The sequence below is a fragment of the Hemitrygon akajei genome, unplaced genomic scaffold (genome assembly GCF_048418815.1).
Source record: "Hemitrygon akajei unplaced genomic scaffold, sHemAka1.3 Scf000093, whole genome shotgun sequence".
In the NCBI taxonomy this organism is placed as follows: Eukaryota; Metazoa; Chordata; class Chondrichthyes; order Myliobatiformes; family Dasyatidae; genus Hemitrygon; species Hemitrygon akajei.
The window spans coordinates 899,176-1,043,354 of NW_027331979.1; the positions used below are offsets into that span (position 1 = coordinate 899,176).

Consider the following 144,179-nt stretch of genomic DNA (forward strand, 5'->3'; position numbering starts at 1 on the left):
ATACCTCTCTATATAAAATTCAATGTGCATATGCTGCTGTCACTGGGTCAAAATTGCACAGCATAAGATTTTTGCACACACTGGTCTTCACAAATCAGAAGGGACTGGTGGGAAGGTGAAGTGACCTCCAGTGTCCCTGATACCCTCACCTACAAGATGTGCACCCAGCTGCAGCTTGTAAACCTGCACTTTAAGGAGTTGGAACTGGAAATGGATGAATTCCAGATTATCCGGGATTCAGAGGGCGTGATAGGTATGACATGAAGAGAGGTGTTACACCCAGGTTGCAGGACACAGGAAACTGGGTGAAAGTCAGGAAGGGGAACGATGTTAAATAGCCATTGTAGAGTACTTTTGTGGCCATCCCCCACAACAATAGATGGACCACTTTAGAAAGTGTTGGAGGGAATTAGCTGGCAGTGGAATGTCAAAGTGATGATACACGATTTGTTAGTGAGGGGAACACAGAACTAGAAGGGGACTAATAGCCTAGGTGCTACTGCTAGTGGGGTGTGGGGGGGGGGGGGGTTAGGGGTTAAACTAAAGTTTCAAGGGGTATGGGCCAGAATGCCAGAACAGATACTGGAGAGGGTGAATTGAATTGATTTTCTTACTTATATCCTTCATATACATGAGGAGTACAAATCTTTATGTTGCATCTCCATCTAAATGTGCAATGTGCAATTTATAGTAATTTACAATAAATTGTATGTACAACAGCACAGTCAATATTACACAGAAATACAATCCTTTCAGCATTGAATTAAAGTCTGGTAGACTGGTGGAAGAAGCTGTCCCAGAGAGTTTGTTTTGACACCGGACAAATGTTGTTCAGACCTCAGACAAAGTCATCAATCAAGAGGTTGAGCATGGTGTGAAGACTGTCCTGAGCTGTGTATATCACAATGCAAGAATTATCATAGGAAAGCCAGATGAGCTCAGGACAGGGAATTATGATATTGTAGCCATTACCGGGACTTGGTTACACCCAACAGTCTGAGGGATTGAGAGGAACAAATTTGTAGAGAAATCACCGACTATGCCAAGAAACAAAGGTTGATTCAGTAAGTCATTTTAACTTTCCAAATATTGACTGAGACTCCCATAATGTAAAAGGACTAAATGGGATAGAGTTTATCAAATATGCCCTTAATCAGCACATAGAATTCCAGACATAGAAGTATGCAAAAAGGTATTAGGAAATGATCCAGGGCTAGTGACAGAAATTAGTGTATGAGAACACTTTGTATCTAGTGATCATAAGGCCATGAGTTCCAAGTAAATATGGAAAAAGAGAGGTCTGGACCATGGGTTGAGATTCGAAGTTGGAGAATGGTCAATTTTGATGGTATCAGAAAGGATCTGACAAGTGTGGCTTGGGACAGGCTGTTTTCTGGCAAAGGAGTACTTGGTAAGTGGCAGTTGTTCAGGTGAAGTTTTGGGAATGTAGAGTGTGTATGTGCTTGTTGAAATAAATGTTGAAGTGTAACTGGTGCAGGCAACATTGGTTTCCAAGAGATATTGTGTTCCTCTAAATGCCTCGGACTGTTGGGTGCTACCAAGACTCATTGATGACTATAATATCATAATTTCATGCCCTGAGTTCATTTGACTTATTTTTTAGTCATCTTCTGTTGGTTTCTAAAAGCTTCCCAATAGTTTTTGCTCTTTTGTTTGCCCTCTCGTTGGCTCTTATGTTGGCTTTGGCTTCTTATTTTAGCCACTGTTGTGTCATCCTGCATTTCCCATGCTTCCACTTCTTTGAGATGTATCGATCACTCAGTTCCTGCATTGCTCCCAGAAACTCCAGCCATTGCTGATCCAATGTCAGTCCTAACTTTTCCCTTCCAAACAAGTTTGGCCAGCTTCTCTGTCATAGAATCATGGAGAAGTTCAGTTTGAAAACAGGTTATTTGGCCCATTGTGCCAATGCTGAAAAAAGATTTAAGCTGCCTTATGCAACTACCTGCACCGGGGCCATCACCCTCCATACCCCTACCATCCAGGCTCCCATCCAAAACTTTTTTAAATGCTGAAATTAAGCTCATTTTCACCACGTGCTAGCATCTCATACCACTCTCCCATGACCATTTCAGTAAAGAGCTTTTCCAAATGTTCCCATTAAATTTTCACCTTCCCTCTTACCCATGATCTTCTGGTTCTCATCCCACCCAACCTCAGTGGAAAACCTGCTTGCATTTACCCTCATACCCTCATAATTTTGTATACCCAACAAATCCTCAAAACAATGTATAATTTCCTTGTTTATGTTTAGAGTTTTTTTTAGGTGTATAAGCTGTTGAGTGGCATTGATCGTGTGGATAGCCAGAGTATTATTCCCAGAGTGTTTCAGTTACTGTGGGGCCAGGCACCCATGCAGCTCAGTGGGAACAGGGAATACCAATGGACAGAGACAAACTGAGCCAGGTCACATATTGGAGATGGCAGAAATGCCCCATTCTTACAGAGACAGGAAGAGCATCAGAGATACCAGCATTGTGCCAAGTTAGAAGATGACTTCTCACTGCAACTTGGGTTGAAACTCACTGTAACAGTGTGATGCCAGATCACACCTTAGCAAATCAAGTGATCTTATCTGAAATGTTGTCCTACACCCATTGATGGATTTTATAAATCTTTTTACAGGTTAAAAATGAAAAGGAATGCAGGAATCTGCAGGAATCTTGAACACAACACACCAGTTTTGATGTCTCTGTCCAGATATTTAAGAAGTGGAGCAAGGGATTCAATTGATCATCCTTCCTACTCAGAATATGTGGAGCGATATACTCCATCATCTGACTGACTGACATACCAGTCATTTTACACAGGGGGAACCCGTTCATCGGCTCAGACAGTGTGGAGGGATTCACTTGGTCATCTCAACTGAAGGTACATCAGCGAATTCACACTCAGCAAAGCTATTCAGCTATTCTGTGTGTGAGAAGGGATTCAGTCGTTCATCCCACCTGTGGACACACCAGTCAGTTCACACTGCACAGAGGCTGGTCACCTGCTGAATTTGTGGGGAAGGATTCACTTAGTCATCTGACTAATGGCTCACCAGTCAGTTCACACTGGAGAAAGGCCGTTCACCTGCTCAGAATGTGGGAAGGGATTCATTCGGTCATCTAAACTGAAGGTACATCAGCGAGTTCACACTGGCGAGAGGCCATTCTCCTGCTCGGACTGTGGGAAGGGATTCAATGAATCCTCTCAACTGAAGGTGCATCAGAGAGTTCACACTGGGGAGCGGCCATTCACCTGCTCAGTCTGTTGGAAGGGATTCACTTGTTCATCTAAACTGATGGTACATCAGCGAGTTCACACTGGTGAGAGGCCGTTCACCTGCTTGGACTGTGGGAAGACATTCACTTGCTCAACCCAACTGAAGGTACACCAGCGAGTTCACACTGGGGAGTGGCCGTTCACCTGCTCAGACTGTGGGAAGGGATTCACTCAGTCATCTAAACTGAAGGTACATCAGCGAGTTCACACTGGGGAGAGGCCATTCACCTGCTCGGACTGTGGGAAGGGATTCACTTGCTCATCCCAACTGAAGGTACATCAGAGAGGTCACACAGGTGAGAGACCGTTCACCTGCTCCGTCTGTGGGAAAGGATTCACTCGGTCATCCGAACTACTGGTACACCAGCGAGTTCACACTGGGGAGAGGCCGTTCACCTGCTCAGATTGTGGGAAGGGATTCACTCGGTCATCCGAACTACTGGTACACCAGCGAGTTCACACCGGGGAGTGGCCTTTCACCTGCTTGGACTGTGGGAAAGGATTCACTTGCTCATCCCAACTGAAGGTACATCGACGAGTTCACACCGGGAACGACCATTCACCTGCTTGGACTGTGGGAAAGGATTCACTTGCTCATCCCAACTGAAGGTACATCAGAGAGTTCACACTGGGGAGCAGCCATTCAATTGCTCGGACTGTGGGAAAGGATTTACTTGCTCATTTAAACTGATGGTACATCAGAGAGTTCACACTGGAGAGAGGCCATTCACCTGCTCAGACTGTGGGAAGGGATTCACTTGCTCATCCCAACTAAAGGTACATCAGAGAGTTCACACTGGGGAGAGGCCGTTCACCTGCTCAGACTGTGGGAAGGGATTCACTTTGTCATCGCAGCTACTGAGGCACCAGTCAGTTCACACTGGGGAGAGGCCTTTCACCTGCTCAGACTGTGGGAAGGGATTCACTCAGTCATACACACTAAAGGCACACCAGTCAGTTCACACTGGGGAGAGGCCATTCACCTGCTTGGACTGTGGGAAGGGATTCACTTGTTCATCTAAACTGAAGTTACATCAGCGAGTTCACACTGGAGAGAGGCCATTCACCTGCTCAGACTGTGGGAAGGGATTCACTTGTTCATCTAAGCTGAAGGTACATCAGCGAGTTCACACTGGGGAGAGGCCATTCATATGCTGAGACTGTGGGAAAGGATTCAGTCGGTCATCTTAACTATGGAGACACCAGCAATTTCACACTGGGTAGAGGCCGATCACCAGCTCAGACTTTCGGAAGAGATTCTTTCAGACAAATAAACCAAATGTGCATCATTGAGTTCACACTGGTGAGAGGCCGTTCACCTGCTGTGAATGTGGGAAGCAATTTACTCAGTCATTAAACCTCATGTAACTCTTGCTTTGGCTAGCAGATTTATATAGGGGGTGATAGACCCCTGGCCCAGCCAAATGTAAGGAATCTCGTTTGGGTGGGTGCTATGTGATGACCCCTGTTACAAATCAGTATCCTGAAATAACAAATGGTACACAATATGCGATTAAACAATTGAGCTTTATAATTCTTACTTTGACTATATAGTTAGTGAAATAAACCAAAAGAAACGAGAAAGGGCTCACTCTCACCATTCGAGTTTTCTCATCTCTCCCCATCAAAAGACCACGAAAATCTCTCTTTCAGACTCACAAGAAAGAACATTGCTGTCATTGGATAGCCTTGCACTCCAAACCCTTTTATCGCCCGTTGTAACCTAAACAATGCTGCTACATATAAACCTTTACCTCAGCAGTGAAACATTACATAGAGGCCATTACATTAGCAGTGAAACCTTGCAGCATGTTACACTTGTGACACACTATCGGGTTCACACTGGGGAGAAAGTTTCAATAAGCTGCATGCTGGATATTTGTCCATCACCGTTGCTGAATGCAATTTCAAGAGTGACTGTCGGTGCTGAACTCTGCAATTATTGCTGCTGCTCACCACACCCAGTTCTGCACCCTGGTCACTGGGCATGGGAGGAGTTTCTTCTGCTGCACATTCACTTTTAATGGGACTGGAGTTTAATGTTCTGGATCTGAGACAAATAAATCAGTTTATTTTAAACTCTGTCTCCAGTACTTAGTGAATTTATAACACACCTCGTGTGAGTCAACTCAGGCCGGCTGGACACTGCCAGGGATTCTGTTCCACGACAGTCCTTTTAAATCCTCCCCTGTTGTTCCCCTCTCGCTCTCCCTGGTGTGATGGGTTCCAAACAGTCACCACTCTGTGGGTGAAGAGGTTTCCCTTGAATTTTCTGCAGACTGAAGAAGTCGAGCTGACTGCAGTTCTGTCTGAGATGTCCCTTGGCCCTCTAATTTCTGGACTGAGGAAGAATGCCATTCGTAGTTAATCTCCTTATTCAGGGCTCATTTCCACATTATGTGCAATTTTCCCTGCTTCTTAAGATAACACCACTGTCCTCCAAAGACTGAAAGCAGAATGGGAAACGAAGCAGGGTCAGAAGCCAGAGGCGGGTCTGCACAGGGCAGAGTTTGGGGCTCTGGATGATGGTTGGTGTAAGAATGTATGATCAGGAGAAGGGATTCAGCAGGACGTGGCAACGAATGACACAGCAGCAACATTTGGAAGCTGATTGGCAGAGAAAATCTTTTGGTTGTCTGATAATACAAACAATAGCTGTGGTGAGGTGCTTCACTGGTCAAGGAACATTTGTGTGTTGGGAATGGTTTTATCTATTGAGCGAGTTGTTCCTGCTTATTTATCCTGTAATATTATATCCAGATAATTATTATGGATTGTCCTATCTGACATAATGTATTGATTATCATATAATTTGTTAGATTTTAACTCTAAAACTGGATCAGGCTTGAATTTATGGTGCCTTGATGAAGTGATGGAGGTCATTCATGAGTTTGTATTTTAAAGCAAGATGTTGGTGAATGATATTTAGAACTTCATTGTACCTGCACAAGTGATCAGATTGAGTTCAACTACTGCAGAATCCTGGAATTTGTTGGATTGTGTCTGGTTTCTCTTGGCATTTTCTGCACTTACTGCTTTGTTTTTTATTTGTATTTCATGTATTTTTGATTTTTTTTTTTCATTTTGTTAACCACCTTGTCCTGTATTTCTGCAAGGAACCCCTCTGTTTGTGGGAAGAAGTCTCGAACTCTCAGTGGAGTGCTCGATGCTTCTTTGTCAACATCTGATCTGCTCAGATTGTTGGGATGTCTCCCATGGAGGGTCATACTCATTCCAATGGTTAATGCTTTCTTCCATAGTGGTAATTCATTTTTCTGAGTTGGTCTTTCATTTAAGTTTTCTGGTCTGTATTGCTTATCACGATTGCATATACACACATGGAGTGCTGAATCCTGTTCATTTTTGATGAAAATATATACTTAGTTTTATCTGACTGTTGTGTGATTTTTTATCATGTGTGTTATATCTCTTCCTCGTTCTGTCCAAGCTGGTGTTAATCTAAGTGGGTTTGGGTGTAAATAGTCTTTTCTAAAGTTTTCTAAAGTTCTTATTTATCTTTGTAAATTCTACTGATTGAAATGGGACCAAGATATCTTTGTAAAAAATAACTCAATGTCAGTGTTGATGGAAGTGTTTATTGCCTTTGTTGTGTTTGTTAACTATTGAGCTCTGACAGGTTTTTTTAAAGCCTTGAACTAAATTTTTCAAAGGTTTTCCTATTTTGCACTACTTCCTATTTTCTTTGCTTCTTGATATTCCAGATACGTGGGTATCAAGAGTCCTGATAAGGGGTCTTGGCCCAAAAATTTGATTCCCATCATTAGATGCTGCCTGACATGCTGAGCCCCTCCAGCACATTGTGTGTATTACTCTAGATTTCTAGCATCTTCAGGTCCTCTTGTTTCCCAGATACTTACATGTTTCTTGAAAGAACAAGCCAGGAACAAGCTGGCCATGGGGTTGTGTGGCCCTGTTGTTAAAATATTCAATAAAATCATTAGAAAGAGATGGCATAGTGTTGGGAGTTGTAGAATCTGTGGGTAGAATTAAGAAACAGCAAATGTAAAAAAAAAATCCCTGATGGGAATTGTATAGAGACCTCCAAACAGTAGTAAGTATGTGGTCCACAAATCAGAATGGGAGATAGAAAATGCGTGTCAAAAGGGCAATGTTATGGGGGATTGTCATGTAGGTGATTCGGAAAATTAGGATGGTGTTGGTCTCAAGAGGAAGTACTCCTAGAATGCCTATGAGATGCTTTTTGGAGCAGCTCGTGTTTGAGGCCACTTGGGGATCAGCTATTCTGGATTGGGTGTTGTAATGAACTGGAATTAATTAGGTTACTCAGGTTCAAAGAACCCTCAGGGGCAAGGGATCTTAATGTGATCAAATTTCCCCGACATTAGAGAAGGAGAAGCTAAAGTCAGATGTGGAATACAGAGAATTAGAGAGGGATGAGAGAAAAATTGGTCAAAATTGATTTGAAAAGAACACAGGCAAGGTTGAAAACAGAGCAGCAATGGCTGGAATTTCTGGAAGCAATTCAGAAGGCAAGGATATACACATCACAAAGAGGAAGTAGTATTCTAAAGGTAAGGTGACAAAACTGTGGCTGATAAGAGAAACCAGAGACAACATAAAAACCAAAGAGATGGCTTAGAGCAAAAATTACTAGGAAGCTAGATGATTGGGAAGCTTTTAAGAACAAACAGAATGCAACTAAAATAATTGAGAAGGAAAAGATGGAATACATCGATGAGCTAGGCAGCAATATTAAAGGGGATAACAATTTTTTCTTCAGGTAATAGTGTAAACGAGAGGCTGAAGTGGATATCAAACCTCTGAAAAATGATGCTGGAGAGGTAGTAATGGGGTGGGGGTGGAAGGTGATGGCAGATGAACTGAATAAGTATTGTGCATCACTCTTATCTGTCGAAGACACTTGCAGGAATATGGAAGACCCAAATGTTAGTGGTCAGAATGTTTAAAGTTATGTTACCTGGGAGATGGTTCTTGGGAAACAGATGGTCTGAAGGTAAATAGGTCACCTGGACCAGGTGGTACTCCAACCAGAGATGGCTGAAGAGATATGAATGCATTAGCAATGATCTTTCGAGAACCGTTAAGGAAATTTTCAGAAGTTTTCTGATGTCTCTGCCATAGCTGGATGCATCAGCACCGCAGATGAGGCTGAGTGCAGGGCTATGGTGGGAAACTTTGTCACATGGTGTGAACAGAATCATCTACAGCTTAAAGTGAAAAAGACTAAGGAGCTGGTGGTGGACCTGAGGAGAGCTAAGGCACCGGTGACCCCTGTTTCCATTCAAGGGGTCAGTGTGGACACGGTGGAGGATTACAAATACCTGGGGATATGAATTGAAAATAAACTGGACTGGTCAAAGAACACTGAGGCTGTCTACAAGAAGGGTCAGAGCCGTCTCTATATCATGAGGAGACTGAGGTCCTTTAACATCTGCCGGACGATGCCGAGGATGTTCTACGAGTCTGTAGTGGCCAGTGCTATCCTGTTTGCTGTTGTGTGCTGGGGCAGCAGGCTGAGGGTAGCAGACACCAACAAAATTAACAAACTCATTCGTAAAGCCAGTTATGTTGTGGGGATGGAACTGGACTCTCTGATAGTGGTGTCTGAAAGGAGGATGCTGTCCAAGTTGCATGCCATCTTGGACAATGTCTCCCATCCACTCCATAATGTACTGGTTAGGCACAGGAGTACATTCAGCCAGAGACTCATTCCACCGAGATGCAACACTGAGTTTCATAGGAAGTCATTCCTACCTGTGCCTATCAAACTTTACAACACCTCCCTTGGAGTGTCAGACACCCTGAGCCAATAGGCTGGTGTTGGACTAATTTCCACTTGGCATAGTTTACTTATTATTATTTAAATATTTATGATTTTATATTGCTATATTTCTACACTATTCTTGGTTGGTGCGACTTTAACAAAACCAAATTTCCCTCAGGATCAATAAAGTATGTCTGTCTGTTTGTCATTATATCCCAAGAAGTTTCTTCCTTCACTACTCCCCCTCTCTCAGTTTTTGCCCATTCTTCAAATTTGTCTGTCCTGCTGCAGTCGCATTGCTTCCCCAGCACTAATAGCGCCTCCATCTATCTTTGAATCATCCGCATACCTTGACACAAAGCCAGCAGTTCCATTATCCAAATCATTGACAAATAATTTGAAAAGCAGTGGACAGACTACTGCCCCATGACCACTATTCACTGCTAGCCAACCAGAAAAGGCTCCTTTAATTCCCACTCGCTCCCTCTTGGCTGTTAGCCATTCCTCCCATCCATGCCAGTATATCTACTGATTTTTATCCTGTTAAACAGTCTCATGTGTGACACCTTATCAGATGCCTTCTGAAAACCCAAGTAAATTATATCCACTGCTTCTCGGTTGTCCATCATGCTTATGACTTCCTCGAAGAACTCTAACAGATTTGTCAGGCAAGATTTCCCTGTACAGAAGCTATGCTGGCTTTGACTTATTTTATCATTAGTCTCCGAGTACCCCAAAACCTCATCTCTAATAATAGACTCAAACACTTCCCCAGCATGAGGTGAGGCTAACTGGACTATAATTTGCTTTCCTTTGCCTTCCTCCCTTCTCAAATAGTCGATTGTCATTTGCAATCTTCCTGTCCTCCGGGACCATGCCAGAAGCAAGTGATTCATGAACTCATCATCTGAAAATCCAAGCAAAATACATCCACTGCTTCTGCTTTATCTATATTGCCTGTTGCTTCCTCAAAGTATTGCAAGTGATCTGTCAGACACAATTTCCTTTAAAGGTATCCTGCTGACTTGGGCCTACTTCATCATGCGTCCCCAATTACAGTACCCAAAAACACACACCCTTAATACACTCCAACATATTCCTGACCACTGAGGTCAGACTAACTGTCCTATAATTTTCTTCTGCCCTCTCTCACTTCTTAAAGAGTGGAGTGTGGTTTGCAACTTTCCAGTTTGCCAGAACCGTTCCAAAATCTAGTGATTCGTGATAGATCATTACTCATTACTTTAAGAGAAAACTTAGGGGGAGCTTCTTCATTCAGAGTCGTTGGAGAGTGTGCAACGAGCTGCCAGAGCAAGTGGCAGGGACGATTTCAACCTTTAAGAGAAGTTTGCTAATGTTCATGGATGAGAAGTATATGGAGGGCTATGGTCCAGGTGGAAGTTGTTTGAATTCGGCAGATTAATGCTTTAGCACAGACAAGATTTTTCTGTGCTGTAGTATTCTATGACTATAATGCCTTCATAATCTCTTCAGCTACCTCTTTCCGCACCCTGGTGTGTTCACTTTCAGGCTTTTCAGCTTCCAAAACACGTTCTCTCCTTTGTAAAAACAGTGGGTGGCTTCAATCTGCAGGAGAATTGGGAAAGTCAGATTGGTGTGAGATCACAACAGAGGGAATGTATTGAATGCTTACGAAATGGATTTTTAGAGCAACTGATTGTTGAGCCTACTCGTGGAACTGCTATCTTAGATTGGGTGTTGTGCAATAACTCAGCTCTTATTAGGGAGGTTAATGTAAAGGAACCATCAGAAGGCAGTGACCATACTGATTGAATTCCTACTGCAATCTGTGAGGGAGAAGCATAGGTGATGCACCATCAATAACTCACGCTGAGACTTAGGAAACGAGATATCGCCTTTATTGACTGGAAGAATAAACAACACTACATCCTGGGGAAAATGAGGGAAAGCAGCAGCCCACCGTCGCCTTTATACAGCGGTCTATGGGAGGAGCCACAGGAGCAGTCAGACAGGTATATCTAGTTCACCACAATAGGTCACATGCATAGTATCACAATGGAATGAAGGGAATTACAGAGGCATGAGAGAGGTGATTCCCCAGGTGGATTTGAGAAGGATACTGGTGGGGATGACGTCAAAGCAGAAGTGGCTGACGTTTCTGGGAATAGTTCATAATGTACAGAATAGGTCATAATGTCCCACAGTAGTAGTTCACAAATGGCGGGGCTAGGCTACCGTGGCTGACAAAGGAAGTTATGGACTTCAGGTAGCGATAGTGAGTAGGAAGTTAGATAATTGGGTAGCTTTGAAAATCCAACAACAGGCAACTGCAAAAAGCTATATGAAGGGGAAAGGTGAAATATCAGAGCAAACTAGACAATAATATGCACCATTATAAAAATGCGCAAGGGAGGCGATAGTTTATTTCGGACCTCTGGAAAATGATGCTCATGAGGTAGAAATGGGGAAGAGATGGTAGATGAACTCGATAGGTACTTTGCATCTGTCTTCTCTGTGGAAGACACAGCAGTGTGCCAGAGATCCGTGAGAGTCAGGGAGCAGGAGTGAATGTCATTGTTATTACAAAGGAAAACGTGCGAGGCAAACTCAGGTTCTTTAAGTGGATAAGTCACCTGAACTAGATGGAGCATATCCCAGAGTCCTATGTAACGTTTTAGAAACAAACCAGCAGCAATACAGTTCACACCGGAGTCCGGTTTTGATGTTAAAACCATTATCTTTATTAGTAACTACTTATAATATTGTAAGTTAAACAAATTAAGCAAAAGTTAACAGTGTTACGCGTATAAATATGGGTAAATATAACTCCTAAACTATCGAGCCTGGGGGATCAAGGCTTAGAGTCTTGAGATGGTAACGTAGGAAAGTTCAGTAATCGGAGAAATAAATGATCAGAGAGAGATACTTGTAGTCCAGGGTAATTGTAGAGAGAAGGCAATTATGTCGAATTCCACAGGTAAACGCAAACCGTCGTCCAAGATCTTGTCCGTTGAATCGATTCAAAATCCAGTTCGATATATCAGACGAATGTCGTCTTCAAGTGAGTACCACATAACATATCCAGGTAAGGGTTAACTTCAAGTGGTCCCACATTACATTCCTAAATCTACTCCTTTGGATTATACGAAGTGACAGACACACATTCTGGAGCAAACCTTGCCCTGGCAGTTCTTAAATAAAAGTCTTAGACTACGAGAGTGGCTGTTCTGTCTCCCTCGTTCCGACTCTGTGTGTGTGTGTGTGTGTGTGTGTGTGTGTGTGTGTGTGTGTGTGTGTGTGTGTGTGTGTGTGTGTGTGTGTGTGTGTGTGTGTGTGTGTGTGTGTGTGTGTGTGTGTGTGATATCTATCCATATATATCGGACTCTCTAAATCTCTATCTCGCTCTCTCTCTGAGCTGAGAAAGCTGCCGGCTGACGTCACTGTTAGTCCCGCCTCACTCAGGAACTTTCTTAAAGTGACAGTCCACAGCAAACGAAACCGAGGGATTCGTAACACCTGAGAGAGGTTGCTGAAGAGATAACAGATGCAATGGTCATGACCTGTCAAAAATCACTTGACAAGGGGTCCCTTGCAGAAATACACATCAATGTGGTCAACAAAAGGAAAGAAAAATCGAAAGTACATGAAATACAAACAATAAGGCACCAATTTCTACACTATTCTTGGTTGGTGTGACTGTAACGAAACCCGATTTCCCTCGGGATCAATAGAGTATGTCTGTCTGTCTGTCTGTGTAGAAAATGCCAAGAGAAATCAGACACAATCCAACACATTTCAGGACCCGACAGCAGATTAACTCAATCTGATTACTTACAAAGGTACAATCAGTGGCAAATATGATTCACCAAAACCTTGCTTCAAAATACAAATGCATGAATGCCCTCTATCACTTCATCGAGGCACCGTAAGTTTAAGCCTGATCCACCTTTAGAGTCAAAATCTTACAAATTATATGATAATCAATACATTATATCAGATAGGACAATCTATAATAACCATCTGGATATAATATTACAGGATAAACAAGCAGGAACAACACCCTCAATAGACAAACCCATTCCCAACACACACACATTCCTCCACCAGTGCAGCACCTCACAACAGGCATTGTTTGTGTCATCAGTCAAATAACTGAATTATTTTCTCTGTCATCTTCCAAAGGTTACTAATCTGTCATTCATTGCCACACCCTGTTGCTGATTCCCTTCTCCTCCTCATACGTTCTTACTCCGACCATCGTTCAGCACCTCAAACAATGCCCTGTGAGGACCCGCCTCTGCTTTCTGACCCTGCTCCGTTGAACATCAAACTAATGGTTTCCCATTCTGCTTTCAGTGTTTAGAGGACAGTGGTGTTTTCTAACAACACTTTAGAAGCAGGGAAAATGACAAATAATGTGGAAATGAGCCCTGAATAGGGAGGTTAACAACCAATGCCATTCTTCCTCAGCCCAGAGATTTAGGGGCGAAGAACATCTCAGACAGAACTGCAATCAGCTCGAGTTCTTCAGTCTGCAGAAAATTCAAGGGAAACCTCTTCACCCACAGAGTGGTGACTGGAACCCCTCCCACAGGGAGAGTGAGAGATGAACAACAGGGGAGGATTTAAAAGGACTGTTGCAAACAGTATCACTGGCAGGGTCCAGCCGGCATGAGTTAACTCTCTACTGTACACTAGGTGTGTTATAAATTCACTAAATACCGGAAACTGTTTAAAATAGAACTGATTTATTTGTCACAAATCCAGTCCCATTAAAGGTGAATGTGCAGTAGAAGAAACTCCTCCCATGCCCAGTGACAAGGGTGCAGAACTGGGTGTGGTGAATAGCAGCAATAATTGTAGAGATCAGCACCGACAGTCACTCTCGAAATTGCATTCAGCAACGGTGATGGACAACTATCCAGCATGCAGCTCATTGAAACTTTCTCCCCAGTGTGAACCAGATAGTGTGTCACAAGTGTAACGTGCTGTAAGGTTTCACTGCTAATGTAATGGCCTCTCTGTAATGTTTCACTGCTGAGGTAATGGTTTCTCTGTAGCAGAGATAACAGGGTTTGGAGTGCGGTGCTATCCAATGAGAGAAATGTTCTTTCTTTGAGTCTGGAAGAGAGATTTTTACGGTCGCTTGCTGGGACAGATGAGAAGACACAAATGGAGAAAATGGGCCCTTGTTTTTTCTTTACTAACCCTATAGTGAAAGTAAGAATTATAGAGCTCAGTCCTTTAATGACATATTGTGTACTGTTTGTTATTTCGGGGTACTGATCTGTAACAGGGGACACATCACGCAGCATCCACCCAAACGAGATTTCTTAAGTTTGGCCGTGCTGGGGGTGGGGGTGAACACCCCCTATATTAAGCTGCTAGGCGAATTGAGAGTTACATAAGGTTAGATGACTGAGTGGATCCCTTTCCACATTCACAGCAGGAAAAAGAACTCTACCCAGTGTGAACTCGCTGGTGTCTCTGCAGTTGAGATGACGAAGCGAATCCCTTCCCACAGTCTAAGCAGGTGTACGGTCTCTCCCCAGTGTGAACTGACCGGTGCGCTTGCAGGTGGGATGACTGAGTGAATCCTTTCCCACACTCTGAGCAGGTGAATGGCTTCTCCCCAGTGTGAACTCGCTGATGTTCCTTCAGTTGAGATGACGAAGTGAATCCCTTCCCACAGTCCGTGCAGGTGAATGGTCTCTCCCCAGTGTGAACACGCTGGTGTTCTATTAGGGTGGATGACTGAATGAATCCCTTCCCACAGTCGGAGCAGGTGAACGGCCTCTCTCCAGTGTGAACTCGCTGATGTACCTTCAGTTTATATGATTGAGTGAATCCCTTCCCACACAATGAGCAGGTGAATGGCCTCTCCCCTGTGTGAACTGACTGGTGTGCTTGTAGGTTGGATGACTGACTGAATCCTTTCCCACACTCTGAGCAGGTGAATGGCCTCTCCCCAGAGTGAACTCGCTGATGTACCTTCAGTTGAGATGATGAAGTGAATCCCTTCCCACAGTCCGAGCAGGTGAACAGCCACTCCCTGTTGTGAACTCGCTGGTGAGCAATTAAGGTGGATGACTGAGTGAATCCCTTCCCACAGTCTGAGCAAGTGAATGGCCTCTCTCCAGTGTGAACTCTCTGATGTACCTTCACTTGAGATGACCGAGCGAATCCCTTCCCACAGTCTGAGCAGGTGAATGGCCTCTCTCCAGTGTGAACTCTCTGATGTATCTTCAGTTTAGATGACTGAGTGAATCCCTTCCCACAGTCTGAGCAGGTGAACGGTCTCTCTCTGGTGTGAACAGACTGGTGTACCTTCAGATTAGATGAGCAAGTGAATCCCATCCCACAGTTTGAGCAGGTGAATGGCCTCTCTCCAGTGTGAAGTCTCTGATGTACCTTCAGTTTAGATGACAGAGTGAATCCCTTCCCGCAGTCTGAGCAGGTGAATGGTCTCTCCCCAGTGTGGACTCGTTGATGTACCTTCAGTTGAGATGAGCAACTGAATTTCTTCCCACAGTCTGAGCAGGTAAATGGCCTCTCTCCAGTGTGAACTCTCTGATGTAACTTCAGTTGAGACGAGCAAGTGAATCCCTTCCCACAGTCTGAGCAGGTAAACGGCCTCTCTCCAGTGTGAACTCGCTGATGTACCTTAAGTTTAGATGCTTTAGTGAATCCCTTCCCACAGTCTGAGCAGGTAAACGGCCTCTCCCCAGTGTGAACTCGCTGGTGAGCCATTAGGTCAGATGACCAAGTGAATTCTTCCTTATAACTTCAGCAGATGACCAGCCTCTGCCCAGTGTGAACTGACTGGTGTGTCCACAGATGGGAAAACTGTCTGAATCCCTTCTCACACACAGAACAGGTGAATGGCCTTGTCCGAGTGTGAACTTGCTGATGCACCTTCAGTTGTGATGACCAAGTGAATCCATTCCCACTGTCTGAGCTGATGAATGAGTTCCCCCCTGTGTAAGATGATGGGCATGCCAGTCAGTCAGATGATTGAGCAAATCCCTCCCCACAGTCTGAGCAGGAAGGATGATCGAGTGAATCCCTTGCTCCACTTCTTAAATATCTGGACAGAGACAACAAAACTGGTGTGTTGTGTTCGAGATTCCCGTCGACAAGTTTCTTGTCATTTTTAACCTGTAAAAAAATTTACAAATCCATCAGTGGGTGAAGGGCATCATTTCAGTGAGAACATTTGGGTTATCAAGGTGTCATCTGGCATTACGCTGTTACAATGAAGTTCAACCCAAGTTGGAGAGAGAAATCATCTTCTAACTGGGCACAGAGCTGGTATCTGGAATGACCCTCAAATTCTCTGATGCTCTTTCTGTCTCTATAAGAACGGGGCATTTCTGCCAATTACAATCTGTGACCTGGCTCAGTTTGACTGTCTCCATTCCCGGTTCCCACTGAGTTGCATGGATTCCTGGCCCCACAGTCACTGAAACACTCTCACACAAATAGCCGGTACTCAGTGCATTCACACACCCACCACTCTCTGTGTAAAAAACTTACCTCTGACATCCCCTCGGAATCTATTTCAAAACACCTTAAAACTATGGTCCCTCGCATTAGCCATTTCAGCCTTGGGAATAAAACTCTGGATATCCACATCATCAATGCCCTTCATCATCTTATACATTTAAAAAAAGGCTCTGAATATAATCTAATTATAAGGAAAGTATACATTGTTTTGAGGATTTGTTGGAAGTATACAAAATTACGAGGGTATAGATAGAGTAAATGCAAGCAGCTTTTTCCACTGAGGTTGGGTGCGATGACAACCAGAGGATCATGGGTAAGTGGGAAAGGTGAAAATTTAACAGAAACATGTGGAAAAACTCTTTACTGAAATGGTTGTGAGACTGTGGAATGAGATGTCAGCACAAGAGGTGAATATGAGCTTGGTTTCACCATTTAAAAAAAGTTTGGAGGGAAGCCTAGATGGTAGGGTTATGGAGGGCGATGGTCCCAGTCCAGGTAGTTGCATTAGACAGCGTAAATGTTTTTTCAGCATTGACTAGATGGGCTAAATAGCCTGTTTCCATACTAAACTTCTCCATGTTTCTATGTCAGAGAAGCTGGCCAAACTTGTTTGGAAGGGAAAGGTAGGAATGACAACAGAGCAGCAATGACCGGAGTTTCTGGGAGCAATTCGGGAGCTGAGTGATTCATACATCCCAATGAAATAGATAGATAGATAGATAGATAGATAGATAGATAGATACTTTATTCATCCCCATGGGGAAATTCAACATTTTTTCCAATGTCCCATACACTTGTTGTAGCAAAAACTCATTACATACAATACTTAACTCAGTAATAATATGATATGCATCTAAATCACTAACTCAAAAAGCATTAATAATAGCTTTAAAAAAAGTTCTTAAGTCCTGGCAGTTGAATTGTAAAGCCTAATGGCATTGGGGAGTATTGACCTCTTCATCCTGTCTGAGGAGCATTGCATCGACAGTAACCTGTCGCTGAAACTGCTTCTCTGTCTCTGGATGGTGCTATGTAGAGGATGTTCAGGGTTTTCCATAATTGACCGTAGCCTACTCAGCGCCCTTCGCTCAGCTACCGATGTTAAACTCTCCAGTACTTTGCCCACGACAGAGCCCGCCTTCCTTATCAGCTTATTAAGACGTGAGGCGTCCTTCTTCTTAATGCTTCCTCCCCAACACGCCACCACAAAGAAGAGGGCGCTCTCAACAACTGACCTATAGAACATCTTCAGCATTGGAAGCATTGGACAGGCAGGAGGACAAAACCATAGCTAAACTGAGAAGCCAAAGCCAACATAAAAGCCAAAGACAGGGCAAAATTTAGAAGAAAAACTATTTGGAAGCTTTTAGAAACCAACAGAAGATGACTAAAAAAAAAGCCAGATGAGCTCAGGGCATGGGATTATGATATGGTTGTCATTAATGTGTCTTGGTAGCACCCAAAAGTCTGTGGCATTTAGAGGACCAGAATATCCAGGGCCTCAGTATCTCCTGAAAACCAAGGTTCTCTGAACCAGTTACCTTTCAACTTTTATTTCGGCAGTCACATACAAACTCTACACCCTCAAAATTTCACATCTGAAGGCCTCCCACTTACCAAGTACTCCTTTGCCAGAAAACAGCCTGTCCCATACCACACTTGTCAAATCCCTTCTGATACAATCAAAATTGACCTTTCTCCAATTCAGAATCTCAACCCGTGGTCCAGACCTCTCCTTTTCCACCTTTACTTGGAATTTCATGGATTATGATCACTAATTTCTGTCACCCTGGATCACTTCCTAATGGTTTATTGCACACTTCTACACCGGGTGTTCTACGTACTGATTAAGGGCACATTTGACAAACTCTACTCCATCTAGTCCTTTTACAGTATGGGAGTCCCAGTCAATATATGGAAAGTTAAAATCACTTACTAAATCAACCTTTGTTTCTTGGCATGGTCTGCCATCTCTCTACAAGTTTGTTCCTCTAAATCCCTCAGACTATTGGGTGCAACAAAGTCCCAATCATGGCTACAATATCGTAATTCCCTGCCCTGAGCTCATCTGGCTTTCCTACGATGCTTCTTGCATTGTGATATACACAGCTCAGCACATTCATCGCACCATGCTCAACCATTTGATTGCTGACTCTGTCTGAGGTCTGAACAACATCTGACTGGTGTCAAGAAAACAAACCCTCCCTTATTGTCAGAAAAACAAAGGAGCTGATTGTGGATGACAGGAGGATTGGAGACAGGCTAACCCATATTGACATCAAGATATCAATGGATCTGGGGTTCAGAGGGTGAACAGCTTTAAGTTCCTTGGCAGAAACATCACCAAAGATATCACATGGTCTGTACATACCGCTGTGTTGTGAAAAAAAGCACAACAGCAATTCTTTCACCTGAGACGGTCGAAGAATTTTGGGATGCAGCCCCAAATCCTCAGAACATTCTGCAGGGACACAATTGAGAGTATCCTGACTGACCGCATCAATGCCTGGTATGGGAACTGTACTTCCCTTAATCGCAGGAACCTGCAGAGAGTGGTGCGGATAGCACAGCCCATCTGTAGATGTGGACTTCCCACTATTCAGGATATTTACAGAGACTGCTGTATAAAATGGGACTAAAGGATATTGGGGAGTCAACTAACTACAACGTCAAATTGGTCCTGCTGTTACCATCCAGGAAACGGTAACACAGAAAAGGACCAACAGGCTCCATGACTTCATCTTCTACCAGGCCATCAGACTGATTAATTGATTTCGATGTTACATTGACAGTTCTAAGTACAAGCTATTTATTATAATTTACACATTGCGCATTTAGATAGACGTAACATAAAGATTTCTACTCCTCATCTATATGAAAGATGTATGTAATAAAGCGAATTCAATTCAAATCACCCTCTCCACTATCTGTTCTGTCATTTGGTTCCCATTCCCCCTACAACTTATTTTAACCCCATCACAACCCCCCCCCCACACACACACTAGCCTAGCAAGCCTTACCACTAGGATATTAGTCCCCTCTTGTACCGTTCCCCTAACTAACAAGTCCCCTATCAGCCCTTTGACTTTCCTCTGCCAGGTAGTACAGACCAACCATTTCTGAAGTGGTCCACCTGCTGTTGTGTTTGATTTCCACAAGAGTACTCTGCAATAGCTATTTCACCTCTATTCCCTTCCTGACTCTCACTTACTTTCCTGTGTGCTGCACCTTGGGTGTAACTCGCCTCTGTTCATGTCATATCTATCATCCCCTCCAAATCCTGGATGATCTGGAATTCATCCATTTGAAGTTTCAACTCCTTGAAGTGCAGGGTTACAAGCTGCAGCTGGATGCACATCTTGTAGGTGAGGGCATCAGGGACACTGGAGGTCTCCCCACCTTCCCACCAATGTCCCCTCTAATTTGTAATGACCAGTGTGCACATAAATCATGTACTGTCCATATTTTACCCAGTGACAACCTGTGCACAGTGAATTTTATATAGAGAGGAATTCATTTTAACAGCTAGCAAATCACTGTTTATAGGAACTTTGATCTCCTTTTGGTTCAGTCCAGTTCATCTGCACTCTCACACAACCTATGTAACAGGTTTATAACGGGTAATGAAGGATTTTCTCACCAGAGCTTTTGCACATTGTCCATATGTGATTTGCTTGCTAAATTACACTTTAAAGAGTCAGATTTCCCAATATCACTCTGCTTATTCCTACCTGCAAATTCTCCAGCAAATTTTCTACACACAGGTAACACCACTTTCAATATGGTACATAAATATTTCCCCTGAACTCCCCCCCAATGACTGACGGTGGTTAACTCGGTGATGGTAATGCCAATGAATATGAAGGGAAGGGCAGTAGTCTGTCTCACTAGAGTCTGGCACATCTGTGATGTGAAAGCTACTTGATGCCCAGGAACAAGGTGTTTGATATCATTATGTACCCAGAGAGAATGGATCAAAACATGTCCTTACTGGCAGAAAAGTCCAGAACAAGTGGAGGTAGAACAAGCAACACACACAAAATGCTGGAGGAACTCAGCAGGCCAGGCAGCATCTATGGAAATTAGTACTAATGCTGAGTTCCTCCAGCATTTTGTGTGCGCTTCTTGCATTTCCAGCATCTGCAGATTTTCTCTTGTTTGTGATTGGAGGTAGAACAAAGGTGATTTTCTCAACAGCTGATGGAAACGATTTTGTTCCCTTTCTCCGAGTTCCCAATGCTCGCATTTAGATAGCTGGAGCTCAGTTCTGTCTGACAGATCCATTCCCTCATCAGCCGGAAGCCCCCCAGGGGCTCGTTTACAGAACACGGGGCTGTGAGAGAGGGAAGAGAGCAGGACTGTCCCGTGATTGTGGGTCACGATGTACTGAGTTCACAGAAATAGCCCCTCAGTCGGTAGTGAAAATGTTAACCCAGCGAAACACTTACCTTTTTATCGATCCTCCCAAGGCCTTTTGTGTACTGCGCGCATGCGCGATATTCGGGACATCCGCAACCCTGACGCCTGCGCATTCGATCGGTGCATCAGCGACAGTGAGAATTGTTCCGCAGAGCTTTCAGGGTAATCACGGTGCCATTAAAAGTCTCTGCAAGCACCGGTTCCATATCCAGACCTCAGTTTTGTTTTTGTGTAGAAAACTCAGCAGCTCTTTTAACGCAGGAAGCAGCTTCTAAGAAACAATGCTCTTAATATCAGCAAACGTTCCGCGTTTCTAATGCCAAAGTAGAACCTTCTTACAAATGCCGATATTAAACACAAGAGGTTATGCTGTTGCTAGAAATGTAGACACATACACACAAAACTGCAGTTCAGCTGGCAACTAAGCAGAGGAGTGCACAGTCTAGGCATGCTGAACCGGTTCGGACTAAACGTTGTCTATTTGTTCCTCTCCTCATTTGCTGCCTGATCTGTTGATTTCTACCAGTATTTTGCAGAAATTAACCATTTTTTTTTTCGATCAAACAGTTTCCAAATGTTGCTGATCATTCATTTGTAGCCGCATTCTACTGGTCTGATTCCTCTTCCTCCTCCTCGTAAACTCTAGACCCCATCCCTTTCTGGAGCCCCAAAGCCCTGACTCAGGCGGGCAACTCTCTGGTTTCTGACTCTGCTCCATCGAAGATTCACTCGCTAGTCTGCTGTCAGACTTTAGAGGTGCAATGCAGCAACTCAGCTGTCTGTGGCACAGTCCTTTGAAATGAGTGAAAATGACTCAAAAAGTTGAAAAGAGCAGGGAAGGAGTTTAACCACCTCAGTTCGGAGCCCTGGAGAATTTCGAAACCATAGTGTGTTTATTGTCTTATTCATCCTGAAGAAAATCATGCGGGAAATTCATGCAGGTGTATAAGAGGAGGAGAAGCAATGGTTGTGTGGATATGCAGAGGCTTTTCCCAAAGACTGAAACGGATAACACGAAGGGGCAAAAGTTTAATCTGCTTGGGAGTAGGTACGGAGGAGATGTCAGGGCTACGTTTATTGAACAATGTGTGTGGAATGCATTGCCAGCGACGGTGGTAGAGGCGGATACAATAGGTTCTTTTAAGAGACTCTTAGATAGGTACATGGAACTTAGGAAAATAGAGGGCAATTGAACGATCGAGGGAAATAATAGAGGAAAAAATAGTGGGAAATTGGCAGAGTATTGTGTGCAGTTTTGGTATCCTTATTTTAGAAATGATATAATGATATTGGAGAGGGTTTAGACAAGATTCAGAGAATGATTCCAGGAATGCAAGGTTTACCGTATGAGGATCGTCTGACATCTCTTGGGCTGTATTCCATGGAGTTCAGGAGAATGAGGGAGATCGCATATTGAATGTTAAAAGGCCAGAACAGATTAGATATGGCAAAGTTAATTTCCCATGGTAGGGGATTCTAGGACAAGATGGCACGACTTCGGACTTGAAGGACGTCCATTTAGAACTCAGATGTGGGGAAATCACTGTAGTCAGAGGGTGGTAAATCTGTGTAATTTGTTGCTACGAGCATCCGTGGAGGAGAAGTTATTTTGTGTATTTAAGACCGAGATAGATAGGTTCTTGATTAGGCAGGTCATCAACGGGTATGGGGTGAAAGCAGGGGAGTTCAGATGTCTGGAATAATTAGATCAGCCCATGATTCATTGGCGGAGCAGACCCGTTGGGACGAATAGCTTACTTCTGCTCGTATATCTGATGGTTTTATGGATTCACTTCTCCGTGCGTCTCCATCCATCTGAAATTTTCAAAAAATATGTTCATTTCTGCTGCCACTACGGCTGCTGGCGCATTGGCATCAGCGCCGGACTTCGAGGCGAGAGGTCCTGAGTTCGAATCCAGCCTGATGCTGGATTCCGGATGCGACATACCTGAAAAAAATGTTCATCTCAGTATGTTAAACAGGTGGATTTCAGCAGATGCTGTAAACCCAAAGCAACACACACAAAGTACTGAAGGAACTCAGCCGGTCGGGTAGCATTTATGAAGACAATGGAGCAATAGCGACAGAGTTCCTCTTGTCCTGCCCTACCACACATTGACTCTCTGCAATCAACATATTCTGCTCATGCAAGCGGGCAGTTCGCTCCACCTTGTCCATGGAGTTTCACAGCATCGATGTGTGTAGTGAGGTCGACGATGTCCATGCCGGCGTTCCTGCCCACGCCGATCTCTTTGATTCTGTTACAGCAAAACAATTTACCTGCGATGGGGACATCTCTCTCTCTCTCTCTATCTGCGCTTCTGTCCATCTATTTTTCTATCTTCCACCTATTTTTCTGTTCATTTCTCCCTCACAAAAATGCACACTTTCACAGGATAATACACACACGGACACACACACAATGGAACTTCATTTTTTTTTCGGTCTTTTTCAATTTTATGTATTCTGCGCTTATCTTTTCACTGTTCACTACACTTAAGGTATTCGGGAGTATTTATTAAAATTCACGAAGAAGCGCCAAATGGAATTTAGTGAGAATTTTAACAACGTTCCCGAAATTAGGCCGGGTCAGGGTGGTAGGAAGCATAGATCCAGGGGAACTTGGCTTTGTGGATACCGAAATGACTTGACCACAGGAGGCAGAGGTTGGTGGCAGAGTGAGAAGCGTATTCACTCTGGAAGTCGGTACACAGGAGTGTTCTGAACCGATCTGTTCCGACAACCCTGTTCGTTGTGATGTTTACTTCTCTCAGATGGTGATGCGAACGTGGATGCGGGTTCAATTGCAGCATTGAAGAGAAGTTTGCGTGGTACGTGGATGAGGGAGGTATTGACATCTAGAGTCTGGGTGCACGTGGATGGATCCAGGCAGAAAATGGCACAGGCTAGATGGGCCGAAAAACCTGTTTTTGTGCTGTAAGAGAGTGAATTACATTGTACGTCCGACACAAGTCCATTTCCTAGGAGACTTAAATCATTCCAACGAAGTGTTCTAAAAAACTGCAAATTCAAGTAACACTTAACAGACAAAGAATATCTGTTGTGAGGAACAAAGTTAGTGTTTCAGCTCCAGGACCCTGTGTCGGAATGGCTTCAAACAATTTCTGATGTGATTTCAGGTCTCCAGCATCTTGAGTGTTTCTTTAATTTCCAGCTGCTCACAGACAGACGACAATGAGTGGGAATTTCCAAACACGGTGAGGATACTGAACCTGAGGTAGATAACCAACGATGCAAACACTGAACTGCTTAATCCAGGTACTCACTGCCTCTGTGTATTGAGATTACCCCGCAGATCTATTCGATCTGTCTGCTCTTTTCTATCTGTGGCCATTCAGCCCATCTAACCAACAAGATGATGGCTGCTCTCCCATCTCAGCCACATGTTTCTGCCCGATCCTCATTTCCTCGATCCCTTCGATCTCCACACATCTGCCGGCCTCTGTTTTATGTGAGGACGATCATCGAGTCTTCACCGCCCTCTGTGGTGGGGATTTACAGACCCCACCACTCCAGGGATCAGTCTGGTGAATCTTCATTGCACTCTCGATAACAAATACTCTCTAACCTCTTTGTAAATCCTCTATGGCATATATGTCAAACTCAAGGCCCGCGGTGGAATTATCTTTGGCCCGCGAGATAATATCTAATTACTATTAAAGCTGGCCCCAGTAATCGAAGCGCCTATGGCGTATGATATGGCTAATGCTGAGTTTATTCAGGTACCAGGTTTTCAGGGGTTTTAGTGCTTATTCGGCAGTCTTCTTCATAAGAAACGGAATTTGTAAAGTGAAACACTTTGTAGTTATAGCAGAGACTGAGACACATGAGAGCAGGCTGAAAAAACGGAGGCAACGAAAGCTGCGTTCGCACGCGTCCGACTGATCCGGCCCGCATGAAGCAGCATTTTGGCTCAATCCGGCCCGGGACCTAAAATGAGTTTAACACCCCTGCTCTATGGAATTAATTTACATCTTCTGCAGCCCCGTGTTGCCTCAAACACTCACCTCCCCCCCCCGTCACTATTTCCACCTTCCCACTTCCCCCCTCACCCGGATCCACCTCTCACTCCCCAGCTCTTGCCCCATCCCCACCCCTCACCTCTTTTCTCTGACTATTTCCCGTCCACTCTCAGTCCAGAGGGAGGGTCTCGGCCTGAAATGTTGACGGTCCATTTCCCTCCACAGATGCTGCCCGACCCACTGAGTTCCTCCGGCAGTTTGTTCTTTGGTCTGTATAACCCGTGTTAGTATGGGGAGCGGGATTTTACACCATATTCCAGGGACAGTCTCAACAAATCCCAAATAATTGTCACTTTGCCCGGACCATTGGCCCCGCTTGCAGGGCAACAGTCTGCCGGTGTTTGCCTCCCCAATGTGGTGAATCCCTCTGCTCGACACCACCGTGGGCTCAGACATTTCCACAGATGAGCCCCTCCTGTCCCCACCGGGACAAACATCCTGTCCGCCCCCGTCTCTCACCATTTTCATTCTTTCAATAAAATACCCCTCCCCAAACCTCACCACGGGGTACCGGCATCAAAATGACGGGCCGAACGGTCTCCTCCTACCTCTCAGCGATACATCAGTCTTCGGCCGCAAGAGACGCTTCACAAACGCCCCAACTTCCCTCGGAGGGAAATGGAAATAAATCAGAAAGCGGACATTTACTTTGAGGTTTTCTCAGCTCTGATGAGGCGGTCGGCGCTTCAGCGGGAGACGAACGAAGCGGTGGTAACGCCCACTCCGCTTGTCCGCCTCCGAGACTTGGTTTAACCAGTGATTGACATCGCCTCGCACCAATAGGAATAGCGCAGCTCCCGAATCCTCCGTTGACAGCAGTGGGGGAGGGGATGGTCACGTGGTTAGTAGCCCAGCCGTTAAACCGATAAAGCTCGAGCTCTCCAGCTCGTGGGTGACGTAAGACACTGCTCACGCGAGGGCAGTTCCAGGCGTGTGGAGCCCATGTGTGACGTCAGGCGCGTGGGGGGGGGGGGTGTCTGACGGCAGCTGTGGGAGAGGCTCACATATAAAAACACTTTAATTCACGTTTCTGATGATTTCAGTGGGCCAACAACTTTAATCATGGGTTTCATCACTGAATCCAGTGTTGTGAGATGTAAAGTCCCCGGTTATGTGTCCGGCCGTGCCGTGTTGTTGGTGGAGTGGGCAGCGTGGTGTTTGTCTCGATTTGTGTCTGTCTCCTGGTAAACTTAACACCCTGACAATGTGACCCATAGTTACCCCTTCCTCACCCGCCCCGTTTATATTCCGATACGTTTCCCCTTCCTTCTCAGTCCTGAAGAAGGGTCTCAACGGGAAACGTCAACTGTTGACTCTTTAAGATAGATTCTGCCCGGCCTGCTGAGTTCCGCATTTTGTTTGTGTTGCTCTGGACTTCCAGCATCTGCAGACTTTGTCGTGTTTGTGATTTACCTCTCCGTTGTCCTTCCGGCCTCCGGTACTGTAGGAGGTCTGTAGGGATCTCCGGTTCCGTGACCCGGGTCAAATACAGTTGTAAACAGGGGAGGATCTGCTCCGTTGTATTGGACGCTCGGGTATCCTTTCAGGAAGCAACAATACTCTCTTTAAATTAATTATTGTCTAATCTTGATGTTGACATTGTGTTTGTTACAAAGCCCCAGAGTCTGGGAACAGCTGTCACCGTCATGGGCTGCGAGTGCAGAATGGGAAGGGGGAGGGGTGTCAGTGACCTTGCATCAGAGAAAGACACGGGTTTGTACAGCCGCTTGTGAGATGTAAATGTCCCTACAGTGGATTCGGATCTGCTGGCATATTTGGGGCTGAGGAAAGAGAGTTTTAACCAGCGAGCCATCGTCTGGGGTGGAGGGGTACAGGAGCTGCCTGATAGATGGTTTTAATTGCTTTTTTTATATATATAATCTCACAGACGGTGACTGAGGAGGAAGCTTGTTGAGGGAGGATACCCGGAGGTGAGCAGGTCAGACACGGTATCAGGAGAGTGACAGAGATGTGATTTCCTGTGTCACGGGTACAGACTGTCGACTGAAGTGAGGAGTTTGTGTGGAGATGCAGCTTCCCCGGAGGTGGAGGAAAGAGGACACACCAACAGGCGGGACCAGCTGTGGGAAGACATGGTTTGTCAGGTCTGACGACGGGCCGAATGTACCATCACCTTCAGACTGAATCAGAAAACCATTCTGAGGGCATTTGAAATGTCAGAAGCAGGGGAAATGTGATCGCATGTGCAGAGGGCAGGGGTTGTGTCTCCATCAGACCCTCAGTGAGATGGTTCAAGTTACAATGTGCAGGGATGAAAGCACAGTGTTTGGGGCCGGATTTAGTCACTGATTCTGACACAGTGAGAGGGTTAGTTTTGCTGTAAGGAAGCAACATTAATGGAAGAAGACACAGGAACTTCATCAATTGCCAGTTGTTCAGTAGAAGTGACCAATTTGTATGTTATCTTAACGGAAACAGATATTCGCAGTGGAGACAAAGGGATGCCGGTTGGGGAGGGATGTGGAGTTTTGAAATCAATGCCTTGCAGTGCCACTATCGCTAATTTAGCATGTCCGGAATGACGGATCACACAGCACGGAAACAGGCTTTTGGCCGGCCATCCCTGTTGTGACTATCCACTCACTGTCTACACTGGTCCCATTTATCAGCACTTGGTTCATAGCCGACTGTATCTCGGCAGTTTCAATGCTCATCCACTTCGTTAATGTTGTGAAGGGACCTGCCTCCACCACCACCTCAGGCAGTGTGATCCGGATTTCAACTACCCTCTGAGTGAAAAATCTCTTCCTCAGATCCCTCTAAACCCCTTTGCCCTCTGCTTCAATCTCTGTCTTCTACTTGTAATATTTGACACTGTTCCACACTGTGAGATCCCACACCCCGCCATGTCCTGATAAACTGTGAGACCCTACACACACCGAAGGTTCCTGAGTCACAGTGAGACCAACGTTCCCCTGGTAGTGTCTTGACACACCGAGAGACCCCACGGATCCCTGGAAGGGGACTAACGCACTATGAGACTTCAGCCAACCCTGGAAGGATCCTGATATACTGTGAGACCACACACACCCTGGGAGGGTCCTGACACACTGAAACACCACAAACCCCAGGCACCGTCCTGATACACTGTGACACCCCACAAACCTGTTTCAGTACTCACTACGGAAAAGGACCTTGGCGACTGAAGGGATGACTTACAGCGGACTGAAAAGCTTGAGCATATAGACGTTAAGAAAGAGGATGTGCTGGAGCTTTTCAAAAGCATCAAGTTAATTAAGTCACTGGAACCAGACAAGATACACCCCAGGTTACTGTGGGAAGCGAGGGAGGAGATTGTTGCGCCTCTGGCAATGATCTCTGCATCATCAATGGGGATGGGAGAGGTTCCAGAGGATTGCAGGTTTGCAGATGTTGTTTCCTTATTCCAAAAAAGGGAGCTAAGATAGCACAGGAAATTATAGACCAGTGAGTCTTACTTCAGTGGTTGGTAAGTTGATGGAGAATATCCTGTGAGGCAGGATTTATGACCGTTTCAGGGGGTAGAATATGATAATGAATAGTCACAATGGCTTTGTCAAAGGCAGGTCGTGCCTTACGAGCCTGATTGAAAGTTTTGAGGATGTGAATAAACACACCGATGAAGGTAGAGCCATAGCTGTAGTGTATATGGATTTTAGAAAATCGTTTGATAAGGAACCCCATGCAAGACTTATTGAGAAAGTGAGGAGGCATGGGATCCAAGGGGACATTGCTTTGTGGATCGAGATTTGGCTTGCAAAGTGTGGTTGTAGACGGGTCATATTCTGAATGGAGTTTGGTGACCAGTAGTGTACCTCAGGGATCTGTTCTGGGATCCCTTCTCTTCATGATTTTTATGAAAGACCTGGATGAGGAAGGGGAGGTATGGGTTAGTAAGTTTGCTGATGACACAAAGGTTGGACGTGTTGTGGATAGTGTGGAGGGCTGTCAGAGGTTACATCAGGACATCAATAGGATGCAAAACTGGGCTGAGAGATGGCAGATGGAGTTCAACGCAGATAAGTGTGAGGTGGTTGACTTTCGCAGGTCAAATATGATGGCAGAATATAGGATTAATAGTAACACTTTTGGCAGCGTGGAGGATCAGAGGGATCTTGGGGACGAGTGCATTGGACACTCAAAGCTTCTATGCAAGTTGGATGTGTGGTTAAGAATGCATACCGTGCATTGGCCTTCATCAACTGTGGGATTGGGTTCAAGAGCCAAGAGATAATATTACAGCTATAAAGGACCCTGCTCAGACCCTACTTGGAGTATTCTGCTCAGTTCTGGTCACCTCACTGCAGGAAGGATGTGGAAACTATAGAAAGGGTGCAGAGGAGATTTACAAGGATGTTGCCACATGACCTCGTGGCTCCTGAACTCAATCCCCTACCTAATGCAGCTGACACCCAATTCGTCTTCTTAAACTGCCTGTCAAAGCGTGAAGAAACTTTGCAGAATCTGTGGATGTGGACGCTAACATCCCTCTGTTCCACGAGACTGCTAACAATCATGTCAAAACGTGGAGGGGCAAGGCTGCTGGAGGAGGACCCAAATGCAGGACACAAACACGTTTCGTAAGGTTAACTAAATAGAGCTAATTACTATTTACAAGGAGAGCCGTGACGCAAGGATAGAACTGAGAGAAATCAAGGAGAGCAAAGAGGAAGCGGGAATAGGCGTTATGGCCGAGGACTCAGGCCTGGGACTAGGCTGGGACTCAGCGTCTGGGGTTAGGACTAGGAGCTCGGGGGTAAGAGCCAGGACTTGATTCTTGGAGCGTCAGAGCCAGGACTTGATCCTTGGAGCGCCAGAGCCGGGACTTGATACTTGGAACGCCAGAGCCAGGACTTGATCCTTGGAGCGCCAGAGCCAGGACTTGATACGTGAAACGCCAGAGCCAGGACTTGATCCTTGGAACGCCAGAGCCAGGACTTGATCCTTGGAACGACAGAGCCAGGACTTGATCCTTGGACACCAGAGCCAGGACTTGATCCTTGGAACGACAGAGTCAGGACTTGATACTTGAAACGCCAGAGCCAGGACTTGATCCTTGGAACGCCAGAGTCAGGACTTGATCCTTGGAACGCCAGAGCCAGGACTTGATCCTTGGAACGACAGAGCCTTGGTCGAGGGAGAGACAGGAACGCAGAACACTGAGCCTGGGTCGAGGGAGGATAGGAACATGGAACACCGAGCCGGGACCCCTCCTTGGGTACAGGACGTAGGGCCGGGAGTCATCACACAGAATGCGGACACGATGAGACAGTTCCCAACGCTAAGTAGCGGCAAAATGGCCGGACCTGCCTATCGAAGACGCGGACACGGACGTACAGTTGCAAACAGGGCGAGACTCAGACACAGGCAAGGCGAGGCAAGGCAAGGCAAAGCTCCAGGCAGAGGCAGGGCGAGGCAAGGATCCTGCTAGATGACTTTTGCTGTCGGTGACTTCGGTGAAACCTATCAAATGTTTTATTAAAATCCATTTTCCCATATCAGCGTCTCTACCTTTATCAATGTGCTTTGTCATACCCTCACAAAATACAACACGGCTTCTGAGACAAGAGCTGCTCCTCTGAAAGCAATAATGACTATTTCAATTCCCGTCTCCAATTTCTCTTAAATTATCTCTCTAACAATCTTTTCCAATAGTTTGCACACAAACGTAAGACTCACTAGACTATAATTTTCAGAGTTATCTCCACTTCTCTTTTTAAACAAAGGAATAATATTTTGCACATTCCAAAGCTCTGACACGACTTCTCTGGCCTGTGATAAAGCCAAGGGTGCAGCAGTCTCCAAGGTATCAAATCCGTCATCCATATCATTCAGATATAACATGAAAAGGTCCGGTCTCAATACCGACCCCCTACGGAACACTATTAGTTACCAACAGCAATACAGAATTGCAGATTCTCGGACTCTTTCTCCCTTGTCAGTCAGCCACTCTTCGATCCATACAAGTATCTTTACTGTAATTCCATGAGCTGTGATCTTATTAAGCAGCCTCACGTGCAGCACCTTAGAAACATCGAAAACCTGCAACAAAATACAGGCACTTCTGCCCACAAAGCTATGCAGAAAATGCCTTTACCCTAGAACTACCTAGGCTTACCAAGAATCCTCTAAATTTCTAATCTCCATATACCTATCCAGGAGACTCTTAAAAGACCCTATCATTTCTGCCTCGACCACCGTCGCTGGCTGCCCATTCCATGCACTCACTACTCTCTGCATAAAAAACTTACCCCTGATATCTCCTCTGTACCTACTTCCAAGCACCTTAAAACTGTGCCCTCTCGTGTTAACCATTTCAGCCCTGGGAAAAAGCCTCTGACTCACCACAAGATCGATGCCTCTCATCATGATATACACCTCTATCAGGTCACCTCTCATCCTCCGTCACTCCAAGGAGAAAAGGCCGAGTTCACTGAACGTTCTCTCATAAGGCATGCTGCCCAATCCAGGCAACATTCTTCTATATCCCATCTGCACCCGTTCTATGGTTTCCACATCCTATGCTCTCGGACCTCAAAATCCCTCCAATCATCCACACTGCCAAGAGTCATACCATCAATGCTATATTCTGCCATCATATTTGACCTACTAAAATGAACCACCTCACACTTGTCTGGGTTGAACTCCATCTGCCAATTCTCAGCCCAGTTTTGCATTCTATCAATATCCTGCTGTAACCTCTGACAGCCCTCCACACTATCCACAACGCACCCAACATTTGTGTCATCAGCAAACTTAGTAATCCCTCCGCTTCCTCATCCAGGTCATTTATAAAAATCACGAAGAGTAGGAGACACAGAACAGATCACTGAGGCACACCACTGGTCACTGACCTCCATTCAGAATATGACCCGTCTACAACCACTCATTGCCTTCTGTGGCAAGCCAGTTCTGGATTCACAAAGCAATGTCCTCTTGGATTCCATGCCTCCTTACTTTCTCAATCAGCCTTGCATGGCGTACCTTGTTAAAATCATCTGAAAATCAAAGCAAACAACATCCATTGCCTCTGCTTTATCTATCCTGTCTGTTATTTCCTCAAAATATTCCAAGGTATTTATGAGGCACTATTTCCTGTAAAGGAATCCTGCTAACTTTGTCCTACTTCATCATGCCTCCCCAATTACAGTACCCAAAAAACTCACCCTTAATACACTCCAACATCTTCCTGACCACTGAGGTCAGACTAACTGTCCTGTGATTTCACTGGACAACAATCTTTTTCAAAAGTGTTGCTTCTTCAATTTTTTTTTTTTGTTTATGATAGACTGCTTGAAGATTAACACAAATAGAATTTCAGACTACATGTATCACGTAGGAATTTGGAAAAACGACAAATTAACTTTTATTGAATATAATGTGTTTAATTGCATAATGGTGCTAATGCTTTGCAATAGCTCAACTAAGTTAAAAATATTTTGTTAATGATTTTCCTTTGTACTCCGTATCTGAGGTTGCTCGCTTAAGTGTCCAACAATAAATTGCAGCATTGCTGGATTCAGTTGCCCTTGTATATTTTCTCCTTGACCACAACATCTTCGTGAAACCTTTCACCATGCTCGTCACTAACAGCACCAAGATTTGCAGGGAAGAAGTCTAAATATGAATGCAGAAAATGAATCTTTAGTGACACCTTCTCTCCTTGGTAGAAGCATTTATCCTCAATTCTGCCCCAGATACTTCTGAATGTTTGGCATTTATGTAATAAATTTAATGACACAATTGTAGTGGGTGACCTCAATCTGCAGGAGAATTGGGAAAGTCAGATGTGTGTCCGATCGCAAGAGAGTGAATGCTTACGAAACAGATTTTTTAGAGCAGCTGATGGTTGAGCCTAATCGGGGAACTGCTATCTCAGTTCTGGTGTTGTGTAACAACTCAGATCTTATTAGGGAGGTTAATGTAAAGGAACCAATAGAAGGTAGGGATCATAAAATGATTGAATTCCTACTGCAATTTGTGAGGGAGAACCATAGGTCACATGCGTAGTATCGCAATGGAATAAAGGGAATTACAGAGGCATGGGAGAGGTGATTCCCCAGGTGAGAATTCCCCATTTCTGAGAATAGTTCATAATGTACAGGATAGTTATGTCCCGCAGAAGCAGTTCTGAAACAGCGGGGCTAGGCTACCGTGGCTGACAAAGGAAGTTATGGACTGCATAAAAGCCAAGAAAAGTGCATATAAGAAAGCAAAAGTGAGAAGGAAGTTAGATAATTGGGTATCTTTTAAAATTCAACACCAGGCAATTAAAACAAATTATAGTCCAGTTAGCCTAACCTCAGTGGCTGGGAAAGCGTTTGAGTCTATTATAACAGATGAGGTTTTGAGGTACCAGGAGACTAATGAGAAAAAAAGTCAATGCCAGCATAGCTTCTGTACAGGGCAATCTTGCCTGTTAGAGTTCTTCGAGGAAGTCATAAGCAGGATGGAGAAACGAGCGGCAGTGGATATAATTTAATTAAACTTTCAGAAGGCTTCTGAGAAGGTGTCACACATGAGAATGCTTAACAGGATGAAAATCAGAAGAAATACTGGCATGGATAGAGGAATGGCTAACAGCCAAGAGGCAGCAAGTGGGAATAAAAGGAGCCTTTTCTGTTTGGCTAGCAGTGACTTGTGGTCTACAAGGGTCAGTATTCGGTCCGGTACTATTCACATTGCTTGTCAATGAGTTGGATAATGGAACTGATGGCTTTGTGGCAAGGTTTACGGATGATTCAAAGATAGGTGGAGGTGTTGGTCCGGCTGAGGAAGCAATACGATTGCAGCAGGACACAGACAAATTTGAAGACCGGGCAAAAAAGTGGCAGATAGAATACAATATTAGGAAATGTATGATAATGCATTTTGGTAAAAGGAACAATAGTGAACTATTATCTGATTGGGGAGAAGTTTCAAACATCAGAAGTACAGCGGGAAATATGAGTCCTCGGGCGAGACTCCCAGAAGGTTAATTTACAGGTTGCGCCTGTGGAAAAGAAGGCAAATGCAATTCTGGCCTTTATTTAAAGTGAATCAGAATATATAAACAAGGAGATAATGTAGATATTTTAGAAGACACTACTTAGGCTGCACTTAGAGGATGTGGGACCCAAATCTCAGAAAAGGAGTGTTGTCGTTGGAGAGAGTCCAGAGGATGTTCAAGAAGATGTTTCCGGGAATGAAGGGGTTAAGAAATGAGGAGCGTTTGCCAGCCTTGGGCCTGTACTCCTGCACTGACCTATGTTTAATAAATGCAGGTGGTAGGGGGTAAATCTCACTGAAACCTACCGAATGTGGAAAGCTCTAGATAGGGTGGATGAGGAGAGGACAGTTTGTATGGTGGGGGTAGCCATAACAGAGGGCACAGCCTCAAAACTGAGGAGCGACCTTTTAGAGCAGTTAAGGAGGATTTTAATTAGTCCGAGAGCGGTGAAGCTGTGGAATTCTCTGACACAGACGGCGGTGGGGGCCAAGTCTGTGAGTACATTTAAGGCAGAAGCTAATAGTTTGTTGATCACTCAGGGCATTGCAGGATATGTCGAGGAGGAAGGTGCGTGGGGTTGAGTGAGAACCGGGACCAGCCATGATAGAACGCTGGAGCAGACTCGATGGGGCTGAATGGCCTAATTCTGCTCCAATGTCTTATGGTCTTATACTGCTAGTGTCTTACACAGTGAAGATTGGCACAAAATACTTATTACATTCGGCCGCTGGTTCTTTCCTTTATTACTAACTCGCCAGCATCATCTTCCAGTGGTACAATATCAACTCTTGCCTCTCTTGTACTCTTTATATATCTGAAAAACTTTTGATACTTGATATTATTGGCTCACTTACCTCAATTTTCCATCTTGCCTCTCCTGTGTGTGTTTTTAGTTGACTTCTGTTGGTTATGTCAAAGCTTTCCAATCCTCTGACTTCCTACTATTTTCTTGCTATATTATATAACCCCGCTTTTGCTCTTTTCAAAAACAGGAGAAAATCAGTGGACTCTACATATCCAAGCAACACATACACAAAACGCTGGGGAACCTAGGAGGCCATTAATAATATTACAGGATAACAAGCAGGAACAACTCCCTGAATAGATAAAACCATTCCCAACACACACATCTTCCTCAGCCAGTGGAGCACCTCACCACGGGTATTGTTTATGTTATCAGTCAGACAACCAAAAGATTTTCACTGTCCATCAGCTTCCAAATGTTGCTACTCTGTCGTTCGTTGCCACACCCAGCTGATGATTCCCTTCTCCTCATCATACGAACTTACCCCGACCATCGTTCGGAGCCCCAAACTCTGCCCTGTGCAGACCTGCCTCTGGTTTCTGTCCCTGCTTCGTTGGAACATCCAACTGATGGTTTCCCATTCTGCTTTCAGTCTTCAGAGGACAGGAGTGCTTTCTCAGGAGAGAAAATAACCCATAACATGGAAATGAGTCGAGATTAAGGAGGTCAACTACCAATGTCATTCTTTCTCAGCCCAGAGATTAGAGGGGCGAAGGACATCGCAGACAGAATTTCAGTCAGCTCGGCTTCTTCAGTCTGCAGAAGAAACGTAGCACGCCAAAGGTATAAAAAGGAGAGGAAGTTTTCAACGGTTATTTAAATCACGGCAAGAGGCGGAGAGGGAAGAGGTAAAAGAAGCTCGGAGAGAAGCTGTTTTTTTTAACTGATCGGGGCAAAGACGCTAGACTGCACAGGCGCGTGACGCAGCGCGCCAAAGGTTTAAAAAGAAAGACCGCCATAAACAGTGGCCATCGTCGGAGTGGACTGAGGCAGAGTGGGACGGCTTTGGCTCAGTCAGGCTTTGGCGAGGTTTGAACGGGGCACAACTGCGCAAGCGCATAAAACGTCGGCCCGTGTGGCAACGGGAGAATTTAAATAGTGAGCAGAGGCTGAGAACGAGCTTAACTCCAGGTGAGGTAAGGCCGGGTAAGCTCCTTTAACTAATCTAATTAGCTTAGGAGTAGGTAATGGAGGCAGCAGTTAGGGCAGTTGAGTGCTCCGATTGCAGCATGTGGGAAGTCAGGGCGAGCACTGTTGTCTGCAAAAGGTGCATCCAGCTGCAGCTCCTGACAAACCGTGTTAGGGAACTGGAGCTGGAGCTGGATGAACTTCGGATCATTCGGGAGGCAGAGGCAGAAACAGAAAGGAGTTTCAGGGAGATAGTCACCCCTAGGCGTCAGCAGACTGGTAGTTGGGTGACTATCAGGAGAGGGAAGGGGAAGAGACAGGAAGAGCAAAGCACCCCTGTGGCTGTTCCCATTCGCAACAAGTATACCGTTTTGGATACTGTTGGTGGCAATGACCTACCAGGGACAAGTTGCAGTGATTGTGTCTCTGGCACCGAGACTGGACCCTCAGCTCAGAAGGGAAGGAAGGAAAAGAGGAGAACAGTAGTGATAGGGGATTCGATAGTTAGGGGGGACAGATAAGAGGTTCTGTGGAAGAGATCGAGAGTCCCGGATGGTCTGTTGCCTTCCTGGTGCCAGGGTCCGTGATATCTCGGATCGAGTTCTCAGTATTCTCAAGAGGGAGGGAGAGCAGCCGGATGTCGTGGTCTATGTAGGGACCAATGACATGAGTAGGAAGAGTGAGGAGGTCCTGAAAGGTGAGTTAGGGAGCTAGGTGCTAAGTTAAAGGACAGGACCTCCAGGATAGCAATCTCAGGATTGCTACCAGTGCCACGTGCAGGTGGGTTTAGAAATAGTAAGATACTGCAGATCAACACGTGGCTGAAGACATGGTGCAGGAGGGAGGGCTTCAGAATTGTAGATACTTGGGCAGTTTTCCAGTGAAGGTGGGACCTGTTCCAGCGGGACGTTTTACATCTGAACTGGAGGGGGACAAATATTCTTGCAGGCAGGTTTGCTAGAGAGGCTCCAGTGGATTTAAGCTAGATACTGGGGGGGGGGGGGGTGGAGGGGAACCAGAGATTAGGAACAGATGTATGGGAGAAGGAAGAAAAATAAGACTAAAGTTCTTTGTACTGTTAGAGATAAAAAGAGAGGAAGAAGTGGAGAATTTCTTTAATGCATTTATTTTAATGCTAGGGGCATTGTAAGAAAGGTGGATAAGCTTAGAGCATGGATTGATACCTGGAAATATGATGTTGTTGCTATCAGTGAAACATGGTTGCAGGAGGGGTGTGATTGAAAAGTAAATTTTCCTGGATTTCGTTGCTTCAGGTGTGATCGAATCAGAAGGACAAGAGGGGCTGGTGTTGCTTTGCTTGTCAGAGAAAATATTACAGCAGTGCTCTGGCAGGATAGATTAGAGGGCTCATCTAGAGAGACTAGTTGGGTGGAATTGAGGAATGGGAAAGGTGTAGTGATACATAAGGGTGTATTATAGACCACCTAATGGGGAGCCAGAATTGGAGGAACAAATTTGCAAGGAGATAGCAGACATTTGTAGTAAGCACAGGGTTGTGATTGTGGGAGATTTTATTTCTCCACATAGACTGGGAAGCCCATACTGTAAAAGGGATGGATGGTTTAGGGTTTGTAAAATGTGTGCAGGATAGTTTTTTGCAGCAATACATAGAGGTACTGACTAGAGAAGGGGAAGTGTTGGATCTTCTGTTAGGGAATGAAATAGGCCTGGTGACAGAGGTATATGTTGGGGAGCACTTCGGGTCTAGTGACTACAATGCCATTAGTTTCAATATAATAATGGAGAAAGATAGGACTGGACCCAGGGTTGAGATTTTTGATTGGAGAAAGGCCCTACTTTCAGGAGATGTTAAAGGATTTAGAAAGAATGGATTGGGACAATTTGTTTTATGGGAAGGATGTAATAGAGAAATGGAGGTCATTTAAAGGTGAAATTTTAAGGGTACAGAATCTTTATGTTCCTGTTAGGTTGAAAGTAAAGGTTAGAAATTTGAGAGAGCCATAGTTTTTAAAGGATTGTGGTGACCCAATTACTAGCTCACTCGAACCGGCTGACAATTAGCCAGAGCCAGAGACAAAGGGAGATAGCCTCAAGGGGTTTCAGTTACGTGCCTCTCGAAGTATCGAGTGGGGGAGACAGGCTTTAAAGCAAGACTGTGTTTTTGAAATAAACTTATTCTGTGGCTGCAGTTTATCGACTCCGTGTCGTAATTTCAGCGTTGCGCGTAGCACCCCGCTACAGGATATCGGAAACTTGGTTAGGAAAAAGAGAGATATCTACAATAAATATAGGCAGCATGGGGTAAATAAAGTGCTCGAGGAATATAAAGAATGTACGAAAAAAATTAGAAAAGCTAAAAGAAGATACAAGGTTGCTTTGGCAAGTAAGGTGAAAATAAATCCAAAGGGTTTCTACAGTTATATTAATAGCAAAATGATAGTGAGGGATAAAATTGGTCCGTTACAGAATCAGAGTGGACAGCTATGTGTGGAGCCAAAAGAGATGGGGGAGATTTTGAACAATTTTTTTTCTTCGGTATTCACTAAGGAGAAAGATATTGAATTGTGTAAGGTAAGGGGAACAAGTAGGGAATTTATGGCAACTATGATGATTAAAGAGGAGGAAATACTGGCGCTTTTAAGGAATCTATAAGTGGATACATCTCCGGGTCCTGACAGGATATTCCCTAGGAACTTGAGGGAAGTTAGTGTAGAAATAGCAGGGGACAAAAATATTTCAAATGTCATTAGAAATAGGGATGGTGTCGGAGGATTGGCGTATCGCTCATGTGGTTCCGTTGTTTAAAAAGTGTTCTAAGAGTAAACCTAGCAATTATAGGCCTGTCAGTTTGATGTTAGTGGTGGGTAAATTAATGAAAAGTATTCTTAGATATGGTATATATATATAATTATCTGGATAGACAGGGTCTAATTAGGAACAGTCAACATGGATTTGTGCATGGAAGGTTATGTTTGACAAATCTTATTGAATTTTTTGAAGAGGTTACGAGGAAAGTTGACGAGGGTAAAGCAGTTGATGTTGTCTATATGGACTTGAGTAAGGCCTTTGACATGGAAGGTTAGTTTAGAAGGTTCAATTGTTAGGTATTATTATTGAAGTAGTAAAATGGATTCAACAGTGGCTGGATGGGAGATGCCAGAGAGTAGTGGTGGATAACTGTTTGTCAGGTTGGAGGCCGGTGACTAGTGCTGTGCCTCAGGGATCTGTACTGTGTCCGATGTTGTTTGTCATATACATTAATGATCTGGATGATGGGGTGGTAAATTGGATTAGTATGTATGCAGATGATACTAAGGTAGGTGGCGTTCTGGATAATAAAGTAGGTTTTCAAAGCTTGCAGAGAGATCTAGGCCAGTTAGAAGAGTCGGCTGAACGATGGCAGATGGAGTTTAATGCTGAGAAGTGTGAAGTGCTACATTTTGGGAATGAAAAATCCAAATAGGACATACAAGGTAAATGGTAGGGGATTGAAGAATGCAGTAGAATAGAGTGATCTGGGAATAATGGTGCATAGTTCCCTGAAGGTGGAATCTCATGCGGATAGGGTGGTGAAGAAAGCTTTTGGTATGTTGGGCTTTATAAATCAGAGCATTGGTATAGGAGTTGGGATGCAAAGTTAAAATTGTACAGGGCATCGGCAAGGCCGAATTTGGAGTATTGTGTGCAGTTCTGTTCACAGAATTATAGGAAAGATGTCAACAAAATAGAGAGAGTACAGAGAAGATTTACTATAATGTTACCTGGGTTTCAGCATCTAAGTTACAGGGAAAGGTTGAACAAGTTAGGTCTTTATTCTGTGGAGCGTAGAAGGTTGAGGCTGAACTTGATAGAGGTATTTAAAATTATGAGGGGGATAGATAAGAGTTGACGTGGATAAGCTATTGCCATTGAGAGCATGGGAGATTCAAACAAAAGTACATGAGTTGAGAGATAGGGGGCAAAAATTTAAGGGTAACACGAGGGGGAATTTCTATACTCAGAGAGTGGTAGCTGTGTGGAACGAGCTTCCAGTAGAAGTGGTAGAAACAAGTTTGGTATTGTCATTTAAAGTAAAATTGGATAGGTATATGGACAGGATAGGAATGGAGGGTTATGGGCTGAGTGTGTGCCAGTGGGACTAGGTGAGAGTAAGTGTTCGGCACGGATTAGAAGGGCCAAGATGGCCTGTTTCTGTGCTGTAATTGTTATATGGTTATATGAAACTCCTCCCGTGCCCAGTGACCAGGGTGCAGAACTGGGTGTGGTGAGCAGCAGCAATAATTGCAGAGTTCAGCACCGACAGTCACTCTCGAAATTACATTCAGCAACGGTGATGGACAAATATCCAGCATGCAGCTTATTGAAACTTTCTCCCCAGTGTGAACCCAGTAGTGTGTCACAAGGTTAGATAACTGAGTGAATTCCTTCCCACATTCACAGCAGGTGAACAGCCTCTCCCCAATGTGAATTCACTGATGCTCATTTGGTGGAGATGGCTGAGAGAATCTCTTTCCAATGTTTGAGCAGGTGATTGGCCGCTACCCAGAGTGAACTCGCTGGTGTTTCAGTAGATGAGATGACCGAGTGAATCCCTTCCCACATTCACAGCAGGTGAACGGCCACTCCCCAGTGTGAACTGACTGGTGTGCCAATAGGGTGGATGATCTAGTGAAATGCTTTCCACAGTCTGAGCAGGTGTACGGCTTCTCCCTAGTGTGAACTCGTTGGTGACTCTGTAGTTCGGATAAATGAGTGAATCCCTTCCCACAGTCTGAGCAGGAGAATGGCCTCTCCCCGGTGTGAACTCGTTGGTGACTCTGTAGGTGGGATGACTGAGTAAATGCCTTCCCACAGACTGAGCAGGTGAATGGCCTCTTTCCAGTGTGTACTAACTGGTGTCTCTGTAGGTGAGACAATAAAGTGAATCCTTTCCCACAGTCTGGGCAGGTGAATGGCTTCTCCCCAGTGTGAAATCGCTGGTGTCTCAGTAGATCAGATGACCAAGTGAATCTTTTCCCACAGTCTGAGCAGGTGAACGGCTTCTCCCCAGTGTGAACTCGCTGGTGACTCTGTAGGTGGGATGACTGAGTGAATGTCTTCCCACAGACTAAGCAAGTGAATGGCCTCTTTCCAGTGTGTACTGATTGGTGTCTCTGTAGGTGAGATAATAAAGTGAATCCCTTCCCACAGTCTGGGCAGGTGAATGGTTCTCCCCAGTGTGAACCCGTTGATGACTCTGTAGGGTGGATGACTGAGTGAATCCCTTCCCACAGTCTGAGCAGGTGAATGGCTTCTCCCCAGTGTGAACTCGTTGGTGACTCTGTAGGGTGGATGACTGAGTGAATCCCTTCCCACAGTCCGAGCAGATGAACGGCCTCTCTCCAGTGTGAACTCGCTGATGTACCTTCAGCTTAGATGAGTAAGTGAATCCTTTCCCACAGTCCGAGCAGGTGAACGGCCGCTCCCCGGTGTGAACTCGCTGGTGAGCCATTAGGTCAGATGACCGAGTGAATCCTTCCCCACAAATTCAGATGAACAGCCTCTGCCCAGTGTGAACTGACTGGTGTGTCCACAGGTGGGATGACAGACTAAATGCTTTCTTACACACAGAACAGGTGAATGGCCTTGCCCAGTATGAACTTGCTGATGTACCTTCAGTTGAAATGACAGACTGAATTCATTCCCACTTTCTGAGCAGATGAATGGGATCCCCTGTGTAAAATGACAGACATGCCAGTTAGTCAGATGATCAAGTGAATCCCTCCCCACAGTCTGAGCAGGAAAGATGATCGAGTGAATCCCTTGCTCCACTTCTTAAATCTGTCATCACACTGTTACAGCGAGGTACAACCCAAGTTGGAGAGAGAAATTATCTTCTAACTGGGCACAGTGCTGGTATCTGAAATCAAACTCTCTGATGCTCTTCCTGTCTCTGTATGAAGGGGGCATTTTTTCCATCTTCAAACTGTTACTTGGATCAGTTTGACTCTCTCCATTGGTATTATTCCCTGTTCCATTGAGCTGCATGGGTGCCTGGCCCCACAGTAACTGAAACACTCTCATGCAAATAGGCTTTGTTGACATGCAGCTGTGATTTTCCTTTCGGTACAGTTAATTTAAAGTGCCAGTTTTAATGCCATGTAAATATCTCCTACTCAGATGTATGGTTGGTATGCACAGCTGTTAAAAGGAATTCAAGTGAATGTTAGTATTATTTAAGGTTCTTGTCAGTCATGGAAAAGTACAACACAAATGCAGGCCCTTTGGCCCATCTAGTTTGTGTTGAACTATTTAAATTGTCTACTCACATACCCCTACCATCCAGGTACATATACAAACCTTTTAGATGTTGAAAATGAGCTCGCATGCACCACTTGTGCTGGCTGCTCATTCCACACCCGGATGACCATCTGTGTGAAGAAGTTTCCCCTCATATTGCCCTTAAAGTTTCACCTTTCACCTTTAACACATGGCCTCTGGTTGTAGTCCCACCCCATCTTAGTGGTAAAAGCCAGCTTGCATTTACCTCATCTATAGCCCTCACAATTGTGGTACACCTCCATCAAAATTTCCCCTTAATCTTCTACATTCCAAGGAATAAAGCCCAGACCTGTTCAATTTCTCCTTATAACCCGTCCTCCAGACCTGACAACATCCTTGTGAATTTTCTCTGAACTCCTTCAAACTCTTTTACATCTTTCCTGCAGGTTGGTGTCTAAAACTACACAAAATACTCCAAATTCTGCATCACCAATATCTTGTACAAAGTCAACATAACATCTATCTCCAGTACGCAGTACTTCGGTTCACAAAGGCCAATGTGCCAAAATCTTTCATTCCATCCCTATCGAACTGTGACACCACTTTCAGAGAAAACCTGTATTTCTAGATTCCTTTCTTCTACAACACTCCTCAGAGCCCGACCAGTCACTGTGTAAGACCTACCCTGGTAGGTCCTACCAAAGTGCAACACCTCACACTTGTCTGCATTAAATTCCATTTTCCATTTCTCAAGCCATTTTCCGAGCTGGTCCAGTTCACACTGTAAACCATGATAGTCTTCCTCACAGTCCACTACACCCCCAGTCTTGGTGTCATCCACAAATTTGCTGATCCAGCTAAACATGTTATCATCCAGATTACTGATACAGATGACAAACAACAACAGATCCATCACTGATCCCTCTGGCACACCAATAGTCACAGGCTTCCAGTCAGAGAGGCAACCATCTGCTACCACACTCTGGCTTCTCCCAAAGAAACTGTCTCATCCAATTTACTGTCTCATCTTGAATGCTGAGTAACTGAACCTTCTTGACCAACCTCCCATATGAGACTTTGCCAAGTGCCTTGCCAAGGTTCATGCAGACAACATCCACTGCCTTGCCTTCATCCAATTTCCTGATAACTTCCTCGGGAGACTCTGTAAGGTTGGTTCGACATGACCTACCATGCACAAAGCCATGCTGTCTATCCTTAATCAATCCACAACTATCCAAATACTTATATATCCGGTTCCTGCACATGTGCAAAAAATCACACCGATCTATTTTGTTACCTCATGTGGATTACCATTCTGATCTTCCAGAGGTTTAATTTTTTCCCTTGCAATCTTTTTGCTCTTAACCTATCTGCAGAATCCCTGAGGATTCTCCTTCACCTTGTTTGCTGGGGCAACCTCATGCCTTCTTTTATTTCTTTCATAAGTGTTCACTTGAATTTCCTGTACTTCATAAGTACCCCATTTGTTCTTATCTGCCTGTACCTGGTATGCACCTCCTATTTATAGATTTGGGTGCTGAAAGTCAAAGGGGTGATAGAGCTGCATGGTGGGAGGAGGGTGTAGGTGGGGGGGGGGGTTAAACTAAAGTTGCAGGGGGCCTGAATAATGGAACAGAGGGTGGAGGGGATTTGGAGACAGTTGTTGTTCTGTCCTCAGACAAAGTCAGGAATAGTGCAGTGACTATGCTGACCCCTGTATATTTCAATACAAGGAGCAGTGTAGGACAGGCAGATGTGTTCAGGGATGGATCAACACCTGGAATTATGACACCAGGATCTGGCAACTGTGACAGGCTGCTTTATGGAAAAGGTGTGCTTGGTAAATGGGAGGCCTTCAAATCTAAATATTGATAGTACAAAGTGGGTATGTGCTTGTCAGAATAAAAGGAAAAGGTAGAAACTGTAGGGAACCTTGGTTTTTAAGAGATATTGAGACCCTAGTGAAGGACAAAATGGAATTGCATAACAGGGATAGGCAGGCAGGTTCTTACGGAGTATAAGAAATAAATCAGGATGACTAAAAGAAGGCATGAGGTTGCTGTCGCAGAAAAGATGAAGGATAATCCTCAGGGATTCCAGAGATAGATTAAGAGCAAAAGGATTGCAAGGCACAAACTTGATCCTCTGGAAGACTGGAATGGCAATCCACGTGTGGAACCAAAGCAGATGGGGGAGATGTTAAATATGTTTTCATCTCTATTTACTCAGGAGATGGACACAGGGTCTATGGGAGTGTGGAAAAGAGGCATTAAAATCGTGGACCCTCTACAGTTTAAAGAAGAGAAGTTATTTTGCTGTTCAAAATAGAACATCGAAATCTACAGCGTATTCCATGCCATTCAGCCTAAAATGTTGCGCTAACAATGTAACTTACTCTAGTAACTGCCTAGATTTTTAAAAAATCATGGACCCTGTACAGATTAAAGAAGAAGAGCTGTTTGCTATTCTGTGGCAGATTAGGGTGGATACATCTCCAGGGCATGACAAGGTAGAAACTGCATAGCCCTCTAATTTTCTAAGTTCCATGTACCTATCTAAGAGTCTGTTAAAAGACCCCATTGTACCTGCCTGGACCACTGCTACTGGCAGTGCATTCCACCCACCCACCACTCTCCGTATAAAGAACTTACCCCATGACATCCCCTCGGTAACTATTTCAAAGCACCTTAAAACTATGCCCCCTCGTGTTAACCATTTCAACCCTGGAGAAAAATCTTCTGGCCACCCACACACTCAATACCCCTCATCATTTTATACACCTAAAAAAGGCTCTAAATATAAACAAGGAAATTATACATTGCACAATCTACTTTCCACAATTCAGTACACTTACAGAGACAGGTGTGTAAAAAGGGCCCAAAGGATATCAGGGAACAACAGGCCAAATTCACCACCACCACAAACTATTCCTGCTGTGACCATCGAGGTAATAGTACCACAGCAAAAGGACCTACAGGCTCCGGGACATCATCTTCCACCAGGCCATCAGACTGATTAATTCATGCTGATACAATTGCATTTTCCTCATGTTTATGAAGTATGTATGTGATAAAGTCAACTCAATTCACCCTCTCCACTATCTGTTCTATCATTCTGACTCCCATACCTTCTACAGCTTATTGTAACCACATCACCTCTCCCCCCCACCAGCAAGCCTTACCACTAGGATATTCATCCCCTGTTGTTCTGTTCCACTAACTAACGAATCCCCTATCAGCTATTTGACTTTCCTTTGCCAGGTAATTCCCCCCAATAAAGTGGTCTACTGTTGTTGTGTGGGATATCAACAAGAGTACTCTGCTATTTAGCCTTATTCCCCTTCCTGGCTCTCACCCAGTGTCCTGTGTCCTGAACCTTGGGTGTAACTTACCCATATTCATGTCATATCTATCACCCCCTCCAACTGCTGGATGATCTGGAATTCACCCATTTCAAATTCCAGCTCCTTGAAGTGCAGGGTTACAAGCTGCAGCTGGATGCACATCTTGTAGGTGAGGGCATCAGGGACACTGGAGGTCTCCCCAACTTCCCACCAATGTCCCCTCTAATTTGTAATGACCCTTGTGCACATAAACCTTGTACTGTGCATTTTTTTACCCAGTGACAACATGCGCACAGTGAATTTAATATAGAGAGGAATTCATTTTGACAGCTGGCAAATCACTGTCGATAGGAAATTTGACCTCTTCTGGGTTTGATCCAGTTCATCTGCACTCTCACACAACCTATGTAGCAGGCCTGGAATGGGTAATGAAGGATTTTCTCACCAAAGCCTTTGCATATTGTCAATATCTGGTTGGCTTGCTAAATGATGCTTTAAAACAGGGGTGTCAAACTCATTTTAGGTCACGGGCCGGATTGAGCAAAATGCAGCTTCATACTGCATCAGTCGGACGCGTGCGAACGCAGCTTTCGTTGCCTCCGTTTTTTCAGCCTGCTCTCATGTGTCTCAGCCTCTGCTATAACTACAAAGTGTTTTTCTTTACAAATTCCGTTTCTTATGAAGAAGACTGCCGAGCAAGACTGCCGAATAAACACTAAAAACCCTGAAAACCTGGTAGCTGAATAAACTCCGCATTAGCCATATCATACGCCATAGGCGCTTCGATTACTGGGGCCAGCTTTAATAGCAATTAGATATTATCTCACGGGCCTTGAGTTTGACATATATGCTTTAAAAAGTCAGATTTCCAAATATCAAGCCATTTCTTCTCACTTGCAAATTCTCCAGCAACTTTTGCATCACCACAATGCACACATGTATCACCAGTTTCTGTAGTGTACACAAATATTTCCCCTGAATCCTCTCCCAGGTGACAGATGGTGGTGAACTCATTGATGGCAATGTAGTCCGTCTCATTGGAGTCTGGCACATTCCAGATGTGAAAGCTACTTGTTTGGTATCATTATGTACCCAGAGAGAATGGGACAAAATATCTTCTCACCGGTAGAAAAGTCCAGAACAAGAGGAGTTTGAACAAGCAACACACACACAAAATGCAGGAGGAACTCAGCAGACCAGGCAGCAACCATCGAAAAGTGTACTAATGATGAATTCCGCCGGCATTTTGTGTTTGTTGTTTGGATTTCCAACATCTGTGGATTTTCTCTTTTTAAGGATTGGAGGTAGAACAAAGGTGGCTTTCTCACAGCTGATGTAAAAAAAAGTTCCCTTTCTCCGATTTCCTAATCCTTGCATTCAGATAGCTGGAGCACAGCTCTGTCTGAGAGATGCATTGGCTCCCATTCTCTCATCAGCCCTAAGCTCCCCGGGGCCCGTGTACGGATCGTGGGGATGACAGAGAGGGAAACAAAAGACAGGACTGTCCCGGGATTGCGGGCCATAATGGCCGCACCTCAAGGGCATTGTCCCGAAGTCGGAGTTTAAATTAGCTGAATGGAGAATAACTCTCACCTGCATTGAAATTTTCCAAGGCCTTTTCTGTACTGCGCGCATACGTGTACACAGTGACGTTAACAGCCCTGACGCCTGCTCATTCGATCGGTGCTTCAGCGCCGGCCGAAAACTGTGACGCATGTCCTTATGGGTAATCACGACGCCATTAAACATTTCTGCAAGCACTGGTTCAATGTCCATACCTCATTTTTTTTCGTGTGTATAGAAAAATCAGCAGCTGTTTTAACGCAGAAAGAAACACGAGAGATTCTGCAGTTACTGGAAATACAGAGACGTACACACACAAAATGTTGAAGGAGCTCTGCAGTTCAGCAGCAACTAAGCAGAGGAGTACACAGTCTAGGCATACTGAAGGGGCTCGGCCTAAACGTTGACTGTTTATTCCTCTCCATATTTGCTGCCTGATCTGTTGATTTCCACCAGTATTTTGCAGAACTTAACCACCTTCTTTTTCGGTCAGCCAGTTTCCAAATGTTTCTGATCTTTCTTTTGTAGCCGCATGCTGCTGGTCTGATTCCTCCTCCTCCTCCTCCTCGTAAACTCTGTACTGCATCCTTCTCCGGAGCCCCAAAGCCCTGGCTCAGGCTGGCAACTCTCTGGTTTCTGACTCTGCTCCATCGAAGATTCATTCACTAGTCTGCTGTCAGACTTTAGAGGTGCATTGTTTTACGAAACCGCGGGTTCGTTTACTCGAGTGTCGCTTTAAGTGCCAGAGTAAGGCGGGACTGTGACGTCAGAGAGAGCGAGAGCGAGAGAGAGAGAGAGAGAGAGAGAGAGAGAGAGAGAGAGAGAGAGAGAGAGAGAGAGAGCAGCTGTTGGAACTTCAGCTTCTCACTGCTACGAGTTGGAACTCTTCCATGCCCAAAAGACTGGGTTGATCATCAGCACGCAGTGCACAACGTATGTGTGAATGTCACTTCGTATAATTCATACGTGTGGATTTGTTGGAGTATCCCGTGGTATCACTTCTGTTGGCCATTACCTGGAATCGGGGTGTTCTGTGGTAACCACTTGAAGACGATATTCCTGTCACTGTCACCTGGTGATATTTTGAAGTGAATTTCGGAACGAATCGACGGCTAAGATCTTCGGCGACTGTTATTTCGTTTACCCAGCGTGGAATGTGTGTGGAATTCTTCGTAATTGCCTTCTCTCTACATGTTCGTGTGGATTTACAAATCTCTCCTTTCACTCACTTATTCCGTGGATTACTGAACTTTTCTACTTTACCATCTTAAGACTTTAAACATTGTTTCCCAAGCTTGATAGTTTAGGAGCTACATATACGCATTACACTGTTAACTTCTGTTTATTTTGTTTAATCTTTTATATTTGGAGTAGATACTAATAAAGATAGTGGTTTTCACATCGAAACCAGACTCCATTAGTGATCTGTTGCTGCTGGTACGTAACAATTGCAACAACCCAGCTGTCTGAGGCACAGTCCTTTAAAATTGGTGAAAATGACCCAAAACGTTGAAAAGAGCAGGGAAGAAGGAGTTTAACCAACTTTGTCCAGAGCCCTGAAGAACGTCAAAACCACAGTGAGCTCATCGTCTTATTCAGCCCGGAGAAAATCATGCAGGGAATTCATGCAGGTGTATAAGATGATGAGAGGCATTGGTCGTGTGGATAGGCAGAGGCTTTTTCCCAGGGCGGAAACGGCTAACACGAGGGGCAGAGGTTTAAGCTGCTTGGAAGTACCTACAGAGGAGATGTCAGAGCAAAGTTTTTTAAAGCAAAGAGTGGTGTGTGTGCGTGTGGAATGGACTGCGGGCGACGGTTGTAGAGGCGGATACAATAGGGTCTTTTAAGAGACTCTTAGATAAGTACATGGAGCTTAGGAAAATAGGTGGCTATGCGGTAGGGTAATTCCAGGCAGAGTTAGAGTAAGTTACATGGTCGGCACAACATTGTGGGCCAAAGCGTCTGTAATGTGCTGTAGATTTCTATGATTTTATGAAATTCAAGGGAAATCTCCTAGAGTGGCGACTAGCTGCAACCGGTAATCACAGGGAGATTGAATGGGGAGTGGCAGGGATATATTTCTAAATACTGATATGGAACAGAAACATGGGCCTCTCTAGTGTACATTCTGAGTCTGGCAGAGACAGTCAGTACCTGAGACACGGGATTTGAAACAGAACTGGTTTATCTTTCACAGATCCACAATATTAAACATCAGTCCAGTTTAAGGTTAACATCAGCAGAACAGACTCTTCCAATGCTCAGTGACCAGGGTTCAGTCCTGGGTGCGATGAGCAGCTGAAAGAACTGCAGAATCCGACAGTAACAGTCCCTCATGAACCTGCAGCTGCCTTCAGTCACCGTGATGGTTAAACATTTAACACGGAGCTGATTTGAACTTCCTCCCTGATGTGAAGTTGCTGGTGTTGCAGCAGCTGGGATGATTGAGTAAAACTCTTTGCTCACTCCGGACAGAAATGTGGCCTCTATTTATTGTGAACTCACCGGAGCATCACAAGGTGGGTTAACTGAATGTGTCTCTTCGCACACACGGAGCAGGTGAACGGTCGCTTCCGGGTGCGAAGCTGTTGGTGTATCTGCGATGGCCGATTGAATCCCTTCCAAAATGAGTGCCAGTGAATGACATCAACACGTACAAACAAGCTGGATGAACTCAGCATCCGTTGAAACGAGCTGTCAACTTTTCGGGCCGAGACACTTCGTCAGTGAATGACATCACACTGCTATCAACGTCGTGGCAATGTATCCAATCAGATCACGAACACGGACACGTGATCGGGCTGTCTTGCAGCGAGTGGGGCGCTGTCTTCTCCCGTATCTCCGCCCCCACATTCAAGGATCGGCGACATTCAAGCGCTGGTGAACTGACAGATACAGCGGAAACAACGTTTGAGATTCCCATACACAAATCCCTTGATCTTTCTACACTGTTGAAAGTTTACAAAGCACGTCACTGGGAGAAGGACAACATTTCAACTCAGATAATTTTAGTCTCCATTGTGTCTTCTGATAAAAAAACACTTTCACAGCTCAAAACAATTTGGAGGAACAACACTTCATCTTCTAACTGGCTACAGTTCCGGTGTCAGGCACAATATCAAACTCTCTGCTTCCCTCTCTGTATCAAAATGGATCATTCCTCCCCTTCATCAGTCTGTGACTTGGCTCAGTTTGTCTGTCTCCTTCGCATTCTTAGAAGGATGAGAGGGGATCTGAATGAAACAGGTAAGATTATTAACGGATTGGACACGCTAGATCACATTTTATTTACACGGCTGCCACCAGAAACTTTCTTCTTCTTGTTCTTCTTCTTGTTCTTCTTCTTCTTCTTCTTCTTCTTCTTCTTCTTCTTCTTCTTCTTCTTCTTCTTCTTCTTCTTCTTCTTCTTCTTCTTCTTATTATTATTATTATTATTATTATATCCCTCCTGGCATTTGACGGTGGTAAACTCAGAGTCAGCAATGTTATTGAACCTCAGGAGTAGGTGACTGAGGGAGGAGGAGGAGCAGTCAGCAGAGGGGCGTGTCCAGACAGGTATACAAAGATGGGACCCGGAGTGATTGGGCTGAGGAAGGGGAAAACAGAAATAAATCAAAGATTGTGTGCAACGGAGATTATAGAAAGAACAGGCAGGAGATGAAGCTTAATCAAAACCAGTGGCATGAGTTACAGGGCAATAGAGTCATTGTGCGATTAAAACAGAAAGCAGCACATACTGGACTGAGAGTGTTGTATTTGAATGCACGCAGCATAAGGAATAAAATGAACAATCTTGAAATCCAGCTACAGATTGGCAAACATGACGCTGTGGCTATCTGTGAAACTTGGCTAAAGAATGGCGGCCATTGGCAGCTGGAAGTCCAACGATGTACGGTGTATCTGAAAGAGAGGTGGGTAGGCACAGGAAGTGGTGTGGCCCTGTGTACAATATTAAATCTTTGGAAGGAGATGACATATGACTGGAAGGTGTAGAGTCTCTATGGGTTGAATTAAGAGCAAGGATGCGATGGTGCGACTCTGTAAGGCACTCGTGAGATCACACAGACTATTGTGTGCAGTTTTGGGATCCTTATTTTAGAAATGATATACTGGCATTGTAGAGGGTTTAGAGAAGATTCACTAGAATTATTCCAGCAATGAAAGGTTTACCATATGAGGAGGGTCTGACAGCTCATGGGCTGTGTCCCCTGGAGTTCAGGAGAATAATAGGGACCTCATAGAAACATTCTGAATGTTAAAAGACCATTACAGATTAGATATGGCAAAGTAAATTTCCAATGGTAGGGGATGCTAGGACAAGAGGGCATGTCTTCAGAACTGAAGGACGTCCATTTTGGAATGGAGATGCGGATAAATTACTTCAGTCAGTGGGTGGTAAATCTGTGGAATTTGTTGTCATGAGTGGCTGTGGAGCCAAGTCATTGGGTGTATTTAAGGCAGAGATAGATAGCTTCTTGATTAGCCAGCGCATCAAAGGGTATGGGACCAAGTCAGGGGAGTGGAGATGACAGGAAGAATTGGAACAGCCATCATTGAATGACGGAGCAGACTCGGTGGGCCGAATGGCCAACTTCTGCTCCAATATTTTATGGTCTTATGGTCTATTCCACTGTTTCTCCCTGCCAAAGTGCAGCCAATATTTCTGGATGCCTGACCCATTCATATGAGAATTTAGCCTTTACTATTTTTCTGAGCTTCTCATCAACGTGGACAGTTCAGTTAAGCTTTGCTCCAGAATATCCACACAATTAAAAGAGTTTAGTTTTTATGTTTATTTTTGCACTACTTATATAATTTAACGATTTAATATGTATATTATTGTAATTCATAGTTGTTAAAATCTATTGTTATGAATTAGGTTCTCCTGTTGCCGCAGAGACAACAGATTTCATGACATATGCTGGTGTTATTAAACCTGATCCTGATATTGATATGGGAGACCCACCACCTGTCACCTGATCCCAGTTACCGCAGATCGTAATGCGAGATTGAAGCCTTTTCCATTTATTTGCATTCCTCAGAAATTACAACAGTCAGTTAAGTTTCCTTCTGAGTTTCCAAAGCAGAAGCTCAGTCTGTCTAATATTTCCACACAATTAAAATGGGGATATTGTTTATTCTTATCACGTACTGAGCTACAGTGAATAGCTTGCCTGACGTACCAGCCACACAGATCAGTACATTACGACAGTACATTGAGCTGATATACGACAAGACAATAACTGTAACAAAGCATTATGGCTGCAGAGAAAGTGCAGTGCAGATAGACATATGGTGCAGGGTCACGTCGAGTTACATTGTGAGGTCGATTACATTTTATCATTCATTTGGCTTATAACCGCAGACAGGAAGCCGTCCTTGAGCCGGGTGGTTCGCGCTTTAAGGCATTTGTATCTCTTCCCCGATGGGGGAGCGTGTTTGCAGCAAGAATGTCCAGGTTGTGAGGATCTTTGAGTACATGGCCTGCTTTTCCGAGGCAGGGGAAGTGTAGGAAGAGTCCATGGAGGGGAGGCTTGTTTCTCTGATGTTCTCCGCTCTCCAAAGTTCTCTGCAGTTCCTTGCAGTCATGGGCAGAGTAGTAGCCATACGAAGGCGAGAAGTATCGACAAGAATCTCAGAGACCTCGGCCTTCACCGTGTCTTGTGTAGCTGGATCCTGGACTTCCTGTCAGGTCGCGAGAGTGGGCTCCCTCACCTCTGTCTCTCTGAACCCCAGCACACATACCCCACAGAGGTGTCTCCTTGCCCCCTCCTTTACTCTCTGTATATCCATGACTTGTGTCGTCACCCACAGCTTCAATCTGCTTATTAAATTTGCTGAGGACACTACACTGACTGGCCTAATCTCAAATAATAACGAGACAGCCGACAGAGAAGAAGTCATCACCCCGACACAGTGGTGTCAAGAAAACAACCTCTCCCTCATTGTGACAAAAACAAAGGAGCTGGTTGTGGATTACAGGAGGAATAGAGACAGGGGCCAAATTCAACATTTCCAAGTCTGTTATTGCACATTTAAATATTGATCATGACAGAACGTACTGTATATAAAATACGGTTAATGACATGTTTATAGATAATAGATTGTTACTGACAGAGAATCATATAATTGGTGATCCGTGTGTTATCCGAATGTACTTGCCTGTGATGCTGCCACAAGTCAGTGTTTCTCTGTACCTGTACCTTCCCGTACTTGTGCACTTGGCAATAAATTCAACAGGACCTGAGAAATCTCAGTGAGATTTGATCAGTGATGATCATCTTGGCAGCTCGGTAGGTCGAATGTATGAGACAGTACACTGTTAAATGCAAAACCCTGAACAGTGTTGATGATCAGAGGGATCTCAGACTCCAAGTTCATCGCTCCTGAAAGAGACTGCACAGATTGATCGGGTGGTCAAGAAGGCAAATGGCGTGGTTGTCTTTATTAGTTGAAGCATTGAGTTCAAAAGTCGGGAAGTTGTGTTGCAGCTGTTACGTGCCTGCGGTCGTACTGTGACTGTTTCTTTAAGAGCGCCGGCGTGAGGAGGCGGGACTATGACGTCAGTCACAGGCTGACAGCGCTAACTGTGGATTAATCATGAGAGAGAGAGTGAGCGATCTGCAGACAGGCTGTCGGCCAGTCTGAAGAGAGAGAGAGAGAGAGCGGGGGGGGGGGGGGGAAGAGAGAGAGAGAGAGAGAGAGAGTGTGTGTGTGTGTGTGAGTGGAAAAGCTGATAGCTTCAGTTAGTCGCAGCTGAGGCTTGGAACTCGCCTCGGCCCACAAGAGTGGGTTGATCATCGGTGCACAGAACCACAACGAATGTGTGTGGTTGTTACTTGTGTTAACCCTTGTCTGGGTATGTTGTGCGGTAACCCCTGATAGACGGTATTACTGTGACAGGTCACTTTCGCTGATAACTTGTATATGGACAGATTCAACGGATAAAATTTTCGACGACGGTTATTTCGAAGTAACGGCCTTTTCTCTACGTTTCACCCTGGATTACAAATATCTCTCTCCCATCATTTATTCCGGGGATTACTGAATTTTCCTACTTTACCATCTCAAGACTCTAAGCTTTGTTCCCTCAGGCTCGATAGTTTGGGACTTATATTTACACATAACACTGTTACCTTTCCTTTATTTCGTTAAGTTACTATAAGTAGATACTAATAAATAAGTGGTTTTAACATCAAAACCAGACTCCGGTGTGAACTGTATTGCTGCTGTTTCGTTTCTAAAACGTTACAGTTCGTAACACAGTTTTATTCAACTAGTTAGACCACATCTGAAGAATTTCATACAGTTCTGTTCGCAGAAGAGTTTTACCAGAATATTGCCTGGATTAGAAGCATGAGCTGTAACGAGAGGTTGCACAAACTTGTGTTGTTTACTCCAGAGCGGCGCAGACTGGGGTGAGACTGGATGGACATTTATAAGATTACGAGAGGAATAAATAGTGGAAAGACGATATATTTTTCCTGGGGGTGAAATGGCTAATACATTTAGGGTGAGAGGAGATGTGAGTGGCAAGTTTGCTTCTTTCCACAGAGTAATGGATAGCTGGAGTCACAGCCGGGGGGGAAGGAGGAGTCAGGTGATCCCATTTTCCCCTCCCATTTAACCACAGATGGGCAGCATCTGTGCGTCGCTTCCGAGGCCCCGCCCTCCGGATGATGCACCAATCACTTTGCGCATGCTCACAGTCTCCAGGCTGGCGCCGTTCTGCGGATTCGGGATCACTGTCTGCGGGCCGAAAATATCACTTTCCCATCGGTGAGTATTGAGAGCGATCCCGGGCGGGGAGGTCCGATATTGGCCTTGAGCCCCGAACTGAGGGCCAATTACTCATTTAGTACCCAGTTATCTGGGCTCGTCAGAAATGTGTCGACTTCACTGAATCTGCATTGAGCGATCCAAACCAGGAGCCCAGGCTGCCTATTTCCGCAGAATTGAAACGGACGTCCCGCCAACAGGTCACGTGAGGCTGTGCGCCGCAGATCTGCTTTGTGACGCACGATCACGTGGTGTGTTGCTAACAATGTTTACAAGAATAATCTCAGGAATGATCGGCTTTATGTATGAAAAGTATTTGATGGTTCTGGACCTGTGCTCAATGGAGTTCAGAGTGGGGGGTGGTGGAGGGATGTATGGTTAAGTAAACCTACCGAATGCTGAAAAGCCTGGATAAAATGGACATGGAAAGGATGTTTCCATTAGACAGAGAATCTGTGATCTGACAGCACAGGCTCAGAATAAAGATGCTTCCCTTTAAAATTGAGGTGAGAAAATTTCTTCAGCCAAAGGAAGTCTGATTTGTGGAATTTGTTGCTGTAGAGGGTGGTTGAGGCTGCCATTTGGGTATGTTTATGACAGAGATTAATATATTGATGATTGCTAAGTAGCTTCAGGGTTACTGGAGGAAGGCAGGAATATGGTGTTGGAATGAAAATCAGCCATGGTTGAGTGGTGGGGCAGACCAGATTGATCGAATCACCTAATTCTGTTCCTGTGTCTTATGTCTGACCATAACTGAATGATGGCTCCTTCTTATCCCATATCGTTTTGTGACGTGTGAGGGACAATAAAAGATTGTTCACTGAGATCATTATATCTACCTTCAACATTTAAATTTCAGTGAGTTTTGCTCTTAGTAACATTAAGCAGAAATGTTTGGTTCTCCTTTCTATTGTCAATGTGCTTCATTATCTTTCATGTTAAAGTTAGACCTGCGGTGAGAGATTTATTGGAAGAAAAACCCAACTGGAAGCAAACCACAACTGAAGACAGTGGAACATCAACAAGTGAACCAGCCCGAGGATTGAGAGCGTCAACTGGAGAGAACCCATCTGACTCATAGAATCCAGTGATTCAGTCAGGAGAAAGTTTGGTGAGTCTCATTTACTGAAACACTGGTCCTTTAGACATTACATACCTGTAAAAGGAAGGTAGGAAATTGTTGGAGTGAGACTGAATGTGCCCAGAGGAGCCAGTTATGCCTCTGTCAGATCCAGTTGCAATCACTCCAGGTCTGGTAATGTGCTTCCAGCAGCCCAGTCCTTTAAAACCACTCCCATTCTGTGGAAGTCGAATCCGGATAAAGTCACTCAGAGACCGTATAAATACAAACTCTTTACTCCAAGCACCTGGGGCTTACTCAGTTAGTCGTTCAAACAGGAACAGTCATAGACTGTTTATGTCGTTAGTGTCGTTAGTATCCAATCCACTAACTGACTAACAATTCCCCTTACACCACAGATATATCTGTCCAGATACCCACCACACAAGGCAGGCTGGAGCCAAAGTTATTTACTATATTACAGCCCCTTAATTTAAATTACAAAATAGTCATAATGGCTTAAACACACAGAACAGACTGAAGCTGTCCTATCTCTACGCATGAGTGCACAATTCAGATAAACATCCAGAAACCCTAGCTAGCTGCCCTCAAGAAGAAATATGGCTCAGCATGGCTTAGTACATTGGCTAATCATCAGCAATTTCTTTCAGAAGAACAGGCGGCTATTGTTTAAGGAAGTGTTAACCCTTTTACATACTTTACCACTCCCTCCTTTTGATCATTACATGATCAACAAAGCCGTAATTTTTTTTACAGAGAGAGCAACCGTGTACAGCATTGACTTATCAATGAATAAAAACAATGCACAACAGTAATTATAACAATGATATGCACAACTATTAAGCCATAATGCAATATCATGCCTCACATATTACCAAACAGGCCTTCAAATACTACCATTTCAACCCTTCGGTGAACCTGTGTAAATCCTGCCCTACTTTCTTGATGCTGTCAATCTCCGTGGCAGTGTGCTTGGAGAGGGATGTAATGTTAGTAGACTCATCAGGGATATAGGTGCAGCATTCTGTGTCAATAATAACACAGGTTCCCCCTTTCTCAGCTTGGATAAAATCTAAAGCCATACGATTCTGTACGACTGTTTGCCGGATTGCAATCATTTCAGTTGATATTTCTGTTACTTGGGCCTTTGTTTCTGTCAGGGCCCCTGCAGTATTGTGTCCGGCTCCTCAAGTGCCTTAGCCAAATTGATTATCTTTGGTGGATTCCTGGCTACTCCATAGGACAGAAAAGTGATAATCCAAAATCATTCAGTCTCAGTTATTCCTCTCCGCTGCTGGGCACCTGCAAGTATGGCCAGGATGCATGTTTCCCAGTCTGTGAAGTTGCGTTTGGTGGCGCTAGTTCTACCTGTTTGGCATCGGTGTGACAGAGACACAGAAATGTGTTAACATGGGGACCCCGGATGCTGGGGTGATCCCTCTCAAAGACATAAACACGAACACCACTGTTACATACCTGTAGCAATTTAAATGAACCAGCAGCAATAGACCACACATGGAGTCTGGTTTTGATGTTAACACCACTATCTTTATTTGTATCTACTTATAATATAACAACTTAAGCAAAACAATCAAAAGGGACCTTGGGGTTCAAATCCATACATCCCTCAAGGTTGCTGCACAGGTTGATAGGGTGGTTAAGAAGGCCTATGGTATGCTAGGCTTCATTAACAGGGGGATTGAGTTCAAGAGTAGAGAGGTCATGTTGCAACTCTACAAATCTCTGGTGAGACTGCTCTTAATGTTTAATTCTGGTCAACTCATTATAGGAAGGATGAGGATGCTATGGAGAGGGTGCAGAGGAGATTTACCAGGATGTTGCCTGGTTTGGAGAACAAGTCATATGAATCAAGGTTAGCAGAGCTGGGACTTTTCTCTTTGGAGAGTAGAAGAATGAGAGGGGACTTGACAGAGGTCTACAAGATTATGAGAAGCATAGACAGGGTGGATAGTCAGTATCTGTTTCCCAGGGCAGCAATAGCAAATACCAGAGGGCATCTGTACAAAATTAAGGGAGGGAAGTCTAGGGGAGACATCAGTGGTATGTTTTTTTACACAGAGGGTTGTGGGTCCCTGGAATGACTTGCCAGTGATGGTGGTGGAGACTATAACATTAGGGCTATTTGAGAGCCTCTTGGACAGGCACATGGATGAAAGAAAAATAGAGGGTTATGTGGTAGTGTGGATTTAGTACATTTTTTTTAAGGGTTATATGGGTCGGCACAACATGGAGGCCTGAAGGGCCTGTACTGTGCTGTAGTGTTCTATGGTTAACAGTGTTATGTGTGTACATATGTGTAAATATAACTCCCAAACCATTGAGCTCAGGGAATACCAAGCTTAGAGTCTTAAGATGGTAAAGTATGAAAGTTCAGCTCATCCACGGAATAAATGATGAGAGAGAGATATTTGTAATCGAAGGTGAATGTCGAGAGTAGGCAATTGCTTCCAATTCCACAAGTTCCACGGTGATAAAACAGGATAACAGTCGCCGAAGATCTTATCCGTCTTTGTTCCAAATCCACATATGAATTATCACCAAAACTAGCTGATAACAGGGGTACCGTCTTCAAAGGGAACTACCACCCAGGCAAGGGTTAACACACAGGTAGATTCCACAAGGTACTCCCAATCCAGGTCCAACACACAAAGTATTACGGACAGTGATTTCCACAGAATCTCTTTCTCACAAGTGGTTACCACATAACACACCCAAATCCAGTTAAGGGTTAACAAATGTGGTAGCCATGGGATACTCCATCAAAATCCCCATATGGATTATAGGAATTATCACCAACAGTGATTTGTCACGGGTTACCCTGTACAAGTGAATTACCACCCCCAGGCAAGGGTTAGCACAAGTGGTCTTCACAGGATACTGCCAAACCTAAAGATCCACTCCAGTGGATCAAACAAAGTGACAATCACACATTCAATAGACAATAGGTGCAGAAGTAGACCATTCAGCCCTTCGAGCCTGCACCGCCATTTTGAGATCATGGCTGATCATCTACTATCAATACCCGGTTCCTGCCCTGTCCCCATTTCCTTTGATTCCCCTATCCATAAGATACCTATCTAACTCCTTCTTGAAAGCATCCAAGGAATTGGCCTCCACTACCTTCCGAGGCAGTGCATTCCAGACCCCCACAACTCTCTGGGAGAAGAAGTTTTTCCTTAACTCTGTCCTAAATGACCTACCCCTTATTCTCAAACCATGCCCTCTGGTACTGGACTCTCCCAGCATCTGGAACATATTTCCTGCTTCTATCTTGTCCAATCCCTTAATAATCTTATATGTTTCAATTAGATCCCCTCTCAATCTCCTTAATTCCAGTGTGTACAAGCCCAGTCTCTCTAACCTCTCTGCGTAAGACAGTCCAGACATCCCAGGAATTAACCTCGTGAATCTACACTGCACTTCCTCTACAGCCAGAATGACCTTCCTTAACCTTGGAGACCAAAACTGTACACAATACTCCAGGTGTGGTCTCACCAGGGCTCTGTACAAATGCAAGAGGATTTCCTTGCTCTTGTATGCAATTCCCTTTGTAATAAAGGCCAACTTTCCATTAGCCTTCTTCACTGCCTGCTGCACTTGCTCATTCACCTTCAGTGACTGATGAACAAGGACTCCGAGATCTCTTTGTATTACTCCCTTACCCAACTCTATACCATTCAGATAATAATCTGCCTTCCTGTTCTTACTCCCAAAGTGGATAACCTCACACTTATTCACATTAAACGTCATCTGCCAAGTATCTGCCCACTCACCCAGCCTATCCAAGTCACCCTGAATTCTCCTAACATCCTCATCACATGTCACACTGCCACCCAGCTTAGTATCATCAGCAAATTTGCTGATGCTATTCTCTATGCCTTCATCCAAATCGTTAACGTAAAAGGTAAACAGCTGTGGTCCCAATACCGAGCCCTGTGGCACCCCACTAGTCACCACCTGCCATTCCGAGAAACACCCATTCACCGCTACCCTTTGCTTTCTATCTGCCAACCAGTTTTCTATCCATGTCAATGCCTTCCCCCTGATGCCCTGAGCTTTGATTTTACCCACCAATCTTCTATGTGGGACCTTATCAAATGCCTTCTGAAAATCGAGGTACACTACATCCACTGGATCTCCCCCATCTAACTTCCTGGTTACATCCTCAAAAAACTCCAACAGATTAGTCAAGCATGATTTATCCTTGGTAAATCCATTCTGGCTTGGCCCAATCCTATCACTGCTATCTAGATATGCCACTATTTCATCCTTAATAATGGACTCCAGCACCTCTCCCACCACCGATGTCAGGCTGACAGGTCGATAGTTCTGTTTTCTCCCTCCCTCCTTTCTTAAAAAGTGGGATAACATTAGCCATTCTCCAATCCTCAGGAACTGATCCTGAATCCAAGGAACATTGGAAAATGATTACCAATGCATCCGCAATTTCCAGAGCCACCTTCTTAGTACCCTAGGGTGCAGACCATCTGGACCTGGGGATTTGTCGGCCTTCAGTCCCATCAGTCTTCTCATCACCGTTTCCTTCTGAATGTCAATCTGTTTCATTTCCTCTGTTACCCTATGTCCTTGGCCCATCCATACATCTGGGAGATTGCTTGTGTCTTCCTTAGTGAAAACAGATCTGAAGTACTCATTAAATTCTTCTGCTATTTCTCTGTTTCCCATAACAATTTCACCCAATTCATTCTTCAAGGGCCCAACATTGTTCTTAACTATCTTCTTTCTCTTCACATACCTAAAAAAGCTTTTGCTATCTTCCTTTGTATTCCTGGCTAGCTTGCGTTCGTACCTCATTTTTTTCTCCCCGTATTCTCTTTTTAGTTAAGTTCTGTTGTTTCTTAAAAACTTCCCAATCATCTGTCCTCCCACTCACCTTAGCTCTGTCATATTTCCTTTTTTTTAATGCTATGCAGTCTCTGACTTCCTTTGTCAACCACTGAGGCCCCTTTCCCCCCTTTGAATCCTTCCTTCTCTGGGGGATGAACTGATTTTGCACCTTGTGCATTATTCCCAAGAATACCTGCCACGGTCTTTTCTGCTAGGCTATCCGTCCAGTCAACTTTGGCCAGCTCCTCCCTCATGGCTTCATAGTTTCCCCTGTTCATCTGCAACACTGTCACCTCCGAGCTGCCCTTATCCTTCTCAAATTGCAGATAAAAGCTTATCATATTGTGATCACTACCTCCCAATGGCTCCTTTACTGCGAGATCGCTTATCAAATCATGTTCAATACATAACACTAAATCCAGAATAGTCTTGTCCCTGGTCGGCTCTCGTACAAGCTGTTCCAAGAATGCATCCCGTAGGCACTCTACAAACTCCCTATCCTGTGGTCCAGCACCAACCTGATTCTCCCAGTTCACCTGCATGTTGAAATCCCCCATAACTACTGCGACATTACCTTTACCACATGCACATATACCCTTGTACGTTCATTTCCCAGGTCTGATCTCCCTGCAGCCATGTCTCCGTTATCCCAACAACATCATAGTTACCCATTCGCACCTGGGCTTCAAGCTCATCCGCCTTATTCCTGACACTTCGTGCATTCAGATATAGAATTTTTAACCCATTTCTCCTCTCTCTGTTTGAATCGCTGCCTATTGTGCTTAACCCAGCTCCCTGAACTCCCATCGGTTTATACGCCCCTAGAATTTTGTTGTCCTTCCTACATTTACTTATTCTTGCAACACATTTAATTCCATCTTCCGTCAGACCATCCCTCTGACACGAGTCCTCCTTATCACTTGTTCCGCCCCACCTCCCTCTACTACACACTTAATATTCTGGAACCGTGTAATCCCCACCTGTCCTTTATTCATCCTCTCGCTATCCTCTCTCACAGTCTGGATCCCCACCCCATGCAAATTTAGTTTAAACCCCCCCAAGAAGCTCTAGCAAACTTCCCTGCAAGAATGTTAGTACCGCTCCAGTTCAGGTGTAAACCGTCCCTTCGGAACAGATCCCACCTTCCCTGGAATAAGGCCCAATTATCCACAAACCTGAAGCCCTCCCTCCTGCACCATCCTCTCAGCCACGTATTAATCTTTATAATCCTCCTGTTCCTTGCCTCACTCGCACGTGGCACAGGTAGCAATCCTGAGATTGTTACCCTGGAGGTCCTGCTCTTCAGCTTCGCACCTAACTCCCTGAACTCCCTACGCGGGACCCCCTCACTCATCCTACCCATGTCATTGGTCCCTACATGGACCACAACATCTGGATCCTTGCCCTCCCACTCGAGAATAACCTGTACCCGATCTGAGATGTCTCGGACCCCGGCACCAGGGAAGCAACATACCATCCGAGACTCCCAGTCTTCCCCACAAAATCTCCTATCAAAATCCTACCCTGACTATAGAATCCCCTATCACTACTGCTCTCTTCTCTTCCCTCCTCCCCTTCCTAGTCGCAGGTCCAACCACAGTGCCAGAGACAGGACCACTGCAGCTTATTCCTGGTAGGTCATCCCCACCAACAGTATCCAAAACAGTATACTTATTTTTGATGGAAACGGCCACAGGGGTGCTCTTCTCTCTCTGTCTGCTCCCCCTGCCTCTCTTGACTGTCACCCATTTGCCTACCTCCTGTCTTTTCGGTGTGACTGCCTCCCGATAACTCTTATCTATCTCTGCCTCTGCCTCCCGAATGATCCGTAGTTCATCCAGCTCTTGCTTCAATTCCCTAACTCGGTCTGATAGGAGCTGCAGCTGGATGCTCCTTTTGCAGGTGTGGTCATCAGGGACAACTGTGTTGACCCTGACCTCCCACATACTGCATACGGAGCACACCACTGCTCTAACTGTCTCCCCCATTACCTGATCCCAGATTAGTCAGAATAAATGAAAAGCAGGCTTCTTGCCGAAGTCCTCTTGCGCCGAAGCCCGCTGAGCCAAAGCCCAGCACTCTGCTCCTGCGCACTCCGCTGCCCGCTCCTGAAAGTGGGTCGCTTTTTAAAGCCCGCGCTCGCCACTGACGTCACCCGCGCTCACGCAGCTTTACCTTCCTCCTCAGGTATTTTCCAGGTATTTGCTGGATCAATAATCAACCCACCCTTGTGGGCACAGGAGAGTTCAAACAGCGAACTTCGGCCACTAGGTCCTTTATTTCGAACCTTCCATCTTCTTTCTTTCTCTCCATCTGACCGTCCTTGCTTAAATAAAACAAACTGCGAGCTATGTAAACACAAGCTGTGAGCAAGTGTAAACACGCTGCAGAGTCAAATAGTTCCACCCCTCCCTCTCTCTCAGTAAGAATCAAACAGGAGCTGAGAAAGCCGGCGGCTGACGTCACTCAGGCACTCTCTCTTAAAATGACAAGAAACCTAGAGGTTCGTCACACCACGATCAACCAATACCTTTTCCTTTAGTCCGAGAGAGTCCTTCTACTCAGTTCCTTCAGTAACACGATTGTAGTCTGTTCGATGTATCCACCGAGATTGCCCCTTCAGTCTCAGAGCCGTGGAGTGGTCAGTAACACCTAATATGGTCCTCTCCACCAAGGTCTGAGTTTCCCTCAATCCCAGTTCTTGGTCAGGACAAAATTCCCAGGTTCTTGGGTTGGATAGTCACTCCTCTCTGCAGGGTGGTTCTCTTCCTTGTAAGCCTGTAGTACCTGTGAATGTAATGCTTGGAAAATTTTGTTTAGTTGGCATATGTATTTCCCCATCTCTTCCCCGAGGGTATGCATATCCAATTTACCTGGTAGACTTTCTGGGAACAATGGTAGACAAGGTCTTGGTCCACAGGGTGTCCTCATGGGCCGTCCATAAATGATTTCAGCTGGTGACAACACTGTTTTCCCCTGTGGGGTGACCCTCATGTAGAATAGGTCTAACAGTGGGACCTTCATCCACGCGAGTCCAGTCTCCGCTGTTAGTTTGGCCAATTTACTCTTCAGAGTGCCATTGACACTTTCCACTAAGCCAGCGGCCCGTGGGTGGTGTACACAGTGGAAATGTTGCTTGATAGCTAGTTTGTTACACACCCCTTCGCTTGCTTTCGCCACAAAGTGTGGGCCATTGTCAGAGCTCAGCATCTCTGGCAGGCCGTACCTGGGAATTATATCCCGTAATAATACCTTCACAACAGTCTTAACAGTATTATTGGTAGTTGGAATAGCTTCAATCCATCTATTAAGTGCATCTATAATAACTAAGCAGTATCTATAGCAATGTACTCTAGGCAATTCAGTAACATCAACTTGTAGACACGAAAATGGTCAAGGGAGTCGTACCCGGTGTGCAGGGTGCAGGTTAACAACCATTCCCTCCTTTTCCAGGTGTGTGAATAATTGACCAATATAGGTAAAAACTGTGTAGGAACACAAACCAGTCCCGCTGGGGTGATCCAGAAACCTCGGTCGGGGTCTTTCTGGCACCCCACCTGGAACTACAGCTTGCACTCCTCCTCAGAGGCGTCCCCCTGAAAAGTACGTACCTCCCACATGTCTGGCAAACTCGTTCTGCTTGAGTCATGGAGGATTGCTTGATGGGGACCCGAGGAGACTACAACTATCGAGGATTGTGCAGCACTTTTCGCTGTCTAATCTGCTAAAGCATTGAGTTCAGTGACCTGGTTGGCCATGCGGGTGTGGGCTGCACATTTAATAATAGCCAAAACTCGAGGTAGCTGTTGAGCGGTGAGTAAGTTGTTTACAAAGGAGGCATTACTAATGGGGTGGCCAGAGCAAGTCAGGAATCCCCATGTTCCCAGAGAGCCCGGTAGTCATGTACAACTCCAAATGCATAACGGGAGTCCGTGTAATTGTTCGCACTTTTAACTGTTGCTAGGATACAGGCACAAGTCAGAGCAAACAGCTCAGCCTTCTGGACGAGACAGCTGCTTCAAAAGAGGCCTGCTCAATTACTTCACTGTCCGTCACTATCGCATCACCAGAATATTGTTTCCCTGCTGGATCCACAAAAGGGCTTCCATTCTCATAAAACATTGCCTCGTGCTTGAGGGGATATTGCAGAGTGGATGGGAGAGTCTGTCCTTCTTTCATGGTGATCCAGACGGGGGGCAGTTTTAGAAATTAACAAGCAAGGCCAATTTCATGGCCTGAGATTGCCCAGAGATGGGGTACAGCCTCTTGGGTTCGGTCAATATTAAAAGAGTGTCTTACCAGATGTCCTGTCTTCACCTGAGTCCTTCCAGTATCAGAGTTGGCATGCGGCCAAGTCTGGCCAGCCTCCCTTGGTGCTGGAGGCTTGTTTCATCAGGGTGTAGGCAAGGAACCCTAGGCTCTTTGGCTTGAACCCAAGGCAAACCCTCACGGTGGTATGGGGAACCACCTGTCCTGTCTGTCGCCAAAGGAAATCCGGAACTTCGGCCAGTAATGCACTGTTCTCTCTTCCTTTAACCTCTCTAATGTGACTGGGAACTTTGTCCCTAGAGGGGTGCATAATACTGGCTTTTGTCAATCCCCCTGGAATTCCACCTGTAGTGGCTGTGTATGTGAATACGTGCGTTCCGTGCCTTCGAACCCAGACAGAGTGATTGTCGTGTTTGATAGCTGGAATCCATTTTCCAATATTATTTCCTGATTGAGAGTGGTTGTGGTTGCCGGCATATCAATCATAAATGGAATTGGAATTCCAGCAACTTGCAATATTACATTGGGCTCTTCCTGAGGGGTGGTACTCACGGCAGGAAGCATCCTTGCTTGTTAATTTGAAAATGGGTTGTTGCCCCACCTGTCCCTTGGTAGGTTTTTGTTCCCATTTCTGATCCCCAGATATAGCCCTCTCACATCCTTCTTCCCACTGAACATCTTCTCCTTTAATATTAGTTCCTTTCAGGGTTGATTGGGATTTGATAGTCAGGTCCCAACAAGATGTCAAAGCTCGTCACATTCGATTTTGGTCATTGTTAGGCCAATCCATATTATTTGTTTAATCATGTTGGCCAACTTAGTTGGTTAGTATTGGAGCAGGAGGGCGTTAAACTGGGGGGACAGATTCCCATCTTTACAGGCTTGGTCAGAAGTTGTTCAGACCTCAGATGGAGTCAACAATCAAATTGCTGAGCATGGTGTGATGAATGTGCTGAGCTGTGTATATTACAAAGCAAGAAGCATCGTAGGAAAGCCAGATGAGCTCAGGACAGGGAATTACAATATTGTAGCCATTATTGGGACATTGTTGCACCCAATAGTCTGAGGGATTTAGAGGAACAAATTTTTAGAGAGATCGCAGACCATGCCAAGAAACAAAGGTTGATACAGTAAGTGAATTTAACTTTCCATATATTGACTAGGACTCCCATAATATAAAAGGACTAGATGGGGTAAAGTTTGTCAAATGTGCCCTTAATCAGTGCGTAATCCCGACGTAGAAGTGTGCAATAAGCTGTTAGGACATGATCCAGGGCTGATGACAAAAATTAGTGATCATAATGCCATGAGATTCAAAAGTAAATATGGAAAAAGAGAGGTCTGGACCACGGGTTGAGATTCTAAATTGGAGAAAGGTCAATTTTGATGTTATCAGAAAGGATCTGACAAATCTGGTTTGGGACGGCTGTTTTCTGGCAAAGGAGTACTTGGTAAGTGGGAGGCCTTCAGAAGTGAAATTTTGAGGGTGTAGAGTTTGTATGTGCCTGTCAAAATAAAAGTTGAAAGGTACCTGGTGCAGGGAGCCTTGCTTTTCAAGAGATATTGAGGCCCCGGATATTTTATTCTTCTGAATGTCTCAGACTGTTGGGTGCTACCAAGACTCATTAATGACTAAAAATCATAATTCCATGCGAGCTCATCTGACTTTTTACTTAGTCGTCTTCTGTTGGTTTCTAAAAGCTTCTCAATAGTTTTTGCTCTTTTGTTTGCTCTCTCTTTGGTCTTTATGTTTGTTTTGGCTTCTCATTTCAGCCATGGTTGTGTCATCCTGCCTTTCCAATACTTCCATTTCTTTGGGATGTATCGATCACTCAGCTCCTGTATTGCTCCCAGAAACTCCAGTCATTGCTGCTCTGTTGTCACTCCTACCTTTCCCTTCCAAACAAGTTTGGCCAGCTTCTCTGTCATAGAAACATGGAGAAGTTCAGTACAGAAACAGGCTGTTTAGCCCACCTAGTCAATGCTGAGAACACATTTAAGCTGTCTAATGCAACTACTTGCACAGGGACAATCACCCTTCATGACCCTACCATCCAAGTACCTATCAAACTTCTCTTATTGTTGAAACTGGTCTTATATTCACCACTTTTGCTGGCGTCTCATTCCACAGTCTCACGACCATTTCATTAAAGAGCTTTCCCACATGTTTCTGTTAAATTTTCACCTTCCCCACTTACCCATGACCTCTGGTTGTCATCCTACCCAACCTCAGTGGAAAAAGCTGTTTGCATTTACCCTCTCTATACCCTCATAATTCTAACAGATCCTCAAAGCAATGTATAATTTACTTTCTGATCTTTAGACCCTTTTTAGGTCTATAAAGTGATGAGGGGCATTGATCGTGTGGATAGCCAGAGGTTTTCCCCCCAGGTTTGAAATGGCTAACACGGGGGGACATAGTTTTAAGGTGCTTGGAAATAGTTACTGAGTGGATGGCAAGGGTAAGTTTTTTACCTAGAAAATAGTGTGTGCATGTAATCCACTGCCAGCAGTGGTGGTTGAGGTAGATACAATAGGGTTTTTTAACAGCCTCTTAGATAGGCACATGGAGCTTAGAGAAATAGAGGGCTCTGTGCTAGGGAAATTCTAGGCAGTTTCTAGAGTAAGTTAGATAGATAGATAGGCCTGGAATATGATGTAGATTTCTATGCTCAATGTTCTATGTTGAACAGTGAAATAACATCTCTTCTTTAATCTGTACAGGGTCCACAATTTTAATGTGGCTTTTTCACACTCCAATAGAACCTTTGTCCATCTCCTGAGTAAATAGAGATGAAAACATATTTAAGATCTCCCCCATCTGCTTTGGTTCCACACGTGGATTGCCATTCTGGTCTTCCAGAGAACCAACTTTGTGCCTTACAATCCTTTTGCTCTTAATCTATCTCTGGAATCCCTGAGGATTATCCTTCATCTTTTCTGCAATGGCAACCTCATGCCTGCTTTTAGCCATCCTGATTTATCTCTTCTGTGTTCTCTTGTATATTTTATACTTCATAAGAACCTGCCTGCCTATCCCTGTTATGAAACTCCATTTTGTGCTTCACCAGGGTCTCAATATCTCTTGAAATCCAAGGTTCCCTGCAGTTTCTATCTTTACCTTTTATTCTGACAAGCACATACCCGCTTTGTACTTTCAAAATTTCGCTTTGAAGGCCTCCCACTTACCAAGCAAACCTTTGCCATAAAGCAGCCTGTCCCAGTCCACAGTTGACAGATCCTACTATCTTAATTCCAGGTGTTGATCCATTCCCTGAACACATCCACCTTTCCTATCATGCTCCTTGCATTGAGATATACAGGGCTCAGCACATTCACTGCACCATGCTCAACGTTTTTCATTCCTGACCTTGTCTGAGGTCTGAACAACACCTGTCTCCACAACCCCTCCACTATCTGTTCTGTTATTCAGGCATCCATTCCCCCTGAGACGTTAGTTTAACCCCCCTTACCCCCACCCCCCACCATGCAGCTCTATCACCCCTTTTGTTTTCATCTCCCAGTTCAATAAAAAGGAGGTGCATACAGGCAGATAGGAACAAATGGGCTACTTATGAGATACAGGAAATTCAAGTGAACTCTGATGAAAGAAGGCATGAGGTTGCCCCAGCAGACAAGGTGAAGGAGAATCCTCATGGATTCTGCAGATATGTTAAGTGCAAAAAGATTGCAAGGGAAAAATATAATCCTTTACAAAATCAGAATGGTAATCCATATGAGGAGACAAAATAGATGGGGGAGATTTTTTCTGCATTCGTATTTACTCAGGAGGTGGATACAGAGTCTATAGAAGTGAGGCAAAGCAGCATCAAGTTCATGGACACTGTACAGATTACAGAGGTGGAGGTGTTTGCCGTCTGAAGGCAAATTGCCATGGATAAATCCCCAGGGCCTGACAAATTGTTCCCTGGGACCCTTTGGAAGACAAGTGCAGAAGTTGTCGGGGCCCAAGCACAGATATTTAAATCATCCTTAGTGACAGGTGAGGTAGTGGAGGATTGGAGGACAACCAATGTTGTTCCGCTGTTCAAGAAAGGCTCTAAAAATAAACTAAGAAATTGTACATTGGTGTGCTTGACATCAGTAGGGGGAAAGTTATTGGAACTTATGTGCAGGAACCGGATATATAAGTATTTGGATAGATGTGAATTGATTAAGGATAGACAACATGGCTTTGTGCTTGGTAGTTCATGGCTCACCAATCTTATAGAGTTTCTCGAGGAAGTTATCAGGAAAGTGGATGAAGGCAAGGCAGTGGATGTTGTCTACATGGACTTCGGCAAGGCACTTGACAAAGTCTCATATGGGAGGTTGGTCAAGAAGGTTCAGTCACTCAGCATTCAAGATGAGATAGTAAATTGGACGAGACACTGGCTTTGGGAGAAGCCAGAGTGTGGTAGCAGATGATTGCCTCTCTGACTGGAGGCCTGTGACTAGTTGTGTGTCATAGGGATCAGTGCTTGATCTGTTGTTGTTTGTCATCTATATCAGTAATCTGGATGATAGTGTGGTTAACTGGATCAGTAAATTTGTGGATGACACCAAGATTGGGGTGTAGTGGACAGCGAGGGAGACTATCATGGCTTACAGTGCGATCTGGACCAGCTGGAAAAATGGTTTGAGAAATGGAAAATGGAATTTAATGCAGACAAGTGTGAGGTGTTGCACTTTGGTAGGACCTACCAGTGTAGGTATTACACAGTGACTGGTTGGGCACTGAGGAGTGTTTTAGAGGAAAGGGACCTGGGAATACAAGTCTGTAATTCACTGAAAGTGGTATCACAGTTAGATAGAGACGGAAAGAAAGATTTCAGCCCATTGGCCTTCATGAACCAAAGCACTGACAACAGTAGATAGATGAAAGTTGTAAAAGAGGTTCCGAGAGTTCAGAGAAAATTTACAAGGATTTTGCCAGGTCTGGAGGACTTGGGTTACGAGGAAAAATTGAACAGGTTAGGACTTTATTCCTTGGAATGTAAAAGATTGAGGGGAGATTTGATTGTGATAGAAGGGCATAGATAAAATGCAAGCTGGCTTTAACCACGGAGATGGTGTGGAACTACAACCAGAGGCCATGGGTTAAGGGTGAAAGGTGAAATGTTAAGGGGAACATGAGGGGAAACTTCTTCACACAGATGGTCATCTGGGTGCAAAATGAGCAGCCAACACAAATGGTGAATGCGAGCTGGATTTCAACATTTAAGGAGTTTTGTGTAGGGACCTGAATGGTAGGGGTGTGAGAGTGGGGAGTTTAAATAGTTTAGCACAAGCTAGATAGCCCAAAGGGCCTGTTTCTTTGTTGGTACTTTTCTGCAAGAGCCTTTAACAGCTGTGCGGACCAACCATTCATCTCAGCAAGAAATTTTTATAAGGCATTAAAACTGTGGCACTTTAAGTTAATAATACATATAAGAAAATCCCAGCTGCACGTCAAGAAAGACTATTTGCGTGAGAATTTTTCAGTTACTGTGTGGCCAGGCACCCATGCAGCTCAGCAGGGACAGGGAATAATACCAATGGAGGGAGCCAAACTGAGCCAAGGCACAAATTGGAGACCGCAGAAATGCCCCATTCCTATAGAAACAAGAAGGGCATCAGAGAATTGATGGTCATTCCAGATACCAGCACTGTGCCCAGTTAGAAGATGATTTCTCTGTCCAACTTGGGTGGAACCTCACTGTAACAGTGTGATGCTGGATCAGACCTTGACAACTCAAGTAATCTCATCCGAAGTGTTGTCCTACACCCAGTGATGGATTTTGTAAATCTCTTTACAGGTTAAAAATCAGAAGGAATTTGTCTCCCGGAAGCTCAGACATGGCACACCAGTTTTGCTGTCTCTGTCTAGATATTTAAGAAGTGAAGCAGGGGGTCCAATCGACCATCCTACCTGATCAGACTACGGGGCAGGATTCACTCAGTCATTTGACCAACTGGCACGCCCGTCATTTTACACAGGGGAGAGCCCATTCTTCTGCTCAGACATTGGGAATGGACTCAATCAGTCATCTCAACTGAAGGTACATCAGCAAGTTCACACTGGGCAAGGTCATTCACCTGTTCTGTGTGTAAGAAAGCATTTAGTCTGTCAACCCACCTGTGGACCCACCAGTCAGAAGCTGGTCATCTGCTGAATTTCTGGGAAAGGATTCACTCGGTCATCTGACCTGATGGCACACAAGCGAGTTCACACCGGGGAGCAGCCGTTCACTTGCTCGGGCTGTGGGATGAGATTCACTCGGTCATCCACCCGACAGAGTCACCAGCGAGTTCACACTGGGGAGAAGCCATTCACCTGCTCAGACTGTGGGAAGGGATTCACTTTGTCATCTCACCTACTGACACACCAGCGAGTTCACACTGGGGAGAAGCCGTTCACCTGCTCAGTCTGTGGGAAGAGATTCACTCAGTCATCCCACCTACAGATACATCAGCGAGTTCACACTGGGGAGAAGCCATTCATCTGCTCAGAATGTGGGAAGAGATTCATCAACTCTTCCAGCCTACTGACACACCAGCGAGTTCACACTGGGGAGAAGCCATTCACCTGCTCAGAATGTGGGAAGGGATTCACTCGGTCATTTGACCTAATGGCTCACCAGCAAGTTCACACCAGAGAGCGGCCATTTACCTGCTCAGACTGTGGGAAGGGATTCACTTTGGCATCGAAACTAGTGAGACACCAGCAAGTTCACACTGGGGAGAAGCCATTCACCTGCTCAGTCTGCGGGAGGGGATTTACTCAGTCATCCCACCTACAGAGACACCAGCGTGTTCACACTGGAGAGAAGCCATTCACCTGCTCAGAATGTGGGAAGAGATTCACTCGGTTATCCAGCCTGCAGTGTCATCAGCATGTTCACACTGGGGAGAAGCCGTTCATCTGCTCAGACTGTGGGAAGGGATTCACTCGGTCATTTGACCTAATGGCTCACCAGCAAGTTCACACCGGAGAGCGGCCGTTTACCTGCTCAGACTGTGGGAAGGGATTCACTTTGGCATCGAAACTAGTGAGACACCAGCAAGTTCACACTGGGGAGAAGCCATTCACCTGCTCAGTCTGCGGGAGGGGATTTACTCAGTCATCCCACCTACAGAGACACCAGCGTGTTCACACTGGAGAGAAGCCATTCACCTGCTCAGAATGTGGGAAGAGATTCACTCGGTTATCCAGCCTGCAGTGTCATCAGCATGTTCACACTGGGGAGAAGCCGTTCATCTGCTCAGACTGTGGGAAGGGATTCACTCGGTCATTTGACCTAATGGCTCACCAGCAAGTTCACACCGGGGAGCGGCCGTTTACCTGCTCAGACTGCGGGAGGGGATTTACTCAGTCATCCCACCTACAGAGACACCAGCGTGTTCACACTGGAGAGAAGCCATTTACCTGCTCAGAATGTGGGAAGAGATTCACTGATTCATCCACCCTACAGAGTCACCAGAAAGTTCACACTGGAGAGAAGCCATTCACCTGCTCAGAATGTGGGAAGAGATTCACTGATTCATCCACCCTACAGAGTCACCAGAAAGTTCACACTGGGGAGAAGCCATTCACCTGCTCAGTCTGTGGGAAGGGATTCACTCGGTCATCCCACCTACTGACACACCAGCGAGTTCACACTGGGGAGAAGCCATTCACCTGCTCAGTCTGTGGGAAGAAATTCACTTCGTCATCCAACCTGCAGAGACATCAGTCAGTTCACACCGGGGAGAAACCGTTCACCTGCTCAGTCTGTGGGAAGGGATTCACTCAATCATCTAAACTGAAGGTGCATCATCGAGTTCACACTGGGGAGAAACCGTTCACCTGCTCAGTCTGTGGGAAGGGATTCACTCGGTCATCCCACCTACTGACACACCAGCGAGTTCACACTGGGGAGAAGCCATTCACCTGCTCAGTCTGTGGGAAGAGATTCACTGATTCATCCAACCTGCAGAGACATCAGTCAGTTCACACCGGGGAGAAACCGTTCACCTGCTCAGTCTGTGGGAAGGGATTCACTCAATCATCTAAACTGAAGGTACATCAGCGAGTTCACACTGGGGAGAAACAGTTCACCTGCTCAGTCTGTGGGAAGGGATTCACTCAGTCCTCCACCCTACAGAAACACCAGTCAGTTCACACATTCTGAACTATTCACCTGCACAGAATGTTGGAAAGGATTCATTCAGTCATCCCAACTACTGGCACACCAGTCAGTTCACGTTCTTATTAATTCCTTGCTTTTGCTTGCTGAGGACATTCATTTTAAGAGAGAGAGTGATTAAGAAGGCAAATCAGTCGGGCTTGCAGCTTGTTTACATCGCTCAAAGCTTGTTTGGTTTTAACCGAGGACTCACACTCAGAGTCAGGCTGAGAAGACGGAGGAAAAATGGAAGGATCGAAACCAGGGAACTAGTGGCCAAGGGTCACTGTTTAGAGCTTTCCTATGCCCACAAAGGTGGGTTAAGTGTTGATTCACCATACATCGAATGTGTGGTTATCACCTCATTTGATCCATAGGTGTGGATCGGATTTGGGGTATCCTGTGAAGACTACTTATGTGTTAACGCTTGGCTGGGTGTGGTGTGATAATTCACTTGAAGGCGATACCCCTTGTGACAAGTCACTTTCGGTGATAATTCGTATGTGGATTTGAAACGATGAAGCATAAAATCTACAGCAACTGTTCTCTCGTTTCACCACAATGGAACCTTTGGAATTCGACGTAATTGCCTTCTCTCGACATTTACCCTGGATTACAAATATCTCTCTTTCATCACCTATTCCGTGCATGAACTGAACTTCCAGACTTTACCATCTCAAGACTCTAAGCCTTGTTTTCCCCGAGCTCAATAGTTTGGGAGTTATATTTTGTTACACCTGTGCCCCAACTCTGAGGGGCTGAAGGGTACAAAGTAGCCCCCACCTTTTTGAGAATCGCAAGATCGCTATTAATTCAGGTCAGGAGACGCAGGAAATGAGAGAAAGACACGCAGAGTCCACATGTGGTTTGGAACGTCCTGGCCCCTCAGCGATACGAAGCCACGGGAAACGGCCATTGTCTCTTGGAGACGGAATTGTGTATTGAGTACTGTACTATTTATTTGAAGCCCTCAGGGAATGAGCCGAGGGGGCTGGCTGAGGGATTGCATCATCCCAACCTGATTGACATCTGAGACCCCGTGAGTAAGCATAAAATAGGGTCTGGGGAACAACCCCTTTAGAGGCACCAGGAGAAACGATAGAAATCCCGTGACAGCATTTAATAGTGACTGCCGGTGGTGACACGTGTGTGTGTCCATCCTTGCCCGGATGATGAGTTTTCCACGGAACGGCTTAGCTAAAGGACCGACTACAAAAACGGAACTCTCGAAGGATCGACATCATAAAAAGGAAAGCAGGCAAGTTTAAAACATCTGTCTCTCTTGACTCCAACAAAAGGCTGCAGCCTGCATGAACTTGAGTGACTTTTATATTTCCATCGGACAATACATTATCCCCTACACAACGATAGAGTTATTTCTTATTGATAATTATTATACCCGTGCTTTTAGATTTAGCATTGACAACGTATATTATGTATGTTTGCATTGATATTATTTTTGTGTATTTTTATCAATAAATACTGTTAAAAATAGTACCATCAGACTTCAATGGACCTTTCTATCTTTGCTGGTAAGTGACCCAGTTATGGGGTACGTAACAATTTACACACACATATATACACATAAAACTGTTAACTTTTGCTAGTATCTTGCTTAATTTACTTTATTGTAATTAGATACTAATAAAGATAGTGGTTTTAACATCAAAACTAGACTCCAGTAGTCTATTGTTCCTGGTTAATTTCTAAAACTTTAGTTTCTAAATTTTTATTCATAACAAAATTGGGGCCTGCATCTGGGATATGAACAAATTTGAGGGCGTGTTGATTAATTAATTATTGATTTCATTGGGGAAATCCCTTTTGATTTATTTGTCTGCAAAATCAGCAGCAATGGATGTTGATAAATGTCTGGAAGCACCAACCTCTGAGGCATTAGAGGACGCCAGAAGGATCGTGTTGTTGTGTATTGTGAAAAGGTTTAAACTTGCTAAGGTGAAATTGACACTGAGGAAGGCACAGATGCAGAGGATTATAGCTGAACATCATGTATCTGAGGTGTGTTTAAAGTGGAGGAGTTGGAGGTGTTTCTTGAAAGTAAACCTAGTGAGCTTGAGCTCCATTACAAGTTAGAAAAGTTAAAGATGGAGGCTGCGGAAAGGCAGAGGCAGTTTGAGGCCAGAGAGGCAGAAAAACAGAGGGAGGAAGCAGAAAGACAGAGGGTGTTCGAGCTGGAAAACATAGAGAGATTGCAGCAAAGGGGTCTAGCGTTAGACTCTGGTGATAAGTTTGAGGACAGTCGGGAAGTTAAATTGGTACCTCCACTTGACGAGGCAGAGGTTGATAAATACTTTCAGCATTTTGAGAAGGTTGCTCAGAGTTTAAAGTGGCCAAAAAGGGTTGGCCTATTCTCTTACAATGTGTAATTGAGGGGAAGGCTCAGCAAGCCTATTCTGCTTTGACAGTTGATGAAGCAGCTGATTATGACATAGTGAAACAGACTGTGCTCAAACTTACAAGTTGGTCCCAGAATCATACAGGCAAAAGTTTAGAAATTCAAGGAAATGTGTGAACCAGACTTATATGGAATTTTCTTGTGAGAAGTTTGTGTTTTGGCTGGTGCAGATATAAAAATATAAATGATGATTTTAACAGCTTGAAAGAGTTGGTTGTAATTGAAGAATTCAAAAGGTGCGTCTCTGATGGCTTCTCAGTCACTTATATGAGACAGCGTTCTAAAGTTTGGTGATGAGACTGACACTGGTGAGGTAAATCTTATTAAAGGCATTGGGGGCGGCGTGGTTTTTGTGCCATTGCCCAAGGTACCTTTACAGTCAGGGTTGGTTTCCAGACCTGTTAAGATCAGATTGTGCTCCAGTTTACTGGTGGAAGATGTTACTTTGCTGTTAGGGAATGACCTGGCAGATGGTAAAGTTGTTCCTGTAGTGCAGTTGACAACTAAACCAACCACTGACGACCCACAGATGGATTTTATCATTTATCCTTCCTGCGCAGTAACTCACAGTATGGCTAAAAAGTCTGCCGACGCAGACAGTACTGTGCAGCATGATTCTGATACCAGTGATAGCCAAAATCGGGATTCAGATTATGCTGACTTGTCAGGGACTTTTCTGCCTTCATTGTTTCAACAGGATTCATGTAGACAGTCTGATGAGAAAGACGTATCCCTGTCTAGGAAGGAGTTTATAGCAGAACAGAACCGAGACCCTGAGATTGAAGCTTTAAAAGAAACAGCTCTCTCTGATGATGAGATTAAGAAAGTGCCAGTAGGGTATTATCCCAAGGATGGAGTGTTAATGAGGAAGTGGATGCCACCTGCTACACCTGTGAGTGAGGAATGGGCAATTGTTCACCAAGTTGTAGTTCCTAATGTTTACAGGACTGAAAATTTAACTTTGGCCCACAGTATGTCCTTAGGTGGCCATTTTGGAGTGAATTAAACTGTAAAAAGGATTATGAAGGAATTTTACTGGCCTAATTTGAGGAAAGATGTTGTGATCTTTTGCAGAACCTGCCGCACTTGTCAGGTTGTGGGTAAACCTAATCAGGTCACCCCAGTGGCCCCACTCCGGCCTATACCTGCATTCGGTGAACCCTTTTCCAAAGTTATAGTGGATTGTGTTGGCCCATTGCCAAAGACTAAAGCTGGCCATCAGTATTTGCTAACTATTATGTGTACTGCATCCAGATTCTCAGAGGCAATACCTCTCAGGAATATTAAAGCTAAAATGTGGCAAAGGCTCTTACCAAGTTTTTTACTTTATTTGGTTTACCTAAAGAATTCCAGTCTGATCAAGGAAGTAATTTTACATCTGGATTATTCTAGCAGGTAGTTTATGAACTGGGAGCTAAATGAATTACATCATCTGCATACCATCCAGAATCACAAGGGGTTTAGAAAGATCTCATTCTACCTTCAAAACAATGATTAAGACATACTGTGTTGAAAATGGAAAAGACTGCGATGAAGGAATACATTTGCTTTTGTTCGCAGTAAGAGAGTCGGTACAGGAATCACTGGGCTTTAGTCCATTTGAATTTGTAGTTGGTCACTGCGTGAGGGGACCTTTGACCTTGTTAAAGGAACAGTGGATTGATGGGATGTACATGTTAACTTCTTAGACTATGTTTTGAAGTTCAAAAACAAACTACACCAGTCCTGTAGTCTAGTAAGACAAAATTTAAAGATTTGTCGAAACACAATGAAGTTTTTGTTTGATAAGCAGACTTGTGAAAGAAAATACCAGGTGGGGTTAAGGTGCTTGCCTTATTTCCAATGTGGCTGAACCCACTTAAGGCGAAACTCAATGGACCGTATGAAATAGTCTCTCAAGTTAACTATCTGAATTATGTTATTAAAAGACCAGACCAATGTAAAATAACACAGGTGGTACACATAAATAAGATAAAGCCTTATGTTGACAAGCAGGCACCATCTGTGAGTGTTGTTGTCAAAACATATGAATCTGGCAACCCTGAGAATGAAACAATTGACTCGTCTGAGACTTTTCACAAGCCAAACACGGTCCCAGTTAGGCTAATGAACTCGGTTGTTCAAGAAAACATTGATAATAAGTTGGCTCATCTGCAGCCAAAGCAACAACAACAGCTGAAGAAATTAATTCTGAAGTTTAAAGATTTATTTCCCGCCATTCCCAAGCAAACCACGGTCACAGTATATGACGTAGATATTGGTCAAGGCAAACCAATTAAACAACACACATATTGCATGAATGTAGAAAAGTGTAAATTGCCTGTGATTATGGACTGTGCCTTTAAGAACCATGTCTATAAGGGAGAGGGAGAGAGAGATAGAGAGACAAGCACAAGCAGCTTGTTACAGAGACAGATAGAGTGGAGAGCCTGCATGATGGACAGCTGGTGTTCAGCACAATGGTATTTAAAGGAGTGTTGCTGTTTGTTTCGTAGGACACGCAGACACACAAAGGCTAGTGGGAAGAGTTGTCACTGAAGTTTAAAATGTCCACGCGTTTGGGGTTGAGGATCGGTTAAGAGGAATCGGTCTGTGACTATTAGTGCATGTCAGAGCAACCCTGTGAAATCTGCTGAAAACCCTTGGCTGGGTTGGTAGATTGTCACTTGAAGACGAAGCTCTTTAGTTGGTCACGTTTGACTAAATTGGAAGATTCGGAGAACATCGACACCTGTTTACTTGGATGCCAAATCTCTCACTCACTTCAATCCCGTGAACTGAACTGAATATCCTTACCACACCAGCGTAAGACTGTATCATTTCCCACCCAAGTTTGGGAAATATATATTTAAAACTATATATGCATAACACTGCTAGATTTTGCACTGATTATGGAAAGGTAAATGCAGTAACAAAAACAGATGCCTATCCTATCCCTCGGTTGAATGATTGCATCGTAAGGTTGGAAAAGCTATATTTCTAACAAAGACTGATCTGTTGAAAGAGTATCGGTGTGTTCCATTGACGGACGGAGGTAGAGAAATTTCTGTGTTTGTGACACCATCTGGGTTGTACGAATACAATGTTTTGCTGTTTGGAATGAAAAATGCCCCAGGAACATTCCAGGGAATGATTGATTCTGTAATTCGAGGGTTGGAGCACACAGATACCGATACTGATGACTTAGTCACAGGGAGCAACACTTGGAATGACCGTATCTCTGCAGTAGAAAAGCTCTTTGACAGGCTTTCCCAGGCCAGCCTTACAGTTAACTTACCTAAGAGTGAATTTGGCCATGCCACTGTGACCTATGTTGGCTATGTTGTAGGTCAAGTCAAGTTAGCTCCTGTTCAGGCAAAAGTCCAGGCAATTTTCTGAAGTTTCTATTCCGACTGGTAACAAGGCTCTTGGAAGGTTTCTGGGAATGGTTGGATATTATCGCAAGTTCTGTAAGAACTTTGCTGGTATTGCTCTTCCGCTGACTAATCTCCTGAAGAAGGGTGAAAAGTTTGTTTGGACCGAGCCTTGTCAGAAGATTGATTGAAAGTTATTATTTGAGATTAGGCCAATCAATGTAGTGTCGTCAACAAATTTAATTCACAGATTGGAGCTGTGAGTGGCGACACAAGTCGTGGGTGCACAGAGAGTAAAGGAGGGGGCCAAGGAGACACCCCTGAGGGGTATGTGTTCTGAGGGTCAGAGAGACAGAGGTGAGGGAGTCCACTCTTACCACCTGCTGGCAATCTAACAGTAAGTCCAGGATCCAGCTGCACAAGACAGGGTGAAGGCCGAGGTCTCTGAGCTTCTTGTTGATACTTCACGCCTTCGTATGGCTACAGCTCTGCCCATGACTGCAAGGAACTGCAGAGAACTTTGGAGAACAGAGAACATCAGAGAAACAAGCCTCCCCTCCATGGCCTCTTCCTACACTTCCCCTGCCTCGGAAAAGCGGGCCATGTACTCAAAGATCCTCACAATCTGGACATTCTTGCTGCAAACCCGCTCCCCCATCGGGGAAGAGATACAAAAGTCTTAAAGTGCGAACCACCCGGCTCAAGGACGGCTTCCTGTCTGTGGTTATAAGCCAAATGAATGATAAAATGTAATCGACCTCACAATGTAACTCGACGTGACCCTGCACCATATGTCTATCTACACTGCACTTTCTCTGCAGCCATAATGCTTTGTTACAGTTATTGTTTTGTCGTATATCAGCTCAATGTACTGTCGTAATGTATTGATCTGTGTGGCTGGTACGTCAGGCAAGCTATTCACTGTAGCTCAGTACGTGATGATAATAAACAATATCCCCATTTTAATTGTGTGGAAATATTAGACAGACTGAGCTTCTGCTTTGGAACCACAGAAGGAAACTTAACTGTAGACTTTTCTGAGGAATACCAATAAATAGAAAAGGCTTGCCTCGCATTACGATCTGCGGTAACTGGGATCAGGTGACCGGTGGTGGGTCTCCCATATCAATATCAGAATCAATATCAGACCGGCACATGTCATGAAATTTGTTGTCTCTGCGGCAGCAGTAGAACCTAACTCATAACAATAGATTTTAACAGCTATGAATTACAAAAATATACATATTCTATAGTTAAATTAAATAGGTTGTACAAAATTTAAAATTAATACAAATGTAATAAACCATTTTAATTGTGTGGAACCATTTGACTGGGTTGTTGCTCTGGAAATTCTGGAGTGAAGCTTAGCTGAACTGTACATATTTATGGGAAGCTCTGATGAATCAAAAAGCTAAATTCTCACATAAATGGGTCACACATCCAGAAACATTGGCTGCACTTGTGTGGGAGCGCTTGTAATTAAAAACACCTTAATGGACGTTTCTGATGATTTCAGTGGGACAACAACATTAATCACGGGTTTCATCACTGAATCCAGTGTTGTGAGATGTAAAGCCCCCTGTTATGTGTCCGGCTGTGCAGTGTTGTTGGTGGAGTGGGCAGCGTGGTGTTTGTCTCGATTCGGGTCACAACACCAGAATTGCCAGCGGGGTCCACACACAGTCAACAGAAAACCTCTCGTCCCTGCAGTCTTTGTCTCCTGGTAAACTCAACACCCTGACAATGTGGACCATAGACACCCCTTCCTCTTTAAAGTCAGTCATTCATTCAGACAGCTGATCGCTGACAGGATTTATATTTATTGGTCATTAAAGTTCGCCCAGATTCGTTTGGACGGATTTGATGTGGAGTTCAGGGAGTCACAGTGAAAGGGCCGGACGGCCGAACTCTCTCCGTTGTCCAAACATCCTTCCAGGTGAGGCGACACTTCACCTGTGAATCTTCCCGGGTCGCCTATTGTGTCCGCTGCTCCCGATGCGGCCGCCTCCAAACTGGTGACACCAGCTCCTGCGCAGTTGTGCGGGGTAGGGTTGTTTTTTTGGGGGGCGGATCGATGTTATTGTTCCCTTTTGTGCGGGAGGGGTGGGTTTTGGGGGTTGATGATCGGGATGCCGTTCTTTTTGATGCGGGGGGTGGGGTGGGAGTTTGATTTTTCTCTCTGAACGACTTTCATGCTCTTTCTTTGTTTTGTGGTTCTCTGGAGAAGAAAAAAAACTGCAAGAGTTCTTCATGGATACGTGCTTTGATAATAAACTGACCTTTGAACTGTCCGCTCCCAGCGGGACTTCCCGGTGTCCAAACATTTTCATTCCAATTCGCATTCCCATTCCCGTTCCGACGTGTCAATCCATCACCTCCTCTTCTGCCAAGTTAAAGCCATCCTCAAAGTCCAGGATCTGCACCTTCTATTCTGTCTGGGTAGCTCCTCCCCCCAACCTGAGCTGTACGAGGGGTGATTGATAAGTTCGCGGCTGAAAGTTATACAGCTCTCGGTACCTGCACGTGCAGTTCAACTCTTTGAGTGATTATGCAGAAAGTTAATCAGTTTTGTGCTTTTTCTGTTACAGATAATTGAAAATTGCTAGGTTTTGTAAAATTGACTCCTTTCACCGTAGGCCACAAACTTATCAATCACCGCTAGTATGTCACCCAATTTGTGTATTTGTGTACCTGCTCCTTTCGTGTACTGGGCAACTTCCTTGTCCCATTCATGTAATGAGCAGGTACACAGATTGTGTGTGTGTGTGTGTGTGTGTGTGTGTGTGTGTGTGTGTGTGTGTGTGTGTGTGTGTGTGTGTGTGTGTGTGTGTGTGTGTGTGTGTGTGTGTGTGTGTGTGTGTGTGTGTGTGTGTGTGTGTGTGTGTGTGTGTATTATATACATATATATATATGAATGAATAGCGCTTTTTATAATGTCAACCACTATACCAAGATGAAAGAAATATATATGATTTCCAGAGCTCCACAGAAATGCAGTGCTAAATAAGACATTAACAAGATTATAGCCAATCACTGCATTTCAGTATATAACTGGTACAATACAACATATAATACTTAATTTACTAATAAGACAAAGTATTGCATGGTTGCATTCTCTAATTATCATCAAATCTAATTATCAAGCAAGTGAAATAATGTTGTTTGCTTAGAAGCCATAATGTTGTTAGTGAGAAAAATTTACTTTTGTATTAGCGAGTAATCCACGGACCACCACAGTGACAGCTCCAGGATTTCACCAAAAACAATCCAATATCCTATGCTAATGTTATTAGTGATATTTTCCTCACCAGCCACCAACCCCTCTCCCTAACCCCCGCTTCCGTAAAATTCCCTCAATTTAATATGCAGCAGCTGTTAAATTCCCCGCTTGTTTATTTTGATTTTTTTACAGAGGTGCTGGGGTGATGCTCCGGTGAGCTCCGGCAGCACTGCACCCCTGTTTAGATCCAAGTAACATGGACCCGGGGATCAAGCTGCCCAGGTTTACGAGGTGTTGAGCGAGTATTTCTGCTCTGGGATCAAATGGTTTTTTTTTTCTGGAGTTCAGTTCCTTTGGAAGCAATGCTGCTAATCTGAGGAGAGAATGAGTTTATATTCCATCCCTCTCAAGGAGAGGCTGTGATTAAATGGGCTGGTCTGTGTTTGAACCAGTAGAAATAGACCTGGGGTGGGGGGGGGGGGTGTTCAGCGTTTGAACTGTTTGGAAATTCCTCCTCGCTGTCACCTGTCTGTCAGACAGTGGAAATCAAACAGAAACTCAGGTTGCTGGAGATCTGCACTAAAAATGATAAATTTTGAATCCATTCTGACAAATGACTGTGAACCTGAATCGTTAACTTTGTTGCTCTCCCCACAGCAGTTCCTTACCTGTTGAGTGATTCTGGTGAATCCAGTTTCTTTTTATTCCATTCACTCTGGAATGGTTTAAATTTCCTGATTGTCTGTTATACTTGGGAATGTGTTCAGTGCAGTTACTAACAAGTTTGACCTGAATAATCTCAGGGATGATCAGCTTTATGTATGAGGAGCATTTGATGGTTCTGGACCTGTGCTCAATGGAGTTCAGAGGGACGGTGGGGATGGTGGTGGGATGTATGGTTAAGTAAACCTTACGAATGCTGAAAAGCCTGGATACAGTGGACATGGAGAGGATGTTGCCATTAGATAGATAGATAGATAGATAGATACTTTATTCATCCCCATGGGGAAATTCAACCTTTTTTTTCCAATGTCCCATACACTTGTTGTAGCAAAACTAATTACATACAATACTTAACTCAGTAAAAAATATGATATGCATCTAAATCACTATCTCAAAAAGCATTAATAATAGCTTTTAAAAAGTTCTTAAGTCCTGGCGGTTGAATTGTAAAGCCTAATGTCATTGGGGAGTATTGACCTCTTCATCCTGTCTGAGGAGCATTGCATCGATAGTAACCTGTCGCTGAAACTGCTTCTCTGTCTCTGGATGGTGCTATGTAGAGGATGTTCAGAGTTTTCCATAATTGACCGTAGCCTACTCAGCGCCCTTCGCTCAGCTACCGGTGTTAAACTCTCCAGTACTTTGCCCACGACAGAGCCCGCCTTCCTTACCAGCTTATTAAGACGTGAGGCATCCCTCTTCTTAATGCTTCCTCCCCAACATGCCACCACAAAGAAGAGGGCGCTCTCCACAACTGACCTATAGAACATCTTCAGCATCTCACTGCAGACATTGAATGACGCCAACCTTCTAAGGAAGTACAGTCGACTCTGTGCCTTCCTGCACAAGGCATCTGTGTTGGCAGTCCAGTCTAGCTTCTCGTCTAACTGTACTCCCAGATACTTGTAGGTCTTAACCTGCTCCAATCATTCTCCATTAATGATCACTGGCTCCATATGAGGTCTAGATCTCCTTCAAAGCCAAAGTAAAAGCAAAGCAGAGGGCATATGGTTATGGGGTTCTGCTTCTACAACATGATACAAAACATGGCCAAAGGCACCGTAGGATGCAGACAATAATCAAAACTAATACAATCAGACTTCAAAATGCTAAAACAACCCCCAGAAGTCCCCGAATATATTGAAAGGCCAGGGCCACCCCCCTGCCTTACTGGTCCCAAAATTGTGCAGCTTATTGCCAACATCTTGAATTTTCAGAATCTCTTGGGTTCTGTGTTTAGACAAGCCAGTAACATTGGAAGATTCGTCAGGGATATGGGTACAGCATTCCTTACCTATGATAGCACAGGTCCCTCCTTTTTCTGCTAATATAAAGACTTGGGCCATCCGATTCTGTCGCACTGTTTGGCGAATTGCAATCATCTCAGTTACCTGTACTTGAGTGTCAGTCAGTGCTCCAGCTGTATTATTGGCCAATTCTTCTAGAGTGGCTGGTAAATTAATTATTTCCCTGGAATTTCTGACTACCCCATAGGAGGGAGAGGGAATCATCCATAATCTCTCAGATTCGGTTATACCCCTTCGTTGCCTGTTCCAATGGGGTTGATCCTGAGGCTGAGCCAGGATCCTCAAGTGTGGCATAAGGTCGGCCAAGTAGCAACAACCACTCTGACCCTCGTCCCCCCTCGAGAACCCGTCTGGTAGGGTGTGGTTCCATGCCGCTGCCCTGTTCTTTCTCCCGGCAGCCAGGGATAGGCCCCGTTTCCACAAACCCAATAAGCTCCATTTAGTGGTCCAGGGGTATCATAAGTTTGACTCTTGGTACAGTTACTACTTCCCACTTGATAAGGTGCACTCTCATTCTGGTTACACAACAAGTAGTACGAACCACTGCTGGAGATGTAACTCTTATCCCCGGCCATAGCTTGGAGAAGTCTTGTGGAGGAGATCTACGACTCCAACCCTCAAAGCAACACCATCCCCAGTCTCGCCTTCCAGACCTGGATATGGTGCAATTGACAATGCTACCATTACGGCTATCAGAAAACACCAGAACTGAATTGACTCCACTAGTATTCAGAGGCACCACTGACATAGTCTTACCCTGTTGGAGAATCCGGGCACATACCCAATGTGTTCCCCGCTCAACTTGCTTAGCGTAGGTGTGGCAGAGGGACAGGAAAGTGTTAAACTGGGGGCCTCCCGAGACAGGGGCAGGTTCCCTTAGGGTCATTAAAATCAGCATTAACCAGTACATTTTCCAGTCCTTATCAGTTCTGCCAGTAACGTGTTTACAGTCCGTTCGATGTATCCGCCGGAGCTGCCCTTCCACCATCACTACAGGAGGTGTTGTCAGTAGCACTTGGTACAGTCCTCTCCACCTCGGTCCCAACTTCTTACTGTTATGAACCCCGTAACTGGGTCACTTACTGGCAAAGATGGAGACGTCCGTTGAAGTCTGATGGTACTATTTTTAACAGTATTTATTACTAAAAATACACAAAAATAATATCAATGCAAATATACAGATAATATACATCGTCAATACTAAATCTAAAAGTGTGGGTATAATAATAATAATAAGAAATAGCTCTATCGTTGTCTGGGGGATAATGTGTTGTCCGATGGAAATATAAAGTTCATTCAGTTCATGCAGGCTGCAGCCTTTGGGGACCGCTGGGTTGCAATGGTTGGAGAGAGAGAGAGATTTGGAGAAAAACTTGCCGGCTTTTCCTTTTATGATTTTGATCCGTCGGAGTCTCGTTGGTGTGGCCGTTCTCTTGTGGCCTCTCCTTTAGCTAAACCGTTCTTCCATGATGAGCTCACCACCCTGGCAAGGGAGGATGCACACGAGCCCTCACCGGCTGTCTCTATTAAACGCTGTCACGGGATCTCTAGCGTTTCTCCTGGTGCGTCTAAAGGGGTTTTTTCCCAGACCCTCTTTTATCCTCACTCACGGGGTCTCAGGTGTCAATCAGGTTGGGATGATGCAATCCCTCAACCAACCCACTCTGGTTGTCCCCTGAGGGGTTTCAATGAATAGTACAGTACTCAATACACAATTCCGTCTCCAAGAGACAATGGCCGTTATCAGTGGCTCCGTTCCGCTGAGGTCAGGACACATTCCAAACCCTGTGTATTCTGGACGTCTCTCTCTCATTTCCTGGGTCTCAGACCCGAATTAATAGCGATCTTGTGATTCTCAAAAAGGAGGGGGCGACTTTGTACCCTTCGGCCCCTCAGAGTTGCATCACATTTGTAACATTACCATCCCAGTTCTTGAGCAGGACAATTCTCTAGGCTGGATAGTGGAGTAGTCACCTTTAGTTTGGGGTTTCGTCCTCTCGATAGGCCTGTCGTACCTGTGAATGCAAGCTTTAGAGAGTTTTTGTTAATTTCCATAAGTATTTTCCCATCTCCTCCCCCAAAGGTGTGCATATCCAATGTTGCAGGTAAGCTCTCAGGGAGGAGCGGCAAACAAGGTCAGGGTCCCCAGGGGGTTCTCATGGGCTTCCTGGAGATAATTTCTGCAGGTGATAGCCCCGTCTTACTTGATGGCGTGATTCTCATGTGGAATAGGACTAAGGGTAAAACCTTCAATCAGGTCAATCCAGTTTCTTGTGTAAGTTTTGCCAACTTATCTTTCAAAGTACCATTGGCTCGTTCCACTATGTCGCTGCGTTCAGATGATAGGTGCAGTGGAACTGCTGTTTTATAGCAAGCTCTTTACAGATTTCCTCATTTATTTTGGCCCATTGTCCGAGCTTATCATTTCTGGAAGTCCATAGTGAGGAGTTATTTCTTTTAGCAATATGTTCACAACAGTCATAGTGGTGGTATTAGTTGTAGGATCAGCTTCAATCGATCTGCTAAATCCATCTACTATCACTGAGCAATACCTATAACAATGTACTCTAGGTAATTCTATAAACTCAAGTTGCAAACAAGAAAAATGTCCACCAGGCAATGGGGTAGTTCCGGAACCACAAGGCATCCCCTTTCCAGCATTTGTTTTTTTTTACAATTTAAGCATGCTTTGGCTCGTTTTTCAGCTGCTTTCTGGAAGTCAACGTTGTAATAATGTATTAACCATTCCCTCCTTGCGCAAGTGTGTACAATTATGTACATGATCTATCAAAATAGGTAAGAACACAGAGGGAACACAGACCTGTCCCGCAGGGGTCACCCATAAATTGGCCTGAGGTTCGAGGTGGCAACCCATTCGGGACAATAGTTTGCGCTTTCCTTCAGGGGCGTCCCCCTGTTAGTTACGTATTTCCCCCATGTCTGGCATACCCGTGCTTAGATTTTGTCTAATAGGAGCTTGCTGGGTTTCCCAGGGGACTAAAAGTGTGGTATTCAAGGCTGTCTGTTTGGCAGCTGCATCAGCCCTAACATTACCCTGGAACATCTCATCACACTCCCCATTATGGGCAGCACATTTAATAATAGTCAAAACTCGAGGTAGCTGTAGAGCGGTGAGTAAGTTGTTCACAAAGGTAGCATTACTAATGGGGTGGCCAGAGGAAGTCAGGAATCCCCAAAGCCCCGTAGTCAGTTCATAACAGGAGTCTGTGTGAACGTTCGCACTTTAGTCTGTTGCTAGGATACAGGCAGAGTCAGAGCAAACAGCTCAGCCTTCTGGGTAGAGACAGCCGATTCAAAAGAGGCCTGCTCAATTACACTGGCATGCAAAAGTTTGGGCACCCCGGTTAAAGTTTCTGTTACTGTGAATAGTTAAACGAGTAAAAGTTGAACTGATTTCCAAAAGGCATAAGTTAAAGATCACATATTTCAGTAATATTTTAAGCAAGGAAACTTTTTTTTAAATTTCCATCTTTTACAGTTCCAAAATAACAAAAAAGGAAAAGGGCCTGAAGCAAAAGTTTGGGCACCCTGCATGGTCAACACCTAGTAACACCCCCTTCGGCAAGTATCACAACTTGTAAATGCATTTGGTAGCCAGCTAAGAGTCTTTCAATCCTTGTTTGCGGGATTTTCGCCCATTCTTCCTTCCGAAAGGCTTCTAGTTCTGTGAGATTCTTGAGCCGTCTTGCATGCACTGCTCTTCTGAGGTCTGTCCACAGATTCTCGATGATGTTTAGGTCGGGGGACTGTGAGGGCCATGGCAAAACCTTTTGCTTGCACCTCATGAGGTAGTCCATTGTGGATTTTGAGGTGTGTTTAGGGTCATTATCTTGTTGTAGAAGCCATCCTCTTTTCATGTTCGGCTTTTTTACAGACAGTGTGATGTTTGCTTACAGAATTTGCTAGTATTTAATTTAATTCATTTTTTCCTCTACCAGTAATTGTTCCCCGTGTGACTGGCTGTAACACAAGCCAAAAGCAAGATCGATCCACCCCCGTGCTTAACAGTTGGAGAGGGGTTCTTCTCATGAAATTCTGCACCCTTTTTCCCCCAAACAATCCTTTGCTCATTGCAGTCAAAAGGCTCTATTTTAACTTCATCAGTCCACAGGACTTGTTTCCAAAATGCATCAGACTTGTTCAGATGTTCCTTTGAACCTTCTGAATAGAACTCTGGGCACCTTGGATTTAACCCAGGGCAAACTGAAACAGTGATATGGGGAAGGACCAGTCCTGTCTGTTGCCAAAGCAAATCAGGAACTTCAGGCAGTAATGCGCTGCCCTCTTTTCCTTTAATCTCTCCAATCACCATTACTGGGAACTTCTGTCCCTCGAGGGGTGCATAATACTGGCTTTCCTCAGTTGAGCACCCTGGAGTGTCATAGCACAGAGTCATATGAGGGTCGGCCGCTGGCAGAAGGGGTTCAAACGCAGTGGAGTCCAGATTAAGTGCCCACCACTGGGGGGGGGGGGGGGTGTCAGTAACTGAGGAAGATGTCGGTCGTTCACTAATCCCAGGGTGATACCCTTGTCCACACAGAGAATCTCGACTTCTAACGGACAGAGCAAGTCTCTCCCTGCTAGATTACACCCCGACTGGTGGTAACTGTAAATGAAACCTCACACTGGTTCCCCTGGAATTCCACCTGCAGTGGCTGGGTACATGAATATGTACGTACCCTGCCTTTGAACCCAGTCAGAGTAATTGTCTGATAGCTGTTTTCCCTTTTACGATACCATTTCCTGATCGAGAGTGGTTGTGGTTGCCCCCATATCAATCAGAAATGGAACCGGAATTCGAGCAACTTGCAATATTACACTGGGCTCTTCCTGAGGGGTGGTACTCTTGGTTGGAAGCATACTTGTTTGTCAATTTCTAAATGGGCTGTTGTCCCCACCTGTCGCTTGGTAGGTTTTTGTTCCCACTTCTGATCCCCACATATAGCCCTCTTGTGTCCTTCCTGCTGAACAGATTCATCTTTAATAATAGTTCCCTTCGGGGTTGATCGGGATTTGACAGTCGGGTCAAAGCTCATCACATTCCATTTCGGTCCTTGTCAGGCCAATCCATATTAATTGTTTTAATCATGTTGGCTAACTTAATTGGTAAGCATTGGAGCCGTTAGGGGTTAAACTGGGGGGATGGATTCCCATCATTAAATGCTTGGTCTCCTGTGAAAGTGCCGTAGCAGGACATAAATCGCTCCCGATAGTCTGGTCTCGATTCCGCAGGCTTAGGTTTGCATTTAAGTACTTCAGTGATGTTTACAGGTTGCTGGAGAGCCCTTTCCAAGGCTTGGATAATCTGGTCTGTCTGTTCATTCTCATTATGGTTTCCCACCTGTAACTCCTGATAGGTTTGGTATCTCAATTCTGCCTTCCATTTCCACCCCTCATCAGCTGAGAGAATCATGCAGCAGAGACCGAATAAATTTTGCGGGGTCGCCATTACAGTCACTGTCCCCAAACAGGGTCAGTATGCCAGACATGTGTTCAGGATCCATTGTTTCCCTATCAGTTCAAACTTCAGACTGACATTCCAGCCCTGCTGTCCTATCTAGGCCAGCCTTGGTTTGCTTACGTTGTTCTCCCTGCTCTCGTTTTCGGCGCCAATCCACCCTTTCACGCTCCGCTTTTAGCATCTCCCAACCTTTGACTTTCCTTCTGCGGCACATACCTCTATCCCTTTGTCACATGCATTATTCCTCCAACTTGCTAATAATGTACCATTCCACTTTACATTTGCCTTTTCCTTCCTTTCCCTTTTCAGTAATTTCCACTTCTTTCCACAGTTCTTTTTCCATATCAAATTTACTGCTTGTTCTCATGAGGTAATATCCCAGGCTCCCCCCAGTGGCCATATTGGGTGCCTGGTCAGTCTCCGCAGTCCCCAGAGTGGTCCACCCACTTACTCAGCCCGTCTGCTTGGCACTCCCGATATTGGGATCCTGTTCGTGATGCCAAATGTTAAAGTTGAATCTGAATAAAACCCGGGAGACCAGCTTCTTATCATCACCACAGTTTATTGTGCATTCTCCTGCAGGAGTTTGAGACCCAGTTGTCAAAGGGAAGGCACGTAAGCACTGCCACCATCTGACAAGTGGACTGACTCAGTCAGGTTACAGTCGTGTATTTATACATGAACCCAGACATTTATACATAGTAAGCCCCAGACATTACTATTGCAAGATATTATTTGAACTGGTATGCCCACCGTCTGTTGGTGTAAAACTTAATTACTTAAATAAGAGAGTTCACTAAATCAAGGTCTTAATTACAGATGTATGTACTGTCCCGTCCTTATCAGTTATTCCCTTTGCAAAGCCCTGACTTAATTACAGACAGATGTTCATTCCTGTCCTTATGAGCAAGTCCTCCTCCCTTTACTCAAACGAGGGTACAATGTATAATGTTATCAGCTCTCAGTGTGTCTCTCTGCAAGCTGCAGAGAACTGGGAATGAGCCTGTCTTAGTTAACCGCTGAAGATAGAGTTTACATCAGTTCAGAAATTCCTATTCAGTCCCAATTATTCTTTTAGCCAGAGGTTACAGAGGTTCAAAATGATTTTTTTATATATCCTCAATTCCTCAGGAGTGTTCAGGGGAAATATTTATACCAATATAGAAACTGGTTTTACCTGTGTCTTTTGTGGTGATGCAAAAGTTGCTGGAGAATTTACAAGTGTGAAGAAGTGGAGTGATATTTGGAAATCTGACATTTTAAAGTGTAATTTAGCAAGCAAACCGCATATGGACAAAGTGCAAAAGCTCTGGTGACAAAATCTTTCATTACCCGTTACAAGCCTGCTCCATAGGTTGTGTGAGAGTGCAGATGAACTCGATCAAACTCAGAGGAGAGTAAAGTTCTTATGGATAATGGTTTGCTAGCTCTTAAGATGAATACCTCTCTATATAAAATTCACTGTGCACATGTCACTCGGAAAAAATGCACAGTACAAGATTTATGTGCACACTGGTCATTACAAATTAGAGGGGACATTGGTGGGAAGGTGGGGAGACCTCCAGTGTCCCTGATGCCCTCACCTACAAGATGTGCATCCAGCTGCAGCTTGTAACCCTGAACTTTAAGGAGTTGGAACTTGAAATGGATGAATTCCAGATCATCCAGGAGTTGGAGAGGTTGATAGATATGACATGAAGAGAGGTAAGTTACACCCAAGGTGCAGGACACAGGAAACTGGGTGAGATTCAGGAAGGGGAATGAGGTTAAACAGCCACTGCAGAGTACTCTTGTGACCATTCCCCACAACAACAGTTGGACCACTTTAGAAACTATTGGGGGGATTACCTGGCAGAGGAAAGTCAAAAGGGTGATAGGGGATTCATTAGTTATGGGAACAGAACAAGAGGGAATGAATATCCTTGTGGTAAGGCTTGCTAATGCTAGTGTGAGGGGAGGGGTGATGTGGTTAAAATAAGTTGTAGGGGGAACGGGAGCCAGAGTGACAGAACAGATAGTGGAGAGGGTGAATTGAATTGAATTGATTTTTTTACATACATCCTTCATGTACATGAGAAGTAGAAATGTTTTTGTTACATCTCCGTCTAAATGTGGAATATATAGTCATTTATAATAGTTCGTACACAGGACAGTCAATATAACATAGAAATCAATGAATCAGTCTGATGGACTGGTGGAAGATGATGTCCCAGAGCCTGTTGGTCCCTTTGCTGTGGTACAATTTCCTGGACCTAGCAGCTGGAACAGTTTGTGGTTGTGGTGAATAGAGTGTCCAATATCCTTCGGGCCCTTTTTACGCACCTGTCTCGGCAAATGTCCTGAATAGTGGAAAGTTCACTTCTACAGAGTCAGCAATCAAATGGCTGAGCATGGTGCGATGAATGTGCTGAGCTGTGTATATCACAATGCAGGAAGCATCGTAGGAAAGCCAGATAAGCTGAGGACAGCGAATTATGATGATGTAGCCATTACTGGGAGTTGGTTGCACCCAACAGTCTGAGGGATTTAGACGAACAAATTTGTAGACAGATCGCAGACCATGCCAAGAAACAAAGGTTGATTCAGTTGGTGATTTTAAGTTTCCATATATTGACTGGGACTCCTGTACTGTAAAAGGACTAGATGGGGTAAAGTTTGTCAAATGTGCCCTTAATCAGTGCATAGAATTCCCGACGTAGAAGTGTGCAATAAGCTGTTAGGAAATGATCCAGAGCTGGTGACAGAAATTAGTGATCATAATGCCATGAGATTCAAAGTAAATATGGAAAAAGAGAGGTCTGGACCCACGGGTTGAGATTCTCAATTGGAGAAAGGTCAGTTTTGATGGTATCAGAAAGGATCTGACAAGTGTGGTTTGGGACAGGCTGTTTTCTGGCAAAGGAGTACTTGTAAGTGGGAGGCCTTCAGAAGTGAAATTTTGAGGGTGTAGAGTTTGTATGTGCCTGTCAAAATAAAAGTTGAAAGATTACTGGTGCAGGGAACCTTGGTTTTCAGGAGTTATTGAGGCCCCGGATATTTTGTTCCTGTAAATGCCTCAGACTGTTGGGTGCTGCCAAGACTCATTAATGACTGACTCATTAATCATCATTCCACACCCTGAACTCATCTGACTTTTTTTAAGTCGTCTTCTGTTGGTTTCTAAATGCTTCCCAATAGTTTTTGCTCTTTTATTTGCCCTCTCTTTGGCTTCTATGTTGGCTTTGGCTTCATATTTCAGCCATGGTTGTGTCCTCCTACCTTTTCAATGCTTCCACTTCTTTGGGATGTATTGATCACTCAGCTCCCGAATTGCTCCCAGAATCTCCAGCCATTGCTGCTCCGTTGTCACTCCTACCTTTCCCCGTCCAAACAAGTTTGTCCAGCTTCTGTGTCACAGAAACCTGGAGAAGTTCAGTACAGAAACAGGCTACTTGGTCCATCTAGTCAATGCTGAAAAAGCATTTAAGCTGTCTAATGCAACTACCTGCACCGGAACCATCGCCCTCCATACCCCTACCATCCAGGCTCCCATCCAAACTTCTTTAAAATGGTGAAACTGAGCTCATATTCATCACTCATGCTGACATCTCATTCCACACTCTCACAACTATTTCAGTGAAGAGCTTTTCCACACGCTCCCGTTAAATTTTCACCTTCCCCACTTACCCATGACCTCTGGTTATCATCGCATCCAACCTCAGTGGAAAATGCTGCTTGCATTTACCCTATCTGTACCCTAATAATTTTGTATACTTGTAACAAAACCTCAAAGCAATGTATGATTCCCTTGTTTATGTTTAAAGCATATTTTAGGTGAAAAGATGATGAGGGGCTTTGATTGTGTGGATAGCCGGAGGCTTTTTACCAGGTCCAAAATGGCTAAAATAAGGCTCATAGTTTTAAGGTGCTTGGAAATAGAGGGGATGTCGGGTATTTTTTTACACAGAGAGAGCCCCACTGCCGGCTTTGTGTGAGAATATTTCAGTTACTGTGGGGCCAGGCCCCCGTGTAGCTCAGTGGGAACAGGGAATAATACCAATGGAGAGAGTCAAACTGAGCCAGGTCACATATTGGAGATGGCAGAAATGCCCCATTCTTATAGAGACAGGAAGAGCATCAGAGAATTTGATGGTTATTCCAGATGCCAGCACTGTGCACAGTTAGAAGATGATTTCTCTCTCCAACTTGGGTGAAACTTCACTGTAACAGTGTGATGCCAGGTCACACCTTGACAACTCAAGTGATCTCATCTGAAATGTTGTCCTTCCCCCACTGATGGATTTTGTAAATCTTTTTCCAGGTTAAAAATGACGAGGAATTTGTCGACTGGAATCTCAAACAGATTGCGTCAGTTTTGCTGTCTCTGTCCAGATATTTAAGAAGTGGAGCAAGGGATTCACTTGATCATGCTTCCTGCTCAGACTGTGGAGAGGGATTCACTCGATCATATGACCAACTGGCATGCCAGTTATTTTACACAGGGGACAGATCATTCACCTGCTCAGACAGTGGGAATTGATTCACTCGGTCATTTCAACTGAATGTACATCAGCAAGTTCACACTGGGACAAGGCCATTCACCTGTTCTGTGTGTGAGAAGGGATCCAGTGGTCTTCCCACCTGTGGACACACCAGTCAGTTCACACTGGGCAGAAGTAGGTCATGTGCTGAATTTGTGGGGAAAGCTTCATTCGGTAATCTGACATAATGGCTCACCAGCGAGTTCACACCGGGGAGCGTCCGTTCACTTGCTCGGACTGTGGGAAGGGATCCACTTGCTCATCTAACCTGAAGGTACATCAGCGAGTTCACACTGGCGAGAGTCCTTTCACCTGCGCAGACTGTGGGAAGGGATTCACACAATCATCCTCCCTCGTGGCACACCAGGGAGTTCACACTGGAGAGAGGCCGTTCACCTGCTCGGACTGCGGGAAGGGATTCACTTGCTCATCTAACCTGAAGGTACATCAGCGAGTTCACATTGGAGAGAGGCCATTCACTTGCTCAGACTGTGGGAAGGGATTCACTCGGTCAGCCGACTTAATGGCTCACCATCGAGTTCACACTGGGGAGAGGCCATTCACCTGCTCAGACTGTGGGAAAGGATTCACTCGGTCATCCACCCTAATGGTACACCAGCGAGTTCACACCATGGAGCAGCCATTCACCTGCTCTGACTGTGGGAAGGGATTCAATTGCTCATCTAACCTGAAGGTACATCAGCGAGTTCACACTGGTGAGAGGCCTTTCACCTGCTCAGACTGTGGGAGGAGATTCACTCGATCATCTGACCTAATAGCTCACCATCGAGTTCACACTGGAGAGAGACCGTTCACCTGCTCAGACTGTGGGAAGGGATTCACTTGCTCATCTAACCTGAAGGTACACCAGCGAGTTCACACTGGAGAGAGGCCATTCACCTGCTCAGACTGTGGGAAGGGATTCACTCAGTCATCTCAACTACAGAAACACCAGCGAGTTCACACTGGGTAGAGGCCATTTACCTGCTCAGACATTGGGAAGAGTTTCTCTCAGCCATCTCCAACAAATGTGCATCATTGAGTTCACACTGGGGAGAGACCGTTCACCTGCTGTGATTGTGGGAAGCGATTCACTCAGTCATCGAGGCTTATGTAACTCTTGCTTTGGCTAGCAGCTTAATGTAGGGGGTGATAGACCCCCAGCCCGGCCAAACTTGAGAATTCTCGTTTGGGTGAATGCTGTGTGATGTGTCCCCTGTTACAAATCAGTTCCCTGAAATAACAAAGAGTACACAGTATCCGATTAAACTATTGTGCTTTATAATACTTTCTTTGAATACAGGGTTAGTAAAGTAAACAAAAAAAGAAGAAAAAGAGCCCACTGTCTCCATTTGCATCTTTTCATCTCCCCCAGCAAAAGACCACAAAAATCTCTCTTCCAGACTCACAAGAAAGAACATTTCTATCATCGGAAAGCCCCGCACTCAAAAACCCGTATCTCTAGTCGTATTATAAACATTGCTGCTACAGAGAAACCATTACCTCAGTAGTGAAACATTACAGAGAGGCCATTACATTAGCAGTCAAACCTTACGGCATGTTACACTTGTGACACACTACCGGGTTCACACTGGGGAGAAAGTTTCAATAAGCTGCATGCTGGATATTTGTCCATCACCGTTGCTGAATGCAATTTCAAGAGTGACTGTTGGTGCTGAACTCTGCAATTATTGCTGTTGCTCACCACACCCAGTTCTGCACCCTGGTCACTGGGCATGGGAGGAGTTTCTTCTGCTGCACCTTCACCTTCAATGGGACTGGGGTTTAATATTCTGCATCTGAAACAAATAAATCAGCTCTATTTTGAACTCTGTCTCTGGTACTTAAGTGAATTTATAACACACCTTGTGTACAGTAGAGAGTCAACTCAGGCCTGCTGGACCCTGCCAGTGATTCTGTTCCACGACAGTCCTTTTAAATCCTACCCTGTTGTTCATCTCTCGCTCTCCCTGTGGTGATGGGTTCCAAACAGTCACCACTCTGTGGGTGAAGAGGTTTCCCTTGAATTTTCTGCAGACTGAAGAAGTTGAGCTGACTGCAGTTCTGCCTGACATGTTCTTCACCCCTCAAATCTCTGCGCTGATAGAGGATGACATTGGTAGTTATCCTCCTTATTGAGGGCTCATTCCACACTATGGATCATGGATCATTTTCACTGCTTCTACAGGATTGTTATAAAACACCACTGTACTCTAAAGACTGAAATCAGAATGGAAACCATTAATTGGATGTTCAACTGAGCAAGGTCAGAAACCAGAGGTGGGACCGCACAGGGCAGAGTTTGGTGTACTGGAGGATGGTCGGGGTAAGAACGTATGATGAGGAGAAGGGAATCAGCAGCGGGACGTGGCTACAAATGACAGAGTGGAAACATTTGGAAGCTGATTGACAGAGAAAATCTTTTGTTTGTCTGACTGATGGCACAAGCAATACCTGTGGTGAGATGCTCTACTGGTCGAACGTGTGTGTTGGGAATGGTTTTATCTATTGAAGGAGTTGTTCCTGCTTGTTTATCTTGTAATGTTATATCCGGATGTTTATTATGGATTGTCCTATGTGAAATAATGTATTGATTATCATATAATTTGTAAGAGTTTGACTCTAAAACTGCATCAGGCTGGAATTTATGGTGCCTTAATGAAGTGATGGAGGGCATTCATGAGTTGGTATTTTAAAGCAAGATTTTGGTGAATGATATTTGCCAGTTGTTTGTAGCTTTGTAAGTAATCAGATTGAGTTAAACTGCTGCAGGATCCTGGAATGTGTTGGATTGTGTCTGGTTTCTCTTGGCATTTTCTGTACGTACTGCCTTGTTTGTTGTATTTAATGTAGTTTTGATTTTTTTTTCTTTCTTTTGTTAACTACTTTGTCCTGTATTTCTGCAAGGGACCCCTCTGTTTCTAGGAAGAGGTCTCCAACTCTCTGTCAGGTGCTCGATGCTTCCTTGTCACCATCTTGTCTGCTCAGATCATTGGGATGTCTCCCATTGAGGGTCATACTCATTCCAGTGCTTAATGTTTCCTTCCAGAGTGATGATTCATTTTCTCTCAGTGGGCATCACATTGAAGTTTTCTGGTCTGTATTGCTTATCACAATTGCATATACACACATAGAGTGCTGAATCCTGTTCATTTTTGATGAAAATATATACTTAGTTTTATCTGACTCTTGTGTGTTTTTTTTCATGTGTGTTATTTCTCTTCCTCCTTCTGTCTAAGGTAGTGTTACTCTAAGTGGGTTTGAGTGCCAATAGTCTTTTCTAAAGTTTTCTAAAGTTCTTATTTATCTTTGTAAATTTTACTGTTTGAAATGGGACCAACATTTTTATTAAAAAAAGTTAATGTTGGTATTTATGAAAGTTCGTATTGCCTCTGTTGTATTTGTTAACTATTGAGCTCTGTGTTGCAGTTTTTTTAAGCCTTGAACTAAATTTTGTCAAAGGGTTTTTCTACAAACCCCATTTCCAGAAAAGTTGGGATATTTTCCAAAATGTAATAAAAACAAAAATCTGTGATATGTTAATTCACGTGAACCTTGATTTAACTGACAAAAAGTACAAAGAAAATATTTTCAATAGTTTTACTGACCAACTTGATAGTATTTTGTAAATATACACAAATTTAGAATTTGATGGCTGCAACACACTTAACAAAAGTTGGGACAGAGTTAAAATAAGATTGAAAAGTGCATATCACAGATTTTTGTTTTTATTGCATTTTGGAAAATATCCCAACTTTTCTGGAAATGGGGTTTGTATTTCCACTACTTCCTATTTTTTTTTGCTTGTTGATTTTCCACATACGTGGGAATCAAGATTCCCGATTAAGGCTCTTGGCCCAAAGTGTTGATTCCCATTCATAGATCCTGCCTGACATGCTGAGCTCCTCCAGCACTTTGTGTGTAGTTCTCTAGATTTCTAGCATCTTCAGGTCCTCTTTCAACGGATGCTGCTCGACCTGCTGAGTTCATCCAGCTTGTTTGTACGTCTTGATTTGACCACAGCATCCGCAGTGCACTTTGTGTTTGCAGGTCCTCTTGTTTCCCAGATACCTACCTGTTTATTGTAAGAACAAGCCAAGAGCAAGCAGGTAGTGGGTTTGTGTGGCTTTGTTGGTAAAAGATTAAATAGAATCATTAGAAAGAGGTGGCATAGGGTTGGAAAGTGCAGAATCTGTGGGAAGAATTAAGGAACTGCAAATGTAAAAAGAAATCCCTGATGGGAATTGTATAGAGATCTCCAAACAGTAGTAAGTATGTGGTCCACAAGTTACAATGGGAGATAGAAAATGCGTACCAAAAGGGCAATGTTACACTAGTCATGGGGGATTGTCATCCAGGTGATTAGGAAAATTAGGATGGTGTTGGTCTCAGAGGAGGAATTCCTTTAATCCCATCAAGATGCTTTTTTAGAGCAGCTCGTGGTTGAGCCCAGATAGGGATCAGCTATTCTGGATTGGGTGTTGTAGTAAACCAAAATTAATTAGGTCACTGAAGTTGAAAGAACTCTTAAAGACAAATGATCTTAATATGATCAAATTCACCCTGACATTAGAGAAGAAGCTAAAGTCAGATGTGGAATAAAGAGATTTAGAGAAGCATAAAAGAAAAATTGGTCAAAAGTGATTTGTAAAAAACTTGGGTACGGATGAAAACCAAGCAGCAGTGGCTGAAATTTCTGGAAGCAATTCGAAGGCATGGGATTTACACATCACATTACCAACTCTGGAATGCGATGGTCTGGTCATTTAATCTTGCCAGACCATTACGTTTTAGTCTTTAAGCCACTCAATCTGATTGGGAGTTAAATTGGCCACGACGAGAATGAAGTCGTTTGGGATTCACGCTGTTTTTGTGCCAACGGTGGCCAGAGATGGGACAGAATCCTTACGTATCATTGGAAACATTATTTATGATAAAACGTTGAGTTCGTAATAACTGGCGCGAGGTGCATAAATCTATTGTGTGCTCGATAAGATATCTGTCGTGTCAACTCTTACTTCCGTCAACCCCGGGCGAGGAGAATCACTGGTGATGTATAACGCTGATCCGTGGCAGGATAGAGCAGTGAGACGGAACTGGAAATGCAACAGAGTGATTAATGTTCCGTCAGAAAGCGGTACAACATCTTTTAAAGCAATTTTAATTCGGATTTCCAGTATCATTCTTTGATTTTTCAAACATCGATAAACCTTATAGGTAGAGCTTAGTTAGTTTGAGAGAGAGAGAAAAAAAAACAATTAACTTTTTTCCTGTTGCTCTCGAAGTTCACTAAATTTCAGCGTGCATTTATTATCAATATATATGTTCCTGCAGTGAGATTTATTTTGTTCAGTAGGGGACCGGACGTGTGGTCAGAGAGAAACAGAGAACAGACGGAGAAGGAAAGAAACAGATTGTCACGACGTCTTGGGATGTGAACAGAGATAAAGCCGGAGATATGCAGGGACAACGAGGGAGCAGGTCGGAGATGGAGATGGAGTTGAAAACAGAAGAAAATTAACACACGCTAGGTTTCAGCCCGATCATGTTTCCCTCACGGTGAAACTCACTAGTCTGCAATGAGATTAAATTTTGTTTCGAGCTAGACGTGGGGGAAGGAGTGAGCGAGGACACCGTGAGAGATATTGGGATGGACATTAATAAAATTAAACGGGCGTGACCTGACCATGGATCCTCCATCGGGGTGAATTACAGTTGAGGTGACCGTTACATATTACATGTTTGATGAAGGGCACATTTCACCTGTACTGGGTAGACAGCGAGTGAAATATATCATCACAAAATGCATGCGTATTTCCGAGCGCTCAGTTGTTACCCGTGGTTCTGCAGACCGTATCGGCAAGTGGATAGATTATGAAGGAAACATGGTGTTTGACAAAACACCTACAGAAACCAGCAAGTCGCTCTATGATTTAAGGAAATTAGTTAACAGTTTCATCGGGTATTTCACCGCGTTCTTCAGCTCCTCTCTGAGCTTGCTCTGAGTAAATACATGTGTTAGTGCAGGTGCTGAGGATCTGCAGCATGGTCGCCGTGGATTCTGCGATATAAATCAGATCTGCGTCCGTGTAACGAGGGGTGTTTGCAATCAGTACGTAGATATCTAAAACCAGCAGTGTTAACCACAGAAATATAAAACTACCGGTTACACTGAATAGTAAAGCGACGGATTTCATTCGGTTCTCCATTTCCGGGTCCTTCTCATTCTTTCCGGTGCTGCGACACCGGAGCCCCATCAGGACTTTATTGGCGGGCAAAATCCGTCTGACTGTCAGAGCATTGAAAAATAAAATCAGAATAAACGGGAGACAAGGTATTAAAATGCGATGTATCATCTGAAATGCGGCCCATGAGGGGGACGTAAAGAATCTCTCTTTGGTCACACACCTTCGTTAATTATTATCGAAGGATCCAAGGTAAAGTAGAACGGAATACTTTCTGAACAGCCCAGAATACACACTGTCCCGATAACCACAGCCGCTGTTCTTTTGGTGCAATATTTTGTTTTCAGCTTTTCACAATATCTGTCACAGGTGAACGCGACTGTCAGCCAGACCGAGACCCCGGTGTTTGCTAAAAGCAGGCAACGAACAACCCAACAAACGGGAGTCCTATAGAGGAAGGAAGACCTAAATTATAGGGAAACAGTCCACCTCAGCAGAGGGTCAAGATAATGACCAGGAGATCGGCCGCCGCCATTCCCAGCAGGTAGCGAGCGATACATTTGGAGAGACCGCACTTTCCCCGGGACAGGATTACAATCGCCACCAGGTTAACTGCAAGAGAGAGGGAAAAACAGAAATTACTGAACTGTTAGGGGAATAGAGCAAAATTATAGTAGTATTAGACTTGATCTCGTTTTTTTTCCCTGCTTCAAATGGTGGAAAACGGGCAAGGACACATGAAGCCACAGACAGTGTGCAATATCGGCGCGACAGAGAAATTTTCGCGAATTTTGTAAATGGATGAAATCTGAGTGAATTCCCAAACCGACGAGATGACAGCTGTCTAAATGTCCCCCCGTCTGCAGTAGGGAATGGACAATAAATACTAGCATCACTGGTTCTGTGCAGCGCAGGGATGAAATGAAATCCACATCTGCCGTTCTCTCTGCTCACATTTCTGAATTTAATGAGCCATTAGCGTTGTTCGATAACCCAATCACGCAAGTCACAGACAATTCATACGGACAGAACAGAAGGACGGCCGCTATCTACAGAAACAGTATAGCCCAGTATCCTTCTGTGTGGACATTTCAATTCATTATTATTCCATGACATCGAGGCAGCGGAGAGGATTTCAGTCAAAGGCAGCATCTCGGCTCCATTATCTCCTGTTCCGAAAGCAATGGGATTAATATTGTCAGCGCCTTCTGAAGCGTGGGGACTGGACAGGTGGCTGTGGAAACAAGTAGCGAGAAAAACACCTCAGAACATAGGAATTAACTCTCAGTTTCTGCCGTTTGCAGGTGTGACAGCGGCTTACCGGGAATTCCAATGGCTGAAATAACAGGGTAGTAAATTTCTTCAATCCGCCAGATTACTGGATATCCCATTTGAGTGACGCAGTGAACGCTGTTGCTCTGAATTCCACAGCTCGCCAAGACATTCTGGGCTGATGTACCGTATCAGGCTCTGATTTATACAGGGGATCGACCTCCAGTGACAAGGTCCCACCTCTGACCATTGTTATTGAAAGAACAGATTACATCACTAGAAGTGTCTCAGGTGCAAATACTGTCGACGTGTAACACGAACGCGTCACTATCATTGACATTCCCTATATTCAGATCGTTCTGTGTAATTTGACCAAAATGTGTGATGAGATCAGTAAAAGAACAATGAGCGGCTCTATTTATAACTTCCCACAGTTGTACTGGCAGCGGTCACGACTGCTCCTATTTTCCAACCTGAAACTTTCTCTTTCCACAAGCAACCTGGAATCAATGCTCCCAGCATTTTCGGCACTTTTCACTATCACCCTGCTGTTTCATCTGCAAATAGATCCGGCTTTCCCTCAGTGTTCTCTGGACCCAGGGACAACCCTCTCAGCATCCTCCTGCAGGATAATGTCATTCACTTTTTTGATTCACAGCTCCTCTTTGGCTGCTCAGGCACCAAACTAAACCCACCCGTCTTACCAGTGTCACCAAACATAAAACATACCCGCTGTCCAGTTCTCCATCAGCCCTGGACGACATCGATGTTGCCGTCATTTTGATCAGCTTCCCTACGTGTCATAAACTATCTTCTCCACATCTGTAGTATCTGTGTGTCTGTCGTCTCTGTGTCTATCTGCCTGCATGTGAGTGTTTGAGTTTGTGTATATGTGTGCATTATATGTTTGTGTATATTTGTGTATGTGTTTGTGTGAGTGTATCTGTGTGTGTATGCATATGCGTGAATGTGTTTGTATATGCACATGAATTTGTGTATAAGCGAGTGCGCGTGTCCGTATGTGTATATGCGTCCGTGTGTATGTGTGTCTGTGTGTGTGTGTGGTTTTGTGTATGTCTGTGTGTTTATGTGTGTATGTGTATGCGGTGTGTATGCTTGTGTGAGTTTGTGTATATTCATGTGTGTGTATGTATATGTGGGTATGTGTCTGTGTGTTTGCATGTGTGTATGCGTATGTCTGAGTATTTTTAAATTTCCATCACCAACCCGATTTTCCCCATCTAGCTGCACATTGAAATCGCCCATGACTTTCGTAATGTTTACATACCTTTTCTATATCCCATTCTAATCTGTAACTCACTTTCTGAACACTATTTATTAGAGGCCCATATTTAACTTAGAGCAGAGTCAGCCCACCCCCTACCCCCGTGCCTTTCTGTCTGTCCCTTCGAAACAATGTGTATTCTTGGATGTTAATCTCCCAGTTATAATCTGCTTCGAGCCACGATTCAGAGATACCTACAACATAACTACCAATCTCTGTGTGCACTACAACATCATCTACCTTATTCCATATACTGCATGCATTGAAATATATCACTTTCATTCCTGTAATTCCCCCCATTTTACATTTTGCTCACCTGCTGCACTTTAATTCAACCCACTAACTGTAATTTTACCTTGTCATCTTCCTGAAAGTGTGGGGTTCTTTAGTTCTTACTCTCTGGTTTAGGGAATATGCATTTCATTTTTTACATACCAGTCTCTGGTATGGAGTGAGAGTGTGGGTTTCATTCTGTATCTGTCAGTCTCTGCTCCAGTGTGAGAGTATGGGTTTCATTCTGTTTCTGTCAGTCTCTGCTACTGTGTGAGAGTGTGGGTTTCACTCTGTATCTGTCTGTCTCTGCTACAGTGTGAGAGTTGAGTTTTACTCTGTATCTATCAGTCGCTGATACAGTGGAACAGTTGGGTTTTACTCTGTATCTGTCAGTCGCTGATACAGTGGAACAGTTGGGTTTTACTCTGTATCTATCAGTCGCTGATACAGTGGAACAGTTGGGTTTCACTCTGTATCTGTCAGTCTCTGCTCCAGCGTTAATGTGCCGTCTCAGTACTGTACCAGTGAGCCCGTGAGTCAATGTGTGTGGGTGCATTTTTCTCCTTCTTTCCCGCTGTGAATCAAATCTAGTAAAATCTCTTAAAAATTACTTCTGTACTTTCTGAGCTTCTGAAACAATAGTTCCCTAGAGTTGCTTTATGTTAAAATTGTGAAATAGAGTTTACCGACGGATAATGACAGTTGTATTGAGCAGTGCATTCAGCGAAACAGTGTTATTGCAAACAGATTTCGGCCCGACTTCCTTCTGCATGATATTCAGCCAGGCAGAGCCAATCGAAGATCACCTGATCTGTAAGTTTTTATGGCTTGGTAACACATCTTTTTCAATGTTAAAAGAAAATTAACACTTTAGATGTATTCCTTAAATTAAATACATATGTATGTAAATAAATTAATAATTTGATCAAACCATAATTAGTAGAAACAGTGCTTTTCATGTTCCAGCAGCATTTCTATGAATACATTTGTATCTCAGCAATTCTAAGTTGCTACCTTCATCATGTATCTCTGCTCTCTTATGCTTGCCGACTGCTTTATCTGTTCTTCAATGTGCACCAGCGTATGAGTTTATTCGAGTGATGTCCCACTGATAAATAATGTAATATTGATTTCGATTTTTTAATGTGAGACTGGTCTGCATCGCGCCATCCATGTCCATTGATAACATAGTGCAGCCTTGTTCCGTGTGACACTGAGCGAGTTTCTGAATGGGAATGGGAGGGAAGCTCAGGTTTCACATTTGCAAGAATCCAGTGTTCCACTTTGCAGTACGCGGCTGATTGATCAACTACTGAGAAACTGGCGTCACCGCTCAGGCAACGAAACCACCCCACCCCACCCCACTATGTGCCACCAGATATAGAAGATGATCGCTGTGTTCACAGACACAGTTCTCCATCAGCCCTGATACTTACTTCATTTTTGATCAGCCTCCCCTCTGTAATGTTTGTTTGCGATATCTTGAAGTCCATAGCTGTCCACGGTTCCATCCATCTTTTAAACTATCTTCTCTATGTCTGTAACATCAGTCTGTGTATGTGTGAGCGTGTGGGTGCGTGTTTGAGAGCGTGTATGTATATGCGTATGTGTTTGTGGAAGCACCTCTTATATATCTTATAAAGCAAATGAATCAGATTAACGACTCGTGCCGTGGACTTTGAAACGGTAAAGTGACGGACAAAAGCGCTGCTCAATTCAACTGAGGGACATTTACAAGCTGAAATACTGTGGCGTTTAATTAGCTGTAGGAATGTAATGGGCTGAAAAGGCTGCCATTCACTGCTCTTTGGGTTAAGCGCACAACCAGCAAAAAGCTTTATAGAATAAATAGAATAGAAAGCTTGCAGCACAATGTAGGTCCTTCTGGCCACAAAGCTGTGCCGAAACATGACCTACAGAAATTACCCATGTAATTTCTCTAACATAGTAGAGAAATTATCCATGGTTATCAATACCCCTCTAATTTTCTAAGCTCCATGTACATATCCAGGTGTCTCTTAAATGAACCTGTCGTATCCGCCTCCACCACCACCGCCTGCAGCCCATTCCATATATTTACCACTCGCTGTGTAAAAAACGTGCCCCTGACATCTCCTCCGTACCTATTTCCAAGCACCTTAAAACTGTGCCCTCTCGTGTCAGCCATTTCAGCCCTGGGATAAAGTCTCTGACTATCCACAGGAATAATGCCTCATTTGTGTCTAGTGTAAATAGAAACATAGAAAACCCACAACACAATGCAGGCACTTCGGCGCAAAAAGATGTGCCGAACATGTCCCTACCTCAGAAATTTCTAATCTTACGTATAGGCTTCCATTTTTCCGAGCTCCGTACACAACTAAAAGCCTCTTAAAAACCCAATCGCATCTGCCTCCACCACCGTTGCCAGCAGCCCATTCCATGCACTCTTCACTCTCTGCCTGAAAAACTTACCACTGATATCTCCTCTGTACCTATTCCCCAGCACATTAAACCTGTGTTCTTGTGGCAACCATTTCAGCCCTGGGAAAAAGCTTAGGACTTTCCACACGATTAATGCCTCAATGATAGATAGATAGATAGATAGATAGATAGATAGATACTTTATTCATCCCCATGGGGAAATTCAACCTTTTTTTCCAATGTCCCATACACTTGTTGTAGCAAAACTACTTACATACAATACTTAACTCAGTAAAAAAATATGATATGCATCTAAATCACTATCTCAAAAAGCATTAATAATAGCTTTTAAAAAGTTCTTAAGTCCTGGCGGTAGAATTGTAAAGCCTAATGGCATTGGGGAGTATTGACCTCTTCATCCTGTCTGAGGAGCATTGCATCGATAGTAACCTGTCGCTGAAACTGCTTCTCTGTCTCTGGATGGTGCTATGTAGAGGATGTTCAGAGTTATCCATAATTGACCGTAGCCTACTCAGCGCCCTTCGCTCAGCTACCGATGTTAAACTCTCCAGTACTTTGCCCACGACAGAGCCCGCCTTCCTTACCAGCTTATTAAGACGTGAGGCGTCCCTCTTCTTAATGCTTCCTCCCCAACACGCCACCACAAAGAAGAGGGCGCTCTCCACAACTGACCTATAGAACATCTTCAGCATCTCACTACAGACATTGAATGACGCCAACCTTCTTAGGAAGTACAGTCGACTCTGTGCCTTCCTGCACAAGGCATCTGTGTTGGCAGATCTCATCTTCTCTCTTCAATGCTCTCATCATCTTGTACACCTCTATCAGGTGACCTCTCATCCTCCGTCGCTCCAAGGAGAAAAGGTCGGGTTCGCTTAACCTGTTTTCATAAGACATACTCCGCAATCCAGGCAACATCCATGTAAATCTCCTCTGCACCTTTCTATGGCTTCCACATCCTGTCTGTAGTGAGGCGACCAGCACTGAGCATAGTACTCCAAGTGGGGTCTTACCATGGTCTTAAATCGCTGCAACATTACCTCTCAATTCCACGATTGATGAAGACCAATACACCGTATGGCTTCTTAACCATAGAGTCAACCTGCGCAGCTGCTTTGAGCGTCCTATGGACTCAGAGCCCTAGATCCGTCTGATCCTCCACACTGTCAGAAGTCTTATCATTAATACCACATTTTTCCCACCACTTCACACTGATCTGGGTTGAACTCCATCTGCCACTTTCCAGCCCAGTTTTGCATCCTATCAATGTCCTTCTGTGACAGCCCTCCAGACCATCCACAACACCAACAACCTTTGTGTCATCAACAAACTTACTAACCCATACCACCACTTCCTCATCCAGGTCAATTATAAAAAAGCACGAAGAGTGAGGGTCCCAGAACAGATCCCCAAGTCACTCCACTGGTGACCGACCTCTGTTCAGAATATGACCCGTCTACAACTACTCGTTGCCTTCTTTAGGAAAGCCAGTTCTGGATCCACAAAGCAATGTCCCCTTGGATTCCATGCCTCCGTACTTTCTCAATAAGCCTTGCATGGGGTACCTTATCAAATGACTTGCTGTAATCCTCATACAATACATCTACCGCTCTTCCATCATCAATGTGTTTAGTCATATCCTCAAAAAATTCAATTAGGCTCGTAAGGCACAACCTGCCCTTGACTAATCCATGCTGACTACTCCTAATCATATTTTATCTCTCCAAATGTTCATAAAAACTTCCTCTCAGGATCTTCTCCATCAACTTACCAACTACTGACGTAAGATTCATTGGTCTATAATTTCCTGGGCTATCTCTACTCCCTTTCTTGAATAAAGGAACAACATCCGCAACCCTCCAATCCTCCGGAACCACTCCCGTCCCCATTGATGATGCAAAGATCATCACCAGATGCTCAGCACTCTCCTCCCTCTCCTCCCATAGTAGCCTGGGTTACATCTCATCCGGTCCCAGCGACTTATCCAATTTGATACTTTCCAAAAGCTCCAGCGCTTTCTCTTTCTTAATATCTACATCCTCAAGCTGTTCAGTCCGCTGCAAGGCATCACTGCAATAGCTAAGATCCTTTTCCGTAGTGAATCCAGAAGCACAGTGTTCATTAAGTACCTCTGCTATTTCCTCCGGTTCCATGCACACTTTCCCAACGTCGCACTTGATAGGTGCTATTCTGTCACGTCTTACCCCTTGCTCTTCACAAACTTGTAGAATGCCTTCGTGTTTGCCTTCATTCTGCCCACCAAAGCCTTCTCAATGTCCCTTCTGGCTCTCCTTATTTCCTTCTTAAACTCCTTCCTAGTAGTCTTATAATCTTCTAGATCTCTAACAGTACTTACTCTCTGAAACTTTTCTAAGCTTTTCTTTTTTTCATGACTAGATTTATTACAGCCTTTGTACAGCACGGTTCCTGTATCCTACCATAACTTTCCGGTCTCATTGGAACGTTCCTATATAGAACTCTACACAAATATCCCCTGATATTTCTTCCACATTTCTTCCGTACTTTTCCTTGTGAAAATTTGTTTCCAACTTAAGCCTCGAATTACCTGCCTGGTTGCCTCACATTTCCCCTACTCCAATTAAACGCTTTTCTATCTTGTCTGTTCCTATCTTACTCCAATGCTATTGTAAAGGAGATAGAATTATGATCACTATCTCCAAAACGCTCTTCCACTGAGATCTGACACCTGACCAGGTTCATTTCCCAATATCAGATCAAGTACAGCCTCTCCTCTTGCAGGCCTATCGACATATTATGTCAAGAAACCTTCCTGAAAACACCTAACAAATTCCACCCCATCTAAACCCCTTGCTCTAGGGAAATGACGATCGATATTTGGGAAATTATAAACTCTGTTATTACTACACCTTTCCAAGCTCTGTTTCATAACTGCTCCCCGATATCCCTGTTACTTTTCGGCGGTCTATAAAAACACCCAGTAAAGTTATTGACCTTCCTGTTCCTAACCTCTACCCACAGAGACTCCACAGACAATTCCTCCATGGCGTCCACCTTTTCTGCAGCCGTGACACTATCTCTGATCTTTTGCCTCTTTTGCCTCCCTCCCTGTCCTTTCCGAAACATCTAAACCCTGGTATTTGAAGTACCCAGTACTGTCTCTGAGCCATCCAATTACTGATCCACGCTCTGAGCTCATCTGCTTTGTTCACAGCACTCTTTGCATTAAAATAGACACAACTCAAGCCCTCGGTCTGAGCGCGTCCCTTCACTATCACCTGCCTATCCTCCCTTCCGCACTGTCTAAATAGATTCAAACAGATGTCTTCATCTCCTACTTTATCTTAAAATGCCGGTGTCCTTGTCATCACCTCCACAGTGCCCTGGTAGAAATAAATGCAGGGGTTCCGGTGACGTTAGCGTCGAGAATGGTTGCTTAAGTCACAGGCTCCTCCGGAAATACGCATACTAAGCCTGGGTAACCCATCAAATATAATATTTTTCGAAAAATAATTGAAGTGAAAAGAGGGGCAAGAATGGGGAAAAAGAATGAAAATGAAAAAAAAGCGACACTGCGCAGCCTGCGTCCGAGCGGCTCTCCCACCTGACCGCGTGCTAGCGAGGCAGACGCTGGGCCTCGTTCAGGCGAAGTGCCGAGTATGTTCGAAATCCTGAAAGAGATAAGGGAGTTCCGGAAAGAAATAGAGCAGCAGCTCCGTGATGTTAATTCAGAGTTCGCCAGTGTCAATCAAAAAATAGAGGTGGCAGAGACTCGAATTGAGAAGGTGGAAGATCGCGTTCAAAACGTGGAACGGATACTGAGTAAGACGATAAAAATACTAAATCACCAAGAAGGTAAACTGCTTGACCTGGAGGGAATATCACGGCAGAAAAAATATCAGAATCTACAACGTTCCCGAAGGAGCGGAGGGCTCGTCTATGACGGAGTTTGTCAGAAAGTTACTGCGGGACGGGCTGGATCTTCCCTCGGCTATGGAGCTGGAAGTCGAAAGAGCCCATCGTGCGCTCGTCCCGAAACCTACCCCGGATAGAAAGCCACGCTCAATAATAATTAAATTCCTTCAGTACATCAACAAGGCGGAGATTCTACGAAGGTCCTGGGGTAAGAAGAGAGTGTTTTTCGACGATAAATTAGTATATTTCGACCAAGATTACCCCCACCCCCACGCGGTCCTGCAGAAACGCAAAGAATAGTCTGAAGTAAAGTGAGTACTAAAGCGAAAAAATATTAGATTTCAAACTCCTTACCCTGCTAAACTTCGAGTGTTTTATGACAACGGGACGCGGTTGTACCAGACAGTGGAAGAGGCGACTACAGACATGGAAGGCCAGAGGATTGCCCGTCATTGTGACCAAAACGAGGGAAAGACAGGCTGAGGAATTATCCCGCTCCGCTTGGGAAATAGTGCGAGAATCGAGAAGGCTGGAGACGGGAGGAAGCCGAGAGAAATATATCAGGGAGAGACCGGGAGTTTCCCAAAGGCAGTCCTCACCCCCTTCAGAAGAACCATAAGGTTTGGCTAACTTTAAAAATATTGAGAAGCTAAACGGAAATTTATGAATACTGCATTGGGGGCCCTCAACTCACAAGTAGGAGAGGTTATCCCCAACAGCTAGACATTTCCTCTAGCTCAACGCAGGGTCATCTACCAGAGACCTCTGCCTTGGAATCACATTTTTGTTATTATTTGCGTTTCTTGGTTCTTATTTGTTCAGGGAGTAGATCGATTAAGTTTTATTTTAATTTCAATGATACATTGACAGATAAATACAGATGGCAAAGGACAAGGGCAAATTAATTTCTTTTAATGTCAATGAGCTATTAAATCCAATCAAACGTAAGAGAATTTTATCCAATTTGGAGCAATTTGATTCATACTGGGAAAAATGGTTTAACTACATAATGCCTCATAGGCCTGATTTTATTCTCATAAATCAATTAATCTTTTTTTAAAAAAAAACATCACTCCCTACTTCGACATAGTTATTTCCTTGTGCTTGTTTTTTTTCTTTCGACTCTTTTCTATAAGTGTGTACCTCAGATAAATACTTGGTGGAGATTTGTGATATATATGATTATACGATATATATGTCCAATGTCTGAAATAATTCTTATGGAAATGTTTGTCTGATGGTGAAGTTCAGTAAAAAAAATTACAAAAAAATAGAAATAAATGCAGGGCCGCTAAAAAGAGTCACACACATCAAATAAGAAACCATTATCACCACAGAAACACATACACACACACAAACACACACACACACACACACAAACTCTTTCTCCATTTCATTCTCGCACACACAACTTCCTCTGACTCTCACACACCCTCCCTTCCTCCATCTCTCTTTCTCACTCTCTCTCTCCCTCTTTCCACTCTCTCCAGTCTCTTGATCTCTCGCTAGTGCATATATTAAATTATTTGCTGATATCCCTGTCATGCCTTTCTCCTTCGTCACTCAACGCGTTAAACAAGATATTTTGCGCTTGAGTCTGCATATCGATTAAGGGTCACAAAAAGAATAGAAGTGACATTGAAACCGTCGCAGTCATAGCAGAATGAGAGTAAGAGTAATAGCTGAAGTAAAGAGTAATAGTTTCAAGCAGAAAATGAAGAGAGGATTGTTATGAAATTCACAGAGATTACGGATTAGTGATAGACAACGACAGCAATGCAGAGACAATCAACAAACGGGAGACATTCAGTCACATAACATAAGAACATGTGGTTCAGTTTCTAACTGCTTATTGTGGTTATAGTTTGAAGGGGCGTGGTTCATTCTGTAGCCACCAGTCTCCGGTGCAATGTGAGAGTGTAGGGTTCATTTTGTTTTATCAGCCCCTGGGATAAACTGAGAATGTGGGGATCTGTAGTTGTCTCTCTATGGTTCAGTGTGAGTATATGTACAATATTCCATTCTGTAAATACCAGTCTCTGCTATAATGTGAGATTTTCGGTTTCATTCTGTATCTGTCAGTCTCTGCTACAGTGTCAGGGTGTGGGTTTCATTCTGCATTCTGTACAAAATACATTTTGAACTTCCTGAGTTATTTTTGGAGCAAGAGTCTCCTGCAGTTGGTTTATGTTAATATTTTGAGATAGAGAGGGCACTAAGAATGATGAAGGTTGTATTGAGCGCTACATTCGGCCTAACAGTTTGCAGTAATCAGGTAAAGGGACCATTTGGGCCGGCATCATTCTGCACGCTATTCGTTGCTCAGCCAAATACAGCCAACTGAGCAGCACCTGATCTCTAATTTTCTGTGGCTTGGCAACACAACTTCTTAAAAGGTGACTGAAAAGAAACAAATCAAATAAATGTAATAACTTAAATAAATAATTAATCAATTGATCAGGAAAAATCAGAAAGGCAGTGAGTTTCAGTTAATTTTAAGACTCAACAACTGCAAAACGGCAATAACTCTCCAAACACGAAACATTGCCGATCGCTGAAACAAATAACCCCGGTTCGGATAGGTGGCGAGTAGATCAGGAACAGCTGGCCGGCGTAGGCACCTGTCCCGGGTATTACCTTTTCTGTTCTCTGACTGTTCATGCAGGTTCACAGAAACTTAATTGGCAAGCACACAGGTGTTCCATTGCGTAAATTCACGTGATCTTTAGGTGAATCAATAAAGGTATTTCTTTCAGTAAATTCAAATTCTCTCTGCCTAACTGATCATTATTATTTAGTGGGTAATCCTTGTAACACATTGTCTGTATAGTATGATCTACAATTAGCATAATCGAAATACAGTTCATAATAGCATTAAATATTTAGGCCTACACAATAATATTTATATAAATCACTAGAAAGTCACACCAGAAAACACGACAAGTATATTCTGAAGGTACATAGCAATTGAGATATAGTTGTGATAGCTTATGCCTGCACCCCAGGTTTTACGAACTGAAGCAGAAATAAACATACAGCGACAATAATAACTCTTGTCGGGCTTCCAGCTGGGTACAGGCATCGACTATAACCGAGTTTCGATGCCGGTCTCCGCCTTCGCCATCAGGAATGACACTCGATCATATCTAATCCGGAGGTACTTATACCCCGGTAGACCGCTCCTTCTGAATGGTATGTAATAAATACCGGACATGCCCATGCATTCCTGGCCATGTTTATTACGGGAAACAAGAACAGATATAATCATTCCCTTTGCAGATATATTTTGTGCCAGTCTTTTCAGAAGGTAATGCACCAGAATGCTTAGAAATAGCAAAAGTTGCGTCGTTATATAAGGGAAGCCGAGATAAACCAGGGAGCCACTGGTAGATGAGCTTTCCACCAGTGGAGTGTCAGCTGATGGATGGGATTTAGATTGGCAGTATTGTGGCCTGGCGTTGTGGTGTATGCACATTGGACCGAACGAGTAATGTGCGGAAATGTTTCTAACTGGTGAGAAAATCCAGAAATAAGACATGCGAATGAACTGATAAATCTTTGTTCTGGATTCCCAGAAGGCGAACATGCAGGGTAATGTGGTATTAACGAAGACAAATGCAATGTTGGCATTCATTTAAAGAGGACTCGAATTTGATGCCGGAGAAGGTGTGGAGGTCACGCCTTTTGGAGTAGTGAACAAGAAGGTTTAAAGGTTCTTTCTGTGAGAGGAGGCTAATGGTTTACGGGAGAAGGAAGGAATTCAGGGTTTGAGGAACAGATCAACCAAGAATTGACGGCGGAAGAGTTCGATGAGGTCAATAGGTCAATAGTTCAATTCTGCCTCTATATTCTATGGTTTAGCCGTATACCATGTCATTTGTCCATCTGAATTAAACACTGGGCCCTGAGAAACAACGGCTTTGTAGGTCACTTGACCGAGGGAACATTTACGCGGGGTTGCATAAAAGGGTTTGGCGGTGGCGCCAGTGGGAATATGGTGAAACAAAATAAAAAGTTTTAATAATTGGTAGGGTGTGGAGGTCGCGGTCTGCGGGTACCGAAGGGTCGGTTCCCGTGCTGTCTCTTTCTCGGGATAGAACCAAGTTTATCCTCTCCTCGGCCACGTTCTCCGATGACCGCTAGCTCTCTAGTGTCAAGATGGAAAACACTGTGACCGCTTCTGACAAGAACTTAGATATTTTCTTTATTAATTAGTTGAATAATTGACATGAGCGGATATTTCGCTGCGCAGATGAACTGCTCTCTGAATTTGGACTGAGTTACCCCATAAATGAACGTGTTTGTGCAGCAATTTAATATCAGCAACATGCCACCGGATTGTTGTAGTAGGTATTCCGAATGGTCGTAATTATTTGGATCCTGTCCGGCAATGTTGTAATAAAGGAATTCGGCAACATTCACCGACCACAGGAGGATGAAGCTTCCGGAGATGGTTAGAAGTAAGATCACAGACCTCCTCCTGCTCTCCATCTCCGGGTCGCTACGATTTTCCGTCTTGCTCTGACCCCTCAATCCCTTACGGACGCGACTAGTCACCAAAATCTGTCTCACTGTCAGAGAGTTGAACAGTAGTATTAACACAAACGGGAGTAATGGCGTTAGAACAGTAGAAAACATTCCGAATCCCACCCACCATGGATCCGTATAGTATTCCGGCTTTCGAGTACAGAACAAGGGTATATTGTCAACCACTCTTACAGGCTGGTATATAAAGAAGTAGGGCACATTTTTCAAGGAGAATAGGACGCCGGTTGTTGTCAGAACCACAGACGCAATTTTCCCGGTACAATATTTAGCTTTATTTTTCTGGCAACAGATGGCGACAAACCGGTCAAAGGTAAAAGTGACGGTGAACCAGACAGAACAGTCCGTGGCTGCAAATCCCAGGGCAGCGATCACACTGCAAACGGGGGTGAAGTCCATGAACGTCCCGGGGAAGTAATTGTATCTGACCCACCACAGTATGACCTCAAAGGTGATGGTTAGTAGATCCGCTGTTACCATGGCCAGCAGGTAGCGAGTGGTGCAGGTGGAGAGGCCGCATTTTCCCCGGGACAGGATCACAATCGCCACTAAATTTACTGGGGGAACAGCAAAAAGAATAATGGAATTACTGTCTTCCCGGCCACAAGATCTCAGAGCAAAGTTGAAATGAAAGTTATGAGCAATTAAACTTTGCCAGCAACTCATGGCGAGAGGTTTGAAAGGTGAAAAGCAGGCGTCACAGGCGCCATTAACGCATCATTGTTCAGTGATAGGGTACGTTACTCGGTACTATAGATGAGCAGAGTTTGGGGAGGAGACATTGCCAACTGATCGCCGAGGAAGCATTGGAAAAACCAAAATAAATCAACCACCATCCTGTTTTCGAATGATTTGTAAAGTCTGCATACCTCGGCAACTTTCTCAGCGATGGAGATTGCTGGGTTCCCGTTACCGATGTTCTGTCGCTCTCCCGGTACACACATAATTCCCCCGATTTCAGGTCTGCGACTCTTTCTGGGCTCACCATTTCTCAATCACCCATAGTGGGCGCGCTTGACTCGCTTATTTTAAATTCTGCTGCTACTCTTGGCCGCCAATTCTACACACTATGTAAAGCTATCCAAAAAGAAAGTTCACGTTTTCATTTTTAACCATTCTTCCTGGCCCGTTGAATTTTCATGTATTTTACTCGTTAGTGCTTAAACCACCAAATTCCCAATCGAAAGACAATGCCAATTTCCAATCGAAAAACAATCTAGGTGCTTCAATACATCTGCCTCTTTCGGGGTTTGTTCCAAGTCACTGCAGCGTTATTCTCAGTGTCCCGGTGCTCATTCTCCCAGAACGGAGTATCGCACGTACCATGCCCGTACTGACCACTATCAGACACCGCTGGTTTGACACTGAACTCCTTCTTCACTTCACGGAATAGGACGCGGAAACAAACCCTGCTGCAGTTAAACGTCCAAAAACTCATTTCAATTTTCGAAACCCCCTATGGTTTGGACTTTAAATCATAAGTGATGTCAGTTGCTCTTCCCTTAATCTCAGCGGCAATTAACATCCCGCATTCCCTTCAAACTTGCAGCAATTTCTCAATTTTGGGATTTAAAGGATATGGCTCTATTGATACAGTAGAACACTACGTTGCCCGTGAAGTTCTGAGCGCGCTGGACTATCGGAGTTTACTTTGGCAGCGACTTTCCATTGATAAATCAAAACTGCGAACAATGAATACATCTCCCCGATCAACCATTCTACGTCTGTTTCAACTGTCGCTTCACTTGGAGCCGTATCAACAGGTTAATCGGCAAGAGAACATCTGAACGTGTAAAGATATTTGTCACAATTTCTCCACCGCACACTGATACTCCGGCATCACAATACTGTCGGTAAACTGAACACAAACTGAACACTGTGCACACAGAACTGCAAATTTTAGTTCATCTCTGTTCTTACCGGGAAAGCCAATAACGGCAATGATCAAGTAATATGTCTTCCTCACACGGTAAAATGCTTCAAGCATGCTACCTGAAAGTCAGCCTGTCTTCCAGCTGCCCGCGATCTTGCCGAAGCAACTCTGAGCTGATGAATCTCCATAGTCATTCATTTATACTCGCTCCAGCGCACTGAATATTCAATATTACACAAGGCTGACGTGTCTTCCAACAGCTGGGATAAAAATAAACATGATGAAAATCAAGTAAAATCCCAATTGTGATGAGGTGTGGAGAGATTGATACGAAATTGCGAAATCTCAAAGATGAAGAAATGAGGATTGGAGAAGTCAGTGAATGTTGTTGCGAAACACTCTCAGGCTCACCTCTCAGCTTCATGATTGTTATTGTTGATCTTGTCCATTCCTGGACTCCATCGACTTTATCATAAATGATATACTGTCATTTCGGCTGTTTTGTATCACTCTGCGAATTGTCCATGTTATAGATCACAACAATAGAAATTTACAAAAGACAATGTCGTTTGTAGGTTTTTCGAAAATGGTGAAGAGCCTTAAACTAAAACAGCATCCAGGTTTACGAAGATGCTGAACGCATGCAGATCGTTAATGAAAGTTATCTTCTGCCATAATGAGGCCAGCTTCAGTTTCAATAATCTACACCTCATATCGATAACCTTCATTCTGATGGCAACAACATCGATTTTTCTGACTTCCGATATTTCTCCCCTCCTCCTTCCTTCTTCTTCATTTCCCCACTCTGGATTCTTACCGCTTCTTTCGACCTGCTTATCACCTTCCCCAGGTGCCTCTCCTCCTTTACGTTCTTCTATGATCAATCTTCTCAACGACGGTAATTGTGGCCTTCCTGTCACCTATCTCTGGCTCTCTGATCGTGCGGCGAAGTTGCACTCCTCTGTCCTTGTCCATAGACAAATGTCAAAGCAAATTTATTTCTCCCGTTTTTATGTCTTCATTTCCACTTTAATACTCTGTTTGTCACCCGTCCACAGACAGCCCAGTGGGCTCGCTTCTCTTAAAATTTCCAACTACTTTTGACCGGGGTTCCTTCACACTGTGTCAAGGGATCTGATCAGATTCCTTCTTCTCCAGTCCTTCCCACATACAATCTCCCAGCCTCTTATTTTGTCCCTCCACCCCACTCATCTGGCGTAACCTACTACCTCTTGTTCGTCCTGCTCCTCCTTGTGCTTCACCAACATTCATATTCTGGCATTTTCTACTGCTTTTCTAGCCCTGATGAGGCCCTGGTCCGAAAGATCGACTGTCATATCTGTTGTCTGACCTGCTGAGGATCAAAATGATCCTCCCCTCCCGTCACAGACCAGTTTATTCCGTAGTTTTTCCCTTCCCTAACTTCACCCAACCTCTTGTATCGCCAGTCAAATAACAACAACCACTATCCTTGAAAGTCTATTCCTACATCATTATTGCAAACCTATCCTGTCCTCCCTCCACTCTCCGATTAATATATTCCGTCCTGAAAACCTCCCCTCCCTCCATACACCTATTATTATACCAATGAGCATCATCACAGACATCTCCTCTGCCGACAAGGAAACAATTTCCTCAGCTATTCCCATCCTCTCTGTTCTCCGCACTCTCATTAATACCGCATCCTACATAATGTCACCTCCTCACGCTAGAAAGGCATTATTACCCAAATCGATTGGATTCCAAACTCGGCTTTATCCACTTAGCCTTACCTAGTGTAATCCCAACACGGACTCCCCCAACACCTCTTAATACTGCAAGCAGTATAATCCCTTTCGCCCTACCCTCTACTCACCCACTAATACTCCTCCATGTCTAATCCACACGTCCATTAATACCATAAACAATATAACCTCTCAGTACGCACTGTGAAAGACACAGGCAGTATGAGAGAAGTTTGAGACTTACACACAGAAGGAAGTATTACTAAAGAGAAGATTATTGGGTCGTTAAAAGATGTGAATTTAAAAACGTCACATGGACCCAATGGCGGAGATCACAGTGTTCTGAAAGGGTTAGCTGAGTGACTGTAGAGGCAATAGCATTGATCTTTGAATGATCACTAGATTTCGGAATAGCCCCGATGAGTAGAAAAGAGCAAAAGTCAATCCATTCCACTCTTTAAGACGGAAGGTCATCAAAAGACAGGAAGCTATAGGCCAGATAGCTTGACCTCAATGACTGGAAACACGTTGTTCTCCATTATGATAGATGAGGTTTCGGATGCATTCAGAAACGTGACAAAACAGATCTAATTTTACCATGGTTTTCTGAAGAAGAAAAACGTCCTGGTAAATCTGTGAGAATTCTTTGAGGAAAATAACAAGCAGGATTGATAAAGGCGAGTACGTGGCTGTCGTGTACTTGGGTTTTCAGGAGGTCTTTCACCTGATGATGCACAAGAGACTGCTGTAAAATATAAGAAGTCTTGGTATTACAGGAAATATATCATTGTGGATAGAATCAGAATCAGGTATAATATCACCAGCATATTTAGCGAAATGTGACAACTTTTCGGCAGCAGTACAATGGAATACATGGCATAGGGATAGAAAAGTGTCATTTAATAATTAAACAACAAAATATTGAGGTAGTGTCCATCGGTGCCATGTCCATTCTGAAATCGAATGGCAGAGGGAAAGAAGCTTTTCCTGAATGATTGACTATGCACCTTCAGGCTTCTGTACCTCCCTCGTGATGGTAATAATGAGACCAGGGCATATCCTGGATGATGTGTTCATTGATAATGGACGCCCCCTTTCTGGGGCACGATCCCTGAAGATGTCCTGAATACTACAGAGACCAGTGGTTATGATGGAGCTGAGAAATTTCACAACTCTCTGCAGTTTACTTCAATCCTGTTCAGCAGCGTCACCGTCCCGCAGACCAGACGGTGATGCAGACAGTTGATATGCTCTCCACTGTACATCTGTAGAAACATGCGACTGTTTTGGTGACATACCAAATCTGCCCAAACCCTTAATAAAATATAATCGCTGTCCTACCTTCGTTATAGCTGCATCGATTTGTTGCGTCCAGGTTAGGTCCTCAGAGATATTGACACCGACGAACTAGCAATCGCTCAGTCTCTCTACTTCTGATCTCTCTATGACGCTGGTATGTGTTTGATCGTCTTACACCTTCTGAAGTCCTTAATCAATTCTTTGGTCCTAGGGGTGTTGAGTACAACGTTGCTGCTGTGACACCAATCAGCTAGCTGGTATATCTCGCTCTTGTACGCACTCTTACCACCATCTGAGATTCTGCCAACACTGACTGTATGATCAGAAAATTTATGAATGTCATTTGAGCTGTACTTTTTGCACACGGTAGGGATACTGAGAGAGTAGAGCATTGGGCTACGCACACGTTCCTGAGGCGAGCCAGTGATGATTTTCAGCGATTGGAGATGTTATTTCCAAAACGCAGGGACTGTGATCTTTCTAACCAGAATCCAATTGCAGAGGGAAGTACAGAAGACCGGGTTATGCAGCGTTTTGATCAGAACATCTGGAATGATGGTGTTTAATGCTGAGCTGTAGAGATGGAATAACCTTCTGAAATAGGTATTTGTACTGGACAGGTGACCGAAGGCAGTGCGGAGATCCAACGACTTTGTTGGTCCCTGCTGAACTAGGAGTTAAATCTATCGTTAACCAAACTCTCAAAGCATTGCGTCACCATCAATGTGTGTATTTCTGCACGATAGTCGTTCAGGTGGCTTATCCTGCTCCTCTTGGGCACTGGTATAATTGTTGCCCTTCTGAAGCAGGTGGGAAATTCGACTAACAAAGAGAGATTGAAAATGTCTTTCAACACCTCCGCCATTTGGTTGGCACGGGTTTTCTGAGCCCTACTTGGTCTTCCAATAGAGCATGGCGCCTTCTGAGGGTTTCCCCTCTTGAAGAATAGCCTGTTATCAGCGTCCGAGAAAGAGATCACAGGGTGAATACTGGCTGAATGTTGGGAATCAAGGATTGTGAATAAAGTGGAATTTTCTAGTCCGCTGCCGGGGACCCTGTTTCGCAGGGCTCGGTGTTGCGACAGCTTGTATTCGCTTTAAATGTTAGTGATTTGGTTGACAGACATAAAAGCTTAGTGGCGAATTTTGTGGGCAATACCAAGTCAGGAGGAGGGGTTGGGCATGCTGTCGAAAGAGAAATCTGCAAGCCCGCGGTTCCCATAGCGAACAGAGAGCGAGTGGAGCAGATGGAGGGGACACATTTTCACCAGGGGAGGATCACAGTCGCCACTAAATTCACTGAGAAAACAGGAAAAATAATTCATGAATTTCTGGTTATCCGCTCTATGGGTCATAGCGACATCTCGGTGTGGTGAGTATGTTTGGTAGCAGGGTTTCACCAACAATCCAAATTTAGTTTTCGAACAGCTCAACTCCGGATGATTACAAGACGAACAAACTGCGTTCTACAAATTCGCGCAGTGGGAATCATATTGAACAGTGCCAGGACAGGTACGGTGTTTAGGACAGATCGCTAGAGAGAGCATTATGCAAAAATGGATGTAAAACTACGATTATCTGCTATCCGACTCTTCGGTACAAGCTCGGTATTTTTCTAAGAGTTCGCGCTCCATTCGACGTCCATTCACGTGCGTTTGCTATAGACGTGTACGCCGATAATCCGCTTGATGCTGCAGTTGCAGGCTCTCCGGTTCCCGTGCACACCTTCTCCTTCCCGAGTCCCCGAATCCGGTGTTTCCAAACTAACTACCGTTGTCCCCGCACCAGCGCTTCAACACAGGAACGTCTACTGGCCGCGCCTCCCTCAAACATACCCATTACAGTTTACAGTTTAATTGGTCACAGGTTACGTGATGAAAACCTTCAGCTTATTACATGAACACTGCAAGGCCGGATCGCTTTCAGATTTGAGGTTGGTACTGCAGAAACTCAGCAGACCATACGGCAACTCTTGCAAAGAGAAAACAGTGGTATATTTCGGGCCGAGTTCCTTCTTCAGGACTGGAAGTGAATAACATAAGTCAGGGTAAGAAGGTCGGGAGATAAGAGGAAGAAGCACACGGTCACAAGTGATAGGTGAATCCTGGAGGGACGGAGGGGTGAAGTAAAGAGCTGGAAAGCTGATTGGTGAAAGTCATAGAGGAGGGTTAGAGGTCTGCAAGGAGAGGATAGAAAACCAGAGAAGAGGGGTAAGGGGAGGGACGTCAGAGGGAGGTGATGGGAAGCTAAGGAGAAAGGTGAGAGGGGGAAACAGGAATAGGGAAAGGTGGAGGAGTGAGGTGCGCAATGACCGACAGCTCCAGAAATCAATGTTCATGCCATCAGTTTGGAGACTAATCAAACGGAATATAAGGCGTTGCTCCTCCAACCTGAGCGTGGCCTTATCTGGGCAGTCGAGGAGGTCACAAACTGACATGGCAGAGTGTGAATGGAGATTGAATTGAAATGGGCGGACTTCTGGAAACTCCCTTATTCCTGACGGACGCAGCTTATGTGCTCGGCTAATCCCTTTTTCAATCTATGTCGGCTCTTATCGATATACAGGAGACCACAGCTGGAGGAACGGATACAGTAGATGACATTACCAGACGCGCAGGTGAAGTGTCGCCTCATCTGGAAGAACTATTTGGGGCCTTGAATGGTAGTGAGGGAGAAAGTCTTGCGGCATCTGTCGCAATTGTGCCGCTTGCAGGGATAGGTATGGGAAGGCAGATCACTCGGGAGGTACGAGTGTCGCTTAGGGGAGGATGCCTGTGGTAAGCAGAAAGTTTTTTTTTTGGCGGGGTTATAGTGGTCGGTGATTGGATGCTTTTGGAGATGATGGCATTTACGGAGAATTTTCTGACGGGTCCGGAGGCTACTGGGGTGCCTAATGCGGACAAGAGGAGCTTTATTCCTAATGTGGTGGCGGAAAGATTAGGTGAGGGCAGATGTGCGCGAATTCGAAGAGATGCCGGCGTGGGCAGCGTTGATGAAAGTTCAGGTAGCTTTAAGAATCAGTGGGTTTATAAAAGATATCATTTTATCGAGGAAGGGGAGGGAGGTGTTGGAAATAGGTTGTTAATTTGATTGCAGCTTCTGTAGTATTTGGAGTCAAAGTTGATGAAGTCTACTAGTCCAGCATGGGTGAGGAAAACAGCACCAATGCAGTCGGCGATGCAGCGGAGGAAGAGTTGGGGAGCGATATGGGTGTAGTCTTGAAACATAACCTGTTGCACATTCCCGACAGTGGATATGGAGAGGTCAAAGATACATTGTATTTATTGCAAGAGTTATTGAATGAAAACACTCGGGTTTTGTTTAGGTTCCATCTGGATTACGGTGTAAGATCCTGTTCCCCATACTAACACAGATTATATACTTAGAATTCCAGCAACATGATTTCTATTTTATTTATTTCTAATCTCTACTTGCCTGACTTCATGTGAGGAAACTTGTGAGATATCCTACGTCGGTGATGCTCTGCTTGATTAATAATGCTATGTTCCTCCCTCCCATCATTTCATCCCTTACAGTCACATATAAACCATTTTTACCAGCTTTCTCTAATTACATGAATTGCATTCCTTCTAGCGCCGGGAAATGGTTTCTATTCTTGTATTCCCAGCTTCCAGGTCGTAATTCTAAGCACCTGCATGTCCCAGCTCTCCCGCCATTTTTCGCTGTATCCACATTCATCAAGGTCTCACTCACTGGTGAATACCGACGCAAAGTATCATAGAGGATTTTCAATACTTCCTTGCACTCCAGACACGTTGCCTCTTTTGTCTGTTATCTCTCCCACACTCTGGCTCGTCATCTTCCTGTTTTTCACCTACTTTAAAGCCGCTCTCCCATGCCTTCCCATGTCCCTTTTCAATTCTTCTAAGTCCATTGTTAAATCCCTACTGGATACATTCTGACTTTCCATAGCCCTGCCTGATCCTTCCTATAAAATCTTAAGTATATTTCTTTCTTCTTCTTGGTGTTCTTATCAACCAGGGTTAATTTACAGGGCCTTCTGATGCCCGCCTCAATGAGATAAGCCAATGCTGAACCCCAATCAAATGCCCGATTAGCAATCTCTATATTTCTGTTGTGCATTTGAAGGAAAATATCGCTTCCCTAATTCGGCTCCCAGGTTCCTACCGAATAGTATCAATTAAGTACATTCCATATTGTCTACTGCTATCCCAGTGTAAGATAGCTGTGCTCTGTCTTTCTGAAATGCTGACACGCGGAGAGATCAGTTACCTGACCCATTTCACTTTCTAGTATTAGCACAAGCTGTAATGTCCTTTCGTCGGCCTGCCCGCTACTTGTGCCGGGTCTCCTTCCTGTACACAGCTGATAAATTCTGCCATATCTAAACCTTTTAAACAGAGGAATTACCGATGAATATCATTGAAGTTCATTGTTGCCAGTAGCAAAATCCGTGTTTCTCCAAGAATCTGTGCAAAATCTATGCCCCGATCTGTTACAGTCTCTGTGTGTTGTTTTCGTTTTCGTGATGGCAGCTCTGTACAAAATACTCTCAAACGAGTGTTTGTTTCCTTCCTACTTCTGAGTTCCACTCACAGTCTATTAACATGTAATCCCACCACAGCCTCCTCACTTTCCGCAGATGTGATACTATCACACTCTCCCTGTGTTTAAAAGGCTTTCCCTTTACTCTCTTTTACCCGACTATAAACATTTTGAAACATCCGAACACCTAGAAATCATTCCTCCCCTCTGATTTAATTAACTTTATTTCTTACATCTTTCGCATGCATGAGGAATAAAAATCTTTAGGTTACGTCTCTGTCTAAATGTGCAATGTAGAAACCTGGTAATTTATAATAAGTTATAATAAACAGAACAGTCAATGTAACATAGAAAAAAACAAAATAAGCGTGAGGTAATCAGTTTGATGGCCTGGTGGAAGAGGCTGCCACGGATCCTGTCGGTCCTGTATTTTATGCTGTGTAACGTTCCACGGATAATTGTGAAATTTCTGCGATAGTCTAGAATTTAATCATGTCAGGGTAACCAGGCACATGATTGTTTGAATTTATGATATGTTTGCAAAGTTTACCGATTTTTTAAACAGATTTATTCTAAAACTCCGCCGAATTGCAATTGGAGTGGGCGTTATCTAGATAGATGGCCATTTAACGTAAACACATACTTCATTCCATCCTTCAGCTCTTGTCTGAATTTCCTCTGTGTCAGTGTATAGACACAAGTATTGGTGCACACACTGAGAGTTTCCAACATGTACCCACATTGCTGTAGTATATATACTGGGGAACTCAAATATCTGTCCAGGTAATAGTAATTTTCTGCTTGCCATTTCATGGAATGAACTGCATAGGGCATCCAAAATAATACGAAATTAGCTGAAATTGCAAGCAATAAAATCATTGATTTTCTGCGGTTTTCCACCTCGGTATCTTTCTGTTTATCGCTGCTCTTCCGAAGCCCTCTGCGGACTCTATTTGCCGCAATTATATGTTTTACTGTTAACCCATTGAAGATAAGAATTAAGCCAATTGGTAGCAATGGTGTTAAAATGCCATCCAGTATTTCCATTCCTTTCCACACGGGTAAAGTAGCGTATTCATGTGTGAGAGCGCAACGCCACGGCATGTTGTCAATAATGACGTAAGGTTCAACATCAAAGTAAAACGGGACACTTCTCCCGCAGCTCACTATAAGCACGGTCACCATAACCACCGTTGCTGTTCTGTCAGTGCAGTATCGATCTCGCAGTTTTCGACAACATATTGCGATGAAACGATCAAAGGTAAAACTGACCGTAAACCAAACAGAACAGTCCCTCGACATAACAAGTAATACACCTGTCACTGCGCACACAGGAGTGATGAGCAGGGATCTGGAATAAATGTAGATATTGTTGGTCTGTTCCACTAAAGCGAAAACTATAACCACCATCAGATCCGCTGTTGCCATTCCAACCAGGTAACGGGTGATGCATTTGGAGAGTCCACATTTTCCCCGAGATAGGATCACAATCCCCGTTAAATTAACTACAAGAAATTTGGAGAGAAAAAAAATAAAATTAACACAAAATTATCATTAGCTGCAAATATCTGAATACCACAGGATATGATTTTTTTTTGGAAGTGAGAAGCATAAATTGAATTTGTGCGGAATCTGTCCGTGCACACTGGCTTGACAATAGTGGACAGAATTAGCAGTTGGTTGGCGACTTTCTGACAAATTAGAACCGGGAATTTGATTTCCACGTCTCACGAACCTGTGAAGGTCGATCGCTCCATAAATAACACTATTTCCATTGTTTGAGTTGAAATAGCTGAAGGGATTGTTTGTGGTGAAATCATGAGATTTAATGCATAAGTTACAATCTAGGAAGAACAGACCGGAGTGTCGATGTTAGACTGGCCGGTGAGTTGAAAAAAGCTTCTGATCTGGAAAAAAACGACCACTGTCGGTCCAGAAATCCGAGCAAGGTGAAACTATGTAATTTTACCAATATCGGCACCAACGTGTATCGACAAAACAAGTAATAAAAAAAATCACTTAGAAACAATATGGAAGCTGAATAACAAAAGAATTAGATGCTTGAATTCTCTATTCTGGAAACACATTTCAGTCGAAGTTAGCTTCTGTGCTCAGTAAATGTCCAGACAGTGCAATTGATCGAAAGCAAGATGACGACAGCACCATACATACAGTGACCAGCTCCAGTACCTTACCAGGGATACCAATCACTACAATTGCTGGATAGAAAACGCCCGCGATGTAGTAAATCGCTGGATATCCCATATTCCGTCAGTTGCACGGAAGCTTCCAATTGTTCATGTGGTTCAGTTATATGCAATTCAGAGTAATTCCACTGGGGCAATTACTGTGGTTCCAGCATCTGTCGCATGAGGGACAACCAGCTACACAAACACTTACATTAAAGTGTATTTCTGACTCTGTAACCCTGCCATGAAATCGGATCCCCAGTGGATGTTACAAGTTGTTAACTTTTAAACAAATTATAATACGAACCTTACCAATGTACTTTCCAAGCCATCTGATGTCAGCTGCTGAAATGGGACATTTTCTGATCAGTGTTGTTTCTAACGTAGACAATCATCCTGAGCAATCAACATGGACAATCAATTTCAAACAGATTTAATTTGTCCCATTCAGCGGACAACATTCGTCTCCGACATTGAGGGCAGGATATCAGCTCGGCCAGTAAAATAGGGTACAATTTATTGAAGGGCAAGATAGGATCATTTTCTCTGTCGCTTGTTTTAGTAATTTCGATAAGCTTCAAAATGTGAAAGGAAGAGTTCGGGAAATGAACACGCAGATTTTCCCCATTCAAGGTCTATACAAGGTCTAGACTCTATAGCATATATGTCAAAGTCAAGGCCCGCGGGCCAAATCCGGCCCGCGGTGGAATTATCTTTGGCCCGCGAGATAATATCTAATTACTATTAAAGCTGGCCCCAGTAATCGAAGCGCCTATGGCGTATGATATGGCTAATGCTGAGTTTATTCAGGTACCAGGTTTTCAGGGTTTTTAGTGTTTATTTGGCAGTCTTGCTCGGCAGTCTTCTTCATAAGAAACGGAATTTGTAAAGTGAAACACTTTGTAGTTATAGCAGAGACTGAGACACATGAGAGCAGGCTGAAAAAACGGAGGCAACGAAAGCTGCGTTCGCACGTGTCCGACTGATCCGGCCCGCATGAAGCTGCATTTTGCTCAATCCGGACCGTGACCTAAAATGAGTTTGACACCCCTGCTCTATAGAGAGGGTGCGTGGATACTGGAGAGGGAGTGCAGAGGAGATTTACAAGGCTGTTGCCTGGAATAGATGTCTTACCTTAGGAGAACAGGGCCTTTTCTCCCTGTAGTGACAGAGGATGAGAGGTGACCTGACAGAGACGTATAAGATGAAGAGTGTGATTGATCGCGTAGATAGTCTGTGTTTTTCTCCCAGGGCCGAACTGGCTCACACAGAATGGTATAGTTTTAAAGTGCTTGGTAATAGGTACATAAGAGATGCCAGGGGCAGCTTTTTCACACAGGAAGTTGTGTTTGCATGGAATGCAGTGCCGGCGGCGGTAGTGGAAGCGGATTCAATAGGGCATTTTAAGAGTCTTTTAGGCTGGTACATAAGTGTTAGATATATAGAGGACTAGGCGCTCGGGAAAGTCTAATGAGTCTCTTGAGTGTTCACATATTCGGCACAACATTGTGGACCGAAAGGCCAGCAATATGGTTTATATGCAATATGTTTTATATTCCATCGTTAGAGTGAATCTACAACTAGAGTTCATATGCTTGGGGAGAAAATTGAAATATGCAAGCAGTGTATGTAGGAGAAGCTATTCACTCGGAGAGTCGAGCGAGTGTGGAATGAACTGCAAGCTTTAGATTCGGATTCAACTGTATCATTACAGTGAAAGTTGTGTCGGTACGTGGATGAGAGAGGGACGGAGGGTGAAGATAAGTGGTGTGAGGTGGAAGATCACAGAGGGATGACCTAGATGGACGGAAGAGCTTATTTCTCTGCAGTAATAATCTGTGACATCATGACTAACTCTGTCCCATTTCCCCATTCAATGTCTTCTCATTTTGGTCACCAATCTAATTATTTGCAGAATAGGGGGTGTGTTCAAGCTTACCTCTCAAGCTTATTTCATTCTGATCCTGAAACCTGCACTACTCCGTGCCTAATGTGGAACTAGTACCTTTGGGCAGCCCTTGGCTTATTGGAAAAACAAAGTCTCGCCTCGCTGCATCCAGGGTGGAACCTGTACCAATGTGCTGCCCTCGGCTGACTGGACAGAGTCTCACGTCTGTATCTATCGTGTGACTGGTGTCGATGTACGAATCTGCTATCACTGGAGGATGACTCGCCTCTCTGTATCCATCGTGGAGCTGGTCTCAAAGCAGGACGTGCGGAACTGGTATCATCACTGTGGGCTGACCCACCACTCGGTATGCATTGTGGAACATGTACTGATGCATGGCCCTCGGCTTCTTTGAGAATATCCTAGCGCTGATAGTACGCTTTTCCCTCTCACACTTTGAATATGATTTGTGAGGCTGACTGCGCTAGTCTCTCCGTGTGATACACAGTTTCTTGAAAATTGCTTTCTATCAGTAACTCGGAAACTGTTGACATTTGCTGCGACAGAAATTCATTTCAATTCCTACTCCGCCATTTCATTGTGCACTACGCCATTAATCAATACATCCGGTTCATTGGTCAATACATCAACACTCTTACTAGTTTTGTTGATTTCTACGGTATTTGTGTTGTTACCAAGGCATCATTTATTATCTATCTCCAATTGTTCCTCCGATGGCAATGATTAACTTCTTTTTTATAGGATTGCAGCCTTTCCACTGGCGAATGGGAGGAGGTAGAAAAGAGCAGTGACGGACGCAGATGTATTGCTAGGCAAAGCAGGTTTCTGACTCACACGTGGACTCTGAGGTGGCGAGTTCCCCTGCAACTGTGGTCATTGGTCCAGACGCTGGAGATGCTGCCTGGACGAGCACTGTACGTGTACACGTTCATTCGCTAATACAAAAAGCATAGATTTTAGAAAGCAAATGCGAATCGATAGTGTTACACAATGCGGTACCGGAATCTATATCGGGTCTCATCAATGGGAATGAGGGAGGACGTGTTGATGCAGGTAGTTGTCCTGTAATGTTTTCAGTGATAATAATGCCAGAAAGGAGATTAGTACGGAGGGATAGTGGACAAGGGAGTGACGGGATACCTGCAGAAACCGCAGAAGGCGCTGGCGGCTGTGTAGGGAATTCAATCGTTGGAAGATTCGTTGAAGACGGAGGACGTTATGGAGGAGTAATGCTAGAACTCAGTTAGGTTAAAAACATGAAGATCTTATTTTTTTTCTTTTGTCCAGCTATAGGAAGGATGTGGAAACCATAGAAAGGGTGCAGAGGAGATTTACAAAGATTAGCCAGGATTAGGGAGCATGCCTGATGAAAATAGGTTAAGTGGACTCGGCATTTTTACTTGGAGCGACGGACCATGAGAGGTGACCAGATAGAAGTGTATAAACGGATGAGAGGCATTGATCGTGTGAATAGTCAGAGGCTTCAGAGTCAGAGAGTAACTGGATAACTGCAACGGGTTATCAGAACATATTGGTTATGTATTTATTTGTCAATGTCCTCTCCCTTGCAGCAAATAAAACGTAAACCCACAAATTACAGACTACAGAATCAATACCACAAATGTCTAATCATTAATGACATTTATAGTACCCTGCAGAAATGGAGATAGCTATCTGTCAATTACTATTGTAAATTTGTCATCTGTCAATAACAATTACTGCCACACACTGACAATGGGATTGCTGATCATGATAATGACGACAATGGTAATCCAGGCCGATCACTGACCTGACAAATCATACATTTTTTTTAACACTGTGGTGTGGGATTACGTACGGGTTCTGACACAAATATAATTCTTTTCATTTTTTCCCCTTTCTGATTCAACAGCTGTATGAATTTACAATGGAATAACGCACCGTGGAAGTATTGACGTCCGTCAAAGCATAGATTTATCAGGATGATATGCAATCTACTCATCAACTACTTGACGCAAATAAAGGAAAGGTAGATTGTAAAGAATACCTATCGGCCATTCAGTGGTCTGAACCATTGAATACTGGAGGGAAAACACGTGAAAAATGCTAAACAAGCCAAAGCACATTTTTGGCTACGCCACTTTGCCTTCCTGCCAACAGTTTTTGTGACCAACGCTTAGACACAACAGGCGAACAAAAAAAAATCAGATTTTTGACAAATTTCCTATTTCATTTAAAACTCGTAACAGAATAAAAAAAAAACATATTGCGTTCTTCCTTCTATGTTAAATGAGATCCTATCTTCCATGATACACTTTCATCCATGTTCTGATACGTTTTGTGTGTAGTTCAAAAATATCTAATAACAGGAGCATATATCCTCACAGATTTTGCTCAATTACTGTTCAAATCAAGGGAAAACATTTCATGTCATTTCATAAAATATATTGAACTTCATTTCAAGGGTGGCCGTAAGAGAGAGACGTCTTCTCTATTTATCGCGCTTGCCTTTCAATCTGTCAGGAAATGCAGAGGAGGCCTGAGCCAAAATCAGAGCAGCGGAGCGGATTCAGCGGGTATCGATAACTTCCATAACAGATCGGAAAATAATAAAGCAGAATAGCAGCAGAAGCCACAAAGCATGGGGCAATGGAAAATAAAAGCAATTTGCAAATAGGTAAATGTTATGCAGGTCGAGTGAAAGCCAAAAACTACTGGTTGAGGGCGACTGGTTCGATGACTGAACAAGGATGGTGGTTGAGAACAGGGTTTAAGTAGGCTGCAGATAATGTGTATGGAACGACTGGCAGATGAGGTTGAGACAAGGATATGTCAGCGTGTGCAGGCCTGATATAAGAACCAGCATCAGCACCCTCCATGGCCTTTTTCCGACGGCCTTAGCCAATCCGGAATGGTCCGGCAGAACTCAATGATGAACGGTTTATCAAAATTCCTGCTATGAAGGAGGAGGTCACGGGTTTTGCCAGCGAGATAGAAGACACTGATTACGAAAAGCTCATGAATCATCTACTTACCAGCAGCAAGAACTGTGGCAATCCCTGCAGGAGAAAGACAGTTCCTGATTTCCTTTGTATTTCAATCTCTGCCAATAATCTGCCAATTTCAAATGGGATTTTGAATTTAATCTGGATGTCAGGTGTTTTGCAGAATTTGCCGCGTTCACACGACTAAAAGTTATCTTTGGTCATTTTGTGCATTTGTTTTAATATTTCTGTACATAGGATGAAGTTTTGGCATCTGTTAGTGCTCAGAAAATCGCAAAAAGAAAATCCGGAGTTACAGGAATGTGAATTCCTGTAACCTGGACATTATAAGCAGAAGACAAGCCATAATATTGCTCTTCACGCTATCGGGCAGCTTCATATTACTCAGTTTGACAGCATCTGGGAAACATTTTATCCCCTTTTTTCGCCGTGTATTCAGGTCGCGACATCACCTGTTGTACAGGTGTCATTGAACAAATCGGAAATCTGCTCACGCACATCACTTCCTGTGCAAACATCGGTATGTAAGCAGTGACCCACACTAAATTCAGAGATGTGCCAAACGCTTGATAATGTCTCCTTGCAAGATTATTCTGACATTGAGCAAGAAAAATGTATTTCAATCCATGTCGCCGTGCCTTCAGAAGTGTTCGGTTTCATTTCATGCCCGTTGTTATAACTTGCACGATTCTATCAGGAATCCCGATTGTTATTGAGAAAAAAGAGTCGCATCTAAACAAGGTGATTAGTGTCCGCCTGGCCTATTGCAGAATCTATTGTCTGTATCGAGTGATTGTACTTAGTTTAATGAATGAGGAAAACTGTTTCAATGAGCAGAATCGAAGGGAAGTGAAACCTAAGGCAAATCTTTCATCGATGGCACCGTGGATCATAGACAGAAACTGAAGTCAGAGTTAAGAAGAGACTAGGTAGACGTGTGTCCTGACTTTCATGGAGAACAACAAAATTTAACAGTCAGCAGTTCAATTGTTCCCCATTTAACTTCAAAGATTGTATACAATGCACAACATCAAATTCTTGTTCTTCAGACATCCAGGGAAACAGAAGCGTAGGTCAAAGGACGACAGACTGTATAACATTTGGAACCCGAGAGCGGCCCCCTACTGGCCCCTCACACGCATAAGCAGCAGCAAAGTATTGACCGCCCCCACCACCAGTTATTGCAGCAAGATGCACCGACTCCCTCCAACTACCAACCATACAATAGCGAAGTCTCAGGGAAAGAAACAACAACATTATCTACTGTAAAAGAAAAACGCTAATTGTTAAAAAGGATAATTCAACATATCTCGGGCATTCTCTATCTCTTCGACACATGTGCACACCCTCTGTCTCCATTCTCCATCTATTTGCATCACAACCACCATTCTCCTTAGCGCATCAAAATTGGAAAGCCAGAAATTTTCCTGGCAGAATATCTGCCTGACGTGCAAATCGGTGCAGAAATTTATTATTATTAATTTTCTTTATTAATTCTTCAGCATATTATTCTTCAGCACATTTCTCAATTGTTGGAAGCAGGTTTAAAGCTAGGCAGAACCATAATGGACTTAGGGAATCGTCCTGGAAAAAAGTCTCAGTTCATTCTGATAGCTATATTTTTGTTAGTATTTATAGAGACTATATACACCAATACTTCAACAGAGGTTGAAGGAATTTTATAAATATTGGTAATAGTTTATATATATTACGAACTTCTGTTAACCGTGAGTGTGGGACAGAGTCGACGTCTTCTTGGTGCATGAATGTAGAAACACGGAACATTTCTCATTACCGCCGGGCTTAACTGTCAATTATGGAATCTGTTATCAGTTGTTCTTTATCTGCTAAATACTTGATGCTACAATCTTATATATTCAGTCGTTTGTAAACAAGTTATATGACCATATTTTTCGATAACATCTGTGCTTCCCCTCATTTGAAAAGTAAACACCTTTACAGAATACTTAAGAAATTTTTTGACATGCGTTAATAGGTACAGATGAAAACAAGAATACTTTTCCTCCATATTTATGCATATTATCAGTCCAATACTTTTCCACTTCTATGTATATTTTATAACTTCTTTCAACATTTCCATTGTAACCAGGTATTCACATTTCTTCAATCCTGTGTGCGCGTTCTGTCCCTCACTTCTTGATTTTGCCTAACCCTGTTTGTCTCGATATTAGACGAAATGTTTGTTATCTCTGTGTTTGTTCAGTTTCTATGCTGAGAATCATAACGTTTTGGTGCATTGAATTTAGTTTCAATATCTTCCCTAAATCATTGTCATTGTTTTTGAACTGATAACTCTGTTTTCTTTGTCTGGTGCATTTCATGTTCTGTTTAGTCTGGTTATGTGTGCACCAATTTCCGGTTTTAATGTATTACAATTTCCAAAATGCTTTTCGTACGCTAATCTTCTATGGACGTTATATTTGCTTAGTATTTTCCCCGCTTTTTCTTAAAAATTCTTGATTGTGCTGTGCATTTTATACTCCATTAGGCGGACTACTTCTTTTCTTAACTTTTCAATTTTGTTTCTCAGTCTCTTCTGCCATTTCGGTGTTCTCATTTCTTTACCTCGTTTTGATTTCCTATAAATTAGCGTCTTTATTTTGGTGTCATTGTACTGCACCGCCGTTAATACTGACAATTGTGTTACTCTGTGTTGTTCTTCAAATGTGTCAAGTTTTCCTATACGTTTTCGAATTATAATATTATTGAGAGAGTTTAATAATTTCTGCAATTACAATGACGTATGTTTTACATATGCAAGCAGATGTAAGATCTTTTGCTGGGTCTCGTGTAGTGTTAAATATGAGGATGATTCTGTCTTTCTCTAAGCTTCCTCTGCATTCCGAGAAAGTTCTACATATGTATTGTTGCTGTTGAGAATTTGAACTTTCATCAGTGCTTCGGTGGGTTGCAATTTCATTATTTTCCTGAATAGCACTGTTGTGGTCTTCGAGTCGGTTCCTTTCCAACACTTGTGCAACTTTATATTTCATTTGATTTAACATCCCTATAGTGATTAAACTTGTTTTTTTGCTCTACGTTGATGTAATATATGTTGTGTATTTGCTTGTATGAAGGAATATTTCAAACTGTTGGTGGAGTCGATGCTGTCATATCAGCCTCAAATGCCATTAAAGCTGTCCCATAGACATTCTACAAATTCTCTTGTGGTCCATTGCATATCTTGATTTCCTAATCCACTGTCATGTTAAAATCCACAACTATTATCACGATTTTGCCTTTCTGACACGCCTTTTCTATCTCCTGCAGTAATTTGTAATCCAGATCCCGGCAGCTGCTTGGAGGCCTGTATATAATTGCCGTTAAGGTCCTTTACCCCTTTCCATTTCTTAACTCAAACCAGAGAGACTATACACCTTCCAATCCTACGTCATCTCTTTCCGATCATCTAATATAATTTCTTATACACAGAGCCACGCCACCCCCTCTGCCTACTAAACTGTCTTTGAGAGACACCGTATACCCTTGGACGTTCTGCTCCCAATGGCAACCATCCTTTAGTCTAGTTTCAGAGATGGCCACAGTGTCATATTTTCCAGTCTGTAGCTGGATTTTAAGATTGTTCATTTTATTCCTTATGCTGCGTGCATTCAAATGTAACACTTTAAGTCCAGTATTTGGTGCTTTCTGTTTTAACTGCATCACGCCTCTATTGCCCTGTAACTCATGCCACTGATGTGAACTAAGCTTCATCTTCTGCCTGCTCTTTCTATAATCTCTGTTGCATGCTATCTTTGATTTATTTATGATTTCCCTCTCCTCAGCCCTACCACTCCGGCTCCTATAACCGCTACTAAATTAGTTTAAACGCTCGCTAACAGGTCTATTAAATGTGCCCGCTAGGATATTGGACCCCTTTGGTTTCTGGTGTAACCCGTCCTTTTTGAACATGCCGTACCTCCCCCAGAAGAGTCCCCAGTGATCCAGGAACCTGAAGCCCTGTCCCCTACAGCAGTCTGTCAGCCGCACATTAATTCACCTAATCATGTTATTCATGGATTTCACAGGCAGAGTTCCCGAGATTACTACACTCGAAGTACTGCTTTTCAGCTTCCTACCTAACGCCCTGAATTCTCTATTTTTCCTACCTTTTCTCTACCTTGACATTGGTACCGACGTGTACCACGACTTCTGGCTGTTCACCCTCTCCCATCAGAATATTCTGCACCCGATCCAAGGCATCCCATACCCTAGCATCTGGGACGCAACACTCCGTGCAGGTATCTCAGTCAGGCTGACAGATCCTCCTGTCTGTTCGCTTCTGAACCACGGAAACAGGCTCCGTGTCAGAGACCCGATCGCCTTGGTCATCCTCTGTCAGGTGATCCCCCTCAACCACAACCAAAACGTGATAACGATTACTGAGGGGATGGCCACAGGGGTGCTCTCCACTGTCTGAGCTCTTCCCATTCTTTCCCTGACAGTCACCCACTTATCTAACTCCTGAAGCTTCGGGGTGACTAACTGCTTGTAGCTCCTCTCTATCTCCTGTTCACTCTCCCTAATAAACTGTAGCTTATCGAGCCGCAGCTCCAGATCCCTAACACCGTCTTTCATGAGCAACATCTCGGGGCACGTAGCGCAGATGTGGCCATCTGGGTGACTGCAAAATTCCCTGGATTCCCAAATTGACACCCAGAGCAAAATACCGGCGTGCTCTCTATTCTTCAAAATCAATGCAAGGAAAAGCCAAAAAACGAAGTTCACCTGTCCATCTCCCTCGCCGAAGCCGAAGCCGAGAATCGAAGTCAGTGTGTAAACCCAGATCAGGGTCTTCAATATAACCTTGAAAAGGAAACAATAGCAGATATCAAAGATGGAAATAAAGCTTTTTTTTTTCCGAAAGTGCAAGCAAAGTATTCGCCGTTAGGCGCCATCATCCTGCTAAGCTTCACCCACGGATGTGAGCTGAAACCGCACTTGGTCGGGCTGACAGCGTGGATGTTGTGACGAATTTCACACGTGATCCATGTCATGGGTAAATTGTCGGGATGTTTGGTCCGTTAATCTGCGTGCTGTGGTACATGAGCCAATGTGCAAAATGTCTGTTACAGACAGACAGATATACTTTATTGATCCCGAGGGAAATTGGGTTTCATTACAGTCGCACGAACCAAGAATAGTGTAGAAATATAGCAATATAATACCATAAATAATTAAATAATAATAGCTAAGTTATGTCAAGTGGAAATAAGTCCAGGACCAGCCAATTGGCTGAGGGTGTCTGACACTCCGAGGGAGGAGTTGTAAAGTTTGATGGCCACAGGCAGGGATTATTTCCTATGACACTCAGTGTTGCATCTCGGTGGAATGACCCTCTGGCAGAATGTACTCCTGTGCCTAACCAGTACATTATGGAGTGGATAGGAGACATTGTACAAGATGGCATGCAAATTCGACAGCATCCACTTTTCAGACACCACCGTCAGAGAGTCCAGTTCCACCGCTACAACATCACTGGCCTTACGAATGAGTTTGTTGATTCTGTTGGTGTCTGCTACCCTCTGCCTGCTGCCCCAGCACACAACAGCAAACATGATAGCACTGGCCACCACAGACTCGTAGAACATCCTCAGCATCGTCCGGCGGATGTTGAAGGACCTCAGTCTCCTCAGGAAATAGAGACGGCTCTGACCCTCCTTGTAGACAGCCTCAGTGTTCTTTCACCAGTCCAGTTTATTGTCAATTCGTATCCACAGGTATTTGTAAACCTCCACCATGTCCACACTGCCCCCTTGGATGGAAACAGGGGTCACTGGTGCTTTAGCCCCCCTGAGATCCATCACCAGCTCCTTAGTCTTTTTCACATTAAGCTGCCGATGATTCTGCTCACACCATGTGACAAATTTTCCCACCGTAGCCCTGTACTCAGCCTCATCTCCCTTGCTGATGCATCCAACTATGGTAGAGTCATCAGAAAACTTCTGAAGATGGCAAGACTCTGTGTTGTAGTTGACATCCGAGGTGTAGATGGTGAGGAGAAAGGGAGACAGGAGTCTCCTGTGGAGCCCCAGTGCTGCTGACCACTCTGTCGGGCACACAGTGTTGCAAGCGCACGTACTGTGGTCTGCCAGTCAGGTAATCAATAATCCATGACGCCAGTGAAGCATCCACCTGCATCACTGCCAGCTTCTCACCCTGCAGAACAGGGCGGATGGTGCTGAACGCACTGGAGAAGTCAAAAAACATGACCCTCACAGTGCTCGCCGGCTTGTCCAGGTGGACGTAGACACGGTTCAGCAGTTAGACGATGGCATCGGCAACTCCTAGTCTGGACTATGTTATGGCCTTACTGTATTCTGGACAATTCTGAGTGGCGGTTCACGAAGCTACAGATTTTGTTTTTATGAAAGCAAACATTATTCAACGCCTGATGTGGACCTGAGCACTCGGTTGCATCCGGAATCTGCTGGCAGCTTCGAGCCTGAATTTTCAATCAGAGCCAACTCAGTGTATGTTAACACATCTCATAAGTCTATGAGGTTAAAATAAAATAACATGTACAAATAGGTTCAATAAATGTATTCATGACTTTTCTTCACAAATTACAGTAAGATAATTGAGTATATACTTCATTCTTTCTCGTGTTGGTGGGAGTGGGTGTTTTGATGATTCTCGAATGAAAGAAATCGGATTTTTCAATTTTAATTTCTCTCATCTTTGGCGTATGCTCTTGTTTCCCTGGATGTCTGTGGAGAACAAGAATTTGATGGTGTATATTGCATAGCTTCTCTGATATTAAATGGGAAAATTAAACTACCGACTTAATTTCTGTAGTTTCCCAAGAAACTAATGTTCAACACATGTGTAGCTCGGCTCTTCTTCACTCTGACAATGATCTGCGGTGCCGCCGATGCAAGTTTTGCCTTAGAATTCATTTCCCTTCGATTCTACTCATTGAATCGTTTTTCCTCTCACATTACACTAAGTATAATCAGTCGATGCAATACATAGACTGTGCAATTAGCCAGGAGGACATTAATCACCTTGTTTAGATGTCAATCCTTTTTCCCAATAACAATCCGGATTCCTGATAGAACGATGCAACTTGTGACAGCGGGCATGAAATAAAACCTACACTAACAAAGACGCGAAAAAATGGATTGACTTATATTTTTTTTCTTGGTCAATATCAAAATTATCCTGCAAGGAGGCAATAATATCAAGTGTTTGATTCTTCCCTGAATTTAGTGTGGGTAAATACTTAAATGCTTAAATACCGATGTTTGATCAGGGAATGATGTATGTGAGTAGGTTTCCGATTTATTCAATCACATCTGCAGGAGAATACATGTCGGGGTCTGAAACATGGCGAAAAGAGGATAAAAATGATTCCCAGATGCTGTCAGAATGAATAAGATGACGTTGCCGGATAGAGTAAAGATCAATATTATGGATTGATTCATGCTTACAATGTCCAGGTCACGAGAACTCACATTCCAGTAATTCCGGAATCCTTTTTGCGAATTTCTGGTCACCAAGAAATGCTTACTCATGATCCAATATACAGAAATATGAAGACAAATGCACAAAATGACGAAAGTTAACTTTTAGTCCCGTGAGCGCTGCAAATGCTATTAAGCGTATGGAATCCACATTAAATTGAAAACCCGTTAAATATTCTGAATTATTGGCAGAGGTTGAAATAGAAACAGACAGGGAATGTTCTTCACTGAAATCAGGATCTCTCTTTCTGCAGCAAGGATTGTCACAGCTCTTGCTGTTCGTAAGTAAATGATGAATGAGCTTTCCGTAATCAGTGTCTTCTGTCTCACTTGCCAAACCCGTGACGTCCTCCTTCGTAACAGCACCTTGGATAAATCGTTCATCATTGAGATCTACCGGACCGATCCGGATCGGCTATGGCCGTCCGGGCCCGGCCATGGAGCATGGGGGTAGTGGGGTTTCAATCAGGTCTGCTCACGCCGTCATATTCTTTTCTTCACCCAGCCGATAGGATTCACCTGCCACTCGTTCCATACAGATGATCTGCAGCCTACTTAACCCCAGTTCTCAAACACTATCCTTGTTCACTCATCGAACAAGTCGGCTTCAACCAGCAGTTTTTGTGTTTCACTCAACCTGAATAATGTTTACCTTGTTATAAATGGTGTTTAATTTCCCTTGTCCCTTGCTTTCAGGCTTCTGGCGTTATTCTGTTTTATTATTTCGCGATCTGTCATGGAAGTTATTGTTCCACGCGTGATCCGCTCTGCTGCTCTGATTTTGGCTCAAGCCTCCTCGACATTTCCTGACAGATTAAACGGCAAGCGTGTTAAATAGAGAAGACATCTCTCCCGTGATATTACAGCCACCCTTGAAATGACGTTAATTATATCATGAAATGACATGAAATGCATATGCTTGATATGAACAGTAGCTTAGCAAGATCTGCGAGGATAAATGCTCCCGCTATTAGATATTTTTGAATGACACGCACAACGTCTCCGAACATGTATGGAAGCGTAACATGGCAGATATGATCATATTTAACACAGAAGAAAATTGAAATTAAAGTAAGAAAGCAATAAGAGGGTGTTTCCTTTAAAGGAAATAGAATGTTTATTAAAACTCACATTTGTGTTTACCTGTTATGTCAAAAAATGGATAACGAAAACTGGTGGCAGAAAGGCAGAGTGGCGTTAGCATAAATGCTTTTTTGGCAGATTTAGCTACAGGCAAGTGGTTTCTCTCCAGATTTTTTTGAATTACACACAAAATGTATCATAACGTCTATGAAAGCGTATCATGGCAAATAGGATCACATTTAACTGGAAGGAAGAAGGCAATGTGCCGTTATTTTTCTGTTACAGGCTTTAAAGGAAATAGCTAATTTGTCAAAAATCAGATTTGTGTTCGCTTGTTATGTCCAAAAGTTGGTTACGAAAACTGGTGGCGGGAAGAGAAAGTGGCGTTAGCTTAAATGTGCTTTGGCTTGTTTATATGTCGTCAAGTGGTTTCCCTCCAGTATTCAATGGGTCAGAAAACTGAATGACCGATAGGTATTCATTACAATCTACTTTTCCCTGATTTACTTCAAGTGGTTGATGAGTAGATTGCATATCATCGTGATACATTTGTACTTTTATGGACGTCAACACTTCCACGGTGCGTTATTTCATTGTGAATACATACCGCTGTTGAATCAGAAAGGAAAATTAAATAGATTTTAAAATATTTTCTTGCAGCAGACCCGTACATGATCCCACAACGCAGTGGTACAAAAAGCTCCGGAGTATGGCACCTGATGCTGCTCCATTGGATGCAAGGAAGTTGGGTGAGAGGATACGATTTATCCAGACGAAGCAGTCCCGTTCTTCCAACTGACTTTGCATATATTGACAAGCAAAATTACCTCATTTGTTGTCGTTGTGATTTTTCATAATTTGCCCTCCATGAAAGACCACAGAAATCCAACTGCCACAGGTGACCGAAATCGGAAACAAAGCACAACTCATGCACAGAGTCGCAGAAGCTATTAATGTTCCAGTTCTTAAAGTAAATAGTCTTAGTAAACTGATGTAGAACCAGTGGCCCAAGCGGTTCGTACCATCTCAGCTATCCTTATTTGCTCCCTTTTTGACCTTATCCCGTTAAAGCGTTCCTATCCATGGACTGTCCAATTACATTTGAATGTTCTTGAAATGTGTACCTCAAACACATCCTCGGGCAGCTCGTCACATACACCTACTCACTTTATTGGTCAAAAGTGATCTTTCCACTTTCCATTAATTCTCTCTCGTCACCTTAAATCAATGTCGATTAGTAAATGATTCTCACTGGTAAGTCTGCAGAGACAGCAGTATTCTTAGTGTGGGCAGTGAATAATTGTCATCATCATGGTGACATTGTCAGTATGTGTGTAGTAATTGTTCTGGGGGAAAAAAAAACAAACAGCAGTTAAGATATTCATCATGACACGAAACCGCAGTAAAGTTCAGTTGTACAATATAAAGTTTTACACACCATTGACTCAGTGAAACCACTTTTCAATTCCCAGATCGGGACCATGACCTCTAACCACTGAATACAAGTGACACATGTTTATGTGTTTCAGATTGCTGGTCTTCCTACAGAGTCCTTTCTATTGTGTTCCTTTTAAGCTTTTCTCATTCGAGCAATATTTACAATTATTTCAAAGTTTCAAAAATGTCTCAATTTTGTTGTACACAAACATATAACTGAACGTTTCTTGTAATTCTGCAAGTGCCGAACTATAACGGGTTAACTACATCTCACCTTGACTGTAATTCATCTTGTCAGTGGTGTTGAATAATTTTCTCTCGTTGTTCTACACCGCCTTCTTGACACAATTAAAACATACACATTTATCCGTACCACACAGCACATTGTTTTCAAAGGTTAAGTGCACCTAACACATGTTTGCATGTATACACGGTATTTTAACAATTATATTCACTGTTTTATTCCTGGTATTAGACATCAGAGGAAATGATATCGGTTGTGTAAAGGTGGAAGTGATGAAGACTCGGCATTCGTATGCTCCCCGGTGGTTCCCATTATCTGAATGCAAGTTCTACCTATTTTCGTCATTGCGGTTCTTTATCCGGGAACCCACTGAACAATGTCTGGAACAATGTTTTTTCCCCCGTGCAGACTGACTAAATATGAGAGTGCAACAGGACTTACAAACAAATAACGCCGAATTTCATTTAAACATACGAAAATAAAAATGCGCAGGTGCCTCGAAATATAAATATGGTCCAATAGAAAAAAGGAAGAGTGAATATTTATTCTCATCTTCTGGGTCACACCTGATATGAGTACGGAAATAACAACAAAAGCCGAAGTTAAATGTCTTTATGTCCACTGATGTTTCGGTCACTCGTTGGTATATTGACCGTACAACTCTCTCCTCTAAACGATAAGTTGCACGGAGATTCTGTCCTCATCGTATGGGCATCTCCGGTTGTGCAGGGCACTATAAATGCCGTTACTGATTGCACATTTGAAGTATTGATACTGCAGTTTGTAATTTTATTTAGTCAGCATTTTATTTCCTGCAAGGAAACAGGCATTGACAAATAAATATATAACCAATATGTTCTGATATCCAGTTACAGTGCGATCATTGATTGCAGGGCATTATTGCTAACAGTGGGTGATTGTGTTGAACATCATTGTTGACAAAGAGGGATATTGATATGGTTTTATGGTCAAACATCTTGTTTTTCGCTGTGTCCATCATGAGGATGGACAAGCAATGAAGTTGCCAATGTACTTCAAGATGGTTCTGAATAAGCAGTGACATTCTTAGTGTGAGAGCTCGTGGGACCGAATGAGATGAGATAATAACATGGCAGTATTCGTGGAACTGGGCAGGCAGTGACGTTAACAATGGCGTGTCAGAATTAGCACTGATAATACAATGTGGCCATTGATGTTCCTATAGTCTGTGACAGTCCTGGAGCCACTGCTAAGAACTGGGTGTCAGGAGAGAACTAAAAGTGAATGAGATGCCGCTGGGTAAAGTACGACAAGCCCGGCACCAGAGGTACAATGAAGATACTGTTTACAACATTTTAAAATGAAGGTTCTGGTAGATTTTATTTTGGCACGAAACGTGAGCTGTTAATTAGAGAAACATTAATAATTAGTCACTTTCATAGTATCAACAAATTGCACTAAATAAGTATCAAGTCTGATCGATGGCAAAGCATAATGGCTGTCTGTGAACGACAGGGAATTTTTAAGCGGGTAAAATGAAGTAAATGTATGTGTGTTCCGAAGGTGGAATAACCACGTTTCACTGAACCGTTAATAATTCAATGCTTGTTGTAGTTGATGATATTTAGCATAATAAGTGTATACGATATTCATTTCTCCAGTCCAAAATCCACCTCTTCAGAACGACAATGACAGTAATTGTATTCACCGGAGGCACAGCACCTGGAATTTCGTTGCAGGGTTGGCAGGACAACATTTTCTTGCACGTATGTATTACGTCGGCCTGTGTCATTAGGTACTTCCCATTGAAGATCCAGAAAAAAACATCCTCACACGCTTGAAATTTGGAGGAGTTTATTGCATTCTCATTAACTTCAGAAAGTAATCATCATTATTTTACGGGGTTCATTTTTTCTTTTTGCACAAAATTTGCCTGACCTACCATTGACTTAACGACATTAGCACCCGGAAACGGTTGAGTATTTCTCGATATCTATGTTTCACCTTCTGGAAAACTTACCCTTACCTTCCTCCAGCGTCATAGAAACATAGAAACCCTACAGCACAACACAGGCCCTTCGGTCTTCAATTCTGTGCCGAACATGTCCTTACCTGAGAAATTACCTAGAGTAACACACAGCCCTCTAATTTTCTAAGCTCCTTGTACCTGTCCAGGCTTCTCTTAAAGGACGCTATCGTAACCGCCTCCACCACCATCGTCGGCAGCCCAATCAATGCAATCACCGTCCCCTGCGTAAAAGATTTACCCCTGACATCTCCTGTCAACCTACCTCCAAACACATTATAACTGTGCCCACTCGTGCTAGACATTTGAACCCTGGGAAAAAGCCTCTGACTATCCACACGATCAATGCTTCTCCACGTTATACACCTCTAGCAGGTCACCTCTCCTCCCCCGTCGCTCCAAGTAAAACAGGTGGCGTTCACTCAACGGATTTTCATAAGGTATGCTCTCTAATCCAGGCAAATCTTTGTAAATCTCTTCTGCACCCTCTCTGTGATTTCCACATCCTTGCTCTAGCTGGAGAGAGAGAAAAAAGAGAACTTTATGTTGTTACCTATCACACATCCAGCATTCTTCCTCGGTAACTTCCTCCGTCTTCAACGGGAATCTTACAAAGATATAATTCCCTACATGGCCTCCAGCCCTTTCTGCGGTTTCTGCAAGTATCACGTCACTCCCTACTCCACGATCCCTCCCGACTAATCTCCTTCCGGGCACTTATCACTGCAAGCATTACAGCTGCCCTACCTGCATCTACACGGCCTCCCTCATTCGACATTGGTGAGACCCAATACTGATTCCGGTATCGCATTGTGGAACACTGCCGTTTCACATTCACCCTCTATACATTAGCCTCCTTTTACGTTAGCGAATGAACGTATAAACACGTTAAATAGGACTGTTGATGTCTTCAGCAAAGGACCCCGCTTCATTACATTTCGTCCAGGCAACTAGAACAATGACCACAGTTGTAGGGCAACTCTCCATCTCAGAGTCCACGTGTGAGTCAGAAAAATGCTTTGCCAATAAATATATCTCCGCACGTCACTGTTATTCTTTATATCTTCCCATTCGCCAGCTGAAAGGCTGCAATCATGTAAAAAAGATGTTAATCATTGCCATCGGAGGAGCAATTGGAGACAGACAATAAATGATGTCTTGGTAACAACACAGATATCGCAGTAATCAACAAAACTAGTACGAGCGTTGATGTATTGATCAATGGACAGGATATATTGATTAATGGCGCAGTGGACAATGAAATGGTAGAATAGGTCTTGAAATGAATTGCTTTCG

General features: G+C 44.0%; 4 protein-coding genes and 1 pseudogene across 7 annotated transcripts in view; 3 read left to right on the forward strand and 2 right to left on the reverse strand.

Moving 5' to 3' along the window:
* LOC140722923 (uncharacterized) overlaps positions 1-3,895 on the forward strand; it is a 5,260-nt gene extending 1,365 nt beyond the window's left edge. The window contains exon 2 of the mRNA XM_073037551.1: positions 2,647-3,895. Coding sequence (XP_072893652.1) covers positions 3,056-3,895 — 840 coding nt within the window. The 5' untranslated portion in view covers positions 2,647-3,055. The remainder of the gene's footprint in view (positions 1-2,646) is intronic.
* Positions 3,896-14,497: 10,602 nt separating this feature from the next.
* Positions 14,498-15,787, reverse strand: LOC140722929 (uncharacterized). Its single transcript, XM_073037559.1, has one exon. It carries the CDS (start codon positions 15,785-15,787, stop codon positions 14,498-14,500), a length of 1,290 nt encoding a protein of 429 aa, XP_072893660.1.
* A 21,249-nt stretch (positions 15,788-37,036) lies between these two features.
* Positions 37,037-47,165, reverse strand: LOC140722922 (uncharacterized; annotated as a pseudogene).
* A 7,375-nt stretch (positions 47,166-54,540) lies between these two features.
* LOC140722924 (uncharacterized) lies at positions 54,541-97,604 on the forward strand. Of its 4 annotated transcripts, none has more exons than XM_073037552.1 (3): positions 54,541-54,855; positions 55,803-55,969; positions 94,026-97,604. In XM_073037552.1, exon 3 carries the CDS (start codon positions 94,433-94,435, stop codon positions 95,216-95,218), a length of 786 nt encoding a protein of 261 aa, XP_072893653.1. In that variant the 5' UTR covers positions 54,541-54,855; positions 55,803-55,969; positions 94,026-94,432; the 3' UTR covers positions 95,219-97,604. The 4 variants fall into 4 exon arrangements, with proteins under 4 accessions (XP_072893653.1, XP_072893654.1, XP_072893655.1 ...); XM_073037553.1 differs by having other exon boundaries at positions 55,807-55,969; XM_073037554.1 differs by lacking the exon at positions 54,541-54,855 and adding an exon at positions 55,137-55,361.
* Positions 70,111-74,828, forward strand: LOC140722920 (uncharacterized). The gene has a single exon (XM_073037550.1). The coding sequence runs from the start codon at positions 71,269-71,271 to the stop codon at positions 73,228-73,230; it is 1,962 nt and encodes a 653-aa protein (XP_072893651.1). The 5' UTR covers positions 70,111-71,268; the 3' UTR covers positions 73,231-74,828.
* Positions 97,605-144,179: the final 46,575 nt, after the last annotated feature.

Bases quoted from the DNA above. Each gene is read 5' to 3' on its own strand.
- LOC140722924 (XM_073037552.1), top strand. From the start codon at position 94,433: ATGGCTCACCAGCGAGTTCACACCGGGGAGCGTCCGTTCACTTGCTCG.
- LOC140722920 (XM_073037550.1), top strand. From the start codon at position 71,269: ATGGCACACAAGCGAGTTCACACCGGGGAGCAGCCGTTCACTTGCTCG.
- LOC140722929 (XM_073037559.1), bottom strand. From the start codon at position 15,787: ATGGCTCACCAGCGAGTTCACACTGGGGAGAGGCCGTTTACCTGCTCA.